The sequence below is a fragment of the Schistocerca piceifrons genome, chromosome 6, assembly GCF_021461385.2.
Source record: "Schistocerca piceifrons isolate TAMUIC-IGC-003096 chromosome 6, iqSchPice1.1, whole genome shotgun sequence".
NCBI lineage: Eukaryota > Metazoa > Arthropoda > Insecta > Orthoptera > Acrididae > Schistocerca > Schistocerca piceifrons.
The window spans coordinates 546,798,804-546,942,982 of NC_060143.1; the positions used below are offsets into that span (position 1 = coordinate 546,798,804).

The 144,179-nt window shown below is 43.7% G+C and overlaps 1 non-coding gene across 1 annotated transcript; it reads right to left on the reverse strand.

The window, feature by feature from the left end:
* Positions 1-43,885: 43,885 nt before the first annotated feature.
* Positions 43,886-43,960, reverse strand: Trnas-gga. The gene has a single exon. It is a non-coding gene; the product is annotated as a tRNA-Ser (tRNA).
* Positions 43,961-144,179: the final 100,219 nt, after the last annotated feature.

Here is a 144,179-nt window from a genome sequence, read left to right on the forward strand (position 1 = left end):
TACAGAAAATGTTCGACTGCTGACCTGTCCAGCACATTCTTCAGATCTCTCACCAACTGAAAACGTCTGGTCAATGGTGGCCGAGCAACTGGCTCGTCACAATACACCAGTCACTACTCTTGATGAACTGCGGTGTCGTGTTGAAGCTGCATGGGCAGCTATAGGCCTACCTGTACACGCCATCCGAGCTCTGTTTGACACAATGCCCAGGCGTATCAAGGCCGTTATTACGGCCAGAGTTGGTTGTTCTGGGTACTGATTTCTCAGGATCTATGCACCCAAATTGCGTGAAAATGTAATCGCATGTCAGTTCTAGTATAATATATTTGTCCAATTAATACGCGTTTATCATCTGCATTTCTTCTTGGTGTAGCAATTTTAATGGCCAGTAGCGCAATTTATTCGATTGAGTCTTGCGAACTGCTCATCATCCTGGAATCCTTACCAGATAGAATTAATAGCAGAGATGTAGAAACACCATCGAAGACCGCCGTGTTGATTCATGGGATCGGTTAGGTAAACGTGAAAGCGTTATGAAGATGCACAAACATTCCGGTGACAGGCGCTGCAAGTGGCGCATTGGGTTGGAATTCTGAGAGGTTGCGTTGCAAGAAATGGTAGAAGCTCACGTCGGGGAAGACCAGTTTGGGTTGCGTAGAAACGTACTAACACGGGAAGCAATACCGTCCATACGGCTTGCCTTAGAACAGCGCCTTCAAAATAACTAACCTACGTTTATGGCTTTTGTAAGAGGGGCGTTCAATAAGTAATGCAACACGTATTTTTTTTTTTTTTTTTTTTTTTTTTTTTTTTTTTTTTTTTTTTTTTAGAAATAGTGGGTTTCTCAGTTGGTTTCAACTGAGAAACTCCACATAGGGTTCCAAGACACCATATTATTCCTCAATCTTTTGGCTATAAAACGCTACTTTAAACATTATCTCGGTCTGATGCGACACCCTTCGTCACCTTACCGGGCCGGCCGTTGTGGCCGAGCGGTTCTAGGCGCTTCAGTCCGGAACCGTGCTGCTGCTACGGTCGCAGGTTCGAATCCTGCCTCGGGCATGGATGTGTGTGATGTCCTTAGGTTAGTTAGGTGTAAGTAGTTCTGATGACCTCAGATGTTAAGTCCCGTAGTGATCAGAGCCATTTGAACCAGTCGAACCACGTTACCGGGAAGGACTGTGTGCCCGCATGGTACCACTCTACAAGTCGACGGCAGAGCCAACATACTGCCGCGTCGATAACGTCCGCATCATCCACGTACTGCCTCTCGTGGAGTGCGTCCTCCATTGGGCCAAACAGACGGAAATCGGAAGGTGCGAGATCCGGGCTGTAGGGTGGATGAGGAACAACAGAGCAGTGAAGCTTTGTGAGCTCTTCTCGGATGCACACACTCGTGTGAGGCCTTTCGTTGTCACGGTGGAGAAATTCGTTTGTATTTTTGTAGCGATGAACACGTTCAAGTCGATTTTCCAATTTCCTGAGGGTAGCACGATACACATCAGAGTTGGTCGTTGCAGCATGGGGGAGGACGTCAAACAGGGTAACCTGTACAGAGTCCCAGAAGACGGTCGCCATGACTTGTGTTTGATTACTATCAGTCGATCAGCTCGAATGAGATCGTGCACACGTACCAACATTGCAGGAGTTACAGCTGTGTGCGACCGCCTGGCACACGGGATGTCGGACAGGTTTGCGCGAGCTTATTGCGATGGAGACAGACACCTCGCCCAACGACTTGCCGTGCTTTTGTTCACTGCCAGGTCTCCGTAGACATTCTCTAGGCGCCTATGAGTATCTGCGATGCTCGGGTTTTTCACCAAAAGAACCTGTCCGCCTCGATAGCTGAGTGGTCGACGGCACGGTAGCTCAGCGTGTTCGGTCAGAGGGTTAGCTACCCTCCGTAATAAAAAAAAAAAAACTGAGTGAACGGATTAACGAACAACCTGAACGGCTGTCATGAGACGTCCGCCCCGAACACATGAAACGAACAAAATAGAACAAAATGAGATCAACAAAGAATTTAAAAAAAAAACATGTGGTCAGCGTGACGGACTGCCGTCCTATGAGCCCGGGTTCGATTCCCGGCTCGGTCGGAGCTTTTTCTGCGTTCAGATTCTGGGTGTTGTATTGTCTTCAGCATCATTTCACCCCCATCCGGCGCGCAGATTGCCCAATGTGGCGTCGAGTGTAATAGGACCTGCACCAAGGCGGCCGGACCTGCCCCGCAAGGGGCCTCCCGGCCAATGATGCCAAACGCTCATTTTTCCATTTCCACACGAAAAGAACCTCACAGACAGCTGTCTGCTTGCAACGCACCTCTGTTACAGACGTCAATCTGAAGGCTACGCGTAACGCCGCCACTTATCCGAACTTCACAAAACTATAGCGTATGAAGAGGAAATATTCCACGACGTCCCACAACAAATTCCGAATTTTTGAACCCGTAATTGCCCGAGAAAAGTATGTGTTGCATTACTTATTGTACGTCGCTCGTACATTTGAAAAAAAATTTCACAATGTTGATTGGAATATACTCTTTGAAATTCTAGAGTTAGAAGTGTTAATATACGAGGAGCGAAAGTCTATTTACTACTTGAACTGAAAACAAACTGCAGTTGTAAAAGTTGATGGGCATGAAAGGGAAGCAGGATTGAGAAGGAAGGGAGACAGGGTTGTAGCCTGTCTCTAATGTCATTCAATCCGTACATTGAGCAAGCGGGAAAGGATACCAATGAAAAATTTGGAAAAGGAATTTACGGTCAGGGAGAAGAAATGAAAACTTCAAAGTGCGCCGATGAGCTTGTAATACTGTCGTAGAAGAGGACTTGGAAGAGCAGTTGCATGGAACTGACAGTGTCTTGACAAGAGGATGTAAGATGAACATTAACAAATGAAAAAGAAGGTTAGTGGAATGCAGTCGAATTAAATCAGACGATACTGAGGGAATTAGATTAGGAAACGGGACAGTAAAACAAGCAGATGAGTTTTCCTCTTTGATTATCGAAGTAGAGAGGATATATAACGCAGACTAGTAAGAGAAGCAATTCTGAAGAAAAAAATTTGTTAACCTCAACTGTAGATTTAAATGACAGGAAATCTTTTGTGAAAGTATTTGTGTGTATGATAAACAGTTTAGACTTGAAAAGAATAGAGGCTTTCGAAATGTGGTGCTGCAGATAAATGCTGAAGATTGGATGGGTAGATCGCGTAACAAATGAGGAAGTATTGAATGTAATTGGGAAGAAAAGATATTTCTAGCATAACTTGACTAAACGAAGGAGTCGGATGATAAGGCACATCCTCTGACATTAAGGGATCGCCAGTTTATTATTGGAGGGAAGTGTGGGGAGTAAAAATTGTAGAGGGAGATCAAGAGATGACTGCAGTAAACAGGTTCAAAAGGATGTGGAGATGAAGAGGTTTGTCTAGGATAGAGTGCATCAAACCAGTCACCGTACGGATGATCGCATCGACAACAACGTTCTAGGAATAGTCGGCCAACATAATAGTTCCTCTCCTTCACGTCTGCGAAATAAATTACAGCTCATTCGCACGCACATCAACAGTCAGTCCTCGGACATAACGTTCGTTAATCGGTCGTGAATGGAGGAAACTGACAGCTGGTAAGATGCATCCTCCGCCACCCTCTATAAGGTGGTCAGCGGAGTGTCGATTCAGTGTACAACGCAAATTCACTGGCGTAACCACAGCACATCGTCGCTCACTTTATGAGTCCGAGAATATCGTGCTGACGAAGTGTGATGTCGAATTACATATAATAAAATTAACGTATCTGTGTTCCAAAATGACGCGACAGGAGCACTGTCTTTCATCGCTAACAATGTGGGGCGATTTTGTGATGTTGTCACTCTCCGTCAAGTTTGTGCAAGCGAACGCTGTTGCGTGACGAAGAGCTTATTGTTCTCGTAACGAAGTATTGCTTGGCGATATTATCAAGTCGTCCATTGTTCTCGAGGCGCGACCTGGGCAATAAACTTTCGCTCGTTGGTGAATTTGCTGTCACTATACAAAAGTATTGGGAGGCCAGTTTTCAGATTCAAATTTAATAACATTTATTCGTAATTGGCAATAATGGAGATCGTGGTAGTAACATGGCGCAAGGAAATGACATGGATCTTCGCCTCACAGACGTTGATACCAGCAGGTGTACCAGTAACAAATAGTAAAAGAAAAACTAGAATATAAGCTGAAAGAAAATTCTGTAAATTAGTTGAAAGTCTGGTTGAGATTTACGTTGACGCTCGTTCACTAAATACAGCCTGTTAGTTGTGACAGTTTGTTAGTATCAGTACTAAACATTGTTTACCGAATTGTTATCCGAATAAGGTAGGTATTACAGATGTAACGCGGCCGTTTGGTTGTACTATTTAAACACCTTTTCCCAGTAACAAATATTGAACGTAAGCTTGTCTGACACTCAACGTCGTGTTGCTACAGAAGACATCAAGCACATGTCGTACGAGTTCTGTACCTCCACGATTGTACTTTTTGAAAGAAATGATTCAATGGAATCATAACATAACCCACGTTGACGTCGGTGTGGTTGGTGATTTACAAGAATAGCTATGAGAATTGTAACTGCGTAACAGAAAATGATGGAGCGCACACACACACACACACACACACACACACACACACACACACACACACACACACAATTAAGCACCCTTCGTTATTATTAAAGGTGCACAAAAAATATTACAAATTTTGAAAATAACTTTCTATCAAAGTTACTGAGCAACTAGTGCACTACTGTGAATCGATTGCCATGACTTCTCAGTACTTAATCACGAAACAAACAATGTCCAAACAGGGCTACCGGCCGCCGTGTCATCCTTAGCCCTTGGGTGTCACCGGATACAGATACGGAGGGGTATGTGCTCAGCACACCGCACTCCCGGTCGTTGTCGGTTTTCGTGAAAAGTGCCGCTACTTCCTGGTCAAGTACCTCCTCAGTTGGCCTCACAAGAGCTGGGTGCACCCAGCTTGTCAACAGCAGCCGGTCCTTTCTCCAGTCAGGTCATCTTTGCGATATGACGTATAGCCCCTTAGTACAGGAGCATCAGATGGTTTTAAATGCGTTTCCTGTAAACACAAGCACAAGGGGCGTTGCCGTGCTAGGAGGTTCAGTTCCTCCACATGTGCCCGGAATCCATTCATGTTCCACTGTATAATGGGACCCATCTATCAGGGTGGGAGTATCTTCATTCTCACTTTCTGTCGGGGAGGAGAGCCCACAACAGGTGGAGGCTCAGTTTTGGGGCGAGATGATTGCCCCAGTCTGACATCAACCTCCATCGCCTCAGAAGAGAAGTCGAGGGAGACGTCAGAGAGAATGACATCCACATCAGGAGACTGTATAACTGCAGTCTCCTTTAGTGGGCGAGTCTTCACCTTTGTCTTTGGCTTCGATGTTCTGGCCTGAGGTGGCATTGGAGCCAAAACCTCAGAAGTGGTAGGGGGTGTAGCAGCGCTGGGCAGTGCACAAGACTGGACCCGGGAAGGGGCAGAAGCTCCATGATGTCAGCTACCACGGCCTGGTCAGAAGGCCGGGGGGGAGCAGCAGGCTCGGCAGCAGCACACGTACATTGACAAGCGCAGGTGCTAGGGCCAAAGGCGGAGTCGCTGTGTTTGTCAATAATGACCACCACTCCTCTGCTCTCCCCCTGGATACTGACCTGCAAGCAGTTGCAGTTGAAATTCATCCACCTCGGAGGCTTACCGTTTGCTCCCTTTATTTACCCCATCTGGATGCAATGACCTTAGACGCTCTCACAGATCTTATCGACCAACTCCCCCGCCCATTTCTCCTCCTGGGAGACTTCAATGCCCATCATGTCCTGTGGGGCTCCACTTCTCTTTGCTCTCGAGGTCGAATTTTGGAGAGCCTCCTAACATCTCAAGTGTTGTGCATCCTCAACACAGGTACTCCGACTCATTTCTCTACTGCTACAGGGTCATTCTCAGCCATTGACCTATCTTTCTGCTCTCCAACCCTCACCGACTGGGAGGTCATTGATGACCTTCATTCCAGCGATCACTTCCCTATCCGCATTCATCTCCTGGATGGTGTATTGCTGGAGCAGCGGCCACCATCGTGGATGATTGGCAGGGCTAACTGGCCACTGTTCACTCGGTTGGCTGTCTTTGACCGCCACAATAACGTACAGGAATGGATGGATCACATCACGCTTGTGGTCCATCATGCTGCTGACCTGTCCATACCACAGTCTTCTGGCACTCCTAAGCGGCGCCTTGTGCCTTGGTGGACAGAAGAGTGCCGTTCAGCCATCCGGGACAGGCGTGCGGCTCTTCGCCGATTTAAATGCCGCCCAACAGCGGTCAATCTTACCGCCTTTCGAATCGCGAGAGCCAGGGCACGCCGTGTCATTAAAGAGAGCAAGAAAAGGTCGTGGCAGGAGTTCCTGGACTCCATCAACCGTTCCACTTGTTCCACAAGAGTATGGGAAGCCATCCGGAGGATTTCCGGTAAACATAGCCGTTTACCAATAGCTGCTGTCCTGAACCAGGGATGCCTCCAAACGACACCCAGAGCTATTGCTCAGACGCTGGCAGAGCATTTTGCACAAAGTACTGCCACTGCAAATCAGGATCCAGCGTTTCGTCGCTACCGTGCGACTGTCGAAAGAGCGACCTTGGACTTTCGGTCGAACAGTTCTGAGGCCTATAATTCCCCTTTCTCCATGTGGGAACTTGAATCGGCACTTACTGAGACTTCTGACACTGCAGCAGGTTACGACCGCATCCGGTACTCCATGCTTCGACATCTGCCAGCGGCGTCAAAGGAAATCCTCCTCGAATGTTTTAATCTCATATGCAGACAGGAGTGTTCCCCACCTCGTGGAGGCAGGCAATCCTCATCCCTCTCCTCAAACCAGGAAAGGACCGCACATGTCCCGGTAGTTATCGTAGTATCGCCTTGACAAGCTGTGTCGGAAAGACCCTGGAACGGATGGTTAACCGGCGTCTGGTCTGGCTGTTAGAGACCAGACAGCTCCTTAGCCGCTTTCAGTGTGGATTCCGAAAATTTCGGTCCACTGTCGACAACCTGATCCTCCTAGACGCGGCTATTCAGCGGGCTTTTCTCCGTCAGCATCACTGTATCGGTATCTTCTTTGATATCAGTAAGGCATATGATACTACTTGGAGACACTGTATTCTTGCACAAATGCATCAATGGGGCTTTCGTGGCCGCCTCCCGATTTTCATTCGGTCTTTCCTGTCTCAGCGGTTTTTTCGGACCCGCATTGGTAACACACTGTCTGATCGCTTTGAGCAAGAGAACGGTGTCCCCCAGGGCAGTGTTTTAAGTGCTACCCTCTTTGCCATAGCCACCAACAGTATAACGTCTACAGTGAGGAGTCCAGTACAGTGCTCCTTATTTGTGGACGACTTTGCTGTTTTCTGTTTCTCCTCCAGTGTTGCAACCGTGAGCCGTCAGTTGCAGCTAACAGTGCGGCGGTTAGAGGAGTGGGCTGCGAAGACGGGTTTTCGGTTTTCTGCCGATAAGTGTGTTTGTGTTCATTTTAATCGTTCTCGTCATCTTTTTACTTTGCCTGCCTTGCATATGGGGGATACTGTCCTACATTTTAGAGACACAGTGCGGTTTCTGGGCCTAATTTTTGACTCCAGGTTGTCATGGCTGCCACACCTACGTGACTTGAAAGCCAGAACCCTGAAGGCACTGAACATCGTCAAGTGCCTCAGCCACAGATCTTGGGGCGCGGACAGGGCGCGTCTCCTACAGTTTTATGGAGCTTTTGTGCGTTCACGGCTTGACTATGGGTGCACAGTATGTGGGTCAGCGAGGCCATCTTATTTGCGGATCCTTGACGCTGTTCACCATGCTGGGATCCGACTGGCCACGGGTGCTTATCGGACCAGTCCCGTACCCAGCCTCTGTGCTGAGGCTGGCGAACCGCCACTTACCATCCGGCGGCAGCTCCTGCTGGTGCGCCAGGCTTGTAAGTTTCTTGCAGCTCCCAGCTCGCCTGCTCACCGTCTTGTTGCCCATCCACCTCTGGACCGCCTTTTTTCCCGCCGTCCCCGGGCTACGTTGCCGTTTGGGATCCGTGTGCAACGTGTACTAGAGTCCCTCGGTGTGGAGTCTGTACAACCCCAAATCCAAGGTTTTAACCGCCTGCCACCCTGGTTACTGGAGAGGCCCGGAGTGATTTTAGATTTATTGCAGTACAAGAGAGATTGCACTCCTGCTACCGTTTTTAATGCAGCATTTTCTGCCATTTTATCTGAGCACCACGACTATGTAACTGTTTTTACGGATGGGTCGAAACAAGGGGATTCTGTTGGTTGCTCAGTTGTTTTTCCATATCGTGTCCTCAAGGTCCGACTGCCTCAGACTTTTACTGTCTTTGATGCAGAATTGTTTGCGATCTTGCGGGCACTGGAGCACATGAGACATTCTTCCTCTCCTAAATTTCTTGTCTGTTCCGATTCACTCAGTGCCCTTCACTCATTGCAACGTTTGTATCCGGCAGACAAAATTGTCCAGACCATCCAGGATGCCCTCCTCCGACTACAGCGACTGGGGAAGGTTGTAGCTTTCTGCTGGGTTCCGGGGCATGTTGGCATTGCTGAGAATGAAAGGGCAGATCTCGCAGCCAAGGAGGCGTGTCTCGCCCCACAAGTATCTCAGTGTGCTGTCCCCTTGAACGCACTCACCTCGCTGTTGAGCTCACGGCTCATGCGTCGGTGGGAAGATGAGTGGCTGGAAGTGACTGACAATAAGCTCCGTATAGTCAAGCCCACAACGTGTGTGTGGTGTACTTCCTTTCAGCCCCATCGACGGGACGAGGTTCTCCTCACTCGGCTTCGAATAGGCCACAGCCCTATGACGCATGGCTTCCTGCTCCGGCGAGAGGACCCTCCAATGTGTGGTGCTTGCGGCGTCCAGGTCACTGTGCGCCACGTTTTATTGGATTGTGTTTTATTTTCTGACCAGCGGGTCGCGGCTGACTTGCCAGCGGACCTGCCGTCTCTTTTAGGCAACATTCGGACGAATGTGGTTAGAGTTTTAAAGTTCTGTGCCCTGTCAAATGTTTTTACAAAGATTTTAGGGAGAGGATTTTAATTTGCTCACTGTGTGACAAGCTCGCCCATATTTTATGTAAGTGGCCAGCCAATAACAATTTCCTGTGACATTCTTGTTGCTATGCTTCCCCTTTCCTTAGGTTTTACTTTCTTATGTAGCATTTTCCTTCTTTTCCTGCTTTCTTTGAGTGTGTGCTTTAGTTTTCTTAGGTCTGTCCACATTCGTTCCTTTTAATGTGTGTCAGGGCGCTGATGACCTCGATGTTGAGCGCCCATAAGCCCCAACACACCACAACAGCAGCCGGTAGACCTGGACGGTGATCCATCCAAGTGCTGGCCAAGCCAGACGGCACTTAACTTCGGTGATCTGACGGGAACCGGTTTTACCACTGCGACAAGGCCGTTAGCCGATACTTAACGCTAAATAAAATATTTCACGAAGCGAAAATATGCTGCTTTAGAATGAATTTCGGTGCCATGTAGCGTGAATGAACTTGACTGACACTACTCGACTTTATCACTTCATAACAATGCGGCAGTGGATTTTTGTATCACTGTTACAGTATTTTGCTCTGGACGTAATTTCATCATGACAGGTAAAATAATCATTAAAACTATGAAACGATTCAGAATACGATAATACTGGAATTCTTCAACTTCCAACACTATCGTAGATAAAGGTGAGACTTAAATTTCTCAGGGAAAATTTAATTATAAGATCTATACGATCACGCGTAGTACAGGACTTCCCCATTACGTCCAACGCTGTCGTGCTGTTCCAAAGTCGGAGAGCAATGGGAACAGTGACAATGTAAGGGGAAAAAAAGAAGCTGGAGATGTCTATTGGAACTTGTGTTATTGACTATTTCACCATGTTGCTGCGGTGGTGTAATGGTCAGCACATCTGTCTAGAGATCAAGAAGAGGCAGTTTCGAGACTCGGTCGCGGCACAAATCTCAATTCATTTCTTCAGCTTCCAACATTATCGTAGATAAACATGAGATTTAAATGTTGAAATGGTCCTGTAGCCACCTTTCATTGTCCCGGTAGCCCATTTTCACTAGCGTTTCTCTTTCTTTTTCTTGTTTGTCTTTTCGCATAACTCTCGTAGTGGTGTAATTGAATGAATGTGGTTGTGTGTCGCGTTGCTGGACGGTCGCGTAGTCTGCTGCAGAAAGTCTGCTATAGTCGTACAGATTCAGCAGCAGTTGTACAGAATAGCCAACTCTCGTAGTGGTCAAGTAGGCAAAGAGGTTTGCGCTACTTGTGAGAAATCCACCTGCGTTGGTTGGTGGCGGAAATGGCATCTTTGAGTTTTCCGGGTCATGCGGAGCGAGAAGAGGCTGGAGAAGAAATAGGGAGGCAGTCTGCCGCCGGTACGGGAAGCGTCCACAGCTGTGCTCCAGTCGAAGAAGGGTGATGATTTAGACTGACCGCGTGGCGGGTTGTCACTTGGCGAGAGGACAGCTGCTAGCTTTTGGTCTCGCTTTTCAACTCTGAAAGAGTGCTTTGCCTTGTCGCAGCAAGAATGCAAAACTTTGGGAGATTTTTCTTTTAGCAAATTTCTATAGCAGACTTGGATACGCCGCAAGATCGCCACACAAAGGTGTCGATAAGAAATGAGCACTCGCTTCCGTATGAATGTCTGTTTGCCTTCAGCTGTGCCTGTATAAGCTTTTATTTTTTGAATATTAATAGCTTTGCCTTCTCGTAAATTTTCCTTGCTTTATCTATCTTTCGTCCGTGGGGAGCCAACCACGTGGAGTTTGTTGGTCTACCATCATCACTAACCGTCCGATTTCATGTTTGTTTTAAAGATTGTTAACTGTTCATGATTGTGTGATGTGATATTGTTGCAACTTGGTCACGACACCTGGAAATTGCGTCTCCACAAACCACGTGGGCACGCGGGTGTACCGCGACACGTGTACCGTTTCACGAGTTACTGCGATCAGTTTTCAGGCAACAGCAGTTGTATGAATGATTCACACCAATGGTTTTAGGTGTAGATCATAACAGTGAATGTATCGATGCTTTTCTTTAATGTTTTAGGAATTAATGTTATCAGGAATTGTGTTCATGCCTCACATCCATATCTTAGGAGTAAATGATTTTATCCACAATTTTCTCTTGTATTCCGAGGTTACGTTTTTTGCACCTAAGCCACTCACCTCGTAGCTTTCCCGTTAGCACATCCAACGCGTTTCCTTACGCACAGGTCCAGTGATTAGTTTCCCCTTGTATTTTAAAACGAATGCTTTAGATTATGTCTTATTTTCAGGTGTGTTGCTGAGAGCTGATATTATGCACATGTTCATGCATTTTCTGTTTTATTTTAAATGTTTGATTCTCGTGAACAGTGCACGGGCAATACTATTAATTACATCGCATCCCCTATGAGCGATGTCACGACGTATGCATTTTATGAGTTTCTGGTCTATGATCAAATTAATTTATTTTCCGACTCGGCCAAACCTTTCATTAGTTGTGTGGTTAGCGTCGGTGGCGACCCTAATCTTAACGTAATAACCCGTAGAAACAGGTTAGTTACAATGTCTCAAGGAAAATTTCATTATAACATCTATACGATCATATGACTCAGAATAGTTTATTACACAAATTGAAATCGATCAAGAAATGTCGGGAACTGCACTTTATAAAGTTTGTATCTCTTATCTGTGTTGCTGCTTGTGTACATTGTCGTACTAGGTATGGTAATTTTAATGGTGTACTGCCTCGCAGTGCCTCGAGTGTAATTCTGTGGCTGTTGTCCCATGTCATTAAATGGATTTCCTCAGCCTCCCAACACATTATCACTTTATTTTACAGTGATCCTTGTTTTATCTGCAAGCACCACCCTTACATACAAAGCACTGCTGATCTCACATGCTTCCGCCCATCCTCCACTTTTCTGCCTATAATGCTTCTGAAATTAATAATCCAAACAGAAAGAAAGGTTCATCTCTAGCAAGAAGCCATATGCTTGAATATTTTTGGTATCTCAACTGCAGAATTTTCAGCGCTCATTTAACTTTAGGACTCTGTATCTCAAAATGAACAAAAATGGACTTGTACCACTATTGAAATAAGCCCTTCAAATAATGTCTATGCTCCACCTAGTGCAGCTCTCTGTCAAATGTTAACAAAATACTTCGATATAAATACTGTCTATCATGCTATACAGACTACTATTTGCATATCATTTAAATTGTAACAAAACAATTTAAATTTTATCACTGATTAATAAGCAAAGAGAAACAGTTTTACATGGACAGCACAAATACTGAAATATTTCCACACGTCACTAACGGGTGGCACCAGCTGCTTCTTTTTTATCGCACTGGCACACATACTTTTATGTTTCAGAGGAAATTATATGACAAATTAATTGAAAAAGGAAAGTAAAATTAACCGTGTGACAATGTATCGAATTCACTGTGTCTCTGCAAGGGTTATTACGTAACAGGACGGAGAAGTAAACAGAATAGAAAGGAAGTTCCGACGTTAACGACTGATCGATTTAAAGGTTGCAAACTACGTATCTCAGATTTTCAAAAATTGCTGCTGTTACCAGCATGCATTCCGACCACAGCGCATTTGCTGCTGCCAGATTTCAACTTGTGCACTGTGATGAAATTAGGGTTGCGGAACGAGAAAAAGAGAAGGGGAGGGGAACACATTTTCATCGCCAGGTAATACAATGGTAGTTGTAAACATTTAAATGCATAGACTACATAGTAAAGTACACAAAATAATCCTTAGCCTAATGTGCTTAAGCGCTCTGAAAATAAATTGGTTTATTGTATTTACTTATACTAAGCAGAGTTCAAATGGCTCTGAGCACTACGGGACTTAACATCCGAGGTCATCAGTCCCCTAGAAATCAGAACTACTTAAACCCAACTAATCTAAGGACATCATACACATCCATAAACGAGGCAGGATTCGAACTTGCGACCGTAGCAGCACCGCGGTTCTGGACTGAAGCGCCTAGAACCGCGCGGCCACAGAGGCCGGCTGTACTAAGCAGGGTATTCAGCCTTACATGTGAAAATGTCAAATATTACATGGGACATACATTATGTGATACTATCGTATCTGTTGGCTCAGCAGAGAAATTTATGGACGGAATAGAAGTTTGCCACAAATGAAGCTACTGGGCGATACCAAGCTACACTTTGTTAGTAGCTAAATTTTATATGTTTGGTGTCAAATCTTTGGAGAAGTGTGGTTTTAAACAATTTAGTATACGTATCATTCCACAATTAAGTGTACATATCATTCTTAGTGAAGATTCAGTGATCTGTTGGTCGAAAATCGACGTGTATTCTTCTTTTTCCTCCAGAAACGTTTCTACTTACGCAGGTAGTTCACAAAGTGTCTTCCTCGCACGGTGTATCATTCAACATTTCACCCCACTGTAGTCCTCTTCGATTCACATCGTCTTCCACTTCGTCTATCCATCCTGTTCGTGGTCTTGCAATTTGCTCACTCCAGAGTTCTTCTTGGTGATCTTTCTTTTCCCATCCATTAAACATGGTCAAAACATTTCAGCCTCTTTTCTCTCCATAGTTCTTGTAGGGACTCTGTCTGACACGTGTTTCACATTTTTTAATTTCTTGTATGTCATATGTCATCCTATCCAGGATCCCTCGCAGAAAGAACTTCTCTGTTGCTTCTTTTCTACTCATATCTTTCTTTGTCCAGGTCCAACATTCTGAACCATAGGTCGAAATAGGTAGATAATACGATATTTTTATCATGATCTTTGCTTTGGCAGGTATTATGTTTACTGCACAATAATGGAATTGTGAGCAAATTTTTATCTTGTCCGAAATTTATTCCTTGATGTTTTCTTTCCAGGTTAGCTTCCTTCGCATTCACCTGAATACATCTGGTTCTTTACTAATGTTTCCATTGCAGGTTTCTTACTCGATTTTTCATTTTTCCTCTCGGTCTTCATTACTTCACTTTCTGATAAACTTATTTCCATGCCTGCTTGTTAAATTACTCTGTCAGGGATTTATTTGTTCTTGAGGTTCCTGCTCATTGTTTCCCCATAACATCTGCTGCTGACCTTGGTAAACTTTCCTAAAGATGTTGTCCGAGACAGTACTAAAGATCGCTGGTGAGAGCACATTTCCCTGTGCAACATCTCTATCTGCCTTAATCAGTCTGATTTTTTTGCCAACTATTACAGCACAAGTCAAACGTTTGTTACGCATATTTCTTATTCTGAGCTGCATTCCTTTTGACAATTCCACTCTACTCAAACTTTACCATTACCCTTCCCTCATAACACTGTCACAAGCATTCTTATACGACACTGTGTTTACGATTGACGTGTTACAGATCAAGTGTACTGGGAACTGTTAGCTGCACAACAAATTCTTTGGATAGACTTCAACAGAAGTGCGGTATCATCGACTTCACAGCTGCGCGGGAGATGGTACGTGAAAATCTGCCACCAGTCCGCTGCCCTGCTTGCTCGCTCTTCCATTGTTCGCTATCTCCAATGGAGGGCGCCACGCATACAAGCCACCAAGATTCACATGACGTCACTGCCCGCGGCTGTGATTGGCCGGTAGCTCTCTGTAAGCAGCCACCTTCAGAGCTTCTCACCAGACTCAGTGAATCTACAGACTTACCTAGCTTAGCACGAAAGACTGCGGTGAGGAAAATATATTGCAGTAGCACGACGTTATTAAACGAACATTCAGAGACAATCTGATTGTATCGTCTTTCAAGAGTATTTATTTCTATGAAGAACATTACCCTCATTGTGTGTAAGCGCCGCAGAGGTACCAGCAGCAATTCATCGTCACTTATGTCTCAAAATTAAGTGTACGTGTTGTAAACACCCTTATTACTGTGTTACATTTTCGTCGATGTCTGATTGCCTTTGTAGGCAACCTCAACTACCGACATCAAGAATTCGTACTAAACGCTTTTCAGCTTCAGAAAATTTCAACTTTGCTTGAGTCACTTTGGCGGTGGATATGCAGAGATTGACTGTGAAAAGGGAAATAGTGATTAAAAGGTTGTAGCGGTATCTTTGATCCTTTGCAAGGCACTGTCAGAATCTATCACGTGGAACCACTATTGTCAATTATGTAGCAATTAAGAAAGGCAAGAATTGAAGTAAAAGTTCAACATCTCCTCAAAAACAAGTTCATTGGGATAAATCACTAGCTACAAATTGAGTACAGTGCTGTGGGAATCATCATATGATTTAGAATAAAACGTGGAAAATCTAACCTATATGGCTGTATACGTAATGGGAACATCGTTGGGAGTGTATTATCTTAACAATTGAGCCTCCTCATTTTGTCGACCTTTCCTTTTTGATAGGCATCCCGAGCTGAGTAGATCAACTCAGTATACCAACAAATGAAGGAAATCGGTATTGTGGATAAAATGATTCTGTTCGAAAAGCAGTCAGCATTTCATGAGGAAACCTTCACAGGACTGAATTCTATTTTATTCAATTAATTAATGTAACCTGATGCGTTTAGTATCATCAGGCCCTCTCCTACATCGTACCATAGTTTCAAAGATACAGTACGTTTTTTACAACGTAGTTCCCCAAAAAACATATCAGTTTTAATGTTGTAAACAATATTAAAATGATTCGAGTGTCTGAAGTGGCAGTGTGAGTATATAATACTGACTATGAACTAATAAAGTTAATACTGGCAGTATTTTTATTACTGTGGTAGCTGCCACTAATAGCGATAATAGTGATAATAATAATAATAATAATAATAATAATAATGATAATAATGACCCCACAAATCAGGCACCGAACAAATGTTCAATCTGAAGTCTACACTGAAAATTCGAGCTACACGAAATCTCCCATCTATCTGCACATTTGTAGATTTCAAGAAAACTTACGACTCCATCGACCGACAATTCCTGTTTAATATACTCAAAGAAAACAATCTGGATCCAAAAACACAACGGCTCATCAATCAAACCCTAACAAACATAGCTTCCAAAGTCAAATTCAACGGAGAAATCTCACATTTTTCCAGCGAGACCGGCGTCCGGCAGGCCGATGGCCACTCTCCACTACTTTTCAACACGGTTTTAGAAAAAGTTATCAAAGGATGGGAACAAGAACTGAAAAATCGAAACATCTGGATATTCATCTGTCTAGGAAAAGAAAAAGATAATATCGACGTCACATGCCTAGCCTTCGGTGATGACCTCCCGTTCCTTTCTGGTGATGAACAAACAGAAATCCAGCAGATTGAAGTCCTCCAAGAATGTGCCGAGAAAGGTGAACTGCAAATTTCTTTTTCTAAAACCGAATTCATGCTTACAAAACACATCAAAACACAAAATTTAGTCACAAAATATGGCACAGTAAACAAGGTTAACCACTTCAAGTACCTAGGAGAAATTATTTAGCACAAAAAACACGGGAACTCAAAATGCGGAAAGCATATGGGAAAGTTGCTGGCACATAGAATAAAAAAGACTCTAAACATCGAAAATATCAAAAAGGCTGGAAGAAAAAGCATCCGAAAAATCCTTGACCCAAAATTCACAGATGAAGGATACATTCTACATCACAATCAATCACAGAAAAACATTCCAACATCAAAACCGATTTCCGCAAACGACGACTGAAATTCTATAGACAGTTCATGAGACTAGATGACAATCGACTGACAAAGAAAATTTTGACGTATTTAAGAAACTGAAAACGACAACAGTTTGGATAAAAAAGGTGCAAATTCATCTAAAAAATGCCAAAATCTTACTAACAGACATCGAAGATCGAAACGTCTTCGGATATAAGGTTTACAGCTGGGAAATTTCATCAGAAGACTATCCAAGGTAGCTAGAAGAAAGTGGTCAGATGAATGTCAAGCTAAGCATAGTGAGATGATGAAACAATCCTGGAAGAAAAAGAAAAAGGACAGCCACACTTCATAATTTGCTTTGTGTGATCCTCTGTGGGTCTAAACAATGTTAATAGATAAATAAAAATGACAATAATAATGGGAGCAACAAAAATAGCGATAGTGGCAGATATAAAAAGAATTTGATGGTGCACAAGATAGATGTTTTCTGATGTAGCGCGTTCTGGACAAATGAATTTAAAGAGACTTCACAAGCTAAGAATACTGTGGAAAGAGGAAGATCTAGTTGGAAAGAAAATGTACAGAGGAAATGAGTGCATATAGCGACAATGGTAATCCTTCTTGTTGCTTTAGTAGATACGACACTGTCTTCTGAAGCTCTCTTAGAACTCCATCAGTCAAGCATGGGCGCAATTAGAGAATTATTCGTGAATCTAAGTAACTTCGAATAAATTTGATACATTGTTGCCAAATTTATTCAAGATGGAGGATCCAAGATGGCGGCGATAGATATGGCAACATCACAATGACGTCATGGCGGGAAGATAGCTCAATTGGGCTACCGCCACTAAACTGACGCTAACACATTCTGTTCCATTGCCTCTCGCAGAAAACTAGACGTTGTTGATGCTGCTACCATAACACACCATACACAATGGATGATTTTAAATGAAGGGCAGTTACAATATAAGGAAACTGGAAGAGATTGGTGGCATTGTGGAGAGTTTCTAAACTGCTGTCCGAAGGTGATTGACGACCTCTACATTTAAACTCGTTTATCACAGTGACGGAATAGCTGATGGCTCTGTGTTCCGTTTTGACTGATTCCTCATATTGCAGTCATGTACGTGAATACTGTTTCGGTGCTAGCCATCCCCAGAAGGTGTTTGTAACCTCCCCCTCACTTATCGACCTTAATGACAGTGAAAAATTAAACCGCGTGTACCTAATGGAAATTTGGGAAAAGCAATCGTCACCGAAGTTAATCTGTCGGTAAAGAGGGAGGAAAGGGTTACATCTTAATGAAAGGAAAAAAGCAAATGAAATTGGTGGAAATTAATTTTGAATAGGGGTAAAGTTAATAAAGAAAGTAAATGTGCGGCCGTTACGTTAACAATTAACTAGCGGTAATTAGATATTTGAGATTTGGGGGAAATTACGGTCGCCAGTCCTAAGGACAATTACTATAGTAACTGAAAAAGAAAGGTTTTTACACATATAATTAGCACTAGAAGCGTGGCAACTGGAGGTTGACACGTGTAGTGTCAAAACTGAAAGTTTGTCAGAAGTAATAAATTTCGCTACACTCTGACTTAATTTAGCAAAAGAGTTAACAAAACCGGAAAATCGAAAGTTAATTTAGTGATTGAAGTTAATAGTGAGCTTTCTTTCTGAAGCACATCGAAATTCAGTAAAATACGGTTAGTCTTGGACTACCTCAACAATCATTTCAAAAGCAACTTGAATCTACGCAATTTAGAAATAAGAGATTTTACTTTGAACTTGAATTAAATGATTCTGAACAATTAACAATAGTAAAATTTAGTACGTACCAAGGTGAGCTGCAGTCACAGGTAAGCTAAAATATGGTAACAAAACTCGCACTCTTAATTTGTGCTTGTGTAATCTAAATATTGTAGCCAGCTATGAATACTTAAACTGAACTTTGAAATTAAAGCAGTGAAATGGAATGATTGTACTTTAATGCTGGCATCTGAATTTCAACGACACTGGGGTTGATTTCGGAAAAGGAAGGGACCCTGCTTGGTAATGCAATTGGGACAATGAGCAACAAAGGTTCATGGTAAGTTGCTGTAATTTTGCGAGGCAAATGGAACAATTTGAAAAGCTGAGGTCTGCCATACAGTTCTAAAACTTTACGTGCTTCCAGTCTTCCTTGTTGGTTGATTGAAGGTTTGAAGCCGTGATCGAGGAGGTGGCGACAGTCACTCATTGTCGGCCGTCGCTGTTGCAGAAGCTGGATGTTGGCGCGCCTTCTTCTCAACACGGTCACCAGGCGAAACGGGCTCTTGATGTGCGCCAGCTAATGCTTCCCGTCCGCGACACCATGTCAGAAACTATTATCGCAAGTCGAGCGCAATTACATGCTGCCAAACCCCGAAAGCGCGGCAACTCGCGGGAGCTACACACAACACACCTGCTCCACTCGCTACTCCAGCCAGACTCCCTCTGCCCGTGCTCCACGCGGCAGAGTTAACACTACCAAAGATCCTACACACTTTGATTCTTCACACGACCCATCGATGTAATCGTTCGATAGCAGTTTTCCCTAGGCAAGACCCAGCGTAAAAATACAAATAATATTTACGAAACAAACCAGTTATACATCGACATAAGTGCATAAATGTATATATACAAACAGTAAAACAATTACAATATATAAAGAGACAGAAATGTCATATCTTGACGTAACAAAACAAGTAAAAAAGATAATAGTACAATAGATGGAAATAGGAGGATATGCATTTCCGGCGTTACACGTGCCCCACATTGTCTGAGGATGTTCGTGTAACGTAAACAGACTCAGAAAATGTCCCAAAAAAGAAACAGGGGAAATGCATATGCTCAAAACATCAACAAAATTTAGCATTCGTCTAATTAACCATAAATCAATTTTTTAGACCATAATAATTGAGTGGAGACACTCCTAATCTTATTCCACTCTGTCATCTTGCACAAAATAAAACAGGTTGACAACATATTAAAATTCATAGAAAATATAGAAAATGGTTTAGCTATTCCAAAATCATTAAAATTCGTAACACTATGAGAAATGGAATACTATTTGCAAAATTAATTAGAGTGCATGGTCATAAAAACAGGTAAATCAAAATACGCAAATAAATAATTAAATAGACTACACATTTTATATAACCTTTTCATAATTAATATTCTCGTCACGAGAATCTATTTAACGCTAAACAAGAAATAATGTACAGCAGATCGACAAAAACATAAATATTAACAGCAGAATTCTTTCAGCTGTCCAGGAAGAAAAACAATTCCGCCTTCCGTACTCGCAAGTACAAAGAATGCCGACAGCGGCACAAGAGCCAACAGCGGCACAAGAGCCGACAGCGGCTCGCCTCGCCAGTATTGTTGCGCCCGCGTGTGCGGCACGCTTGATCTCACTCGCCCTTGTGACGGCGTTTCCAGAACGTCCGTTTCACTGAATTCTTTCGGAAAAACTCACTCCCGAGTAATCTCAAGAAGTCCATAAACACTATCACAGTGGATAACTCAACACTGTCCATCATCACACGCATGTACTAGCCTGAAACTTAAAACAGCGTCTAAGTACATCGGCAATGACTAGTAAATCACATATTTATGAAATCTTACAGCTATTTACAAAATCATATTTACATTCCTTAATCTACTGTGACTCAGCTGAAAACTTAAACTAGCAGCTTGGATTTTTCAGTTGATTAGATCATGATTAAATTGATTGAAATTAAATTGATTAATCAAAATTAATTACTTATTAATTACAACTTCTTTAATGACCTTGGTCAGTCAAAAGCATGGCAATCTAGCAAATCGTTAAATCTTACACTCTATTTTACATACTGTATAAATTACCCATTGTGTGGTATTAATTGATCCTAGGTTGGTACAATTTCAAGTCTACAATGTTCCGTATACCTAATAGTTTTCCAGAGCTTGGATACTCTAAGCAATAAGCATTTGTGTGAGGTATACCAATGACTTTATATGGTCCATTATAAACAAACTTTAATTTAGAGATTTCATGGTCTAACTCGCTCGATTTCTCATGAGCTTTTACAAGTACTAAGTCTCCGATTGCAAACTTAGCAAAACGCGCTTTAGCGTCATGACGACGTATGCGAGCATCGGCTTTTAGCTTCATTACTTCTCGCAAACGATCCTTTTTCACACCAATACTAATGTCAATCCGTGGAGGGAATTTGATTATCTCTTCCACTAAACTTTTACTTCTGTCATCAACAGGATTTCCTCTGGAGAAAATCCCGTCGATTCATGTCTCAAGGTGTTCATAATTCTCTCAAATACTGCTACATATTTGCCCCATGCCCTATGGTTGTGATGGCAATAGGTACGGCACAGTCGGCCTAGCTCGCGCATATACCTCTCAGCGGGATTTCCAGCCGGACAATAAGCTGAAATATGGATCACCTCGACCCCATTACTTTCCATGCCTTCATTCCACAACTTATAAGTAAATTGTGCCCCATTGTCTGATAGAATCGCCTTGGGCTTACCAATATAAACAAAGTAATCGTTCACAAGCTTGCTATAGACCGCTTTGGCTGTAGCTTTCCTAATCGGGTATAGTTTGATGAACTTGGAAAAAGCTTCTAGCACTACTAAAATGTAGGCAAAGTTTCCTGATGACTTGGGCAAAGGTCCGTACAAGTCCACGCACAGTAACTCAAAGGTGTCGTTAGGCCTTATACTTTGCATAGGACCACGACTCGTACAGTTGGTAACCTTCACCTTCTGACATAAATCGCAAGTTTTCACTCTGTCAGTAACTCGTTTTAACATGTTGTTAAAATGCACTACTTCACTCAGCTTTTCCGTACATTTCTTTGGTCCACAGTGACCATACGCCAAATGGTAGTAGTCTATTATTTCCGTGACGTATTTGGTGGGCCAGCATACCCGCCAAATATTACTATCTTCACCCTTACGTATGTACAGGATATGATCGTATATCTTGTAATACTTCCTTAATTTCTCTCCTTCTGGACTCTTTTCATCATATCGGGTTTTCACCATATTTAAACAACCATCCTCGTTCTGATGACGACGTAGATTCTTACAGATGTTCATTATTAATTTACGTCCCTCAACTTCCTTAAAATAGTACAATTTGACCACTCCATCTGCCTCATCTTTCAATAGACCTTGATTAGACTCGGGCAACCGCGACAGCGCATCCGCTACGCAATTGTCGGTCCCTTTTACGTAACAGATGTCATAGTTAAATTGCTGTAAATACAACGACCACCTAGTCAGTCTTTCGTGAAGTAGTTTACAATCCTTCAGATAAGTGAGTGCCTTATGGTCCGTATGAACAATCACCTTACGGTCCCATAGGTAACCCTTGAACTTCTTGAATCCCCACACGATAGCGAGACACTCTTTCTCAGAAATCGTGTAGTTTCGCTCACTTTTTGATAAAGTTCGACTCGCGAACGCTATCGTCCGGTGTTCCTTATCCTCTCCTTTACCAACTTCTTGGAACAGTTCTACCCCCACCCCGTAATTCGACGAATCCGTTCCCAGATGAAAGGGTAGCGATAAATCAGGATGAAATAGTATGTTAGATCTTAACAACTCGTCTTTTAATCTTTCGAAAGCGGTCTGACACCCGTCAGTCCACTCAAACGGAACATTTTTGCGTAAGAGGTTATTCAAATTTTCATCATTAAACACTTGTCCTTTTACAAATTTACGGTAAAATCCTGTGAACCCTAGAAAACTTTTTAACTGTTTCCTAGACTTGGGTGGAGGACAATTCCTTATTGCCTCTAGTTTCTCTGGGTCTTTCGTAATACCAGCAGTGGTAATTACATGCCCTAAAAATTTCAGTTCCTGCTTCACAAATTCGCATTTCTTTAGCTTTAGAGTCATTCCGCCACGGCGCAGTGCTCTAAAAACTTCATCTAACAGGTCACAATGGTCATGCCAAGTGGCATTGGCCAACAATAGGTCGTCAACATATACAGTTAATCTTGAACTCAAAGCCGGTCCTAGCACTTTATCTAGGGCCCTGATGAATACGGACACAGATATATAAAGTCCAAACGGCAGTACTCTATACTGATAACACCTGCCCGCAAACAAGAAGGCGGTGTATGGCCTAGATTCTTCTTCGAGTTCTATTTGCCAGTAACTAGCCGTCAGATCGAGGCTAGTCATGAACTTAACGTCATGAAAACGTTGCAAAATCTCCTCCATACTCTCTGGTCTGTCTGTTTCGCGTTGAACGACCCCATTCAACGTGTGTGCGTCAATCACAATACGCACACTACCATCCCGTTTTGCTACAATGACCAAACCGTTATTGTATGGACTCGTACTTCTTTCAATCACTCCCCATTCGATCATCTTATCTATCTCCCGTTGCACTGCTTCCTTTTTGGACAGCGGTATAGCATACGGTCTCACGAAGAATGGTTCGCGCGGAATTACATGCAACTTGCATTTGTATCCTTCCACAAGTCCCGGTTTGTCTGAAAACACACTCTTATTCCTCATTATTACTTCATACAGGCCTCGTCTTTGTTCGTGTGTTACGTTTGACACACCGTCTACAATACTTTCCAATTCACTTTCTACACTATTGTCAATGCCGAGATTCCTCACATTACAGTAGTTCAAATTCATACCTACGTCAATACCGTTCGGCCAGTTAACAATGTGTATAGGCTGGTATTGCCTATGCACACCGTCTCCTGCCTCGTCAAAACTAACTACTATTGTTTTATCTTGGGACGTACATGTCAAAGTTTTGCTTTCGCAATTAATCACTGCACGGTACTTTAATAGCCAATCTAACCCGATAATTACTTCCGTAGTTAAGTCTGGCACGACGACAAACTCTTGCTCAAATCGTGCCCCACATATCTCGAAGTTGACAAAAATCTGTTTTGTGACCGGTTTACTGGCCTTCCCAGTAGCACCAATAATTTTCACTCCTGTTACTGGCATAACTACGATGCCGGGTCTGTCTTTCAGTAACTCAAATATTTTCCCAGATACAGCACTCAATTCTGCACCGGTGTCAATCAACACGTTTAGTTGTAGGTCGTTCATATTAACAGACACTACTATCTGTCTACACTTGTCCTCGACTGTTTCATTATTTTCCCACAGTAAATCCTCGTCTATATCCAGGTCATTCCAGAAAAAACCATCCGGCTTTGATCCTAAGTTCGGTTTATCTGGCGGCTTTTTCAGCCTCTGTTCACTTACAGTTTTAATTTCAACACGTCTGTCCTGAGGCTTAGTCTGTAGCTTCGCCTCCAATACCGAAACCTTTTCCTGTAACTCGTCAACTAGTGAGTGTTGCATTGCTATCAATTCACTAATTGTCACCTTCGTTGATTCCTCTTTAGTCAGATTGATCTCATCTGGCAATCTACCTGGAGAAATGTGCCCAGTAGTATCTGCAATTACTTCCTCTAGATCTGCGCAACCCACACTGTTATCGTCTGACTGTGTAATGTCAGCTCTAACCTCATACACGCTGTAATCTATGTGCTTTTCCACCAATCGTGTCCGGCTATCACTAAAATTTTCGTAATCTTTCTCCTTAATACTCTCGCAATGTTTAAACTGGAGGTTTGCGTCGGATGGGTCGGCTACTTCTACCACTATAACTTTCGGTAAAGTCTGCCGGTTAGGGCCAGAACTTTCCGTTACTACTTCAACATCTAACTCCTGCGGGACGAAACACGACAAATCTTGCTCGTGCTCCCCATTAACATCAACTATTTCTGGTAAAGTCTGCCGGTTAGGGCCAGAACTTTCCATCACTTCACAAATACTATCTTCCTGTGGGACGAGACGCGGCAAATTCTGCCCGCGCTCTCCATAAATACTTCTCCCGTACAGGCCCCTATAATCTCTTAGTTCGTCGTATAAGCGACCGAACTGCCTTAACCAGACCTCATCCCTCTCTGCATCCCCTCGCTCAATGACGGACGTGTTATCCGACATCTGATCTTCTCTCAACAATTGCGAATCATTCTTAAACTCAATCTCCAGTTCCGCTGTGGGTATTACAGCTGCCACTTTATAATCGATTTCCGGAACACTACTTAAATTGTTCTCACTGACAGTGAATGTACCTTCTACTGCCGTGTATACAGCTGATCTACTACTTGTGGGCGCACTCCTTTCTCTTAACACTGGCACACTCTCCCGCCGTTGATTATTCCATACGGAATTTTCATAACGACGACACCTCGGTTTTCTACTGTTATTGGGCGGCCAAAATTTCTCCACGCCCGGTCGGCCCCTCACCGGCGCGGCTAATGGTTTCCCTGTCTCGTCCCAGCAGATACGCTCCCCGGATGCTGCTGAGGCGGCTGATCACACCCTCCGGCGTTATTACTATTCTGCGAAGCCCGTATCATGCTAGTGTGATACTGGTTTCCGTCATTTCTGTTATTATTCGCATTGTACCGATTGTCATTACGGCCCGAACCATTATTGTTATTGCTGCCAAGATTGCGGTATGCATTATTCCCATAGTTATCATTGTTGTGGTTGCTGTGGTACCCGTTGTTGTTACCATGGCCTCTACCAGTATCGCGATTATTGCGCCAATTGTCCTCGTCCTCAACTCTTTCCAGGAAATCATTGATTGTCCTGTAATTGCTTCCTACGTAGCGTTTTGTATCATCTGGAAGCTTCATGTAGAGTTCCCAGACTATTTCGGATTCCGTGCGGCGATCACGCAAATATTCCAACTTGCGGATCCAACCCTCACAAAATTCCTTCATCGAGCCGCGCGAATTCGCATCGAAAGGCCTCGATACGACAAATTCGCGCCAGACACTTTGCTGTTTTGCTCTGACCAGTATTCAGCCAGAAACAAATTTTTAAATTCGTCAAAAGTCAGGTTCGTAATGTTGAGGTTTAAGCCCCAACGCTTGGCATCACCAGCCAACACATCAATAATCGCATTAATTTTTCTCTCATCAGTCCATGATCTGGGTAAAACTCTTTCACAATTCTTAATGAAATCCGTCGCGTGTATACCGCCTTTTTTCAAGGGGTCGAACCGCTCCTCTTTCGTCAACAATTCCGAACTATGTGCATAGATTGGCACATAGCTCTGTTTTTCGTCAAGTTTCTTTTCTAATTCCGACACTCTCGTAATTACTTGGCAAGTGGTTGTCGCAAGCGTTTCTAGTTCCCTTTTTTTTTTCTTCGCAGGTATTAGCCTGCTTCGTCACTTTGGTATCTACTTCGGATACTAAAGCCTTTAAAGTTTCCACCTTCTTTTGATCCTCTTTTTTCACTAATTGAATTTGTTCCGTCACCTTATTGTCGATGATCGGAGCAACTGATTCTCCTACACTTTTCTCGATTCTGCTAATTTCGGAATTAAAACGAGTATTTACGCTCGCAATTTCCGCCTGAACGCCTATCATTTCCTGTTTAAGATTACCGATTTCGGTATTAATTACAACAATATCTTCTTTGATTTTATCAACTTTTGTGTTAACAACTCCAACATTATTGATAACAACGTTAATAGCTTTGTTCTGATTGTCTAGCATCCGTTCAATTTTTTCAGACTGAGCTTCTTGCTTGGCAGCCCGAGCTTCTTGCTTGGCAGCCCGAGCTTCTTGCTTGGCAGCCTGAGCTTCTTGTTTGGCAGCCTGAGCTTCTTGTTTGGCAGCCTGATCTTCTTGCTTGGCCGATTGACTCTTGATTTCGTTAATCAAAACATTCAATAAATCAGTTAAATTCCCGGAAACTACCGGTTTTACTTCCGTAGCGGCTTCCTCTTTAATTGTCCCCCCGTATTCGTCATCAAGGGATTCAGATTTGATTTTCACTTCAGATTCCGAAACATTTTCTAAAGTTTGGAATTCCATTCCTGCTCTTTGTTGCGTTTCGGCGGACGCGTCTTTCATGCTAGCCGCCTGCCCCTGAACAATGGGTACCGCGATGCGTGTTTCCCACTGTTCGACCGATTGTTCCGTATCCAAGTCTACCAAATTTTGGCAATTGTTGCCTTCACTGATTTTAATAATTTTCAATATAAATGCCAAATCTCAAATATAATTAGGATTACTCCCACTACTTATTCTCGCTGACGTAACGGCCTGTACGTAACCAGTACTTTGTTACGAGATTTGCACCATACAAAATTCGTGTCCAGAACAACCTCAAAACTGAAGATTGTCCTGTCACCAGGTCGCCACATGTAACCTCCCCCTCACTTATCGACCTTAATGACAGTGAAAAATTAAACCGCGTGTACCTAATGGAAATTTGGGAAAAGCAATCGTCACCGAAGTTAATCTGTCGGTAAAGAGGGAGGAAAGGGTTACATCTTAATGAAAGGAAAAAAGCAAATGAAATTGGTGGAAATTAATTTTGAATAGGGGTAAAGTTAATAAAGAAAGTAAATGTGCGGCCGTTACGTTAACAATTAACTAGCGGTAATTAGATATTTGAGATTTGGGGGAAATTACGGTCGCCAGTCCTAAGGACAATTACTATAGTAACTGAAAAAGAAAGGTTTTTACACATATAATTAGCACTAGAAGCGTGGCAACTGGAGGTTGACACGTGTAGTGTCAAAACTGAAAGTTTGTCAGAAGTAATAAATTTCGCTACACTCTGACTTAATTTAGCAAAAGAGTTAACAAAACCGGAAAATCGAAAGTTAATTTAGTGATTGAAGTTAATAGTGAGCTTTCTTTCTGAAGCACATCGAAATTCAGTAAAATACGGTTAGTCTTGGACTACCTCAACAATCATTTCAAAAGCAACTTGAATCTACGCAATTTAGAAATAAGAGATTTTACTTTGAACTTGAATTAAATGATTCTGAACAATTAACAATAGTAAAATTTAGTACGTACCAAGGTGAGCTGCAGTCACAGGTAAGCTAAAATATGGTAACAAAACTCGCACTCTTAATTTGTGCTTGTGTAATCTAAATATTGTAGCCAGCTATGAATACTTAAACTGAACTTTGAAATTAAAGCAGTGAAATGGAATGATTGTACTTTAATGCTGGCATCTGAATTTCAACGACACTGGGGTTGATTTCGGAAAAGGAAGGGACCCTGCTTGGTAATGCAATTGGGACAATGAGCAACAAAGGTTCATGGTAAGTTGCTGTAATTTTGCGAGGCAAATGGAACAATTTGAAAAGCTGAGGTCTGCCATACAGTTCTAAAACTTTATGTGCTTCCAGTCTTCCTTGTTGGTTGATTGAAGGTTTGAAGCCGTCGATCGAGGAGGTGGCGACAGTCAGTCATTGTCGGCCGTCGCTGTTGCAGAAGCTGGATGTTGGCGCGCCTTCTTCTCAACAAGGTCACCAGGCGAAACGGGCTCTTGATGTGCGCCAGCTAATGCTTCCCGTCCGCGACACCATGTCAGAAACTATTATCGCAAGTCGAGCGCAATTACATGCTACCAAACCCCGAAAGCGCGGCAACTCGCGGGAGCTACACACAACACACCTGCTCCACTCGCTACTCCAGCCAGACTCCCTCTGCCCGCGCTCCACGCGGCAGAGTTAACACTACCAAAGATCCTACACACTTTGATTCTTCACACGACCCATCGATGTAATCGTTCGATAGCAGTTTTCCCTAGGCAAGACCCAGCATAAAAATACAAATAATATTTACGAAACAAACCAGTTATACATCGACATAAGTGCATAAATATATATATATATATACAAACAGTAAAACAATTACAATATATAAAGAGACAGAAATGTCATATCTTGAGGTAACAAAACAATGAAAGAAAATAATAGTACAATAGATGGAAATAGGAGGATATGCATTTCCGTCGTTACATGTTGCCCCTCCACCAAAACACTTTCTCCATCTCAAACAAGCGATGTCAGTCAATCATAATGTGGTAACCAACAACATACCAGTGGATGGCATGGAAAAGGCACCGTTGATGTACTATAATAATAAGCATCACAGTTGATAGTACGAACAATTTTAGCAATTTTTCAACACCGACCACTGATGCAACAGATTGTTTCCCAATTTCAGTATTATAGCTAAACCACCCACTCTCTACTTTGCGAGTATCATTGCAAATGTAGATAGATGACTGTGCATTATGTCCGTTCACTGTTAATTCTAGAAGATATACATCCTCAATGTACACCAGACAGCACTCTACATATTTCTAGCGCCTCGAGCATTGTTCATAATTTACGATCTATCTCTATGTGGATGGGAATCACAGAGCATTCTCGCAGTCTTAGGATAAAGTTAGAGACTGAAAGACCCCCTCACAATGTCTTTGACCAGCCCACCCTGCGTCATTGTTACTGATTTAGTCTGCAGTTGACCAGAAGTAGACAGCTACAGTCCGCGTCTCGTAAATGAATCGAGCTAGCCGAGTCCTCGCCCATCCAATTACACTAATATTTCTGCAGATGCGCCCATGTCGAGGAGGTTTTTACCCCTTATCAGCGTACAATAACAGATTTGAAAGTGTTGTGGTGTAATAGCAGACGGTTAATAAGAACAAGAAACGGCTGGTTTTTGTGCATACTGGAGTTCCAGGCGGATGGAGTTCCAAGAATTTTTACACAAATCAACCACACTATCAACTTTGACGTATCGTTCTATAGTCTGGGATCAGTACCTGGAAGGTATTGGTAAGAAAGAACATAAACAAACGCACTCCTAAAGTTACAAGGTTCCGCACTTGAAACGCTATAATATTAGATCGCTCCAGTTTCCGACCTATTAGTCATATGGATTGTAGCATTGTTAATATTCCAAAGTAAGAAATATATTTCTAGTGCATGACATACATCCTTCCTGCCGGATTCTCTACGATAAACTATGGTAACAAACCGTAAAATGAAAAAAACTACTTCATTAAAATATCCATTCTGTGTGATACGTTCGCAATACACCTTTCCAGAGATGTATAGCGTCCACTGTTCACATCCGATCACGGTTCAGAAATTATAATGTGCCCGCATCAGTCCTATATAAAATGATCGTTAGTAATGGAGAATACTTCTTAGAAGGAAACGTGTGAAACCTGTGAAATTACACGTCATGCCGCCACTAACTCTGTAAACAGGACGTCTGACAGGCAAATGTATACACGGGGATTGCAGTGCCTGACAAAGACCTAAGAATGATTTTAGTTAAGAAACTGAAGTCTTGATTTTATACCCAAGATGCGATGGGGGAATGGAGTACATCGCATAAGTCTTCGTTCATTTAGAGGAATGTGTGACGTTTCATCACACATGAGATGGAAGTCCTCTGGTGACTGAGGGGTTTATTGTTAACGATCGCACGTAGACACTGCTCTAAGACTCACACAGAACACGCAGTTGCATATGTGTCGAGTGCAGGCTATGTCACACGACCGTTGCATCTTGAAAGAACTGTGGAAAAACTGACCTGCAGCAACTTCTTCCTCTATCTCTCTAGAAGGCATCATCAGTCTACCATTAAATCGTACATCGTTACAACCCCATCGCAACCGACCACCCCATCCACTCTAGGTCATCCTTTAACGCAGATGCAAGTAAGTTTAGAGGCACATGGTTCTCTCTTTTTCCAGGAAAGCATCAAAGACAGCAATCAGCTGATGTGTATCACTATTACCTCAATAGACATACAGTAGAATACTGCCTTGACGGACAAAACGTGACTGTTTCCCTGGTTCCCGCTGCTTCCATATCAATGTTTTCTCGTATTCCTCTTGCTGTCGCATACTCGTTCCCAAGTACAAGAATTCTTCTGCGCTAACGAGAAGACACGCAAGTGCTTCCTCAATTTCCCCACATTTCAGTGAATTTTCTATCAATTTATACGTATTTCTACCATTTTTCGCAATTCTATTGTTTTTCTTATGTCACTTCTACCCATGCGATCATTACATCACCTCTCGTTCCGTGTTCTAAAATTCCTCGTAAATGTAGTGCAGCTGCCAACAGCTGGCGCAAATCCTCTGATCGGGAGGCAGAGTATAGCACTGTACTCGAATGCATTCAGTCGCCTCCACCTACATATTTCACAACTGCAGTGCATTTTCTCTTTTTCCTGCATGTCTGTGTATGTGCATGTGTGTATGTTTGTGTTTGTGTGTGTGTGTGTGTGTGTGTGTGTGTGTGTGTGTGTGTGTGTGTGTGTGTGCTCTGGCATGTGCAAAGGAAATGACTATGTCCAGTCATAAGGAAGGTATGGATTTGACGTGGAATACTGTGATAGTGAGCGGGAAAGTATGTCAAGTCATAAGAATGCTAAAGATATTTGTTTTTCTTGTTTTTTCCAGAGCCACAGCCGTCAGCAGGGTGTATTTTCGATACTTCGCTCACTGTCGAATGCGCCCAATTGAGAGCACGATCGTAATATTTAATTATAAGTGCAGTGATATATATATATATATATATGTGTGTGTGTGTGTGTGTGTGTGTGTGTGTGTGTGTGTGGCTGGCTTCCTAGGATGATGATTCTGCCTATGCGTGCTTGGCGTGCAGCGCTGGTGACCTATGGCGGAAATGATTCATGTTTCCAGTTAACGGTAGAAGCTGTCCAAATGGACAAGTCTGTTGGGGTGCAGCAATGTAGTTGACGTCCTCTAGACGGCTGAATAGTAAACTAATGCTTAGTATGTGCTGGACAGCTCTCGTGATCGCGTGGAAATTTGAGAAGTTTCAATATGGACGTGTGTTTGTGTTGCACCATTGTTCCCTCCCATGTAAATTGTCCGTTTGACTGCTTCTTCACATTTCCTGTCTTTATTTGGTTGAGAGAACATCAACTGTGGTATGTGCTTCTAGCAGGTGTAAGATAGGTGGAAGAAACGTTTGCTGGTTCTCTAGACATGAGAAACACCTTCGTTGACTTTGTAAATTATAGGGATGATTTGGAATCTGTTACATCACCGACATCAGTATTCGCTAGTGAAAATATTAGTTTCCCCAATTTTTCCGAGTTTTCAAGTAAAGGTCTTCACAGAAGGGATAAGTTTACTCATTGGTTTACAGCATGCTTCGCCTCACTAACGTTACGGGTTTCTAGAGAAATAATTTCCATTCTGTATCTTCAGGATTATGTTGTGCGAGTGAGACTGCTATGCAGGCGATATTGCTCTGTGGCTGAAATCTAGAAGTATCGTCTAAATGGTATGTTATTCTTGCAAACCATGCGAAGTTACGTAAGTTCTTGTAATCACAGAGTCTGGAGATGGGTGTAGAAAAGCAAGCAGGTCGCGACCAGAAACAGTAACGTGTTTTTGCTGAGGAGAGCCGAACCTGAATTTGTAGAACAGTTCTGAAAATGACTTCGGTCCACTGAGGGCGCTCTGGTCGTGCATGGGGGGTGGATGACTGCCCGATCTCGTGGAAAATGTCTAGTGCAGTGAGGAGTATACTACGCTGCTTATGCTTATGCTTATGCTGTGTGTCTTTGTGGTATATGTACGAGTGTCTGGCGGTCGATAGCTATACGAGTTATGTAAAAGGGGTGATTTTGTATGGTGCAAGATACGAATTGTATGTTTACTACATCGACACAGTACGCAGTGATATATTACGGGGTTGGAGATCAGTTTCGCATTGTAGTATTCAATCTCCCACCCTCGGTGGCAGAGTGGTGCAATTGAGTATGAGTCTTTCCGTATTTGACGATCTGTAGGTCACTTTGCAGGGTTTAATTGTCGGTGCAATATAGTGATCTGTACAAAATAGCTTTTTTCTGCTGAAACTCTTGTCTGCAGAAAGGAAAAAAGAAGTGCTGACAATGCTTACACACTGGCAGCTTCAGGAATTCAGTGGGTAAATTCAATAAGAGACAATTATAACGTTCCATTCATTCACAAGATAGCCTTTGTGCCGGGTTGTAGGAGCCTCTACATAGAGGTGAGAACGTTTGCATTTCAGAGATGTTTATTGAAAGCAGGACTTAACGATTTCCTGGAAGGGAAACATGTGATGGACGGGGTGCCTCTTTAGGACCATCAGGTGGAATGCATTCGGCGTTATTCTGCGCTAGTTTCGTAAACAGGTTCTGATAGGCCAAGAATTTCCATGCAGACATGCTGAGACATCACGAAAGCTCCTACAAAAGCGACCATTAACTATTTCTGGGACACTATACAATTTCCAGGAGATCGATGTGCCTCTTATTTTACACAGCCATGTGACATCAGTATAACATGGTGAACCTTTTAAATGCGCTTGCGATAGTATGAAGTTACGAAAGCATTTCACGGTGATGCATCATCCACGCTTGTCTGGTAAACGTGTGCATGGCTAGACGCAGCTTCTATGTCCCAATAGGATCGCTAGGAACAATGCAGTCTGTGTTATTCTGGGAAGCAATGGAATGTATTTCTCCGGTGTCGGAAAGGGTGTGTCGCTCGGCAATTAGGTCTTTGCTGGACCGCAGGTAGAGAGAGGGATTGCACCAGCAACAGTGAACACGTGCGAGTGGTCAAGAGGGTGACTTGGTGCTTATTTACATAGACATGCGACGTCAGTATAACACGCGAAGAGCTCTAACTGTGTACCAGAAAATAGTCGGGACTTTGATGTGCCGTCTGCAGTGACGCGATAGCAATGGCTTGTGCTTCGGCGATGGCTTGCGTCCAGCTGGCCCTGCAAACCGAGAGAACGCGTTGGAACAGTTCACTGATACGTTGCATGTTTAACGTGCAGTGCGTGTTAATGCACTACATTATTTTAGGGAGTTTAAGTGTTGTGAGAATGCTCGAATAGCGTTACACATGCATTATTTTTTGACAATTTACAAGTTGTTTTCGTGTCTGTTGCATTATTTTATGAACAAGTGTACAGGCTGTGCAGTGCATGATTTCGACAGTTGACAATTAGCAAGCATGTTTGGAGAGCCTTCTACATGCACTATTTTGACAATTTAGGAGTTGTTTGCGTCTCTGCACATCAGTGTACTGCATTATTTCGGTGATTTATGAGTAGTTTGCAGGTCTGTAGACTATTTACTACTACCTCAAGCGTGGAAGGGTGAGTGTTTTGTACCAGTGTAATAAGTAAACTACATGAAATCTGCCCCTAAATAAATTGTGTGCATTATTTTGACAGTTTTTAATAAGTGTGTGTGTCTGCACATCAGTGTACCGCATTATTCCGGTGATTTACAACCAGTTTGCAGGTCTGTAAACTGTGTATTGTGACCCCAAGCACGTCAGAGCAAGTGTTTTGTATCCGTGTAATAAATGAACTACATAAAATCAATCCCTAAATAAACTGTTCCAAAATAAATAAAGTACACTCCTCCCTCTCTTCAGCAGACCAGCACTGGCTGAGTCCTTTTCCTTCCATTTTCCCCCTCCAGACCGCCATCTTCGACTACGTCACAGGAGGGCAGTGGTGACCTCTGGTGGCAGTACTGTGTACTAGGTCAGTCAGACTCCAGACCTCCTGGTGAACACGCTGGATGGAGCTACTGCCTCAGATTGTTTAAATAAAGACTTCCTGCAAAATAAAGACTTATGTCCATCCCATCCAGCATAGGCTGAGTCCTTTTCTACCGGTTCCTAGGAAGAGGTGGAGGTCAGACGACTTAGTGGAGGTAGCCCAAGTGACTTATTTTCCCGCCATTTTCTTAGGTTAGTGGAGGTAACTGTGGTGTGTTGCATTGTCCTGCTGGAATTTGAACTACCCGCCATTTTCTGGGGGAGGGAAGGGGAAGGAGTTAGGTTAGTGATGTAGCCCAATTGACCTATCTTCCTGCCAAAATTTGAGCTTCCCTCCATGACGTCATTGCGATGTTGCCACATCTATCGCTGCCATCTTGGATCTGCCATCTGGAATAAATTTGGCAACAATTCAACGTGGGGCCTCACCGCCGCTGTCCCCATACTAACATGTTAGTAGAGTCTTATGCAGTAGAGAAACTTTTCACGTAGGAGAAGGAGACAGGCAGGGATGTACACTGTCCTGGTTTCTTTTCGTTTTGTTTGGTGGATACATAATGATAACTACAAGTATAATAGATAGGGAAACTAGAATGAAAACTGTGGGGAGGGGAAGGAAAGAGGGTTAATAAACACCTTAAGATGTGAAAATGACATAACATTTGTAGGAGGCGGTGAAAAAGAGACTGAAATGTACACTGGAAAAATGTAAATGAGGTGAAATAGCTGGCATAAGGCCAAACTGAAGGAAACTAAATTTCTGAGCAAAGGAATGGAAAGTAATGTGCTGACAGACGGAGAAATCACTGAGAATGTCGAATGTAAACAGGATTTCTCATAAATACCTCTAGGATTTCAGAAGATGCCTACGTGGAAACTATAATACATGCAGAAACTAGACACATATCAGTGGTCAGAGTTCTTAACTCACTTTACAGGTGCTCATTATGGACACCATTTGTTACTTGCCAAACATCAGTACGATGTTCAAACTCTTGCTACATGCATCCAAACACATCATGGTATCAGCGACCGTATTAATAGTCGTTTCTTGCGTCTCTTCCAGATTACGTAGCAGCAGAGGTAGGATATCACGATATCTGGCCTAACCCAGTAAGAAGCAATCCCATGGGTTAAGTCAGGTGACGATGTGGATCATTCAAGAAGAGAAGAGTTGTGATAGGAAGCACATCTAATTTCACGCTGAGGCTGTTCAGTGTCGGGGTAATCAGGCACATCTGAAAGAAGATGTGATGGAGCCCCAGCTTATTGCAAATGAAGTGTCCATTGATTTGTTGTGCTTGAGGCATAATCTATTGCTACAGCATGTACACATACACGGCAACAACCACAGTTTTCTCCGAAAAAAGAAGAAAAGAATGGCCCACAAACCATCGGAGAGGGCAGGGCACAAAAGACGTTAACTTTAAGTGAATAGCGAATTTGTTCCCCAGCTCCATATGAATGGTCTGGACCCAAAATACGTACATTATGACGCTTCGCTTTTCCAGGCACATGAAACGTGATCCGTCACTGGAAACCAATTTCTGTGGAAAACCATTTTTCTACAGTAGGTACTGCAAGCCATTACAAAAATCAAAATGAAGGTCATTGTGCTAAGTAGTTAGCGCTAGTAACAAATGCAGCCGATACTGTTTTGCATGCAAAGATTTGTGTAGAATGTCCATACAGGTCAATTTAATGACTCACGAACGTGCGCACACAGCCACCTCGACACTGGAAACACACTACAGTTTTTTTGACAGTTCAGAGCATACATTAGCTTACGTCGTACCTAGATACAAGTTACGTAGCCTTAATGAAGGACAGATTTTGGCGTAAAGCAAATTTTACTTCCACAGCATACTGAAACGAGTAAACAAGACGAAAATGTAACACAGGATACACAGAGACTGCTAGAAATATCCTACTAATAACACAGTAAGTAATGGGATATTCCGACTTCAGTTCATAATATCGACTACATATCTAAATTAGCAATAAAATGTTCTTTTCCTTGTTCTGTAAGAAGTTTCAAAAGCAGTGGGCAGAGAAATGAATATCTGTGCAGGTCTATAAGTACCATCTAGATAGAACATTAGGACTGTGTACAAGATGAAAGGGTACAGTACTGCCCGACATTGAAAATAGGTACAACGTACTTCATTATTTTTGTCAGAACAACATATTTTTTCTAATAATAACTCAATTTCAATTAATACAGTGAAGCCGGATACCAGTGTGGGAAAGAATGACAATTTATTTATTTAATTGATCACATGTGCACTCCCACAAAATAAATCCCTACATCCAGTTTGGTGAGATCAGTGAAATGAATGAATGTATGGTCGTCTGCTACCTGCAGATAGTGAATACGAATATATGATCATCTTTGAGACGATCCTTTGGTCACCTTTGGTGGGACCAAAGAGATGAAATTTACCTGAGCTTTGAGCACCTGAAATGTGGCTGACCAATACGGTAGCAAGGTGCTCCCCCACTTCGACAGAGGTGCGAGATGACCTGAAGAACGGCCACGTTACAGCACTCTGCCGCTGGATCTTGTGCTGTTAAGACCTGTCTGAGTTGTGCTCCGTAAAGACAAAAGAGTGGAGACATGGTATGCATGTGGAATATTTAAGAGTAGTTTGAAATAATAATTTCTCTATTTCAGGAACTTTTGTGGGGAGAATTAAATGTCAGGCAGGTAATATTAATTGTATGTTGCCGGTGTGATGTATTTCATGAAATTTAAGTATGTGTGGTTTGTATGGGAGAGTAGCAAGGTAGTTTCAGAGGTAGTGGGTTATGCTTGTTCCTTCTGTACTGCTCGGTCTGGAGGAAAGTTTCGTGATGATGATTGTGAGGGTCGAAGTGTAAGAAATAATAAAAGATCCACCATCCTATCCAGAAAGTGCACTGTAGCGTTAAATAATTACGAGACCATAATATAGAGATTCACCAATGTAAAGCCATGCCCACTGGGCACAATTTCTTACGTGCTATTGTTGTAGGATATGGAATTTGTGTGTTTAGATTATAGAATTTATCGGAATAAATAAGATAGTGAAAAGAAAAAGATTGGTGGCCTTTTCCTTCAAATTGTATGTTGTCATGATATCCAGAATTTATAATGTGTGCGCCACTCATATTCAGTGCGATGGCCACGTGCTGATAAAAGCCGTTAAATAAAAAAAAAGAAAGAAAATGTGGTACTGCCAGTGCGTAGTGAACAGTCATAGAGTTCTGTAAATTACTGATAGTCAGATGTGCGTTTCCGTTGCGTATTATTCATACAGGAGGATAATTTGTAACTAAATTGTGAGTACGAGAGTTCGTGTTACTCGATAAATAAGAATGAATCCACTCGCTTGGCAGACCACTCATCCTGCAGGCCTGACTGCTTGATGCCACAGTATGAGCAAGGCATGTGGGTGCCTCTGAAAGAAACGGATTTTGGTATTAGAGTCATACAGATAGATACACAAGTAAGTAGACACGTACCTACGTAGGTACATGCTGTCTTACATTTATAGGCTGAGGGTTCCATATCCTGCTGAGTAGCATGTGGTAAAGAGTCAGTCAGTTACGCTATGGCTTTCCCAGGCATTCCAATTATGAAGACCATCCGACTAGCAGCACAGAGAGCTATATCGGGATGTTGGCACTGTTGACAAACACGAACAGTATTTTAGGCACCGCTATATCGTTGGATGCTAGCAAGATGTAGGAGGCTGCTTGGGAATTGATTCCCAAGAGTCAGGAGATTACTTGGAAGTACGTTTCCGTCATATGCGTTGCATGGACATTGTAGGAATATGTGGTCTGAGTCTTCTTTCGCTCCGCGAATAGACATAGCTTTGGCGCTTAAGTTGAGCCGATAGAGATATTTGTTGAACTTCCAACGACAAAATTTCATTCGTACTTTAACTGCGGTGAAGCTTCTCGACATTTGTGTCTTATTGTACGACAGTACTCTTAACTCTTGGGATGATTTAGTACATAGTGGCTGCCTTAGATTTTAATGTTTTCAACCATTCCTCCTGCCAATCCAACGACAACCGCTCTCTGAGCATGGGTATCATACGTGAGAGGGCGTTTATCACATGTAGAGATGCCTGCTTTGTTATGACATGTTCATTCCCAGGTATCCCAGAGTGGCCTTTCAGCCATACCACCACGATGTTGCTACAGTACCTCTGCACCTGAAACACAACGTCGATAATAGCTACAATTATGGAGTTTGTACGACTAGTATGGCTGACATACTATGAGAGGTTGTGACTATTGTGTTTGCTGTGATCGCCTATACGAATAGCTGGGCTTCCGAATTGGTAATCAGCTCGGCTGTCATAGTAGTGGAGTGTGGTTCCAGCTTGTATAGGCGTTGTCGTTTGCTTAGGGGTACCTTGCCAGCGCTGTCACTAGATTGGGACCAATCTGTATACACCACGCACGCATCGTACTAGTTGCCGTTGCGATATATGGGTCCTTATTTTGAAACGTTAAAGTGGTCCTGGATTAAATCTGTAGAGCCTACGTTCCGTATGACGTGCTGTACTGCGACTGAAGAGGACTTTTCCACTCGTTGCCTTAATACCTGCCTCTCCATATATTCTGCAGCGGCGGGTGAAAGCTGTTTGTTTAGCTAATACCTTCTGTAACTTGTAGGATGTTAATTTCCAAAATTTTTCGTCAAGGGGCCCATATTTGTTCAAATAGAGCCGTAGGAGGAATATTGTGCAAAGGAATATTCGTCGCAGCTTTAACGGTGGTTCATTCGCTCCCACGAGTAGCGCCTTGATTCGGGTTGACATGAATGCCTCGATAACCATACGCAAGGCTTTGTACTGCACAGTGTCGAGTCTTTGGAGCTCGTTGTCCGACGACCAGAGTCCCGACTGCAGATTCAGCCGTTGCCTGTTCGCACGTGCCGTTCATTTCTTCGGGCTTCTCATGAATGATTCCCTCAGACACTCCACCTCCTCTGCTGATCGTCTTGGGCGTCCTCCCTTTTTTTGTTTTTTTTTGTTTTTGCAGTTCATGAACTACCAGTGTTATGGAATGTGTAGATTTACCAGTAGATTCTTTTCATCTGTTGGAGCTTTTATCTGATATTTGGTACGAAAGCGCCATTGTACCGTTAAAGAATTTAGGACACGCATTCACATCTCCATTATATTTTACATTCTTAAAATAAAACAAAATACCGACGCACGACGTGGGAATTACCCAAATGGGACGGAAATCGGCAGATCTGACATACATGTGCAGACAAACAAATGATCAGAGTTTCAGAAAAATTGGATGAGTGAGTTAGAGGTGCGAAGGGTCCAAGTCCACCGAGAAGATGTCTACGTTAACCAATTGCCCCTACAATAGCACAAGCGTTTAGGTGATTAATTAGCTACGTGTATAGCGGCGTACCGAAACTGTTAGGTACATAAAATTAATATATAAATTACGGCTGTTGGCTTCCTTCAGGACCAGGAGTGGTGGTCTGCGGTGTAATTTCTTTTCATAGCAGGACTCCTTCGGTTGTCTCACTTACTAGAGCAGGACAAGCAGCTGTTCTTGTCTGTTCAATTCACCGATCTTCGTCATGAGGATGCGCGGTCTGTTCGCAACGGCTCAAGTATGACGGCACGGTAGCTCAGCGTGTTCGGTCAGAGAGCTGGTATGCTTCTGTAATTAAAAACTGAGTGGAAGGATCAACAAATGAACTTTAACGAATGTCATGTGACGTCCGCAATGACCAAACCCAACGATCGACAAAAAAAGTACTGCTGATGCTCCTACAAAGGAAAGTGGATTACGGTGCTGGTCACTGAACTGACATACAATCTCCCCAACAGAACATCCCTGTGGTAGAGCAGGAACAGAGTGGATAAGAACGTATCCAGTGTGTCCACGCTTTTCAGTTCTATATACAATTTGGGTGCTAGTGGAACGAAATGCGTAAATGTGGGTATAGAAGCACTTCAAGACTGGGGTTTGCATGTGTGGACAGAATTTGAAAATGAATCGAAGGGTGTTAAAGTGCCTGAGTTCGACTGGGACGAAATAGGTCGTGCAGAGCTCTACATCAATCAGCGGATGACCTCAGAGTATTACCCAAATCGTACCTCCCCGGACATTCGCCTTACTGGAGTGACACTGTCTATTACAACACTGTATGATGACTCTGCACTATGTGTGAAATCAGGTGAGAAGTGTGCTCGTCTACGGCACGCGTCAGTAATGAACTTACACGATGTGGACACTGCGTTACGCCCTGCACTGGAGAGACTGAGTTGGTGGTTGTCAAGCATAGACTCCGCACACAATAAAGTCGTAAACTTTCTCCGTGTGCCCAGTATACAGGGTGATTCAAAAAGAATACCACAACTTTAAAAATGTGTATTTAATGAAAGAAACATAATATAACCTTCTGTTATACATCATTACAAAGAGTATTTAAAAAGGTTTTTTTTCACTCAAAAACAAGTTCAGAGATGTTCAATATGGCCCCCTGCAGACACACGAGCAATATCAACCCGATACTCCAACTCGTTCCACACTCTCTGTAGCATATCAGGCGTAACAGTTTGGATAGCTGTTGTTATTTCTCGTTTCAAATCATCAATGGTGGCTGGGAGAGGTGGCCGAAACACCATATCCTTAACATACCCCCATAAGAAAAAATCGCAGGGGGTAAGATCAGGGCTTCTTGGAGGCCAGTGATGACGTGCTCTGTCACGGGCTGCCTGGCGGCCGATCCATCGCCTCGGGTAGTTGACGTTCAGGTAGTTACGGACAAATAAGTGCCAATGTAGTGGCGTTCCATCCTGCTGAAATATGAATTGTTGTGCTTCTTGTTCGAGCTGAGGGAACAGCCAATTCTCTAACATCTCCAGATACTGTAGTCCAGTTACAGTAGCACCTTCGAAGAAAAAGGGACCAAAAACTTTATTGGCTGAAATGGCGAACAAATGTACAAGTAAATGAAACTTTATAGCTCCCTTAATTCGCCGACAGATAGTGCTTAGCTCTGCCTTTTGTCGTTGCAGAGTTTTAAATTCCTAAAGTTGTGATATTCTTTTTGAATCACCCTGTACGTGTTGATGATTTGGAACAGTACCTTTGTTTCTGCATGAAGTCAGAGCCGAAAGAGAAACAGGTTAAATGCGTGTGTGTGAAAAATCAGAGTATTGTGAGTTTCCCATCGGTTTGAAGGAGATACACGCGGACTTTATTACATATCAAAAAGCTTTATTTGGGAGATACTGTACAGCTGCAAAGCAGATACAGAAAGAGTCTGATGATATTTTTGAAATACTACCTCCGACGAACGATATTTAAACAAATAATATGCATATAGATGAATTCAGGGTGTAGCAAATATAGCTCAGGTGGTTAAGTGATGGAGCTTTTGTGGCAACACGTATTATTACCATTCTTACAAGTGTATCTTTCTATATATGCCCACTACCTCTCGGTACCTCACGTAGTCGGTATCACGGCAGGGCACAACGATTTAGGTCGTGTGAAGAGGCAAAACGAGGAATGAAGAAGAAGAAGAAGAAGAAGAAGAAGAAGAATGGAACAGTCCATTATAGTATGTGAGCAATTATTGTAGGTGCATCCAATTGTGGTAAGGCTAATGTTCTTATGTCGCTGCTAACACACGTACATGGAAGCCGATTTGAACATATTTGTGTAGTCTCAAAGACACTGTTTCAGCCCAAGTATCAGCTGTTAGAGGAGATCCTACGCGGTGTAAAAGGCGTTACATGTACGACATTCAGTGAAAGCAGTGACATCCTCCCACTTGAAAAAGTAAAGCTAAACACTCTGTTCATATTTGACGATGTTGCTGAGGAAAACCAAGACCAAATTCGAAAATAATTCTGTTTCGGTTGACATATGAGTACTGTTGAATTTTATCTAACAATATATGTTCAAATCGGATTCCATGTACGTGTGTTAGCAGCGTCATATGAACATTTGCCTTACCACAATTGGATGCACCTACAATAATTACTCACAGACTATAATAAAGGACTATTTCATTCTCCTTCTTCTTGTTTTCTTCTTCAGTCCTTGTTTTGCCTCTTCACAGGACCAGTTATCTACAACAAAATCCTCCTACTAGGACACATTTTCTACCATAATGCATCAAAATCACTACAGATAAACTGAAAGTAAATAAATAACTCGTATGTAATTTTGAAGGGAATTACTCATTCTCTTGTAGGATTCTCTTACAGTAATAATTCATGGGCTGCAGTTCACCAACTCCTATCTTCACAAACAGGTACAAATGAAACGAAATAATCATATGGCATTGCCGGCCGGGAGGCCCCATCGGGGAGTTGGGCCGCCATGTGCGTATCTTACTACAGTCGACACCACGATGGGCGACTCACACGCCGGTGATGAGGATGACATGATGAGGATACACACAACACCCAGTCAACGAGCGGAGAAAATCTCCAACCCGGCCGGAAATCGAACCCAGGCCCAGTGCATGGGAGGCAAGCACGCAACCATTCAGCTAAGCATGTTGACACGAACAGATACAACTTCTGTAATAATGAAATACATCATGCGTCATGTATGGAAATGTATCACTGGCTTCGTAATCGATTTGTGATCATTATCATTTTTATGTTCTTCATTGCTTTAGGGCTGGTTAAGAACATTGTAAACAAATAAGCGTATCTATTCTGATGCAACCTGGGCTTTCATTAACAACATAACAATTCTAACCGCATTATTTGTCATGTGTAATATTTTCCTGAAAGACCAGATTATATTAAGCGATTAATTTGATGATAATTCGCCCAAATTATAACTAACAGACATCAGATTTCTGTTTCGCTTTCATTTATTATTTTGAATACTTCGTGATTTTTTTTTTGTTTTACTCTCATATTGGCTATAAGTGATTATATATTACCCATATAAGTACCATTAGGTAATCCACTTTAAGATATCATTACTCCTGTTGAATTAATAACACACGGTCTTATCAGAGATGTACCTATAAACACTCACATTATACTCGAAACTTAAAATCTTAGCGTTATGTGTTAGGAACTGTTCTTTTTCTAGGAATCGTTAGCGCTAGGATTTCACCCGCAACAAGTCCCGCCCACTCACCCCCGGTTTTCCCGGTCTTTGTTCGGCGCCTGGGCATCGTTTCAGTTGGCCCACGCGGTTTACCGCTTTCGGCTTGGAGTGAATGTGAAATTAATATCTTGCTAGGTCTTAAATTTTGCCAGATAGTTAAAAGACACGTTACAAAAAACGTGCACAATTGGCCTCAGCTGTGCCAGGTACTTCCACAGCAAACGAAAGAGAAAACAATTTAGCACTGAATTCTTTAAATACGAGAACTCAGTATTCAGATGAATAGCCTATGAAGAAACATACCTCTATGTGAGTAAAAGCACCCAAAGCTAAAACAGGAAAAACCTACCCTCAAAGAATAATTTGCTTGGAGACAGAGGAACCACAGTATACTTGACACTTGAGTTTCAGAACTCAGACAGTATATGTGCAACAAGCACCGATTTTTCACTATACTTCCAGAGGGCATCAAAATTACTTTCTTCTTGCTAGATCGATCCAAGCTGTTTTTGCGTGTTATTCATTGAATAGTTTTGCTGAAAAGTTTTAGGGGTGGAAGAAGAACTAGCACAGCATGAACGTTTTACAGCCGTGAAACAATGCAGCATTTGAAACTTCCTGGCACATTAAAACTGTGTGCCCGACCGAGACTCGAACTCGGGACCTTTGCCTTTCCCGGGCAAGTGCTCTACCAACTGAGCTACCGAAACACGACTCACGCCCGGTACTCACAGCTTTACTTCTGCCAGTATCTCGTCTCCTACCTTCCAAACAGTTGGTAGAGCACTTGCCCGCGAAAGACAAAGGTCCCGAGTTCGAGTCTCGGTCGGGCACACAGTTTTAATCTGCCAGGAAGTTTCATATCAGCGCACACTCCGCTGCAGAGTGAAAATCTCATTCTGGAAACATCCCCCGGGCTGTGGCTAAGCCATGTCTCCGCTATATCCTTTCTTTCAGGAGTGCTAGTTCTGCAAGGTTCGCAGGAGAGCTTCTGTAAAGTTTGGAAGGTAGGAGACGAGATACTGGCAGAAGCAAAGCTGTGAGTACCGGTCGTGAATCGTGCTTCGGTAGCTCAGTTGGTAGAGCACTTGCCCGCGAAAGGCAAAGGTCCTGAGTTCGAGTCTCGGTCGGGCACACAGTTTTAATCTGCCAGGAAGTTTCATGTCAGCGCACACTCCGCTGCAGAGTGAAAATCTCATTCTGGAATGCAGCATTTATTTCCTCTATAACTGCTCTGTGACAAACATACACATTATCATTATTATTTTTAAAAAATGGTTTGAATGACATTTACGAAATTAATAAATCTTTTAGTCAAAAACAGACAGGACAAAGAATAACGACAGATTATTTTCCTGAGACGCTTGAAACAGCATACGGGACACTGATCACACAGAAACAGCCACAGTTCTTTATAACCCCGTTTATAATGCGCAAGTATGGCATTGGAAGAATTTGCAAATTAAAATTCACCCATTACCCATGCAAATACTAACGAAATATGTCATATAAGCAAATATCTTACTGCTTTCATTAGGCATTTCTACTTTATGGCATTCTTATATTCTTTAATTTTCCTGAGCTACTATGAGGGCCTACATAAACAATGACATTTCTATATAACGTTGATTTTAGACAACAGATTTATTCGACTGCATCCGTGGCTTTACTACCGACATGACAGATTCAAGACCATTGCTTTCGCATTGTATGTTTGCTCTGCTGTTTACCTCAAATAAACGTATTATAATAAGTGAATTAGTTAATGAAAATTTTCCCTCATTGCCCTTAAAGAACAAGTTTTTTTTGGTTTTCTATTGCTGGCGCCGCTTTCAATTCTCTATAAATATTTTTATTTCTTTAATAATGCACATAGTATATTACTATCCAGAAAAACTTAAATTTCTTATCATTATTGAATTTCATCACAGTGTAACATGTGTTGGACTGTGACGATAACAACTTTGATGTGGGTTCCAGTTTGCGGAATTGGCGGCTGTTTAGGGGAGGGCCTTAACGCTATGGATAGGCAAGGAGGGGGGTGAATGAGCGGGACTTGTTCCGGGTGAAATCCTAGCGCTAAGGGCACGTTCTTTTTCTGGTTCTATGGGTAACATATTAACGGCAACAACGTGTTTGGTATTTGTCCCGGCCGGGTGGAGCGCTTTGTCGATCAGGGGAGGAGCTTCAGTAGGGTGGGCGGGGACTATTCGCAGGGGTCTTCGCAGGCTTTAAGCTCAGGTTCTAAGAAGCTGAGGTGTTTGGCTGGACACTGTTTGGCCCCGCCCAGACGCAGGTCACAGGAAGCCGCTCAGCGTGCCATCAGTGGGCCGGTTCCGAGAGGTCGGCCGTCTTTGGCCGAACGAAGGCCTGCTGCCCCGGCATCCACCACAGGTAGCGTGGCGTCGGCATGGGAGGGGAGACTCCCTTTGACCGCTAATCCTCCAGGAGGACGCGGAAACTGGATGCCTGTTCCCTTGTCACTTCACTGTGCAACAGCTGTTAAGCCGTCAGCACACGGACCGTGCTGTCGAACGTTAACGTTGAGCGTGCCAAGTTCAACGTGCTGCTGAACGCTCAGGAACCATGCGACTTGTGCATACGGTACGTGGGCCCCAACGTGGTATACGCGATCGCAACGCACTCCAGCGGCAGTTGAGGGATGCTTTTAGTTCGTAAATCACACTGTTTACTCAATGGGCCCGAGTAAAATTCCCACGTTAGCTCTATTAAAACGCTCATTTCCTCCATCGTCCACGAAAAGGAAAGTACAGTGTCCAATCAATAAAGACACAGGCTTATAAAAATTCCATTACAAACAGTGCGGTACAAGTTTGGAATACTTCTCCGCATAACAATAATAAATAATGTATATTATTTAATCATTCTCACATTTTAGTAAAACCCCAAGGTGTCTTACTTGATCACTGTTCCTACCCAGTAGCAGAATCTTTGCAACATGTGAATTACGAAGCGTAAAAGAAAAAGGAGCAAAATATCTTTATACAAGTAGCGCAAGCTGTCTAGTAGCTAAGCCAATCGAACAAAGTCACCCCTCAAAGAAAGTTGAACTTATATTGTGTGAAATCTTATGGGATTTAACTGCTAAGGTCATCAGTCCCTAAGCTTTCACACTACTTAACCTAAATTATCCTAATGACAAACACAAACACCCATGCCCAAGGGAGGACTCGAACCTCTGGCGGGACCAGCCGAGAACTTATATTTACATAACATCAAATATTATAGTATATACTTATATTAAACTAATAATAAAGTATCAGAACCTAATAAAAACGCGAATGTTAGGAATAAAAAATTGAGAGTGTCAAGAAGCGAACCACTACCACGACAAACAATTCACTACAAAATAGTAATTCTGCTCATTACGCTAAGCCAACAACATGTCCTGTCCTCCTAATCATAGTATGTTCGCGCTCACTGAAACCCTTAATCGTAGATATGTTACTAATTGAAATTTAATTATAACAAATTGTACCAAGAACAATGCGTTTTGGGTGGGTATTCAGTGTGTCGCTGCCTTCAAGTAGCCTACTCTCATAATACGCAAGTTATAATAATTCTTCTGCCATGAATATGATACTTCTCATTATTTTATTGGAACGAATCACACACATTTAACAACGGGTTTTCCTGTGATCCTCAATTTGCTGGTGCTCAGAAACGGCATATATACATATAGATTTGAAATGAATGCCAATATGGCGCCTCACAACTCTGTACTGTAGGGAGACGGCGTGCTTGTGACGTAGGTGGCGTTGTGCCATCTCATTGGTCAACGCTCAGACGCACGCTCAGAATATCTGACATGCCAGATATTGCTCTGCACGTTCGAAAGACTCCCGAACGTGCTATTTCACGCTATGACGTCAGAAACTCGGCACGCTCAACGCTCAACGTTCGGATGCACGGTCCGTGTGCCGACGGCTTTAGCCCGCGCCTGCCAAAAGACACTCGCCCGTACAGTCGGGGAGGACAAACAGATCAGGTCTCCCACTTCTGCATTTTCGTTCTGAACAAACAAATTAATGTATGATAATACATATAAATATACAAAAGACAACCTTACTTAAAGGCCAGTTTTGACAAAAAGGATGGGTTCTTATACTGGTGTACGTACACTGTAGTGTAACCTGACACTTAGGATTGTTCCAAAATTATTAGAAAGACATAAAAAAAATCTAGAGATTCCTCGTGTTCATTTTATCGAAAAGAAACAGTTGTACGTGTTTGGTAGTCAAAAAAATGGCTCTGAGCACTATGGGACTCAACTGCTGAGGTCATTAGTCCCCTAGAACTTAGAACTAGTTAAACCTAACTAACCTAAGGACATCACAAACATCCATGCCCAAGGCAGGATTCGAACCTGCGACCGTAGCGGTCTTGCGGTTCCAGACTGCAGCGCCTTTAACCGCACGGCCACTTCGGCCGGCGTTTGCTAGTCATGTTTGTTTTAAAGAAATAAACAAATGCGTAACTAGGTACTAATCACGTTGATTTTGTAGGATAATAAAGAAATGTACATCCACATTAAAGTCACACATTTTCCTTCACAACATTGTTTACCTACTATCAAACAATTGTCTACTGCCACACAGTATGCAGTAACTACTCATAACACTGGACACATAACAATTAACACCAGTATTCCAGAATGAGATTTTCACTCTGCAGCAGGAGAGCTTCTGAAAAGTTTGGAGGGTAGGAGACGAGGTACTGGCAGAAGTAAAGCTGTGTGGACGGGGCGTGAGTCGTGCTTGGATAGCTCAGATGGTTGCCCGCACGGTAGCTCAGTGTGTTCGGTTAGACGGTGCATGGGGGCTTAATTAAATAAATAAAAATGCAATAATTTTAGTCGCTGTATGTCCGGTTACGAAGTCTCGTAACCGGTTGGCCCTGAGTAGTATTAGTACGCAATCTGACTGCGTAGAATAATAATAATAAAGAATGAAAGGAAATTTCCGTTAACACAATTGATTAATTAAGTCCTCAGCAACTATAAAAGATACGAAACAACTAAGCAAAAGTGTAACTGTTCTGTGTGTGGAAGTGTGATTCAACGTACACATCTGGCACGGTTCTTCCTCAATACGACAAGATATTTTAAACACCATTTACAATGAAATAATTAAAAAACCAGAAATACTATAACTGCATATAGAAACCATAATCACAGTCTAACACATGAACACAAGCCAGATGCTTTGTTGACTGAACCTGTGACCAAGAGGCATTGTCATTTACGAAATTTGAAATTAAAAAAAATTTTTGTTACCTTCATATACATTGACGAAAAATACACTGTGATCATTACAACATCCCCAATCGAACAGCATCTGCTGTCTCGTCCAACAGAACAACTGCACACGACATGCCCTCAACTAGTGCTGCTATCGACATCCTCTCAACAAGCACTGCCCACGGCAACCTCTGAACTACTACTGCCCACGGCAACTTTTGAACTACCACTGCCCAGTGGAGGCGGCGCAATCATACTCTTTGGCGTAATCTCTGGCGCTGTGACTCAGTGTAGCCACCTTTCGACGGTTAGCTGCCCTTTGTAATAAAAATACTGAGTTAATGGATCAACGACGAACTGAAACGGGTGTCTTGCGATATCCGCCCCGATCAGATGCAACGAACGAAAAAGACCAAAATGAGATTAAAAAAAAAAAAAGATGGTAGAGCACTTGCCCGTGAAAGGCAAAGGTCCCGAGTTCGAGTCTCGGTCCGGCACACAGTTTTAATCTGCCATGAAGTTTCGTTTGACACCGTTATGATACACAGACACATTCTATTATGCAATTCACGGTAACGCAGCTACACATGCAACAGTTTTCAGCGATTACTCAGTTGTATTACAACTGCTAATTATACTCTAGCCCCGATTCTGTCTTCACAGAGATCTCCTACTCACAAATCGAGAAACAATCATTTTCAATTAAATTTATTTAGATCAGTAAGAATAGACAAAAAAAAGGTACAAAGATATAGTCCTTACCGTAATTCTCTTGCTTCACTCTCCCAGTTCCTGACAATCTGTTTCTTCCACACATCACGCCACAGATAATGTCTGCATTACCAGCGTGACACACTGATTATTTCTCTCTTCATTCTTACGACTGAACTAAGCAGCCTCATTTAAGTACATAAACTGCCCAAAGCTGAAGAATAGTTGATGTCGTAAAACCTAATCATACTTTAAGTCTCTAATATATAAATCATAAGCACTCAAGATACTCCAAAATACATAAAAATTATGAATCATAGTTGTAATGTGTGTACAGCACAGGTGAACCAGGCGGCATCAGTCAAGAATATCAAATGTGAAATCTCGGGCAAGAATATCTTACAGCACTAAGTAATGAATTCGGAATACACTTATCATAATCAATACGCTGTGAGCTTCAAAACATAGAAAATATACATTCGAAAAAAATCGTCGATTCACTTACATTTGTCGAATTCACCATTAGAGAACCACACACTCACATACACACACACGGTCAGACAATTCATCTCTCTAACCACCACGTGAAATTTAAAGTAATCGATACGTTTTGACATCATACAGTTATCAGTACTTCACTTCACCTCTGAGAATCCTCACAAACCAGTCCACCATTACTCAAAATGCTCTACCAAGTATCTTCAGGCTGCCTTTCAATCAACAAATTGTCATGTTGGTCACTTACCAAACTTCAAATAGCAGGTGGTTAAACAAAGAATACTCATTTTCCAGTCTTCTCATCTTGAGATGTCAATAATTAACATTGGCTCGTGACGGAAAAATTTTCAGTTTCTGTTACAACATCAAATTATCTCACAATGTGGCTTCACTGAAAATCGAATATTAACAGTCTCACTTGATTCATAGGCGTATGAAATTAAATTACCCTAGTAACCAAAGTGGAATAAAGTGTTATCTCACTGAGGGGGGCACACATTTTCTATCTTGTCTCCCTGATACTGCTTTCGTGCCTCTTGCATCAGCAAATTCAATAGAATACAGAAATTATCAACTCACTAACCACGAACCTCTTCTTTCAGGTCGGTAAACTACATTTATCTACTCATCAACATTACTCTCATCGACGCCGTCTTCTCAATAAGTACTGGAAAAATTAAGGAACTCAGTTATAATAACTTCTGGGACAAGCATCAGTTTTGTGTAACCCTCTGTGGCTACTGCTCAATTGTACCTAGTGAAAGGGTCCTGTAGCCACCTTTCATTAGTCCTGTAGCCCATTTTCACTAGCATTTCTCTTTCTTTTCCTTGTTTCTCTTTTCTCATAACTCTCATAGTGGTGCGATTGAATGAATGTGGTTGTGTGTCACGTTGCTAGACGGTCGCGTAGTCTGCTGCAGAAAGTCTGCGATAGTCGTACAGATTCAGCAGCAGTTGTACAGAATAGCCAACTCTCGTAGTGGTCAAGTCGGCAAAGAGGTTTCCGCTACTTGTGAGAAATCCACCTGCGTTAGGTTGGTGGCGGAAATGGCACCTTTGGGCTTTCCGGGCCACGAGGAGCGTGGAAGAGGCTGGAGAAGAAATAGGGAGGCAGTCTGCCGCCGGTACGGGAAGCGTCCACAGCTGTGCTCCAGTCGAAGAAGGGTGATGATTTAGACTGACCGCGTGGCGGGTTGTTACTTGGCGAGAGGACAGCTGTTAGCTTTTGGTCACGCTTTTCAACTCTGAAAGATTGCTTTGCCGTGTCGTAGCTAGGAATGCAAAACATTGGCAGATTTTCCTTTTAGTAAATTTCTGTAGCAGACTTGGATCCGCCAGAAGAGCGTCACACAAAGGTGTCGATAGGAAGTGAGAACTCGCTTCTGTATGAATGTCTGTTTGCCTTCAGCTGTGCCTGTATACGCTTTTATTTTTCTAAATATTAATACCTTTGCCTTCTCGTAAATTTTCCTTGCTTTATGTGTCTATCGTCCGTGGGGAGCCAACCACGTGGTAGAACATTAGAGTTTGTTGACTACTGTCATCACTAATTGTCCGATACATTGTTTGTTTTAAAGAATGTGAACTGTTCATGATTGCGTGAAGTGATATTCAATATTGTTGCAATTTGGCTACAATACCTAAAAATTGCGTCTCCACAAACCACGTGGGCACACGGATGTACTGCAAAACGTGTACCGTTTCACGAGTTATTGCGATCAGTTATCAGGCAACAGCAGTTGTGTGAATGATCCACACCAGTGCTTTTAGGTGAATGTATCCATGCTTTTCTTTAATGTTTTAGGAATTTATGTTATCAGGAATTGTGTACATGCCTCACACCCATATCATAGGAATAAATCATTTTATCCACAATTTTCTCTTGTATTCCGAGGTTACGTTTTTTGCACCTAAGCCACTCACCTCGTAGCTTTCCCGTTAGCACATCCAACGCGTTTCCTTACGCATTGATCCGGTGATTAGCTTCTCCTTTTATTTTAAAACAGATGCTTTAGATTAAGTCTTATTTTCAGGTGTGTTGGTGGGAGCTGATCTTACGCACAGTGTTCATGTATTTTCTATTTTATTTTAAATGTTTGATTCTCGTGAACAGTGCACAGGTAATGTTATTAATTACATCGCATCCATTACGAGCGATATCACGACGTATGCATTTTTATGAGTTTTGGTCTGTGATCAAATTAATTTATTTTCCGACTCGGCCAAACCTTTGCTTAGTTGTATGGTTAGAGTCGGTGGCGACCCGAATCTTAACGTAATGTTGTTGTTGTTGTGGTCTTTAGGCCTGAGACTGGTTTGATGCAGCTCTCCATGCTACTCTATCCTGTGCAGGCTTCTTCATCTCCCAGTATCTACTGCAACCTACATCCTTCTGAATCTGCTTAGTGTATTGATCTCTTGGTCTCCCTCTACGATTTTTACCCTCCACGCTGCCCTCCAATGCTAAATTTGTGATCCCTTGATGCCTCAAAACATGTCCTACCAACCGATCCCTTCTTCTAGTCAAGTTGTGCCACAAACTTCTCTTCTCCGCAATCCTATTCAATACCTCCTCATTAGTTACGTGATCTACCCACCTTATCTTCAGCATTCTTCTGCAGCACCACATTTCGAAACCTTCTATTCTCTTCTTGTCCAAACTAGTTATCGTCCATGTTTCACTTACATACATTGCTACACTCCATACAAATACTTTCAGAAACGACTTCCTGACACTTAAATCTATACTCGATGTTAACAAATTTCTCTTCTTCAGAAACGATTTCCTTGCCATTGCCAGTCTACATTTTATATCCTCTCTACTTCGACCATCATCAGTTATTTTACTCCCTAAATAGCAAAACTCCTTTACTACTTTAAGTGTCTCATTTCCTAATCTAATCCCCTCAGCATCACCCGATTTAATTTGACTACATTCCATTATCCTCGTTTTGCTTTTGTTGATGTTCATCTTATATCCTCCTTTCAAGACACTGTCCATTCCGTTCAACTGCTCTTCCAAGTCCTTTGCTGTCTCTGACAGAATTACAATGTCATCGGCAAACCTCAAAGTTTTTATTTCTTCTCCATGGATTTTAATACCTACTCCGAATTTGTCTTTTGTTTCCTTTACTGCTTGCTCAATATACAGATTGAATAACATCGGGGAGAGGCTACAACCCTGTCTCACTCCTTTCCCAACCACTGCTTCCCTTTCATGCCCCTCGACTCTTATAACTGCCATCTGGTTTCTGTACAAATTGTAAATAGCCTTTCGCTCCCTGTATTTTACCCCTGCTTCCTTCAGAATTTGAAAGAGAGTATTCCAGTTGACGTTGTAAAAAGCTTTCTCTAAGTCTACAAATGCTAGAAACGTAGGTTTGCCTTTTCTTAATCTTTCTTCTAAGATAAGTCGTAAGGTTAGTATTGCCTCACGTGTTCCAATATTTCTACGGAATCCAAACTGATCCTCCCCGAGGTCCGCTTCTACCAGTTTTTCCATTCGTCTGTAAAGAATTCGCGTTAGTATTTTGCAGCTGTGACTTATTAAACTGATAGTTCTGTAATTTTTACATCTGTCAACACCTGCTTTCTTTGGGATTGGAATTATTATATTCTTCTTGAAGTCTGTGAGTATTTCGCCTGTCTCATACATCTTGCTCACCAGATGGTAGAGTTTTGTCATGACTGGCTCTCCCAAGGCCATCAGTAGTTCTAATGGAATGTTGTCTACTCCCGGGGCATTGTTTCGACTCAGGTCTTTCAGTGCTCTGTCAAACTCTTCACGCAGTATCTTATCTCCCATTTCATCTTCATCTACATCCTCTTCCATTTCCATAATATTGTCCTCAAGTACATCGCCCTTGTATAAACCCTCTATATACTCCTTCCACTTTTCTGCCTTCCTTTCTTTGCTTAGAACTGGGTTGCCATCTGAGCTCTTGATATTCATACAAGTGGTTCTCTTCTCTCCAAAGTCTCTTTAATTTTCCTGTAGGCAGTATCTATCTTACCCCTAGTGAGACAAGCCTCTACATCCTTACATTTGTACTCTAGCCATCCCTGCTTAGCCATTTTGCACTTCCTGTCAGTCTCATTTTTGAGACGTTTGTATTCCTTTTTGCCTGCTTCATTTACTGCATTTTTATATTTTCTCCTTTCGTCAATTAAATTCAATATTTCTTCTGTTACCCAAGGATTTCTATCAGCCCTCGTCTTTTTACCTACTTGATCCTCTGCTGCCTTCACTACTTCATCCCTCAGAGCTACCCATTCTTCTTCTACTGTATTTTTTTCCCCCATTACTGTCAATTGTTCTCTTATGCTCTCCCTGAAACTCTCTACAACCTCTGGTTCTTTCAGTTTATCCAAGTCCCATCTCCTTAAATTCCCGCCTTTTTGCAGTTTCTTCGGTTTCAATCTCCAGTTCATAACCAATAGATTGTGGTCAGAATCCACATCTGCCCCTGGAAATGTCTTACAATTCAAAACCTGGTTCCTAAATCTCTGTCTTACCATTATGTAATCTATCTGATACCTTTTAGTATCTCCAGGATTCTTCCAGGTATACAACCTTCTTTCATGATTCTTGAACCAAGTGTTAGCTATGATTAAGTTATGCTCTGTGCAAAATTCTACAAGGCGGCTTCCTCTTTCATTTCTTCCCCCCCAATCCATATTCACCTACTATGTTTCCTTCTCTCCCTTTTCCTACTGACGAATTCCAGTCACCCATGACTATTAAATTTTCGTCTCCCTTCACTACCTGAATAATTTCTTTTATCTCGTCATACATTTCATCAATTTCTTCATCATCTGCAGAGCTAGTTGGCATATAAACTTGTACTACTGTAGTAGGCATGGGCTTTGTGTCTATCTTGTCTATCTATCTTAACGTAATAACCTGTAGAAACAGGTTAGTTACGCATGGTGACCCCGTAAATCAAAAATCATCACACAGAATCTCTGCTAAAAGCGAAACTAACAGTTCAACCGATTAATCTATCTTTGTAGGAAATACCTTAACCCACAATGCTTGAAATCAGTTCTTGAATAACACAATACAGGCACAACAACCACAAAATCATCCTCTCCTGGAGGGAGTAAATACTCCACATATGAAATTGACCTTAAATAATCACTTCACAATTATTTTGTCATTTTACCAACATACGCAGTATACTATGACCCGTGACAACAATAAGTTACTTTTTCTGGAAAGAGAACATCTCCTCTGAATTTCAAACCCATTCCTTCCCAGTTATTAAATAACAGCACAACATGAACACTTTCAACCAAGAAGTCCACACGAAATTTCACTCATAATCTCTACATCTACATCTACTTGATTACTCTGCTATACACAATAAAGTGCCTGGCAGACGGTTCAATGAAGCACCTTGAGGCTGTCTCTCTACCGTTCCACTCTCGAATGGCACGCGGGAAAAACGAGCACTTAAATTTTTCTGTGCGAGCCCTGATTTCTCTTATTTTATCGTGTTGATCATTTCTCCCTATGTAGGTGGGAGCCAACAGAATGTTTTCGAAATCGGAGGAGAAAATTGGTGATTGAAATTTCATGAGAAGATCCCGTCGCAACGAAAAACGTCTTTGTTTTAATGATTGCCACTCCAATTCACGTATTATGTCTGTGACACTATCTCACCTATTTCGCGATAATACAAAACGAGCGCCCTTCTTTGTACTTTTTCGATGTCATACGTCAGTCCCACCTGATGCGGGTCCCACACCGCACAGCAATACTCCACAATAGGGCGGACAAGCGTGGTGTAAGCAGTCTCTTTAGTAGACCTGTTGCACATTGTATAATCTTAATTCGTGAATAAATCAAAATTTATTTACACAGTCAGAACCTCAGAGACCATACAGAACTTTACTCATTTGTCATACGAGATATCAAACGCACAGACATAAGAAGAATGGTTTCAAGGACAAAAAATTACCGTATTAAAAAGTAAAATATTTATATTAAAAATACTTCGTATTCATGAGAAACACGTCCACCACACAAATCCAAGACGTCTGAAAATGCCTTTGCACTCCCACTGCATATGCACCATCTCCATAGATCATCTCAACATCAATCACATTATCATCCCAAAAAAACGTCTTGCCACTCAGATAACTACAACACGGAACGTACTGAAGAAACATCTTCTCTATTCATACAATTCAAGAATACTTCATTCAAATATGCCTTGTTACACTCACAAAATTTGCCATCTACGTAATGTACAAACAAAAGATACTGGATACTCCCTGTGGACCACGTCATCTCAAAACTACAGTTCCATACTGAAACCCAATAGGTTTTCAATGTAAGAGATGCCGTCTTTGTACCCGATTCTCTTCCTCTTAGCCTACTGCGTCGCTGTGGCTCTCTCTGACCGTTGAGGTACCAAGCACGCATGGGAAATCACTGGTCAAGCACTTCGTGCACGTCACTGTACACTGAAGTTCTATCGCCTTCTCCATTTTCGTTAGCAGCCAGTTTTCTCATACGTCCACAATCATCTGATATTTTGCCCAAAATTTCTTGGCTTATTACCGGTTCATTTGTAACATTCACATCAGCCTTCAAGCCCTGTTCCACCCATTGTGTAGTTACCACTGATCTTTCTTCCTTTCCCATCAACTGACTCAAACCCACAACGGGCGCAACCTCACCTGTTTCATTTACTATTTCTCCATCGCTGTTTTCCTGATTGTCTGTTAACACAGTGACACCAGCTTATGATTGCTGTATTGCCGCACTGTCGACCGCAATCTGTTGTTTCGTCTGTTCCCTCCGTACTTTATCAAGATATGTTCGTACTCCTCCCCCGCGCTCCTCAATCTCTTCATGTCGCTTCATTTACTTCGCTTCCACGGTGTCACTATGGTTCTGTACCCATACTAGTTTTGTCTCCTGTCCTGTCCTAAGTTCTTCCGGTGTCTGGGTACTCGGTGATTCACATCCCACAAGTGGGCTGTTACAGATGTTTTTAACTGTATTGGATAACATCTCCCCACCCACCCACCCCAATTTCTTTCATTATTTTCCTGTTTTGAAATTTATATTGTTATTTAATTTCTTTGAGAACTAAGCACGCAAAACAATCCGTGCTCGAATCGTGACTCACAGACCCACTAGTTTCCTGTTCATGTTAACGCAACTGCGCATTGTCAGAATCAGAATACGCGGGAAACTGCGGCATCTCTTAAATGGTTACTGCGACTTCATGATCTGTCTTCTACACTATCAGGATCCACCCTCGCATACATACTAGAATTATCACTAGGTCTACTAGCGTCTTCGGTGCCTTGCTCACTAGACAATAGAACTGCTCCCTGTTAGGTTTCCTTATTCTCAAGCCTCATGTGAATATTTTCTAATGGTTCTAAACTGAAATTAAACGTATCCTGCGCTCCTGATTCCCTCGTCTCATTATTTTTAGTGGCAACATTTTCACCGTAGATTTTACGTTTTCAATTTGAATTTCACTTTATTCTTCAATTTCTTTCCCCACTTCCCTCTGTTCAAAAAGAAGTTTCTTCAGCTATTCCACGTACGACTTCTTTATTCATAACTCTGAGAGCCTGTTTTTTTTTTTTTATTTTTTTTATTTCCACGTAGTCGCGTATAATAGAGCCCTAACATTTTTGTATTGCATTTCAATTCTCTAAACTGCATATCAGCGGAGCTCATTTTCCGTAATAATCATGGAAACGTATACAAAAATTGAAATTTCAGCTCTCTGAACTCGAAATCAATCACACGCACCTATTAATCTTCCAACTATTTTTCCCGAAAAATCACACGATACATAAAACAAATGGAAGTCTCTCATAATCACGATCCATAAAATCACACAAAACACTTGAAATTACGAATTAAGAGCACAAAACAACACCGTATGAATGCAACACCGCAAAAGTGGAAGAAACCATTTCAAACAAAAAAAAAAAAAAAAACAAAAAGAAAACGAGAGTTTACGTAAGAAATCCTTCGAGAATTTTCTTATATCTAACAGCTTCCCAGACGATTCTGTCTACTGCACAAAATTCCGAAAGCTGGGTACGTCATGTGGGACGGTTACGTTCAGGCTGATGGATGGATGGAGGATTATCAAGTGTGGAATGGAGTACAGCATTCGGTTACTTTAATATCCGTTCCTTTAACCAGTAACTTTATTTTCCACTTAACTTTTCCTTAGCCCATAGTTACTACTTGTATCTGATATTTAAACAAGTGCGCAACGGAATAGCTGATTAATTGGGGTATTAGAATAGGACTTCGAACTTCATCAATGAATCTCTCAGTTTACTCTTTCATAAATACATTAAATATGGGGGACAGGATCGTGTTATAGAAATCATCGAATATTTTAGCACATGATCCAGAAGGTTCATTCGTTAATCAGATTATTTGTTGACCACATGCAGAAAACATAATAGTATTCGAATACTAATAAACTGATGTGATCCACTACATTACATGTACGTTTAATAATTTATCCTAACGCATCAAATCTACACACTGTTGTGGGGTGGATAGGATGCTCAAAGGAAACAGGAATTCGGAAAACTAATCTAACATTCTTACACCCGCTCACTACACAACAACCAGAATAAATATCTTATTACTACTGCTAGAAACTGCCATAAAATCCAACGACTATTCAGCAGAGAGTATGTGGACTACGTTTAAGTGATGGATCGTGTACTTATCAACACGTGGACGCATGGGGCACGAGGCATTCAAGAAAAACCCCAGTTATAGCTTTGTCAAAATTTTGCAAAATATGTCGAGCATACAAATTATCCACAAACGCTGAAGGCGTGAGCATTTACCAAGAGTTTCATGAGAGGATTATTCAAATGTGATCAAGTACGATACTACAAAATGGTCAATTGTCAAAGCACTATATGATTTAGTTCAGCAAATATATTCCATGTCACGGATTGGTTGAATAACGCAGTATATTTTTACTCTGTTCACACGTGGTTCAAACCTGAATCCCATAATGAAAAGGCGTCTATTTACACCTGAAAATTCAATAAGATTTAAAAATGCATTTCACGCAATACTCACGCTTTTAAGGTGCACATATTTACCATGAGTTATGAAAGAATGGGTTTAGTTTCCGTCATCAGTCACGTAGCAGTGATGCGGTACAGAGTTACCGAATTTAAAGTTCCAAACTACGGGCGACTCGAAATTTAATTCAGTTCAATAGCGTATTCATACACAATGTATTTTTTCTGAAAGTCATGAACGAATAAAAATACGATCTCGCGGTTCTCGCGAAGTTGTGGACGTCGTTCTTGCCAACCTAACTCAACCTAGTAAAAGACACGCTTCTTTTCGGGAGGCTAGGGCACACGAACGACAGATACATAATGTAGGTACAAAGACCCCTGTATATACAGGGTGAAAATGATTTAAACCGACAAACGCTGAGAGGTTGCACGGGACACGAAAACAAACACTTTTCTCTTATGTCATAATTACCTGTGAGCATTTTTTAATCCATTAGAGGTCGTAATCATTCTCAGCATTCGTGAAATTGTGCATAACATGGTGACGAATCAGATGAATTTAAGAAACGTCCTTTGTGAGCAATTATTTATTCATTTGAGTTACAGCGTGTGGACAACCTGGAAACAGATGTTTATCCACCCAGAGCACAGTTTTCTTAGTGGTACCCGGAACAGTGTCAAATGCATCCAACGTTTCCGTCCTCCGTGCTGTTTACAGCCGAAGCAACTTTCGGGCGCACTGGGGTCTTTAACATCCACAATTCTGATGTTTTGCGTGAGGTTAATCCACCCGCCACTTTTACTCTCGCACAGAAATTGCGGTTCTACGTAAACTTGTGGGTTAGGTGACAGTTTAATTGGGCCATATCTCCTACCTAGGCCATTAAATGGTGGGCTTCATTACACTTTCCTCGTCAGAGCACTGACGGAGTTGTTGGATGATTGCCACTCCCCAGAAGACAGCGCACGTGGCTTCAGCACGACGGGGTGCCGGCACGTTTCAGTCGTCCTGTGCGTCGATTCTTCAACCGACAGTTTCCAGAAACTCGGATTGGCAGCGGTGGTCTTGTACTATGGCCTACCTGTTTCGCTATTTGACCCTCCTCCGGACATTTTTCTGTGAGGGGAAACGTGCAAACTTTTTTACAAAACCCCCGCTGACCAACTGTCGGAAGAGCAGTGACGGCTCGTAGATATACTGTACATTCTGGGTGTTCACAAATTTTTAAATTCAGGTAAATAAAAGCGTACGAAATTAATAGCATTCGCTGTATGCACAGCTACGCTCATCAACGTATTTGTACAACTTCAGCCGCTGTCGACAACAATAATAATAATAATAACAATAATATGCATTACTTGTCTGAAAGAAGGAAGAAATTTATATATATATGAAGATGGTACGTCCGAAAGACAGATACCATCTTCATACACATGTATAGTTAAGGCTCACCGGCCATTTGACCATCTTCTTCTGTGCTGGGAATGTGGGAGGCGTGCCAGAGATAAGTCCCTGCAGTCGCCCTATCCTCTGAGTCCTCGGTGGCTCAGATGCAGCCGCCACGGTAGCTCAGCGTGTTCCGTCAGAGAAGCGCTGGCCCTCTGTAATGAAAAGACTGCGTAAGGGAATCAGCGATCAACTTGATGTCCTATGACGTCCGCCCAGACCAAACGCAACGAACATTACCGAACAAAATAAAAAAAAGAATAAAAAAAGATGGATAGATCGTCTGCCATGTAAGCAGCAGATGCCGGGTTCGAGTCCCAGTCGGGGCACACATTTTCAACTGTCACTGTTGACTTATATCAACGCCTGTATGCAGCTAAGGGCATTCATTTCACTATAAGGAACAACAGTTTCTGTGGAGTTTTGTTGTTTTGTACATTACTAAGTACAGTTTATGGCAAGAACGAAATAAAGCTTTCGCTACCCTCCATTTCGCACTGTTGTGTATGTGGGAGTTTTCGTGCTGTTTTGGTTTTTTTTCGGACAAATGTACAAGATCACTAATTCATGTATTAGTTAATGAATTCAACAGCGTTCATGTTGACAATCCACAGTAAAGCCGATTCCTACACGGCAGACAACCAACTCCAAACACAAACTGCCGTTTGTGGAAATCATTAAATTCAAGTAGTACTGTCTACCAACAAGGTCACTTGGCTAGAATGCAAATGAGGCGCTGAGGGTCATAAGGGTCAAAAGCTTCGACCTCCCTATTTAACTGAATATCGGAGAAACCTGTGAGACAGTATTTCGTGAATGTTCAAATATACGTACAATGCGGGCCTACATTAGAAATAAACCACAAGATCAATAGAAGTCAGAAGGACGAATAAACACTACAGTCTCAAAATCGACGATGATGTGTTTTATGGTTCTCAGCGCCCCAAATGGTTTATTCCATGATAAAATCCACAACTTTATGTACCATATCTCATTCAGAATCCAACAAAATAGGTTTTCTTTCAGTATAACTATGACATATACTAATGTCTGATCTAATTTTAGTACATAGTGTGTGAATTCGCATATCTGGGTATAAAAAATTTATAACAAACTGAAAGGAAGAGAACTGCTCAGCATAAATTTAGAAACACTTAAAAATTTCTTATATGAGAAACTGGTGCAGAAATGTTACTATTCAATAGAAGAATTCATAAATGACAACCTGAAAATTTGAGCAGGAGAGAGCAAATACATAGGACTGTTAATCTTAAGAGTTTGCTACTTTTGGAGAAAAGTTATTAACTGCTTAATTAACTATTCAGTACTGTATATTATATTACTGGTATTCTAAGGAAAATTGTAAACCAGTTTTTATGTTTTGACGAGTCTCCTGTGCTTTTAAGTCAATGGCTTGAAATTGTATGTAATGAGACAATAAACTTCTACTTCTGCTTCTACTGTACCATCACCTAGCGGGATTTATGGCGAACGTAGATAAAAGTCTGTTGCAGTGTGCTACACCTGGTGGCATTGTCGTAAACCAGTAGTTGAGTGGTAAAGGCTAGCAGTGAACGTCATGGACCGTGTTTATCAGATTCGTACCTATTTGCCCCATAAGGCAATTACGTGACGCCAGTTGCACGTGCGCAGAAGCTCCTTAAAACGTGCACAAGTGAAGGTGTGCTCATGACCCTTATGCCAATTTCACTGAGTCGAGTGGAGCAATATATAGCACAGTGCGGTAGATTTAGTGCCGCGTCTACATTTCGTTTAACAAAATTCAAAGAAAATTAACTAATAAATCCGCAACGTATCAAAAGTTAGGGTTTTCACGTGCTGTTGTTCCCTCACACAGCATCCGCCACTGCGGAAGAGGATCTGGTTGCCCTGACAGTAGCAGCTGCAGGATGAGTTACACACACTCCTGCCGCCTACGACTGTGCTAAACAGAACATGACCCACCAATGTAGCCTCTGTTTACGAGACAATGGAGGCATTTTTGAACCTCTACTGTAATTGCAGTAATTGTGTTGTGTTAATGTTGTTTTCTCTTGTTAATAAATAATTAAAACTGTTCGCGTTTGTTCTCGTCTGCGCAGGAAATCACATTACAGAAAGTGTTCTCGTTGTCCTATGTAACCTCTCAGAGTCTAATTAATTTTCAGCCAGAGAAAATTACCTCTGCCAGTTTAAAAAAACATCACAGGAACATACGACATTAGAGAAAAATGTTTGTTTCGGTGTCCCGTGCAACCTCCCAGAGTTTGCCGGCTTAAATATTTTTCACCCTGTAGTACGCGCAAATTCAAGCGGCCCGCCAGAGACGGTGTCGCCAAATATTTTCTTCGTTTCCTTTCCTAAAACCGACGAATAGATCAACACAAAAATTGGGCGTGCGACGGCAGTGAGAGTCGAACCCGAGCCAATGTCTGGGCATTCTCACACGCTCTGATCTGCCACATGGTAACAACTAACATTAGCCTAACTGTATCTGGTGCAATGCTTGAATTTGCCCGCAAAGGCCTGACTGGCTAACTTCAATGTTAGTTGACTCGGAAACGGTGCAACGTACCGATTTTTTTTCTTTACTTTTATTTTTCACCTGCAACACCGAAGCTTTTCAGACTATTTATGACTACGACGTATAGGAAGTTCCACATCGCCAAAAAGCTTAAGGACGTTTTATGAACTAAGGCTACTATTGTCTTAATTAAAATAATCCTTAATTAACATAACCCCTCATTTATGACCTACACTGAAGATCCAAAAAAACTGGTACACCTGCCTAATATCGTGTAGGGCCTCCGCATGTACGCAAAAGTGCCGCAACACGACGTCGCATGGACTCGACTAATATCTGAAGTAGTGATGGAGGAAACTGGCACCATGAATCCTGTACAGCTGTCCATAAATCCGAAAGAGTACGGCAGGATGCAGATCTCTTCTAAACAGCACGTTGCAAGGCATCCCAGATATACTCAATAATGTTTACGTCTAGGGAGTTTTGTGGCCAGCGCAAATGTTCAAACTCAGAAGAGTGAACCTGAAGCCACTCTGTAGATGTTCTAGACGTGTGGGGCGTCGCATTGTCCTGCTGGAATTGCCCAAGTCCGTTGAAATACACAATGGACGCGAATGGAACAGGTGATCAGACAGGATGCTTACGTACGTGCCACCTGTCAGAGCTGTATATAGACGTATTAGTGGTTCCATATCACTCCAGGTCCACACGCTCCATACCATTACAGAGCCTCCGCCTGCTTGAACAGTCCCATGCTGACATGCAGGATCCATGGATTCATGAGGTTGTCTCCATACCCTGCACGCCCATCCGTTCGATACAATTTTAAACGAGACTCGTCCGACCAGGCAACAAGTTTCGTGACATCAACAGTCCAATGTTGGTGTTGGTGGGGCCAGGCGAGGCATAAAGCTTTGTATCGTTCTGTCATCAACGGTGCACGTGGGGGCCTTCGGCTCCGAAAGCCCACATCGATGATGTTTCGTTGAATGGTTCGCACGCTGACACTTGTTGATGGCCCAGCATTGAAATCTGCGACAGTTCGCGGAAGGGTTGCACTTCTGTCGCGTTGAACGATTCTCTTTAGTCATCGTTGGTCCCGTTCTTGCAGGATCTTTTTCCGACCGCAGCGATGTCGGAAATTTGATGTTTTACCGGATTCTTGATATTCACGGTACACTGCTGAAATGGTCGTACGGCAAAATCCCCACTTCATCGCTATCTCATACCTCAGAGACGCTGTGTTCCATTGCTGGTGCGCCAACTATAACATGACGTTGCAACTCGCTTAAATATCGATAACTTGCCATCGCAGCAGCAGTAACCGATCTAACAACTACGCCAAACACTTGTCTTCCATAGGCGTTGCCGCCCGCAGCGCCGTATTGTGTTGTTTACATATCTCTATATTTGAATACGCATGCCTATACGAGTTTCCTTGGCGCTTCAGTGTATATTCATGACATATTGCAAAGCGCGCTTTCTGTGTTGGCTACTCTTTATCCTATCACTGGGCGTCAGGGTCAAGGTTTATGGACGTTTTGATCCTATGACTTTTGAATATGATGTTCTGTTCCGAATGACAGAGAAATTAATTAAGGGGCTCCGGAAAGGCTCAAAATCATGAAAAGTTCAATTTTTACTTTTTTGCGTTTTCTGAATCTGCAGACTATTATTTTTTAATAGATATATAATTTATTCAATTCCGAAGACTACAACTATTTTTAAATTTTTTTTGAAATGTGTTCTACATGGGCGTGACCCACTGTGGCGCTGTTAAACTGCTGTCAAATGGTGTTATTATTAACGTCCGTGTTCATCAGGTACATTTTAGTGATGTGAGATAAAGTATGTGTTGTGGCTAACCTGTGATGGTTCAATATATATCGCTGGTGTGTTGTCGATTGTTTCATGTTTATTTACTCTGTCGTTATCTCGAAAATATTCGTAATTAATTCTGTTTCTTGAGTCTCTGTTTTGTTGAAGTATAATAATGAGTAAAAGTAAAGTTATTAGAAATCCTCTGAAGGCTTTTAAGAAAAGGAGAAATGTTGGAAAGCCAAAGGTATGTGTTATTACTGTAAACAATAAAGACGATAACCAAGTGAGTGAACCTAACCTCTCAAGTAAACCTGCCCATAGCAGTCAAAGTGGGAAAGAAAATACTTCACAGAAGAAGCTTGGTTCAATAAGTGAAAACTATGAATGTTTTATGGGCGAATCGGATGTGAATGAAATATTTGATATGTCGGTTCTCAAAGGAATTTTTTCAAACTGTGTAAGATGTATTCATTGTAGTGAAGTTGGTCTGGAACTCTCCATAATAAAGCACGTAGGACTTGCTAGTGAAATGCAACTGAAATGTGATAAGTGTTCATACATGAGCACCTTTTGGAACAGTGTTGCAGTAACTGCAACTGAAGAAAATGGTAGCAAAATCTACGAACACAACGACGAGCGATGCTTGCTTTAGACAAGGAACGCCTTCGGGCTGCAGACAGGGCTGTAAAGAGTCTAGAAATACAAGCAAGAGTAAACAGGAGGAGGAACAAGAGGAAGCTGGAGGAGGAGTTTGCAGAGGATGAAGATAATCCATCCTATGGACCTGGAATGCACTAAAAAGTTAATCCAATCTTTGACGCTCAATTCCCAAAACTTTTATTTTCTCATACTAATTACATGTTTTCTAAGGATCTTCCAAACATATTTATTTCAAACTTTCAGTAAATGTTACACAGTACCTTCTGCATAATTTAACACAGCCTTTTTCCAAAAAAAAAACTGTATACTTTTGAATATATAAATAAAAAATTGCAAAAAAAATGTTGTGAATTTTCATTACAATTGAAAAAAAATCATCTTTAATAACTGAACTAAAATTTTGTAAAATCCCTGTTTTAAGTTGTAGCCCATATTCCAATAAATAATCTGTAAAAAGTTCAACTTCCTACCTCAAATACTTTGTGAGGAAAGATGTAATTTATAAGCGTTATTTTAACATTGCAAGTATAGGGCGTTCCGGAGCCCCTTAATATCGTCTGTCTCTGGTAGATAAGGTGTCGGATTACACGTCCTACTGGTAGACGTTGTGATTCCAGACACAGATTTAATTCTTAGAGACAGTAAGTTCCGCCAACGCTACGAATCATTGTGACAATCATAAAGACCGGTATACGCTTTAAGTTGGCTTTGTAATCTAATACCTGGTGAACATCGAAATTTAGGCAGTGTTGGTGAGATATAGTTACGAAATATCTGATCTTCCGTCTTTCAAACAATTGTAACGGGAACGTTAACGTCTGTGTGTCACGTAGCGGTCAAATTACGAAAGGGAACAGGTTTTTAAATTTTCCTTTCAAAAGGAAAATCCAGAAGCCAACTGAGAACCAACAGAAGAGATGAACACAGCTGACACATCGAAGCCCCTCATGTCACACCTACCTGCAACAGTCAGTGAAACAGCAACTGTGGGAGGCCCTAGTGGAGAAGCTTGTCACCAGCGGTTCTCACCCAACTACTCATCTGGTGCAGTTAACCAGCGTTACACCGAAGACGATTAACCGAGGAAAACGCACGGTAACTTTGAAGAAATGACAGACTAGCTGTAATAGCGTGGAATGCCAACAGCATAAAAGAACAGGATGGGGAAATCCGCCGTTTTCTGAGAGAAATGGGAGCTGATTTACGTGTCTAGCGCGCGAAGCGCACCTCATAGCAGGTGTACATGCTGGGATACCAGTTTACACACTGTGTCGCACAGACTGATCGACAGCGGTTGGTGGCACGGGTCTTTACATCCGCAACTCACGTCGCCACTTACTGATCGCCTTTTTACCACAGTTAACGCAAGTAGAAGTCACTGGAGTAGCCGTAGAAACGTCAGTGGGGGGGCATCCGCTTCACTGCAGCCTACAGACGTGTTGCCGTCACCCCGCGGTAAAATCCTTCTGGCTGGAGATTTCAGTGCCAAACTGTAGATTTGGAACTACAGCGTAGACAACACTAGCGGCCGGTGACTCCTTCGCGTCGTTTAACGTAACGAGGCAACTAATCTGAGGCCTTAGGATTCCATTATTTATTCATACAATGGGGGAAGGCCAGATGGACACCCCGGTCAGTAGGGGCGTACGACAACGCGCTTACGGCTCTACGAGTAACGCTGTATCATCTGGCCACCAGCTTTTGATTTACGAGAACTGTACATATGGCACTGGACAGCCTAACCGTCGCAGCATCGTAAAGAACACCAACCGGCCACAACTGAAGATTATACTTTCCGAAGTGATGACGTCAGCACCAGTTCCAGCTGATGCCAGCACCGAAAGAACCGCTGAATACTTCGCGATGGCATCATTGAGAGGAGAAGACACAACCACGCCACGGCCGCCGCTTAGCACACTAGAAAACACACGACAGTTGCCGCTGCCCGGCGTCCTTCATCGAGGATAGTTGCGTAATTACGACAGAGATCCTGCTACACCGCTTGAATTTAAAAAAAGACCGGTGGTAGCGGCAAGTAGAGAGTGTAGAACAACGAGGTTGCATGTCTCCAACTTGAAAATCTGTCTGTGTGTATTGCACATCTTTCGCATTCCACTACTCTAAGACTGTCAAGATGTCGATTGCGGTCCTGATGAGAAAACTGACATCCTCGCAGACACTTTTGCTGTCAACTTGCGACACACTGAGGATCCTGTGGGCAACTTCATCATCACCACTATAGCTGAAAAGCTGGCCATATATCTTTTGATCGCTATGAAGGCGACGAGATTCGGACTAGTTCAGATAAAGAAGTTGCAGTTTCACTCAGTCATCTTGCCACCAATGACGCTGGAGGATCGGACTGCATTCCCAAAATTGTCCTAAAGCAGCTACCACTTATCGCCATCGTCCAGTTGCCGGATGTGTTTACTAAAATTCCCAGATCTGGTTGCTATCCGGCCCTAGGAAACATACCGAGATAGTAGCCGTACTGAAAGCAAAGATCTTCAGCTGGAGAGCAGCTGCTGATCTTCGAGGGCTGGAACTTTAATAGCGGCAACTATTTATTTACGGTTCGTACGAAATAGATACGTGTTTCAGAGTGTTAATTAACTTCAAAGTAGCCACCAGCATTGTGCAAAACCCATTACCAGTGATGTGGAAATCGTACGATACTCTTAGCAGTGCCAGTTGTGTTGACAGTTCGAGCAGCGCAGTCTAATGCCAGACAAATTTGTAGCAGTTCTGAAGCAAATGGTGTGAAGTGTTTCCTTCAGTTTACAAATCGAATTAAACTCACGATGGCTTAAGTCATGGTAGTGCAGTACGTGGCATAGCACTTAGCAGTCCCATCAGTCAAACAAATCAATGCTTGTGGTCTACGTGTCGAATGTTTCTGCATTCGATACAATCCAAGGGAAAGCAAAATTCTTCCTGAAGAAGGCATCTCAGTCACGTCGAAAAGTCTGAAGATCGTTTCTTAGCAACGATCGAGCATCTGCGCATAAACCGAGACACATGCTCTCTTTTTATGACCACTCTTTTACTGAGCGAAGCGGCAGGAAAATCGGGTTATGGCACTTGTCGTGTTCTCCTCACAAGTAATCACAAAACGTTTGTCATTTTTGCGATCCAGACATAGCTGACACGAAATCCTCAAAGAAACAGCTATCAACCGTATCAGGATCCAGCATCTGTAAACCAGCTATATGAGGAAGAAAATATCCAACTTCATGTCATGTGCAGGTTCCAAATCTTTTTTTTTTTTTTCCAGCACCAGCTCTGAGTTGAAGGAAGTTTGCATGCTTGGATTCTTACATCAGACTTCATTTCTAGCTATCAAATGGTTCAAATGGCTCAGAGCACTATGGGACTTAACATCTGAGGTCATCAGTCCCCTAGAACTTGGAACTACTTAAACCTAACTAACCTAAGGACATCACACGCATCCATGCCCGAGGCAGGATTCGAACCTGCAACCGTAGCGGTCGAGTGGTTCCAGACTGAAGCGCCTAGAACCGCTCGGTCACAATGGCCGGCTCAAACAAATCAGTAACAGCTTAAACTGTACGTGCTTGAGCATTGTCCTGCAAAATGATGGTCAGGTCCTGCAGAAAGTCATCACTTCTGTCTCTATGCTGTTCATTTTTGGAACACAACCTACGACCAGCTTAGAGACAGAAGTGATGACACTTTCTGCAGGTCCTGACCATTATTTTGCAGGACAATGCTGAAGCACGTACAGTGCAAGTCGTCACTGATTTGTTTGACTGACGGGTCTGCTAATTGCTATGCCACCTACTGCAATCCCCTGACTTAAGCCCTCTTCAATTCAACTCGGATTCCAAACTGAGCCGGCCGGTGTGCCCGAGCGGTTCTAGGCGCTTCAGTCTGGAACCGCGCGACCGTTATGATCGCAGGTTCGAGTCCTGCCTCGGGCATGGATGTGTGTGATGTCCTTAGGTTAGTTAGGTTTAAGTAGTTCTAAGTTCTAGGGGACTGATGACCTCAGATGTTAAGTCCCATAGTGCTCAGAGCCATACGAACCATTTCATTTCTAAACTGAAGGAAACACTTCAGCCGGTCGCGGTGGTCTAGCGGTTCAGGCGCTCAGTCCGGAACCGCGCGGCTGCTACGGTCGCAGGTTCGAATCCTGCCTCGGGCATGGGTGTGTGTGATGTCCTTAGGTTAGTTAGGTTTAAGTAGTTCTAAGTTCTAGGGGACAGATGACCACAGATGTTAAGTCCCATAGTGCTCAGAGCCATTTGAACCATTGAAACACTTCACGGCATTCGCTTCAGAACTGCTACAAATTCGTCGGGCAATAGACAGCGCCTCTCGAACTGTCAACACAACTGGCTTTGCTAAGAGTATCCTACGACTTCCACATCGCTGGCAACGGGCTATACACAATGCTGGTGACTACTTTGAAGGTCAATAAAACTTTGAAACAAGTATCTATTATGTACGAGCTGTAAATAAATAGTTGCCACTATTAAAGTTCTAACCCTCGTATTGTTCTATTACCTTAGTGTCGTCTTCTACGTCATATCGAAGCAGAGGTCGTCACACTCGAGGAGCATTTCGGATTTAGACATGGCCAGTCAACAGAAAACCAGTTTTTACGCTTGGACGAATAAGCTCTCGGCGACATGGATTGCTACCATACTTTGGAGTCGTCTCTGTGGACATCCCCAGAGTCTTCTGCAGTTTGTGGTGTGATGGGCTCCTGGTCGAACTGCTCGTATCTCGGTTACCGGTGCGTCACATTCGTCTGCTCAGAAGTTATTTGGCAGACGGGACGTTCCACTTGAGAACACAAAACGGGCTATGCACCGAACGCGTTAAGCGTGCTGGTGTGCTATACGGATCAGCCCGAGGTCCGATCCTGCACAATCCGTAGACTCACCTGGGCCCGACGGCGTACAGATGCGCTCGCCTGCGTTCTCCTGCACAATGAGTCAGCCCATGTCTCTGTAAGTCCATGTTTTCACAGAAGGCTGCGGGATCTCCACTGTTCAGTACAGAATGTCAAATCAAACACCTTTCAGCCTTCTAAATTGTTATTTTATTGTGCTACCAGTTTCGGTGATATATTACGCCATCTTCAGGGTCTTCGACAGATATACCGGAGGATTCCCACTTCTGGTCCAGTCAAAATAGGAGCCAGCATCCAATGCTTGGTATCCATAGATTTTTGAGACAGTGGTCACTTGAAACACTAAGCACGTGAAGAATTGCAAAAGAGCCACGGAAATAACAATGCCTCAACGCATCACAAGGAAACTGTCACGCCAGAGCAAAGATGATCACAGCAGTCATATAAAGAAGCTTTAATATCTATATAAACACATGTTAACCTTTTTTGTAGCGCCAATATAGCCTGATGATGAGGTATCGCCTTGAAACGTGTCGTTAAATAAATAAACTGGCTGTGAAGAAATTTTGTGACTGGTGACGGTGTTTGAAAACCTTTTCACAGTTCGACGTGACTCACTGATAGTAGCGTCTCGCCTGAAGATAACGGCAAGGTGGACCCTCGAAATGCTGTGTCAGTTTGGAGATCCAGCCGAGAAGCGCTGTCGTAGTTTTGCTGTGGATGGGAGTCTAAACGGCAGACGACAGTCGTAGCGCACTTAAACAGACGTGTGTGTGTCCACTAGCAAGTTAACTTCCGCAAGTCACTTAAAGAAGCCGTTTCTGCAAAGTGTCTGATGTGAGAACATCTGCAGCAAGTCGACTGCCGCATACAGTTTCCCCCATCTAACAGCAGGTACTTGCCGACCTTCATATTTTCTTCTAACCTGCAGAAGTCTTGTGTGTTCAGTACCGATAGGAAAATGTCAGTGTCGAAAAGGACAATGGCGCAAAGACAGATTGTTCAGAGGAAATGTCGCACTAGATCTCCTAGAGATATAATTGGCCGCCACAGCCAAGAAAGTGCGAAGTTAATTTACGGATTACTCTGTTTCACCAGAAGGGGAAGTAGAATGCCAGTACAGACGTCTTTAAAAATTACCAAATTTTCAGGTTTCAGTACCTCAATCGGTAAAAACGTAACCTTTGCAGGATCACTGTGTTGTCCGTTTGTCCGTAAGTATCTTAAGAGCCCTTCTCTTCAGGAACGAGTAGTGTTTTCAAGTCGAAATTTATGTCAAATACCAGCGTCTACGGTCCCTCGGCAGTGTAAAAAATGCAAACTTCTAAGTCAGTGGAATAAAATGGTATGTCCATCTCTGTCACATAGTTTGGCTCTCGCAAACTCACTCATCGAAACCTATAGGATAAATGGTTCAAATGGCTCTGAGCGCTATGGGACTGAGGTCGTCAGTCCCCTAGACTTGGAACTACTAAAACCTAACTAACCGAAGGACATCACACACATCCATGCCCGAGGCGGGCTTCGAACCTGCGACCGTAGCAGCTGCGCGGTTCCGTACTGTAGCGCCTACAACCGCTTGGCCACAGTGGCCGACCATATAGGATACTACCCGTAGACCTGTAATCGTGAGATTTGTTCAGAAGCATGGTTTCACGGTAAAAGTAAGGGAAACAATCTGAAACTTGCTAATTAGTAATAATATCATGTATTTTTTTGCTATTAGTTGTCCATTCGTCTGACTTTTTGTCAGGAGCGGGTAGAGGTATCAATCTGAAATCTGTATAAAGTACTAATGTCAATGGTCCCTTGGCTATGCAAAAAATTTGAGCTCCTACGTTAATGCATTCAGAAGATACAGCCATTTATGTTACACATTTTGATAATCTCAAACTCACCAGAACCTACTGATGAAGTATCAAATACAGATATGTCGGCCATTTGGTGTAGCAGTTGGCCGTATCCTCGAAACAAAGGCGCCGTGCGCTCGAGTCTCGGTCAGACAACGGATTTTTCAAGCTTTGTTTCAACCTATCCTTCACATCTCAACCATGTGGAGAGCTGCCAGAAACGACGTTAAAATGCAGGTGCCCTTGCCCCGATTGCCGGCCGTTCTGACCGAGCGGTTCTAGGCGCTACAGTCTGGAATTGCGCGACCGCTACGGTCGCAGGTTCGAATCCTGCCTCGGGCATGGATGTGTGTGATGTCCTTAGGTTAGTTAGGTTTAAGTGGTTCTAAGTTCTAGGGGACTGATGACCTGAGATGTTAAGTCCCATAGTGTTCAGAGCCATTTGAACCATTTGAACCTTGCCCCAACTGGGTAACACGCAAGTCATCGAAGTGGTGTCCGATTGAAAGAAATGCGCAAGACTATTGAGCCACACAATATTATTATTATTATCTATGTTAGTATGGAGCACTCAAAATTCTAACTTGTCTGTGTGTGCTTTTTATGATTTTCCCAGTAACATAAATAAATAATAAAATTAATAAATACTTTTTCCAAAAATTGAAGAAAAGTAATTAAAAAGGCCATATCTTGGTGGCATAGCTCGCTGCATTTTTGTATACTTTTCTTTTTTTGTTTTGGAGAAGTTGGGATTGACGAAGGACATCGAAAGGGTGCAAAAAAGGGCAGCTCGTTTTGTATTATCACGTAATAGGGGGAGAGTATGGCAGATATGATACGCGAGTTGGAATGGAAGTCATTAAAGCAAAGACGTTTTTCGTCGCGGCGAGATCTATTTACGAAATTTCAGTCACTAACTTTCTCTTCCGAATGCGAAAATATTTTGTTGAGCGCAACCTACATAGGTAGGAAAGATCATCAAAATAAAATAAGAGAAATCAGAGCTCGAACAGAAAGGTTTAGGTGTTCGTTTTTCCCGTGCGCTGTTCGGGAGTGGAGTGGTAGAGAGATAGTATGATTGTAATTCGATGAACCCTCTGCCAAGCACTTAAATGTGAATTGCAGAGTAATCATGTAGATGTAGATGTGGATGTAGATGTAGATTGTAAAATAAACAAGGGCTGTTCCGAACTAGCATGCGACAATCTCACAAAGTTTTTGATCTGAGCGAAAGCCTCTGATTTTATTCCATTCAATAGCGTTTTTTTGGTAGCTTACATGTGTCTCTCTCTCTCTGTATCCACTTCTTCACCCAAATATTTTTCCTTGATTTCCTTTTGCACGGAGATCTTTCTTCAGAAATAGTAACGCAACAGCGGAGGCCGCTGCTCTGTGTTTACCGTGCTCGTCTGGCGACGCAAATGGGAGCACTTCTGCAAGTGCTAGCAGCAGGTTCCTGAAACTGACTCGCCAAAGTGAATTGCAGAAGTAAACTCATACAGGTTGTTGTTGCAACGTAAACACACGTGGGACAGTGGATGCAGAAGATGGTTTCGGAAGTTGCTCTTGCTGTTCAGTTTGCAGTGAGGCAGACAGTACTGTACGTAGTTCCCATCCTCCCTACGCTGAGTCGTGGTAGAGCCGCGCAGCCGTCAGCTGGGATTTGCGGCGTGTTTGCCCCGCGTCAACGTGTCCGCCCTGTTTGCGGTGGAGACGGTTCCTGGAAGCGGCCACCCCCGTGAGCAGTCCGGCAGACCCCCCCTCGACTCGTCTGCGGCCTTCGCAAACACTCGTTCTCCCTGGCGGCTGCGCCGTGTCGCCAAACGCAGGGAGCACAATGCGCTGGTACACAGTTACTCGGAACATGACATTTCCCTCTGCCAGGCCTAATCCGGCTTATTCCTTAGCGACTTATGAATTATGATTTTTTTTATGTGGACGGGTGAGCAGCCCATGACACAACCCCCATCCTGGGGAAGCGGGTTTTCAAACAGAGTACCTCCTCCTAACAAGGGAACCTCCCCATCGCACCCCCCTCAGATTTAGTTATAAGCTGGCACAGTGGATAGACCTTGAAAAACTGAACACAGGTCGATCGAGAAAACAGGAGAAAGTTGTATGGAACTATGAAAAAAATAAGCAAAATATACAAACTGTGTAGTCCCTGCGCAAGATAGGCAACATCAAGGACAGTATAAACGCAGGAGCGCCGTGGTCCCGTGGTTAGCGTGAGCAGCTGCGTAATGAGAGGTCCTTGGATCAAGTCTTTCCTCGAGTGAAAAGTTTGATTTTTTTTATTTTCAGACAATTATCAAAGTTCAGGCACTCATACATAATCAACTTCGCTCTCCAAAACTCCAGGACATGTTCAGATTCGCTTGGACATATGCAGGATTTGACGGTCTACACACGGAAAAATTTGAAAACGTTAAAAACGTATGTTTTGACAGAGCACAGGGAAAACTGTGCGACTGTGAAACTGTTGCATTCATTTGTTGCAGATAATGTGACAAACGCTTATGTTTTCATCACTTTTTTAGGAGTGATTATCGCATCCACAACAAAACCTAAATCGGGCAAGGTGGAAGAATCTTTTTACCCATTCGCCAAGTGTACAATTTAGGTGGGTCGACAACATATTCCTGTCACGTGACGCACATGCCGTCACCAGTGTCGTATAGAATATATCAGGCATAGACATGTTTTCCTGTGGAGGAATTGGTTGACCTATGACCTTGCGATCAAATGTTTTCGGTTCCCATTGGAGAGGCACGTCCTTTCGTCTGCTAATCGCACGGTTTTGCGGTCCGCTCGCAAAACACAGACACTAAACTTATTACAGTGAACAGAGACGTCAATGAACGAACGGACAGATAATAACTTTGCGAAAATAAAGAAAGTAAACTTTTCACTCGAAGGAAGAATTGAACCAAGGACCTCTCGCTCCACAGCTGCTCACGCTAACCACGGGGCGACGGCGCTCCTGAGCTCATACTAGCCTTGATGTTGCCTATCTTCCGCATGGACTGCTCAGTTTGTATATTTTGCTTATTTTTTCATAGTTCCACAAAACTTCTTCCTGTTTTCTCGATTGATCTGTTCTCAGTTTTTCAAGGCCTATCCACTGTGCCAAATTGTAACTAAATCTGAGGGGGGTGCGAAGGGGAGGTTTCCTTGTAAGTAGAATGCCGAGCAGGGAAATACTCTTCGAAATTAAAACAGGTTACAGTGTACAAGTAAATACTCTGTTATACGCTGATGATGAGATGACTGCACAGGAAAATTTACAAAGAGCAGTATATAGACCGAAACAAAACTCAAAATAATACAACTTAACCATATCTGCAAATAAGACAAAGATAGTGGCTTTCAAAGGAAACAAGCCAGTCAGATCGGAAATAATAATGTTGTTGTCATCTTCACTCCAAAGACTGGTTTGATTCAGCTCTCCACGCTACTCTGTCTTGTGCTGCGGTGTACATCCTTCTGAATCTGGTGACTGTACGGCTTTTACCCCCCACGCCAGTACTAAAGAGTTGATCCCTTGATGCTGCTTCTTCTAGTCAGATTGTGCCACAAATTTCTCTCCTCCCTAATTCTGTTCAGTACCTCCTCGTTAGTTAAGTGATCTACCCATCTAATCTTGAGCATTCTTCCGCAGCACCATATTTCAAAGGTTTCTGTCCTCTTCTTGTCTGAAATGTTTATTGTCCATGTTTCACTTCCATACATGGCACACTCCAAACAAATACTGTCAGAAAGGACTTCTTGACACTTAAACCTATACTCTATGTTGGCAAATTTCTCTTTTTCAGAAACACTTTTCTTGCCATCGACAGTCTACATTTCATGTCCTTCCTACTTCGATCATAATCAGTTATTTTTCTCCAAATATTGTTTCAGTGCCCACATAAATGGAGGAAAGAGAGCATTTTCTTCTGTATATGTCTCTGCTGATGCGGAGAGCACTACAACTGCCATAATCTGATTTCCCAGAAACTTCTCTCAGCAGAAGGGAGGTCAACATAAGAGAACACGAGTTTCGTCTTATCCTTAGACACTCGACCGTTCTGAGAACACGACGGTCAAAGTTTCCGAGATAATTTATGTTATTTTGAAAGAGCAAATGTTTCAACAGAAGTAGTGGCAGAGCGACTAGCGTCTCGTCTTTACAGTGCTGCGCCCAATGTACGAAACCCGATTATTATTTTAATTTTCTTCTTCGTTTATCTATCCATGTTCGTAGATTACTACGTCGAATGTTTTCCAATGCACATTGAAATAACGTTGTCCTCATTCGTCTGATAATGGTATGCCTTGTGAATGAATTAACAAAAAAAGAAAAAAAGTAAATTAATGAGAAAATTACTTGAAATTGTTTTCGGTAAAATCCCTGTAGTATATCTCGGTTCGTAATCAATTGCAAGCTCCAGTTTTCGGAAAAGTGATCCGTTGTGCATCGTTAGCCTCGAAATTATTGCCAACGAGTGAAATTTTCAGAAGTGTTAAAAACGTTTCTTTCACGAGCGAGATTTATACGAAGAAATATCACTGTGGCAAACCTGCCTTCATTCGATGCTTGTGATGTTCCAAATTTCTATGTGTCGAATGTTTCTACAATCGATATAATCCAAGGGAAAGCAAAATTCTTCCTGAAGAAGGCATCTAAGTCACGTCGAAGAGTCTGGAGATCGTTTTCTTAGAAACTATCGAACATCTGCGCATAAACCGAGACACATGTTCTCCATTTTTGACCACTCTTTTACTGTGCGAAGCTTCTGGAAAATCAGATTATGGCGCTTGCCGTGCTCTCCTCACAAGTAATCACAAAACGATTGTAATTTTTATGATCCAGATATCGTCAAAGAAACAGCTATCAACCGTATCAGGATCCAGCATCTGTAAACTAACTATATAAGAAAGAAAATTTCCAACTTCATGTCATGTGCAGGTTCCAAAGATTTTATTTTCCAGCACCAGCTCTGGGTTGAATGAAATTTGCATGCTTGGATTCTTACGTCAGTTCAGACTTCATTTCTAGCTATCATTATGCTGTCTTCAAAGTCTGAAAGCATCGATGATTGTGAAAATGTCAAACCTAGACCATTACATTACATTTATCGACAAACGTATGAAAGACATTCTAGTACGACGAAATTTTGTTGTCTCTCAATACAGAAAAAACCTTTGGAATAAAGTGCCAATGAACTAGCCCCGTTGAACACTTGAGTGTTCAATCAACATACATTGTGTACAATGAATAAGTATTTTAAAGTTTTACCTCTATCCTCGGCTTCATTCTGTAGAAGAAATATGTCCTGCCTGCAGTTTCCACATTTAGTGTCTTGACAACATCATGAACATCTTCAAAACTAGTTGTAAATTTCGACAGATTGTTATTTATTGCGTACCTTCTCCTTTTAACTGATTGTAAATTAGCTCTGATCGTCTCTCGCAAATAACTTCTGTGGTTTTTCGCTTGAGATTACAATTTTTTTCCTCTCTAAATTTTGTCACAACTTATCTGCGAAGGATTTTGGTCTTCTTGAATCTCCACAACATACAGCTTCTCAAAAGAAACATTTTTAATAAAGCTTCAGCAGCCCTTAAGATTGCACATCCTTCACGCTAAACCACTTCCCAATTATTTATGAAACCTGAAGGTGCTACCTTTCAGAAGAAACAGTTCCCCCCCTCCCCCATTCTACTTACTGAAACTGCAAGCGCGTCAGAGGACATGTTCGCTGTAAAATGATGTGCCGTTGACTGAGACATGATCCCACAAACTTCTGGGAGTTCTCGGGCTATTACCTTCAGGCCAATAGTCTGGTTCTGGATTAGTGGGGCCTGTTACCTGCTAACCTACCAGGTTTCAGGAGGAATGGGTCGTGCGCCCTTTCTGTCGAACCTGTGCTTCCTGTTGACAACAGAATCCAGCTGTCTTTTGTAAGTCTTTGTCCCACCTGTGCGATCGTCTTTCCCTCGGTTCAAAAATGGTTCAAATGACTCTGAGCACCCCTGTTCCCAGAACTCCTGCAGATAGGCGCTGACTGTGGATATTGTATCACAGACAAAGTCTCTTTGACTGTTCAGAGATATCACTAAACCCGCCCAAAAATGTAAAGAAACGTGCATGAGCAGCGCCTATTACACGGAGGGGGGTCCGTTAGCCGATCAGTTCCAGTCATTCCACCAGGAAGAAGGTACACGCTCGTGTTGTCTGTAGTTCAACCATGCCTAGACGGTCAATACCGCGGTTCGATCGCGTCCGCATTGTACTTTATGCCAGGAAGGCAACAAGGGAGGTGTCCAGGCGTCTTGGAGTGAACCAAAGCGATGATGTTCGGACATGGAGGAGATACAGAGAGACAGGATCGATGACACGCCTCGCTCAGGCCGTCCATGGGCTACTACTGCAGTGGATGACCGCTACCTACGGATTATGCCTCGGAGTAACCCCGACAGCAACGTCACCAACTTGAATAATGCTTTTCGTGAAGCCACAGGACGTCGTGTTACTACTCAAACTGTCCGAAATAGCCTGCATGATGCGCAACTTCACTCCCAAAGTCCATGGCGAGGTCCGTCCTTGCATCCACGATACCATGCAACGCGGTACAGATGGGCTCAACAATATGCCGAATGGACCGCTCAGGATTGGCATCACGTTCTCTTCACTGGTGAGTGTCGCATATGCCTTCAACCAGACAATAATCGGAGACATGTTTGGAGGCAACCTGGCCAGGCTGAACGCCTTAGATAGACTGTCCAGCGAGTGCAGCAAGGTGGAGGTTCTCTGCTGTTTTGGGGTGCATTATGTGCAGTATGCCGCTGGTGGTCATGGAAGGCGCTGTAACGGCTGTACGATACGCGACTGCCATCCCCTGACAGATAGTGCAACCATATCGGCAGCATATTGGCGAGCCATTCATCTCCATTGACGACAATTCGCGCCCTCATCGTGCACATCTTGTGAATGACTTCCTTCAGGATAACGACATCGCTCGACTAGAGTGGCCACCTTGTTCTCCAGACATGAACCCTATGGAACATTCCTGGGATAGATTGAAAAGGGCTGTTTATGGACGACATGACCCACCAACCACTCTGAGGGATCTACGCAGAATCGCCGTTGAGGAGTGGGAACAGCGCCTTGATAAACTTGTGGATAGTATGCCACGACGAATACAGGCATGCATCAATGCAAGAGGACGTTCTACTAGATATTAGAGGTACCGGTGTGTACAGCAGTCTGGAGCACCACCTGTGAAGGTCTCGCTGTATGGTGGTACAACATGCAATGTGTGGTTTTCATGAGCAATAAGAAGGGCGGAAATGATGTTCATGTCGATCGTTATTCCAATTTTCTGTACAGGTTCCGTAACTCACGGAACCGAGGCGATGCAAAACTTTTTTTGATGTGTGGTGTGTGTATATCCATTCCTGTTTCAGCTGCTGTGATATTTCTGACAATGGGAGGAATTAATGTTCATGACTCACAGCCATATGTTTTTAGCAATAGCATACATTGGTCAAAAAATGTGTTCTTAAGCTCAGCCAACATCTTAGACTTGAAGACTAAGGTGTGTCTTCTGAGAGCTTTCCACATACATCGAGATACTTCTTGTTTTAATTCTCCTTTCATATTTACAAGTTGACTCAGATAAACGTATTCTGTAACCCTTTGCAATCGTGTACTTCTAACATTCGTAATTCCCTCACGTGTCCACTTATTCATCATGTTACTGGTTTTGTCATAGTTCATTTTTACACCAACTTTGGAGCAGACTAACTCAAATTCCCCAGCTATGAAGGCGTGCTGAAAAGTAAACCCTCCGAATTTTATAGCTGTTATCATGGTCGGTTGAGGTATTAAATATCGTACGTATTATTCGCTGACGCACGTTGCAACTCTCGGCTGCTAGAGGGCTCCGAATTTTTGCGTGTAACATGGCGGCGCATAACGTAACTATGTCGATGTGTGAGCACAGCCGTGCTGTAATCCAAAATGGTTCAAATGGCTCTGAACACTATGGGACTTAACATCTGAGGTCATCAGTCCCCTAGAACTTAGAACTGCTTAAACCTAACTAACCTAAGGACATCACACACATCCATGCCGGAGGCAGGATTCGAACCTGTGATCGTAGCTGTTGTACAACAGCCACGTTTCTCAACATGTCGACTTTCGACAAAATAGCGTATTACTTTTTGTAGTAGTGCAGAAAATAGTTTTGTAGGTGTGCAGGGTAAATCACCTAAAACTTGTACCCAGATATTCCGGACATGGAAGGCACTATCGATATGCGGTTTCCGCAGAACTGAATTGTAGGCGAGGATGCGTATTTGCAGCCAGTTACAGATTTTGACGCGTTGACGAAAGTGCAGTCTTCTACAATGGTTACAAATTATTAACTGGGACAATGTCTCTTGTCAATAGCATTCTAAAAGTAGCGTAAATTGGGATGTGAGTGGCGTTTACGAGTTATCGTACTGTGATAATTGTAAAGACTGGCAGCCGTTTGTTCAAGCGTATTGCTTAGCTGCTAGGCGGCGACGTTATGTTTGTTTACATCTTGTTGTGAATACACTGCGATTGCATTGCGATCGTCCTGTCACTTATTATGTGATAGTGTACGTAGTGGGACGTGCTTGGGAGACGGTGCGTTCCAGTGTGAAACAGAAGCAGAAATGCTCGCGGTTTGTGGTGAATATAGCCAGTATGCCGCTCCTTAGTGTACCGTGTACGCCGAAAGATATCCAAATAACCTCTTCAAACAATTACAGATGATATCAAAGGTCGTATTCCTGTTGCCTGCGATGCAATTTCTGCTGAAATGCTATCGCGTGTGTAGCAATCGTTGCATAACAAACTACAAGCTGGAGCACGGGCTTCAAGGGTACACTGGTTCTTTACGCGTCAGAGGTACTGTCTTCACTTTTCTGTTTCATTTGCCTGGGCAATGTCCGTCAAACAACGAGACACCGCTGGAGACGCATTAACATCTGTGTAGGGCTGCACATACGCATCCGTATGAAATTCACATTCGTCTGTGCTGCGACTGTCTGTGTTTACCATGTTAAAACTAAGATGTCTCGTAAACTACTTGCACTAGTTCGTGGAGATATGTTCTGTCTTTGTAACTAATTGAAGGCAGTTTGTTTATTGCCGTACTCGTTTCGCTTCTTTTATTTGTGAAGCATCTTCAGTGGCCTTTAATACATGTTTGTTTTTATTAATATATTGAATGTATTATGTGGTGGTTACAACATGTTACCATCTTACATTATGTCTTGTTTTTCCCTTCTTATAGGTTAGAATCAACTTTTGCAGGACAAATTTCGTGGTGTGAAATTATCTTTTGGTCTTACTTACGATTTCCAGCGTTGTTAGCTCATTTGTGTCCTGGAGATGTGTTCATTAGTCTCCTTGCTCCAATCAGCAGATTTCTGGCGTTCTTTCACCCACGTTTGGTTCAGCACCTCGCATGCATCACTCGCACTTCACATTTTGTGTTCAACATCTGTGTGTTTTTGATGTGTAGTGTTACCAACTGTCGCTGGTTGTTTATCTCTCGTATTTTGTTTGTGCCGTGTGTGTGATTTGACATTTTCATTTGCTTTGTGCGTGTGGGTGTGTCTGTGAGTGTGTTTGTGCAAAGTGAGTAAATGTGCCGTTCTTTGTGAGAGTGATATTTTTAAATAATGGACATTTTTGTGTGTGATTGTGTGCGTGTGAGTGTGTGTTCTGTATGTGTGGTGTGTGTGTGTGTGTGTGTGTGTGTGTGTGTGTGTGTGTGTGTGTGGGTGGGTGGATGGGTAGGTGGGTGGGTGTAAATGTGTCGTTCTTTGTGAGAGTGCGATTTTTTTAATTGGACATTTGTGTGTGTCTGTCTGTGTGTGTGTGTGTGTGGGTGTGTGCGTGTGTGTGTGGGTGTGTGTGTGTGAAAGAGAGAGAGAGAGAGAGAGAGAGAGAGAGAGAGAGAGAGAAGAAGATTAATTAATTATTTATTCTCGTTATGTTTTGGATCTCTCTTTATTATTGTGTTTGTGGCTAACATGATCAGAGAGTTATTGTTTATACGGATTTTGTCATTGACTACCTCCTTTTTCATTGCAATAGCTCTTTGTATGTCGAAGTTTTCTTGCAATGTCAGGAGCTTTTTGTTGTGATTATTGACTCTAGTAGCTGTCCTGTGCCGGCCGCTGTGGCCGAACGATTCTAGGCGCTGCAGTGCGGAACCGCGCTGCTGCTGCGGTCGCGGGTTCGAATCCTACCTCGGGCATTGATGTGTGTAATGTCCTTAGGTTAGTCAGGTTCAAGTAGTTCTAAGTCTAGGGGACTGATGACCTCGGATGTTAAGTCACATAGTGCTCAGACCATTTGAGCTGTCATGTCATGCTCCGTGTTGGATGGCTGATGTCTACTTTGTTTGTGGTGCTGTCAATAGGCATTATTCCACTGAAATATTTCTACTGTTGTAAATAAATGCACAGTGGAAACTGATAACACTCTGTGTGTTGGATTCAGAGGCGGCTCCCTTCCCTATCGAAATATTTGCGATGCCAGTTTTAGGGGCTGGCCCTTAGCGTCACCTTGTTTATGTAATAACATAATGCGCATAGATATGTGGAGAGGACCAACATTCTTTGACTACAACATTGCCGAACAATCACAGCCGCTAAATATTTCGGAGTATACGTAGGAGACGGCTGAAAGTGGGAACCACACAAGACAAATTACGGGAATGGCAGATCGTTTGACCGATACTTGACTATTGCTCTTATATCTGGGACACTCACCCGATATGGATACAGAAGAAATAGAGAAGCTCTAAAGAAAAACAGTAAGTTCCGTCACAGGTTCGTAAACCTTGGTAAAAATTGCTGTTTTGAAGAGCGCGCCGCAGCGCGTAGTGTGAAGCAGTCGCCCCCCGTTTCTGGCGGTGGCGCCGCTGTGGCAATCGCAGCTTTGGTGTCTCCCTCTGGTGGGAAACGGGAAAAGGTTGCCTGTTCACTTGCATTTAAGGGGCGCTATGAGCTCGCCAGTCGGCCAGTTGGTCAGCCGAGTCAGTGAGGGACAGTCAGTGTGTGTCTGTCGTCTGGAGTGCTAGTATGAGTTAGGCCGCCAGTCTGCTCGAGTTTGCTCGGGCAATGATCATTGGCGGTTGGATCGATCATTCGGTCGGTCGCGCACTGGGACACAAGATAACTTGTCCGTCTTGAGCGCCGGCGCATGTGAGGTCGCCACGTGAGTCCAGTGGGCCGCGCCGTATAGCGAGGGTTAGTGGCTTCGCGGCCGACACGAGAGCAACAGGAGTCAACCCACGACATCGGTCTGGCCGGCGCGAGCTGCGACGCCGTGAGACGGGAGATCGGCACGCCTTCCTGCGTCCGTTGAAGCGGCTGGCAACGGACGGTTCGGGAGAGCGTTTTGGGGGTGCTGCGCCAGGTCTTCGCCAGACATCGCAGTTTTTAGAAGTTAAGTGATTCGTGATATTTGTTTCATTTACTTGTTAAATTCTACTTGTTTTCTTGGTCAGTCTCTCGTCCCCAGCTTGCTCGTCTGCCTCTCGTTCGCATTTGTTAGGCAGTTAGTGTCTGTCTGTCGGTCTGCCATACGTTAATAGCTGCCTCTGTCATGTTTGTCGGATTCGCTTTCAACGAATTTATTGCTTAAGGTGTAACGGCCGAATTCCTGAAATATGTTTTTATCTTGCCTATCATCTTGAGAGGCGGTATATGTACAATGTAGAGCATGTTTGTACATTTTATGTAAAACTGCATTTCATGGAGTTCTATTTACATGGTCATTTTAGTATATAAAGTTGCCACCCTTCCACCGTAAGAGTTTTCTTTTAAAAACAAGTTGCACTTTCGGTGGCAAGTAATTTTTCTTTGAATGTGAGTGTTTTGTACCATTTCCATCCCTCTTACGTAGTGCATAGCTTACGTGTTTATGTGAGTTGTTAAAGTTTTTATTTTAAAGTAATTTGGTGTGTTGCAGATTTGCACCAGTGTAGACTTTCAGAGGTTGTTGTGACTACGGCCGTGTCAAAGGGGAGCGGAAAGGTTCTCAGCCCGAAAGCTCATACAGTCAAAAACAAAATTCTTCTTTCTGCCTCTAAATAAATTGTAACTTGATATTTAGAGGATGTTTTCTGATTATAATTTTTAAATCAGTTTTTTTTAAAAAAAGGTTTTTTTAGGAATAAAATTTCCATTTGTTGAAAGAAATTTTTTTTCGTCAGTTACCCACTGGCAACTACTTCCACGCTCACATAGTGTGATTATGTGTGTTAATGTTCTTGCTGAATCGCTAGTAAATGAAGCAAATTCTTTAAGAAAAGATTTTGCAAGTAAATCCACGGTTCGGTTGGTTTAGTAACCGCGAAAGAGCTCATCTAACTCCGGCGGCCAGACACAGCAAGAGAGGTGTTGTGTTTCATAGTGTGGCAGGGATTTACTGATGAAATGTAGAGTTCGTACGCCACCCAGTGTATTGATACTTCCTACACAAATAACGCTAAAGTATAAAGAGAAAATTAGAGAGATTCAATCTCACATGGAGTTTGTTAGAGTTGCGCGGTGATGGTATGTGTTGACATTACTGCGGAGCCCAGGACACTTCCAGGTACTTTGGTATCGCGAACTCGCAGCCAAACTATTACATTCCAACCTAACCTAGGCCTCTGTCTAATCTACACATTAGGCTGTCACCAAACCCATGTTTTGTGCTTTCACATTCGTTGGTTTGGCGATAGTTCCAGGTTCTGCAGAAATATACCTCTGCAGATTAACTCCGCACAATATGTTCCACACCCTCTACGAAGTGCGAGTGTGGTTCAGTAGAAGCATTTACCTCGCTTCTGCGTGTACTCCTACATCAGTCGAGCATGCAGAGGAGGACGTGTATACGAAAATAGCTGCAAGTAGTCACCAAACGTAGTAGCGAAGTACACTCATGCTCCTAAATGAAGGATAATTGCAGACTGTGGTGCCACACAACGTGGCACTACACAAAACTGGCGCTAATAGCATATGCACATCATAGGGGACACACACGACACAGATCTGTAAGTCCACGGTATTGGTGATAGGTTGAGAAAACCGCCCCGAAACACATGTGCTACAAAACGGCACTGTTTCCTGCGTATGTACCCCGACATCAGTAGGGGATATGATCACCATGCACATGTACACAGGCTGTACAACGGGTTGACATACTCTGGATCAGGTGGTCGAGCAGCTGCTAGGGTATAGCCTCCCATTCTTGCACCAGTGTCTGTCGGAGCTCCTGAAGTGTCCTAGGGGTTTGAAGACGTGCAACGATACGTCAACCGAAAGCATCCCAGGCGTGCTTGATGGGGTTTAGGTCTGGAAAACAGGCAGGCTACTCCATTCGCCTGATATCTTCTGTTTCAAGGTACTCCTCCACGATGGCACCTCGGTGGGGCCGCGTGTTATCATTCATCAGGAGTAAGGTGGAACCCCCTGCATCCCTGAAAAAGCGAAAATAATAGTGAAAAATGGCGTCCCGATACAGCTGACCTTTACAGTTCCTCTGTCAAAGACATAAAGGGGTGTACGCGCACCAATCATAATCCCACCCCCCACCATCAAACCACGACCTCCATACAGGTCCCTCTCAAGGACATTAAGGGGTTTGTATCTGGTTCCTGGTTCACGCCAGATGAAAACCCTGCGATAATCACTGTTCAGACTATACCTGGACTTGTCCGTGAACATAACCTGGTACCACTGTTGCAATTACCATGTAGTGTGTTCTTGACACCAGGCTTTACGGGCTCTCCTGTAACCAGGGGTCAGTGGAATGCACCTTGCAGGTCTCCGGGCGAATAAACCATGTCTGTTCAGTCGTCTGGAGACTGTGGGTCTGGAGACAGCTGTTCCAGTGGCTGTGCCGGCCAGGGTGGCCAAGCGGTTGTAGGCGCTTCAATCTGGAATCGCGAGACCGCTACGGTCGCAGGTTCGAATCCTGCCTCGGGCATGGATGTGTGTGATGTCCTTAGGTTAGTTAGGTTTAAGTAGTTCTAAGTTCTAGGGAACTGATGACCATAGATGTTGTCCCATAGTGCTCAGAGCCATTTTTTAAGTTCAAGGGGACTGATGATCTCAGAAGTTAAGTCCCATAGTACTCAGAGCAAGGCTACCTGCAGTACTGCGTGGCCGTCTGTGGCCACTGATGGTGAGATATCGGTCTTCTTGTGGTGTTGTACACTGTTGACGTCCCGTACTGTAGCATCTGGACAGGTTTCCTGTCTGCTGGAATCGTTGCCATAATCTTGAGATCACACTTCGTGGCACACGGAGGGTCTGTGGTACGACCTGCTGTGTTTGCTGAGGCTTCAGTCGCCCTAGTATTCTACCCCTCATAACGTCATCAATATGTGTTCTCTGAGCCATTGTCAACACACAGTCACTATCAGCACAACTGAGAACGTCTGCACACTTACTCGCTGCACCGTACTCTGACATGCACCAACACACCTCTGCGTATGTGGACTGCTGCCAGCACCACCGTGCGACGACCACATGCCAGGTGCACAGCATGCTCATACTTTAAGGTGATTTAGACCCGCAAACCGCCAACAGAGCGTTGTTTCACCATGTATCAGCATTATCCTTTATTTATGAGCATGAGTGTATTTTCGAATTACAGAACTACATTTATAGACAAAATAATTCGTTAACTCGCAAAGTAACCTCACAATGACATCACTACAGTCCAGTGTCAAAGAGATTCACCAACAGACATGTAACTTAAGTTTCAGCATTTCACTATGCCATCTTCAGGTCCCTTATGCGTCTCTCCAAATAAACGAAAATATCATATATAGCCATAAATCTCTGGATGTCATGAATTCAATCGTTACACTAGTGCTTCATTCGAAAACTTGATAACTATCAAGCTGAAACAACATCTCATGTTAGATGGGTCTTGTTGAATTCCATTGTCATTGACAGTTACTTAACCAGCCGATGTCCCCTATCCAGGATGGGCCAACAAAGATTCATTTTTTCGCTACGGCAAGCGGCAAATTAACGAAAACATTTTCTTACTGTACCCAAGATTCTAGAGAACAAGGTTGTGGTGTCACCGCCAGACACCACACTTGCTAGGTGGTAGATTAAATCGGCCGCGGTCCATTTAGTACATGTCGGACCCGCGTGTCGCCACTGTGTAATCGCAGACCTAGCGCCACCACAAGGCAGGTTTCGTGATACGAACAAGCACTCGCCCCAGTTGTACGGACGACCTAGCTAGCGACTAGATGTACGAAGCCTTTCTCTCTCATTAGCCGAGAGACAGAATAGCCTTCAGCTAAGTTAATGGCTACGAACTAGCAAAGCGCCATTAGCCTTACAGTGATTGTAATTAAAGTCTCCTGTGTATAGTCAAGAGCGATGTACCACAATGATTGATTAAAGATAAGTATTAATCCAGCTACGTACTTTTCTTCATAGCATTAATTACGTAGCCTGTTCCAGTACTTCACGCCCGTCTGCGTTAGTCTAGCGTGCATTTTCAGCCACCTCGAACTACAAGGTGTTGGCCCAGCTGCCGACACATCACATGGCGACGAGTCTACAAAGGATCTTGTGTTTTACTTTGCCCTAATTTATTTGTGTCATGGCTTCGCCACATTCTCCAGATGTACTGTCCGAATTTTATCGCTTGCAGAATCAGCAGATGCAGGCGTTATTGGATGCCCTTGGACAGCTCGTCCAGGGTCAACGTGCCATTCAAACCGATGCGGCCGCCGCCGCTTCACCGCTACCGCAGCCACAACTCGCAGTTGCACCGCCTTTTAGGCACTACGACCCGAACCACGAGACTTGGCAGGAATGGTCCCGCCAGTTTGCCTTCCACCTCGCCGCCTACAGAATTCAAGGTAATGAGCGGCAGCCGTTTTTGCTTTCGTGTGTCGGTGTGTCCACCTACCGTGTGATAGTGAAATTGTTTCCCCGACGCGACGTAGCAACTCTGTCCTACGAAGAAATTTTGTCTGCTTTAGATGCCTATTTCAAAGAAACAGTTAATGTGGTTGCAAAACGGTATACGTTTTTTCGTACAAAACGTACGGCCGGTCAAACTAATAGGGAGTGGGTAGCAACATTGCAAGGACTTACTAGGGACTGTGCCTTTGACTGTGACTGTGGTCTTTCTTATTCAGATACAATGGTACGTGATGCAATTGCACAGAACGTTTCTGATGTTCGCATACGGGAGCAAATATTGAAACTAGTTAATCCCTCCCTTCAACAAGTGATCGACATATTAGATAGACAAGACACACTTGACTGTGCTCAGGAATCTTTTGAAACTTCGCCAGCAGTGTGTAACATTAACCGGCCTGCCGGGCGAGCTGCGCGGCCCGGTCAACTGCCCTCGCGCAAACAAACGCAGCTGCCGCCGCGCTCTAAACCAGGTGTGCCGCGCCAGCCCACAAATGCAGTGAAATCGTGCCCGCGGTGTGCTACTAGACATTCGCGTGAACATTGCCCGTCACGCCAAGCTATTTGCTTTTTCTGTCATAGGAAAGGACATGTTCAAAGTGTTTGCCAGAAAAAGCTCCGGTCAGACAATCACAATCATTCCAGGCCCTTTGCTTCGCGCCGGAATCGCACCAAGGACACTCAGGCTCGTGGACCTTCGCCCATGGACATTCATGTCGTTAATTCCACTTCGTCCAGTGACACTTTCTCTAACAGTGCCTGTGTTCGTCCCACAAAAACTGTGCGTCGACGTCGCAGGAAATCACGTCAATTAGCAAGTGATTCTGTACCAGTGTCTATTCCTATTGCACAAAACAGTCGCTCTTGTCGTCAGCAGGACAATAAACTTTTTGTGGACTTAGACTTTGAAGGCAAAGTGATACCATTCCAGCTCGATACCGGAGCTGCAGTTTCATTGCTCAATCACGACACGTAGAAACAACTGGGCGCACCTCCGTTGCGTGCCGCAAATGTTAAGTTACATAGTTATTCAGGACAGACAATACCTGTGTTAGGACAGTGCACTCTTTTTGCAACATATAAAGGACAAACAAAATTTGTGTCGTTTTACGTTCTTCGTTCTTCTTCTGCAGTGAACTTGTTTGGCTTAGATTTATTTCAGTTGTTTAACATGTCTATAGTAAATCTGGTGCTATCAGTGAATCAAACTGTGCCTTCAGACAGTGTTTCTCGCTTATGTGACGAATTTGCAGACATTTTTGCACCAGGCTTAGGTTGCGCTAAAAACTATGAAGCACATTTGGAACTGAAAGTAAACGCGCAACCGAAATTTTTCAGAGCGCGCAATGTTCCCCACGCATTGCGTGATGAGGTCGCAAGAACATTAAACGATCTAGAATCACAGGGTGTAATTGAACGTGTGCAAGCTTCTCTCTGGGCCTCACCCTTAGTAATTTTGCCAAAACCTTCCGGCAAATTGAGACTTTGCGTGGACTTCAAGGTCACAGTGAATCCACAACTAGTGACTGCTACTTTTCCTTTGCCCCGCCCGGAAGATCTTTTTGCTAAACTGTGCCCGGGAAAATACTTTTCGAAGTTGGATCTAGCCGATGCGTACTTGCAAATACCTGTGGACGACGCATCCCAGCGCGTATTGGTGGTTAACACGCATCTTGGATTGTACAGGTTCAAAAGACTGCCGTTCGGGTGTGCATCCGCCCCTGCATTGTTTCAGCAGTATTTACAAACTATTTGTGCGTCGGTCCCTACTGCAGCAAACTATCTGGACGATATAGTGATCTCCGGACAGACAGAAGAAGATCATCTTGCGAACCTACGAACGTTATTTCAGGTCTTGAGACACAATGGTCTTCGCTTGAGGAAGGACAAATGTGTGTTTTTTGCTCGTGACTTACCATACCTGGGCCATGTCATCAATGCCCAAGGCATACATCCGAGTCCAGAGCACCTCCGTGCCATACAAGATTTACCTTCCCCTCGCAATGTGAAACAGCTACAGAGTGTGTTGGGTAAAATTAACTATTATCACAAATATATGCGCAATGCCTCTTCCATTTTAGCTCCGCTTCATCGCTTACGCCGTAAAGGTGTTCCGTTCGTCTGGACGACGGAATGCGAACGCGCCTTTCGCCAGTTGAAATCGGCGTTGCTTTCTAATACTTGCCTCACGCCTTTCGATCCCCAGAAACCCCTTTTGTTGATAGTAGATGCATCGGATTTCGGGATCGGTGCTGTGCTTGCGCACAAAGTTGGCTCGCATGATCGCCCTATTGCCTTTGCGTCCAAATTGCTCTCGTCTGCGCAAAGAAATTACTCGCAGATAGAGAAAGAAGCTTTGGCTCTCGTGTTTGGTGTTACTAAGTTCCATGATTTCTTGTATGGTCGTCATTTTACCATCATCACAGACCACAAACCTTTGACATCGCTTTTTCATCTGACCAAGCCTGTACCTCCACGTACAGCGCAGAAATTCATTCGCTGGTCTATTTTCCTCTCGCAGTACCGCTACGATATCTTGTATCGGTCCATTGCTAAGCACGACAACGCTGATGCGTTGTCCCGTTTGCCTGTTGCTGAGGATAACGCATTCGATTCTTCCGAACTTGCTTGCATGTTCATTGATTCGGAAACCGATGAAGTGGTCGAATCGTTTCCGATCGATTTTCGTCGTGTCGCTACAGCCACAGCTGCTGACCCTGTCCTTGCTACTGTTTTACGTTTTGTTGCTACGCAATGGCCTTTGTCAAAGTCTCGGATCGAGGATCCGTTGGTTCGCCGATTTTTTGCTCACAGGGAGAGACCTTTTGTTCGACGTGGTGTTTTGTTGTTGCGTTCTGATAATGATCAGTCCTGAGTCGTGGTCCCACGTTCGTTACAGTCCTCTGTTTTACGGCTTCTTCACCAAGGACATTGGGGTATCGTCCGAACGAAACAACTTGCTCGTCAGCACTGTACTTGGTTCGGAATCGATGCTGCGATTACGAATATGTGTTCTTCTTGCATGGCGTGTGCCGAACAACAATCCGCACCGCCGCGGAAAGTCTTTGCATGGCCAAAAGCCACTTCCCCTTGGCAACGCTTGCACATTGATTTTGCTGGTCCATTCTGGAATGCTCGATGGTTGGTTCTGGTCGACGGCTTCAGTAATTTTCCTTTTGTTGTCCGGATGTCTTCCACGACGTCCTCCGACACCATCCAAGCGTTGTCTGCTATCTTCTGCATTGAAGGTCTTCCGCAGACTATTGTTTCCGACAATGGCCCACAATTCATGTCCGCAGAATTTCAGTCATTCTGCCAGGCCAATGGTATTCAACATCTGACATCCGCGCCGTTTTCGCCTCAGTCAAACGGTGCCGCTGAACGATTGGTCCGGACTTTCAAGTCACAGATGTTGAAATTGAAAGAGTCGCATTCTCGGGAGGACGCATTGTTGCTCTTTTTGTCTTCGTATCGCTCTCAGCCCCGAGATGGTCGCTCGCCGGCTGAGTTGCTCCATGGTCGTCCTCATCGCACCTTGATGTCTTTGCTGCATCCGCCGCATCAGGTTCCTGTGCAGCGGCAGACTCCTGCTTTTGCTCCAGGCGACGTTGTATTCTATCGCAACTATCGCGGCTCACGGCGTTGGCTCGCAGGGCGCATTCTTCGCTGCCTCGGCCGCGCGATGTATTTGGTTTTGGGGGCTTCTGGTGAGGTGCGTCGGCATCTCAATCAGCTGCGCCTCTGTCGTCGCACGGGTTCTGCCGCTCCCCGTCTGCTTTCAGCGACGGTGCCGTCCGGTCAGCGCCCTGGGGACCCATCTACTGGCTCGCCTCATCCCCAGGTGTTACCGACGATGCCTTCCATTTTGCCCCATGGCGGCGCGCCGCCGCAGCAGCCGCCGCCGCCGCCGCAGCCGCCGATACTCCCGCCGGCGCCGCCCGCATTCAACGCTTCGCTGCAGCCGCCATGCGCCTCCCAGGGTCACGCGCCGCCGATCGCTTCCCGTGACCAGCTGTCCTCCGCCATGGAACTCCCGCCCGCTCCGGACCACATGACGTCATCGCGCGTCGGCTACCCCGACGCAATGGAGGTCGACCCTTCGGCCCCTCCTGTTTCTTTACGGGCGCATACACCGCATGTTGACGTGCACCCTGGACTAGGTTTTCAGGCATTTCCTAGCTCCCCTCGGACCGAATGGCCGGGTGCGGGTGGCACAGCCTCGCCTGTTCTTAGGCTCCCCACCTCATCGCATACGTCAACATGGGGTCCTCCCCACGGCGGGCGGAAGCCTTATCTCACGACCGTTCGCCGATTTGCGGGGGAGGAATGTGGTGTCACCGCCAGACACCACACTTGCTAGGTGGTAGATTAAATCGGCCGCGGTCCATTTAGTACATGTCGGACCCGCGTGTCGCCACTGTGTAATCGCAGACCTAGCGCCACCACAAGGCAGGTCTCGTGATACGAACAAGCACTCGCCCCAGTTGTACGGACGACCTAGCTAGCGACTAGATGTATGAAGCCTTTCTCTCTCATTAGCCGAGAGACAGAATAGCCTTCAGCTAAGTTAATGGCTACGAACTAGCAAGGCGCCATTAGCCTTACAGTGATTGTAATTAAAGTCTCCTGTGTATAGTCAAGAGCGATCTACCACAATGATTGATTAAAGATAAGTATTAATCCAGCTACGTACTTTTCTTCATAGCATTAATTACGTAGCCTGTTCCAGTACTTCACGCCCGTCTGCGTTAGTCTAGCGTGCATTTTCAGCCACCTCGAACTACAAGGTGTTGGCCCAGCTGCCAACACATCAAAGGTAATAATCAAAACAGACATAAAATGTATTTGGCCTAATTATTTTTACAGCAATTGTTAGGTAAAACGTGTTTGCATTTCTCAATCCTGAATATATATATGGCGTCCAGGTGCCGAAATATGTTTGGGCATTAAAAAAAGTGTATTGCATAATAAGAAGACCGAATTTCCATAACTTCTAACATAGCTGTAGTCGGCACATACGTCTCTGTGGAATCCTCTTGAATTTTGTCCATTTTTACTGAACACTTCCTGTCTCAGACATCAATGTCTGAATGTTGTCTGCTCAGGTAAATGAAAATCTGTTTCTCGTACACTTATCAAGCAAAAAGATCTTCCTGATTTTCTTAAGATTCCTGCATACCCTCGTATTCAGTGACGTTACAATGACATAATCTTCGCAGAATCCCTCTTCATGGTAACTGTAACGAATCATTCGGTCCTGCTCCTAGTCAGGACAACTAAGATGTTTTCTGATTAACTACTCAAAATAATTTTCGGGAAAGGCATTTAGAATAGTATTACATGAATACTCGTCTCTACTATACGACTTAATGGTTCAAATCTCACATTACACAGCTCATAATATTAACCCCTCACCAGTACGACAGCAAGACCCCGAACTCCACAGACAAAATTCAGTAGTGAAACGTCCCCTTTGAACAATTATACAAGACTGTTCTTAAACTGACATACAATATTTTTAGCGCAACGCAATCTGACTTTCAAAAATCCCTACGAAAGAATGGCCCTGACTAACATTAAACTATACCTTTCAGAAATCACTTACCTCACAAAAATCTTCATTACTCAAACTACTGCAATACAGCGAGCGCCCCTACTGCCAGCTAAATAAAAGATTCAAACTACGGAAGGCACTAACTACTGATAGGGATAGTTAGCAAATGAAAGATATTAATAGAGAACAAACAATGTATTTACCTTAATAGTCATAATATATGTAGCACTTCATGACATATTAAAAACTCCGCCATCTCTCTCCCCACATCCACCACTGCTGGCGGCTCACCTCCAACTGCGCAACGCTACGCGCTGTTCACATCCAGCTGCCGCTGCCCAACACTACAATGGCAGACAACAATGCTAACTAGCCACAGACTGCACACACCAGTTCATCATATTATTAACATCTAAGTTCCATTTCACTGCACACATTTCTGTTGGTCATAGTATATGGACAATATGTGAGAAGTAGGGACTGATAGTGTTTGCACGTGTGTTAGTAATTCAGCAAGGGACTGGATAACAGCATTGCTGGTTCTAAGGACAATTCCAAAAACTTTGTGAGTGCACAAGTGGTGGTTTATGTACTTGCTATATTATCCGCAAGACTCTTCAGTGGTGATTCTCACACAGAGCGCTACGTGGTGTTACCAATAAGAAAACCTAAACAGCCTACTTACATAGCCCCCATGCTCCCCACAAAAAATTTTACAAATTGGTTTTGGCAGTGGCCAATACAGATTTGAAAAAATTTTTCATAATTACAATAACAAAGATATCAAATGCACACACTTATTGATACAATGTTGGTCAAAAGCTAAAATTTTCTCACAGTCCATAAAGACAGTCCTCATCATTCATCACAGTAAAATTGCAGTGTTTTTCTCAAAGTCTGAGCAGTAAAAGAAAATGCACACAGGAGTAGTGGATTTCCATGCAGTCTTGAAGAAGTAGTGTTGTCCTTCCAACGGAAAGACAGTGCTGACTCTCGACATGCAGACAGGTTAATCGCGACAACAGAGCAAACCCACAGTAGAGTCAGTCGAAGTTTTGAAGAATATTGGTGGGTAGGTCATCACAGAGCAGACCCACTGTAGTCCTGGTAGAGATTACGGTATTGGTGGGTCATCAAAGGTGCAGACCCACTGCAGTCCTTGTAGAAATAATGGTATTGATGGATCATCAAAGATGTAGACCCACTGTAGTCCTTGAAGAGATGGCCAGCAGCCATCTGTCGTGACTGTGCAGGTGCACAATCACCACTCAAGAGTCTTGCGGATAATATAGCAAGTCCATAAACCACCACTTGTGCACTCACAAAGTTTTTGGAATTATCCTTAGAACCAGCAATGCTGTTATCCAGTCCCTTGCTGAATTATTAACACACGTGCAAACACTATCAGTCCCTACTTCTCACATATTGCCCATATACTATAACCAACAGAAATGTGTGCAGTGAAATGGAACTTACATGTTAATAATATGATGAACTGGTGTCAAGTACAATTTTATAACATAAGAATACAATAACAAAGGTACAAAATACATCATTAAAGAACATAACAATACAGATAACATTTGAAGTACAGGCTTTACAACAGAATAGAAAAAAACATATACATCAATGTTACAGGAATTATGACATGAGAACATAGATAAAAGACCAGAATAACTTTCGGAATATCAACTTCACACATGAGCATTAAAACAAAACAGAATAAATTATGTCTAAACATCTTTACAAAGAAAATAACATATTATAAATGCAAATTATATTTGAGGATAACAGTATTCCTCATCATAGTGAATGTAGTTTAGTACTAGAACAGAAAAAATTTCTATGAAACAGTACACAGAGACAGGAAGAAAAGAAATACACAAGGGTACACAAACACATAGCATAATAATACAAAAGGAAAGGACAGGGTTCGTTTTACTGCAGTATTTTGCAAACAAAACTTTCTTTACTTCTTGGAGATCTCCCTTCAGTCATCATTATTCCCAAAAAGTCCTATCTATAGCTGCTTTCTGTATTCTATTCATATTTCTTTCAAAATAATTATTTCTCAGTGCACAATACTCATTTTTACCAAATCTGTTTCTTATATCTTCTCAATGCGTTTCTTCCAATTCATCGCAACTCATTCTCTTATATAGTCTACCCCCTCTTAAGCTAACTTAAATCTACTGAGCTCAGATGCTAAACTAAGGGACGAGGCAATGCAGCAGCACAAAACAAGTAACACAGACATCAATGACACAAAATTCAAACTGGCAAATCAATTGCAATATTACAACTAATATAAGGCAACGAGCAGCAAACAAGAAAAATAAATCAGTAGTAAAACTGGCTTAGCAGAGTAACACAAATTAAAATTCAGTAGCACTATGCCTGGCAAACAGCAGCAGCAAATGAAATAATTTAAACCTAGACCTCAAGCAGAAAAAAATATTACACTAAAAATGGCCATGTCTAATACCTATGTCACGTCTTAACACTATTGTGATGCATCACGAGAACTTACACTAGCAGATAAGTTACCAAATCGTAAAGAAATTATTTATGCAATTCCTTTGAAGGGAAATGTCTATTTATGTGCCCTCGTTTTCTTGGAAGTAGATCATAAATTTCTTATTGACTGGATTTGTAGGCATAAAATAACTATATTAGTACATATATTAAATTTTATTTTAACCAATGCTGCAGTGCAGCTAGAAACTAGATATTAAAGAAAATGAGCAAATATGTACAAAGGACGGCATGAAACATCATTCATTAACCATATGGCATTTCATAAGGCAGTAAAAATTCTCTCAATTGTCGAGAAAAACGCTTGTCATAATCAGGTGTGCAGATGTAAGTATCTTTCCAAGTAATGAGCGTGTCGTATTTGCGGTGCTTTCTACCGAGGAATGTCGATAGCGAGGATAATGGCCTCCCTTTTTTTTTTCCTTCCTGTGCTCTGAAAAGGCACGCACTAATGGCTTTTTCTCCAGGCGTCTGACACAGCTGGGTGCCCACGACGCATTACGTGCAGGTGGTCACTTAATTTTCTTACGGAAATATCTACGACAGCAGTTTCCGCTACAGTGGCAGTCTCATATAAAAAATTTCAGAGGTCGAGAATTTGCGTTGCAAATGTGTAGATACAAAATCTTATGAATATAACAGTGTCCAAAAAATTTTCGCCGGCATTGTGATACATTCACGCATTTACACACATTTCATAACTCTTAAAGTACGATTCTTGGTTTCCATAATCCTTTTCCACAAATCAGAGTACCTAACCAATATTCATTAGAGTCCCTAACCACTATTCATTACTCCTTACCTTATTACACATATACATATTCGTCATTGTAAAAATAACATCAAAACACCTCAGTCAAATCTCAAAAACGTCGTAGCTTTATGCAATAATTTCAAAACCTAAAGAAAATTCTCTGCTCATTTCAATAGTGTCATCTACCTCAAACACACTTTAAAATCACGATCCCATACCAAATACATCATTCAAAGCTCTCATAGTATCACAATGATTCCGAAAAATTATGAACAGTTTACAAAGTACAGACAAAATACAGTTTCATAAGTGTGAAGTTACCCAACTGTGTAATTGCGTAAACATGTGTCACTGATGTAGTAAAAAAAAATGTTTATCTCTCAGTTAAATGATCAGATAGCTGTGTAATTTATGTGTTATAGAAATATGGTACCGATGTGTAAAGTTGTATAAGCAAATACCATATTACCTAGGGCTCCTTGTGCTTGCCAAACACATGGTACACAAAGTAAGCGTGTACCCCCCTGAGGATAAATGTAATTATATCCTCAAGTGTTACAGATTACAGCAATGGAATGAAATGTATCACGGAAAACTTTCTTTGTAATTCAAAAATCATGAAAAATAAATGGTTTAAGTACAAAATTGATCACTCAAATTCGTGTCCTGTAGCGCTAAATGTGCGTCTTGCTGTAAGATAATTCTGTGGAAGTGTCGTAGTTATCGTCCTCTGTAAGCAAAGTTCTGCTGAAGTCAATGTACTTACCTCATCATAAACGAAAGTGAAATGCTTTGCGAATAGATATCGTAGTTATTATGTTTATTGGCGTGATGAAGAAATTGCTGTACAGTAACATATTGTTGTGCTACGAAAAAGGCTGTCTCATTGTTGCTGTACCACAAAAGTTACTACTAAAACATGTTTTACTTTCCAGAAGAATTCAGAAAAACTGTGCAGATATCAAACAGATACACCGCAAAAGCAACGAGGTAAATTGTGTCACACATTAGTAGCGTCGTGATATAGTCGTGTAGCTGTCACATAAACTAACCACTGTGTCATCTGGTATCTCACAGAAAGTACTTTAAATCCAGAATGTATTTTCAAGTAAACCAAAATGTTGCATTAAAATCTCATTAGCAGTACCAGTATATGTTTTAAGTATGTGAGCCTTATGGTCGTTACGTAATCATGCCACTAACAAGCAAGAATGTACACACACAATAACGCTGTGTCGTCAGTTCACTATAACAATGCATTCGTAATTTCTGTTTAAATAAGTTCTCTTGGTTCTTGACTGGATATTTAACTTCAAACATTGTTGCATATTAACAGATTCTAAGTCTGACAAAGCATACTAGTAATGTAAAGTGAAAAGTTATATGGCAAAGACAAAGTTAAAAAGCAGATTATCTTTCAATAAACGGTTTTACATGTGAAATATGGTGTAAACCTTTACTCTTCCTAGTATGCAGAGTGTCAACTTCAACGCAATTATCATGTGGTATACGTCGGATTCTGTAAGGTCCATTGTAAACTAGAAAGAATTTGTGACTCAAGTGCTTCTTCTTATGTGACAATGAATGAGCTTTAATGAGAACTTTCTGACCAATATACAACTTCTTTGCATTTGCTTTACCGTGTAGTTTTCTCCTTTTGTCTGCTGCAGATTTTATATTTTTAAGAGCCAAATCAATTATGTCTTTGCGTCGAAGTTTACGTGTATTCGGGAAAGGTACAAGCTCTCTGATTCTGTTCGGTGGTTCTTCATTCTTCAGTACAAGAGTAGGTGGTAAAGCAGTGGAGTCGTGAGGCATTTCATTCAGCACGTTTTGAAATAAGTGTAAATATCTGTCCCAATGCTGATGCTTCCTGTGACAATAAAGTCTGCAAAGCTTATTGATTTCTTTCATAATCCGTTCAGATGGGTTACAATGTGGTGAGTACAATGAAATAAAAACGGGTTTGATTTTATGGTTGCGAAGCATGCGTGACCAAACAGCAGATCTGAATTGCGGTCCGTTATCTGAAATGACTTTACTAACGTGTCCAACTTCACGTAAGAAATTTTTAACAAAGGCGTTGGATACAGACCGTCCACTGGCTTTACGTAACGGTGTGAAAGAAACAAATTTTGGAGTAAGTTCAACAGCGACTAGAACGTACGAAAATCCATTAGATGTTCTGACAAGCGGTCCCAAGAGATCAACAGCAGCAAATTCTTTTAATTTAGAAGGAATGATAGGGAACAACGGAGCACGATGTGAGATAGTAGATGGTTTAGCCCTTTGACAAAGTTTACAAATAGACAGGACTCTTCGAATTCTCTTTTCCATATTGTTAAAATAACAAGTCGTTCGAAGAATATGATAACATTTTCATGGACCTAAATGTGCGTAGCTGAAATGAATGTACCAAATGAGCTTATTAACAAAATCGTCAGGAATGCAAAGTACCCATAGCTTGTCATCAACAGTGCAACGTTTGAACAGTATGTGGTTTCTAACCAGATAATAATGCCGGATCTGTGTGTGTGTCTTTTCATGCCATTTGCTTTTGATGTCTTTCCAAATCAGATCTTTACCTTGTTTATGAGCAATGTCCTTTAAAGATTTGGTGATGAAGTTTTCAAAGGCCACTTTCTGAATGTAAAGAATACTGAAATTTTTCACGAGGTTGCCTTCTGTGTTACTTTTCTCAAGCCCAGCCGGTGCGCGTGACAGTGCGTCCGCAACAATGTTCTCCTTCCCGGGAATGTAGACTATTGTGAGGTAGAATTCTTGCAGAAACAATGCCCAACGTTTTAACCTGTCATGATTTAATTTTGAAGACATAAGAAATTGTAATGCACGATGATCAGTGTATACTTTTACGTGCTTACCAGAAAGAAAGAAACGGAATCTGTTAAATGCCCAAACGATTGCTAAAGCTTCTAATTCAGTAACGGAATAATTTTTTTTTAATTTTGTTAGCACTCGCCTAGCAAAAGCAATGGTTTTCTGAACAGTAGTGTCATTTTCTGTGGCTTCTTGAAATAAGTGGGCACCAAGACCGACTTTAGAAGAATCCGTGCTAAGGCAGAAATCTTGTGACAGATCTGGATGAGCTAGTATTGGCGCGTTAAGTAGCGGTTCCTTCAAAGAATTGAATTCCAACTGTGCTTGTTCGTCCCAGTTCCAAATAGTATTTCTTCCAGTGAGAGAACAAAGTTTTGGTGTAACAAGAATTTGCATATTCAGAAAACGACGGTAAAAATTTACGAGATGTAGAAAACTGCGGACTTGTTTTTTTGTGTATGGAACTGGAATGGCTCTGATTGCTTCTAACTTTTCAGGATCCGGCTGAATGCCTTCAGAAGAAATAATATGTCCCAAAAACCTCACCTTTGACCTACCGAATTCAGACTTTTCCAAGTTAACTGTAATTCCAGATTGTGCAAAAATACGTAACAAACTGTCGAGGATGCGATTATGTTGTTCCCATGAAGCTTCTGCTATTAGAATATCGTCCACATATAAGGTGATGTGACGTTTTAAGAACTCAGGTAATATGGAATTTAGCCCGCGAATGTATGCTGCCGAAGATATGTTCAAACCAAAAGGAAGTTTCCGAAACTGATAACAAACGCCGAAACAAAGGAAAGCTGTGTATTTTCTACATTCTGGATGAAGTTCGATCTGATAAAAGCTGGATCTGAGATCAATAGAAGACAACACTTTTACACCATTGAAATTTTGAAGAAGTTCTTCCAACGTTTGCGGCCTGTCTGTTTCAGCAATGATGATAGTATTGATTTGTCTCGAATGTAAGACAAGCCTGATCGATCCATTTTTCTTTTCAACAACATGTAATGGATTGTTGTATGAGCTTACTGCAGGCTCAATAATGCCCTCATTAAGCATAGATTGTATTTCTGTTCTAACACGGTCCCTATAATGCGCCGGAATTATGTATGGTCTAACACAAAACTTAGTATGCTCACGAACACGAAATTGGTATTGAAATCCCTTGATTGTTCCTGTTTTGTGAGTAAAAACTGTGGAATGTGCTTGTAAAATCTCAAAAAGGTCCTGCCTATCAGTGTCATTACAATTCTCAATTGTTTGAATTTTATTCTGAATTAACTCATTAATTTCAAATATGCCGTTGATATCATCCCTGTCAGTACTTGCAGAGTGATTGTTAGTGTCTAGTTCCGTAGAAAATTCCGAACTGTTGTCTAACAGAAGGTAAAGCCGATTAATTTCCTCGTCATGGTTTGAGAGCCAATCTTCAAATTTCAAAGCTATTGACTTACCTTCCTTCTCTAAACTTATTTCCGCATCGTGAAAGTTTAAGATTGCTTTGTATTCATTCAAAAAGTCTACTCCCAATATAATTTCCGTCGACAATAATGGAACAATAAGAATGTTCATAGAGAAGCTGTGGCTTTGGCAAAGGAATTCTAAATTGGTTTGTTGGTGTACATCTACACTTTTTCCAAAGATTGCACCTTGTAATTTAATCTTACGTAACGGAAGTGTGGAGCAATCGTTCGATTTGTTGCACTTGCTAAAAGCTGTTTCACTAATTACTGAAATGGGACTGCCAGAGTCAAGTACTGCCGTAAATTTTACGTCATTTACTGTAATGCGAATCACAGGATATGCAATGTTGTTATGTTTTACGTCGTGTTCCTGGAGTAAGATGTCCCTAATGTCTTCCATTTTTACGTAATTACTAGCTACGGCAGCTGCGTCGTCAGTTTCATAAGTATGTTTTGTGGCTGCCAGCGGTGTGAGTCATTGCCTATTGTCTCTTTGTTGGCGCACGTCGTTATTGGGATTTGGAGACCTAACTTCTACAAATTCACCGTGACGAGAGGGCCCTGCCCTGTTTAAATCCCGCCAGTTCTGATGAAATTCAGGTCTGTCGTTACGATCATATCGTCTGTCGTCATGTCGGTAGATTCCATAGTTTCTTTCTTGTCGGTCACGTGGTGGAGAATTTCTCCCTGAGTCGTAACTGCGCGCTGGACCGTTGCGTCTAAAGTTATTCTGTCTCCCTTGATAATAATTATTTTGGTTCCCATATTGTCTGTTTCTCTGATTGTCTCTGTGATAGTCATTACCGCATAGAGGTGATCTTTCCCTGTAATTATTACTCTCTGCCAACGGTTGTCGTACGGGTGGTGTCTATTTTGGTCACGATTTGCATTGTAAGACTAGACCTGTCGTGTCCAGTTATTGCTTCTGTCGTCATGGAATTGTGACGGATGTGACCTGTAGTGACTGTTTTACTGTTTTCGCATCCCGCGACTGTCTGTGTCAATTTCTAATTCTTGTAAGAGTCCCTGAAAAGCTTCAATGTCGTCTTTGCAACGTCCTGCCAAAATAATATGTCGTAAATGTTCGGGTAATTTGATTAAGCAAATGCGGATGAGTTCTGAAGGGCTGTATGGGTTTGAAAGATATTGATTCTTATGCAACATGTCTTCAAAATATTTGACAAGACTGGAAAATTCAGATTGTTCAAAGTGTTTCATCATCATGATGCTATGTTTTACTCGGTCTTGTGTAGCTTGAGACCAATATGCTGAGAGGAAGGCATGGTAAAACTCTCCTTCACTGTGGCAATCGTGAATGACCGATCGCATTCTTACAGCTGGTTCATTCTCTAAGTAGCCACACATAAATTCTAATCTGTGCTCTAATGACCAGTTGGGAGGAAAACAACGAGAGAATTGATGGAGCCACACTTGTGGATGAATGTCGTTGCCAGAATTCTTAAATGTTTTGAATTTGTGCATGGTAATGAACAGCTTATAGTCAAAGTCATCATGTCGGCGAGTCGCATATCGGTCATTGTTACGTCGTTTCGGCGGTTCCATTTCAAAATTCGGTGCACCTTGGCAATTTCTTTCATAATTTCCGAAATGCGCTGTATTATTATTTTGTGACTGTTCCGTATTTCTATGTCCCTCTTCCCATATTGGGGCGCGAGTGTCCTCTGAAATACGTAATTCTTGTATTACCTGTGTCAGCTGATCTTGTACTTCCCGGATTTCTCTTTGGTGTTGCGTATTAATTTCATTCTGATTTTGTTTGAATTTCCTAATTTGTTTGCACTGTTCTGTGTCATTCAGATTATCATCTACCTTCGTAGATAAATTAGTGACCTGATCCGAAAGTTCGGCTACTTTCTCTGATAGTGAACACATTTCCTCAGTGTGTTTTTCTGAACCAAGTTTCAGAGTGTCCATTTGTGTTGAAATCGAATCTACTGTGTCATTTAAGTTTTCTTGAGTTTTTGCAAGTTGCGTAACCGAATCGGTAGATGCAACTGAGTCAATTTTAGCGTGCAAGGTGTCGTGATTTTCATGAACAATAGTTTGCATTTCTTTTTTGGCTGCTTCATGATTCTGTAATGCATTTTCATGACGCGAAAAAATAGGTTGGAAATGCTCACAAATTTTTGTTTTTACGTCTATACAGACTTTCTGACATTTCGATTCGATGTTATGTAACTCAGTAGTTAAATCTTCACGTGTGTGTTCAAGCGTGGTGTCTAACTTTTGAAGATTTTGTTGCATTGTGTCTAACTGTAGCTGTGTTTGTCTCTGAATTTGTTTCATTTGTTGCATTAATTGCAATAATAATGTATTAATGTCTGGAATCTGTTCCTCTATGCTTTTCGGCAGTGCATTTGCACCGGAAACATTCACATTTTGACAAACAGAAAATGTGTCTTGACTTATTTGAGAAAACGGTGAGGACCCAAAAGCTGAATCTACAGTATTTGCGAGATTGTTTCTTGTCATTTCGGATTCCTGAGGCGAGCTGTTGCCAATCGATCGATCGATAATGCTTCCCTGTTCACTAATTGTTTCACTGTGTACACCATTATTTGCAACCCGCTCCATTTCCCTATGCGCAATTACCAAATTACTACTTTGAACATTAGTTAATTCATTACTCTGCGGCGCTAACACACTGCTTTCGTCTTCACTGTCATTTCTCAGTTTACTTTGGAGCCTAGTATTACGTTTTTCACACGCCATAATTTTCACAATATTTCACACGATAACACAGAAAAGCACAATTTGAAGAGCAAAATAAAATAACATAGCAATGGAAATAATGTCTACTTAATTGCAAGCGCAGCTGCGAAATACTTGATGCAAATCTACATGCATGCCACAACTGTTTTACTGTACAACAATGAAAAACTACAACTACAATGGAAACTCTCTCTATAATTACGCGCTAGCAATAAACAATAGCTACACTAATTACACAAACTACAAGAAAGAAATCAGAAGATTCCAGTGAGGTATCCTCCGCTAAGGGTCGACATATGAAACGTCCCCTTTGAACAATTATACAAGACTGTGCTTAAACTGACATACAATATTTTTAGCGCAACGCAATCTGACTTTCAAAAATCCCTACGAAAGAATGGCCCTGACTAACATTAAACTATACCTTTCACAAATCACTTACCTCACAAAAATCTTCATTACTCGAACTACTGCAATACAGCGAGCGCCACTACTGCCAGCTAAATAAAAGATTCAAACTACGGAAGGCACTAACTACTGATAGGGATAGTTAGCAAATGAAAGATATTAATAGAGAACAAACAATGTATTTACCTTAATAGTCATAATATATGTAGCAGTTCATGACAAATTACAAAACTCCGCCATCTCTCTCCCCACATCCACCACTGCTGGCGGCTCACCTCCAACTGCGCAACGCTACGCGCTGTTCACATCCAGCTGCCGCTGCCCAACACTACAATGGCAGACAACAATGCAAACTAGCCACAGACTGCACACAGCACAGCCAGTGATTCTCACACACAGCGCTACGTGGCGTTACCAATAAGAAAACCTAAACAGCCTACTTACAGTAGGTTGTTAGGAACCTTTCTGAGTATATTTCAACTGAAAATTTACTTTCTTTAAAACGAACACGTTGTATAAAGAGAACTTTTAACATTGTAGGGCGTCAGAATCGTGAATAATTTAATGATTATAAAGAATCCGCCTCTATTGCAAATCGATTCACAGACCTCACTTGATTATGCTTTATTTTTAAGTACCTCAAGTACATGATTTTAAGAAAGTAGTTTAGCTTTAGATTCTTTTTACACTATTTTGGTACAAATCCGATAGCACTATTCAAAATGACTTCTGTCGGTCATTAGATATTAAGGGCGATAAAAGCGACGTTGTACGTCCTTTCACGCAAGTACATTAAGTCTGTCATACAAATTTGACCCTTTTCTGATCATTAGAGCTTAGAATTTAATATAGTAACTTTACACGCTTAGCAAAGCTTAGTCATCAAATACTATCACCGACCCCAAGTAATTGAAAAATGGTTTATTCGTCCCCGATATTTTTAGCCTGCTTCTAGCTGATGGTATTTTGTCTGTCCTGCGTGCATGCGTTTTGACCATCCGTGGAATTTGCTATCCCACATATATAGTTTCAGCCTATGCACTTTCTATAGTTCTACAAAATCGTCCTCGAGCTAGGACATTATACATACACACGCATTAACTTCCTGCGCCTTCGACCCGGTCATCGGATTACTTTCGTAACACATTTTATGCCAATCACATGGAAGAAGACGATTTCTCGATTTGCGCATGCGCTTTCCTTTTCGACATTCTCACAGCCTAGCTGCCGGCGCCACCTCAGTTTACCTGAGAGTCCGCGGCCCACCGAACGTTGGCTGGGGTGAGGAAGCACGCTTCTGACGTTTGAGCTAAGTACAATTATTGAAATGGTACACACTTACCCTTTATTTTACATTTTATGTGAGTCTTTTGCCCTTTTGACCGTTCTGTATCAGTGCTGGACCATGCCTCTTTAGGCAGTTTGCAGTTTTAGTGTGTTCCGAAGAAGGCGTGGTTACCCACGCCGAAAACTAGGTCAAGATCCGGTTTCTGTTTGCAATCGAGGCAGATTCGTTATAATCATTATATTGTATAAACATACAACTGCAGATGCGGATAATATTTGTTCGTATTTATAGGTCTATGGTAGTCATAACTGTCGTAGCAACTAAGGAAGAATGTCTACAGATATTAAAAATAGTAGTAATACACAGACGGAAAGAAAATCGCAACACGAAGAAGGAATTGTGCCACATAAACGAAATTTGGTAGACGAGTGTCTGAAAGATGATGTCGGTTCAAGTTCAGTCCCAGTCGCATAAGGGTGGCGCTAGTGCAGCCACTACGAAGATGCAAATCAGATTCGCTCTAAATACGCGCTGTAATGGTCGTTAGTGTTGGTTATCTTTTAGAATGGGCGTGGTGAGGTGATGTTGGTCAAGAATTGTTATTTATTTATTTATTCGTGTCCAAGCCATAGACAACCCACATATTACATATACACACAAATACAAATACAATACACATATGTATAAATAAAACAAACCCAAAATGGGGAGTCACATTACAATATAAAGACAAACATAGTATACAGGGTGTTACAAACAGGTACGGCCAAACTTTCAGGAAACATTCCTCACACACAAATAAAGAAAAGATGTTATGTGGACATGTGTCCGGAAACGCTTAATTTCCATGTTAGAGCACATTTTAGTTTCGTCAGTATGTACTTCCACCTACGCTCAACGGAGCAAGTTATCATAATTTCATACGGGATACTCTACCTGCGCTGCTAGAACATGTGCCTTTACAAGTACGACACAACATGTGGTCCATGCACGATGGAGCTCCTGCACATTTCAGTCGAAGTGTTCGTACGCTTCTCAACAACAGATTCGGTGACCGATGGATTGGTAGAGGCGGACCAATTCCATAGCCTCCACGCTCTCCTGACCTCAACCCTCTTGACTTTCATTTATGGGGGCATTTGAAAGCTCTTGTCTACGCAACCCCGGTACCAAATGTAGAGACTCTTCGTGCTCGTATTGTGGACGGCTGTGATACATTACGCCATTCTCCAGGGCTGCACCAGCGCATCAGGGATTCCATGCGACGGAGGGTGGATGCATATATCCTCGCTAACAGAGGACATTTTGAACATTTCCTGTAACAAAGTGTTTGAAGTCACGATGGTACGTTCTGTTGCTGTGTGTTCCCATTCCATGATTAATGTGATTTGAAGAGAAGCAATAAAATGAGCTCTAACATGGAAAGTAAGAGTTTCCGGACACATGTCCACATAACATATTTTCTTTCTTTGTGTGTGAGGAATGTTTCCTGAAAGTTTGGCCGTACCTTTTTGTAACACCCTGTATATATCATATCACGTCCCGCCAAAATTCAGCGCATTTAACTGCCGCTTACGTAGCGTTTGCCAGATCTTCTTTCCTGCACACTTCCCCCATGTTGCTGCATTCCAGGAGGTGGTCCATTGTTTGGGTCTGTCCGCACTGGCACGTGTCCGTCCCGTCTCGGTATCCCCATTTACACATGTTTACGTTGCATCTGCCCACCCCAGTTCGTAGGCGGTTGAGGGTTCTCCATAATGGCCATTTTAGTTCATTTCCAGAGGCCAATTGTTCGTTGGGCGAGATTAGAGGTGCCTGGTCTCCCCTAGGCAGTGTTGCTTGCCATTTTGACAATCTGGCCTTTTGTTTTGAGGTTTTGAGCGGTTGAACTGAGGTGAGGAAACTCCGTCTCGATTTTAGACGTGTGCGTGGAGGGTTTTGTCCGAAGAGAGGATGGCGCTGGTCTCGCAGCTGCTTGAGGCGCTCTGCTTCGCTTGCTATAGCTCGTCTGATGTTGGGTAGAGCTATGCCACTAAGCAAATAAAGGTGGCTAACCGGGGTGGGTCTTAGGCATCCCGTGATTACGCGACAGGCATCGTTCAGCAAAGGATCCACTCGTATCACATGCGCTGATCTTTCACAAACTGGGGCAGCGTATTCAGCAACCGAGTAGCAGAGTGCAAGTGCCGACGTACGTAAAGTATGTGGGTCGGTTTTTAAGGCAACACAGACATAATCAACACCTGACAGAGTTTGAACGAGGACGTGTAATAGGACAATGAGAAGCTGGATGTTTCTTCTGCGATATTGTAGAAAGACTTGGCACGAATGTAGCCCCTATACATGATTGCTGGGAGCATTGGTCGTGGGAACGTACGGCCGCAAGAAGGTCGGTCTCCGGACGACCACGTGGCACAACCGAGAGGGAAGTGTGGTGTCACCGCCAGACACTTGCTAGGTGGTAGCTTTAAATCGGCCGCGGTCCATTAGTACATGTCGGACCCGCGTGTCGCCACTGTCAGTGATCGCAGACCGAGCGCCACCACACGGCAGGTCTCGAGAGACGTACTAGCACTCGCCCCAGTTGTACGGACGACTTAGCTAGCGATGCAACACTGACGAAGCCTCGCTTATTTGCGGAGAAGATAGTTAGAATAGCCTTCAGCTAAGTCAATGGCCACGACCTAGCAAGACGCCATAGCAATTGATAGTTATCGTATGAAGCATGTCTCATCAAGAACGATGTATACAAATGATGGATTAAAGTTAAGTACTCCAGAAGCTACGTACTTTTCTTTATAGCATTCATTACGTATCCTGTTTCAGACCTCACGCCATCCTGCGTGAGTTAGCGCGTGCATTTCGGCCTCCTCTCTCAATTAGTGTGCGTTGTGTTGGCTAATCTGCCGACACAACAGGAAGACCATGTCCTGCGTATGGCTTTGACGCATCGTACTGCATCCCAAGCAGCAGTTTGAGCAGCACTTGTCAGCACAGTGACACAAAGAGCTGTTACACGTCGGTTACTTCGAGGGCATCTCCGAGCCAGACAACCTGTAGTGTGCGTTGCACTGACCCCATACCACTGCCATTTACGGCTTCAGTGGTGTCAAACGGAAGCTGACTGGAGCGATGGGTGGAAATCTGTTGTGTTTCCTGATGAAAGCTTGTCCTCCCATGGTGCCAGTGATGGCCGAGTGTTGGTTAGAAAGAGGCGAAGTGAGGGAGGACCCACAAACAACTGGTGATTTGAGCTGTTGTGCTGACATTCATGTACAGCATCCCAGCGAGTGCCTCCCAACAGGGTTACTCTCATCCACATACTGCTGTTATAACCCGGTATGCACCACAGCTTTGGTCACTTCGATCGCTAGCTGTATCTCCAGTGGACACGGGGCATCTTCGGACGACAACTCCAGCGTCTCCACAAACAATATTAACCGTCCCTGTACTGGCCGACCAAGTGCAACAGGTGTGGAAGTCCATCCCACACACTGACACCCGGCAATGCACGCATGTTAGCATTCAACATTCTCGCAGTTACACCGGTTATTAATGTACCAGACTTCCACATCTGCAAATGGCTTATCTTGGACTTACAGTAACGTGCGATCTTGCAGTGTTAATTACTTAAATATGTTAACTAGACAAATACATTCCCGAATTTTTGTTACTCTACATTAATTATTTTTTGGTGCTGCGATTTCTTTTCCGTCAGTATAGTTAACTGCAAGACCGTCGAAATAGTATCAGATACGGAATGCTGGATGAAATCAAAGCAGAATAGCAGTGGAATTCTTTGTTTGGAATTTATACTGCGAAAAAGGGCTGCTTACGTATGTAATAAATAACATGTAGGGCGTATAGAACATATTTTGATTGCGAAATAATTTGAGTGAAGTCAAGTGTTAAAGTTGGACCAAACGTAACTACAAAGCTATCTATAGCCTGTGAAATGGTGACGAAAAGTTCCCCTAAACCGAAATCAGTACGCAGGTTTTCTCACTCTCGCAAAAAAGTAATAAATACTCCATTACACTAGTAGCTGCTTTGTGAGTACAATTCACTCCCGACCTCGTAAAACGGGATGTTACAATTCTCAGCCGATTACAACGGTCAACAGCTCCCAAACTAACAAGGGGACCCTCCATACTGTAAATCACGGATTTTGATGCGCTTCACTTATGTTGTAGAGACATTTACCCTGAGTACCTGGCTATCCGGTTTTTTAGCGACGGACCTTGGTTTTTGAGAAAATCGATTTTGAAGTTCATTGCGCGATTTGTGTACCCGTAACATTACGTATATTCCGAGTAAGTCACCGTAGCGCAGCGGTAAAGGTTCACGGCTGCCGCGCTGGAGATATTCTGTTCGAATCCTGCTCGTTTGCGTTCCTTTTTTTTTTCCTAAATCGATCGAATTTTTCAATTTTATTTCAAAGAAAATCAACAAATAGTGTAGGGTGTGCGAAATTTTTTCTGTCATACAATATTACAATATCTTATTTTTCATCGTCCACATTGCTTGATGTGCCAGAACAATATTGTGGGTGATACTTATCATAGGAACAATCGAAGCAGAAATTTTCGCAGCACACGTGCATTTTCAGAAAGCAACCGTCTTACGGGTGCACGGTTTCTTCATGAGCGATACCGGGAAACACAATTTTTTGCATTCAAAAAGATTTCTCTTTCATCCGCTAATTTCGATGCGAACCATGAGTATCTAATCATGCTTTCAAAATTAGGTGCGTTGAATTGATGTAGCAATAGCGAATGTAATTTTATCGAATCTTCCCTAAAAGTGATCTCTCTATTGTCTTTCGTCAAGTCCGAAGCATTCTGAATAGTGTTCGTGAAGATTTTCACCTCTCTGTAAAAATTAACACAGTGCTGACAATAAGGAGTGCGCCTTGGTGGGACCACTTTTAGGGTGCACGTGCTCGCTTTTCTTTCATCAGTGAATAGATGATCGTAGAAAGTTGAATCTGTTTGCCCTCCCCACGAATCGATAATTTGCAAAAAATTTATGTCCCACCTACAGAAGAATTACAGAACCCAAAAATTCTTCGTACATCACTTTATCACTTTTGTGAACTTACCGGATTTCGTGCAGGACACGACTACATTTCTGAATTTCCCAGTTAACTCGTTTACTCCTTTTTGATCGTTAGGACCAAATTTTCCGGACGGTTCTTGCATACATAAAAACAACCACATGGGAGCAGGATTCGAACACGGTACCTCCAGCGTGGCAGCCGTGAAGCTTTAGCGCTGCGCTACGCTGACTTGCTCGGAGTATGAGTAATGTTACGGATACACAAATCGCGCAATGAACTTCAAAATCGATTTTCTCAAAAAGCGAGACCCGTCGCTAAAAAACCGGGTAGCCAGGTACTCGGGGTAAGTGCCTCTACAACATATTTGAAGCGCATCAAAATCCGTCATTTACAGTATGGAGGGTCCCCTTGTAAGATAGACACAGAACCGTCTGAGCATCTATTAAAAGCTCCACACTAGACTTCATTCCAAAGTGCAGCGATCAGCTCAGGAAAAGATGCTGTAAAACACCAGCTCGGAATTCACATCACATCCACGGCTAGCTGTCTTCATAAAGTCCTCCATCCGCGTGTAGGAACGAAGGATGGCCTTTGAACCCAGGTGGCAAGCATCATTCAGAGACATATAAGACGTGGATTTGTACCTTTTACCGTCATTATCTGCCGGCAAGGCCTTTGCCGTTTTTCGGAAAGAAGCCCCCAGGCAAACACACACATTCCTTCCTGAACTGCTTGATATTTTCAGAAGAGGAGGTATTCAGTGCTGGCGCAAACGTACTCTGAACAATGGTCCAGTTTTCAAATTTACACTGTCTGACAAAAAAAAAAAAAAAAGAAAAAGAAAAGGGGAGCAGCGAGAAGACATCGACGGGTGTCAATGCAACTAGTCAATGCAACTACGTACATGTGTTCATCATCTGCAGGTATGTAAGTGAATAGAATTGCTGTTCTTTATGACACGTATAACGGCCTCAAGGGTGCATTTTTTGTTGTTACCAGGGCTTGTAGCGTTCTTTATAAGGAGAATGAACGGCTCTGTATGTTGACTGATCACTGTGAAGGACACGGACGTGCTGCGTACACATGTGAGACAGCGCTATCAGCACATGAGAGCGTCGCAAAGTACTCTGTTATACGCTATTGACCAGATGGTCGATTTGTACAATATCTGCATTTGTGACAGTGGCTCAATGTTAGACTTCTTGGGAGTGTGAGCGCAGGCATACCCATCAAGGCTCCTACACAACGTGGTCCACTGATAGTGACCGGGCCAATTTATCTCACGAAATAAGCGTCATACGAGAAAACTACAAAGAACGAAACTCTTCTAGCTTGAAGGGGGAAACCAGACGGCGCTGTGGTTGGCCCGCTAGATGGCGCTGCCATAGGTCAAACGTGTATCAACTGCGTCTTTTTTTTAAACAGGGACCCACATTTTTTATTACATATTCGTGTATCCCGTAAACAAATATGAATGTTTTAGTTGGACCACTTTTTTCGCTTTGTGATAGACGGCGCTGTAATAGTCACAAACGTGTAAGTACGTGGTATCACGTAACATTCCGCCAGAGCGGAATGTTTTTGCTTCGTGATACATTACCCGTGTTAAAATGGATCGTTTACCAATCGCTGAAAAGGTCGATATCGTGTTGATGTATGGCTGTTGTGATCAAAATGCCCAACCAGCGTGTGCTGTGTATGCTGCTCGCAATCCTAGACGACGTCATCGAAGTGTCCGGACCGTTCGCCGGGTAGTTACGTTATTTAAGGAACCAGGAAGCGATCAGCCACATGTGAAACGTCAGCCACGACCTGCAACAAATGATGATGCCCAAGTAGGTGTTTTAGCTGCTGTGGCGGCTAATCCACACATCAGTAGCAGACAAATTGTGCGAGAATCGGGAATCTCAAAAATATCGGTGTTGAGAATGCTACATCAACATCGATTGCACACGCACCATATTTCTTAGAACCAGGAATTGCATGGCGACGACTTTGAACATCGTGTACAGTTCTGCCACTGGGCACAAGAGAAATTACGGGACGATGACAGATTTTTTGCACGCGTTCTATTTAGCGACGAAGCGTCATTCACCAACAGCGATAACGTAAACCTACATAATATGCACTATTGGGCAACGGAAAATCCACTATGGCTGCGACAAGTGGAACATCAGGACCTAGGCGGGTTAATGTATGGTGCGGCATTATGGGAGGAAGGATAATTGGCTCCCATTTTATCGATGGCAATCTAAATGGTGCAATGTATGCTGATTTCCTACGTAATGTTCTACCGATGTTACTACAAGATGGTTGATTCTGAGCACTATGGGACTTAACATCTGTGGTCATCAGTCCCCCAGAACTTAGAACTACTTAAATCTAACTAACCTAAGGACATCACACACATCCATGCCCGAGGCAGGATTCGAACCTGCGACCGTAGCAGTCGCACGGTTCCGGACTGAGCGCCTGAACCGCTAGACCACCGCGGCCGGCTTACTACAAGATGTTTCACAGCATGACAGAATAGCGATGTACTTCCAACATGATGGATGTCCGGCACATAGCTCGCGTGCGGTTGAAACGGCACTGAATAGCATATTTCATGACAGGTGGATTGGTCGTCGTTCACCGGATCTGACGTCCCCGCATTTCTTTCTGTGGGGAAAGTTGAAGGATATTTGCTATCGTGATCCACCCACAACGCCTGACAACATGCTTCAGCGCATTGTCAATGCATGTGCGAAAATTACGGAAGGCGAACTACTCGCTGTTGAGAGGAATGTCGTTACACGCATTGCCAAATGCATTGAGGTTGGCGGACATCATTTTGAGCATTTATTGCATTAATGTGGTACTTACAGGTATCACGCTGTAACAGCATGCGTTCTCAGAAATGATACGTTCGCAAAGGTACATGTATCACATTGGAACAACCGAAATAAAATGTTCAAACGTGCCTACGTTCTGTATTTTAATTTAAAAACCAACCTGCTACCAACTGTTCGTCTAAAATTGTGAGCCATATGTTTGTGGCTATTACAGCGCCATCTTTCACAAAGCGAAAAAAGTTGTCCAACTAAAACATTCATATTTTTTTAGGTACTACACGAATACGTAATAAAAAATTGGGGGTTCCTATTAAAAAAAAAAACCGCAGTTGATATCCGTTAGACCTGTGGCACCGCCATCTAGCGGGCCAACCACAGCGCCATCTGATTTCCCCCTTCAAGACAGACGAGCTACATTCTTCGTAGTTTTTTTGTTTGATGCTTATTTCATGAGATATTTGGCCTGGTCACGATCAATGGACCACCCTGTAGACAACGTTTGACCACCAAAAAGGAGCATCGCTATATTGAGGACCAAGGCACATCGTAACACCTTCACATCCACCCCTGCCATCCGACAACAACATTTCATGTCATCCGGCACCATTGGTCGGTCAGAGGCACCAGCCAGACAAGGAAAGCACAGACCCACTCGCAGGCTGCCGTTAACAGCTAATACAAACGGCTACGTCTGGATTGGTGTGCAGTGCAAACGTGCATCACCTTCACGGGTTTATTCTACTTATTACGCACATTTATCCGATCGGGAATGCTCAGTAGCAGTCAGGCTACATGCCCACCTGACATTTATGCGTCAGCAAGGGGCGTTAACGAGAACATCATGAGAGGCAATGTAGTACAACCTTAGTAGGTACAAGATCTGACTATTCGGGAATAGGATCTTACAATCTGAGACAGTGTTCCGAGACAAACTTCCGTCGCAACGTCCGCAAACGTGACGTCAGATTCGCCTGGAAACAGCGATCTAAACACCCATTGGCTGAGAGTTTTGATATATACACTATTGGCCATTAAAATTGCTACACCACGAAGGTGAAGTGCTACGGACGCGAAATTTAACCGACAGGAAGAAGATGCTGTGATATGCAAATGATTAGCTTTCCAAAGCATTCCCACAAGGTTGGCGCCGGTGGCGACACCTACAACGTGCTGACATGAGGAAACTTTCCAACCGATTTCTCATACACAAACAGCAGTTGACCGGCGTTGCCTGGTGAAACGTTGTTGTGATGCCTCGTGTAAGGAGGAGAAATGCGTACCATCACGTTTCCGACTTTGATAAAGGCCGGATTGTAGCCTACAACGATTGCGGTTTATCGTATCGCGACATTGCTGCTCACGTTGGTCGAGATCCAATGACTATTAGCAGAATATGGAATCGATGGGTTCAGAAGGGTAATACGGAACGCAACGGCCTGGTATCACTAGCAGTCGAGATGACAGGCATCTCATCCACATGGCTGTAACGGATCGTGCAGCCACGTCTCGATCCCTGAGTCTACAGATGGGGACGTTTGCAAGACAACAACCATCTGCACGAACAGTTCGACGACGTTTGCAGCAGCATGGATTGTCAGCTCGGAGAACATGGCTGCCGTTACCCTTGTCGCTGCATCACAGACAAAAGCGCCTGCGATGGTGTACTCAACGACGAACCTGGGTGCACGAATGGCAAAACGTCATTTTTTCGGATGAACCCAGCTTCTGTTGACAGCATCATGATGGTCGCATCCGTGTTTGGCGACATCACGGTGGATGTGGAAGCGTGTATTCGTCATCGCCGTACTGGCGTATCACCTGGCGTGATGGTATGGGGTGCCATTGGTTACACGTCTCGGTCACCTCTTGTTCGCATTGACGGCACTTTGAACAGTGGACGTTACATTTCCGATGTGTTACGGCCCGTGGCTCTACACTTCATTCGATCCCTGCGAAACCCTACATTTCAGCAGGATAATTCACGACCGCATGTTGCAGCTCCTGTACGGGCCTTTCTGGATACAGAAAATGTTCGACTGCTACCCTGGCCAGCACATTCTCCAGATCTCTCACCATTTGAAAAGTCTAGTCAATGGTGGCCGAGCAACTGGCTCGTCACAATACGCCAGTCACTACTGTTGGTGAACTGTGGTATCGTGTTGAAGCTGCATGGGCAGTTGTACCTGTGAACGCCATCCAAGTTGCGTTTGACTCAACGCCCAAGCATATCAAGGCGGTTATTACGGCCAGAGGTGGTTGTTCTGGATACTGATTTCTCGGGATCTATGCACCCAAACTGCCTGAAAATGTAATCACATGTCAGTTCTAGTATGATATATATGTCCAATGAATACCCGGTTATCATCTGCATTTCTTCTTGGTGTAGCAATTTTAATGGTCAGTCGTGTATATATGCACAGGAGACGAGTGGAGTGTTCCTATTGGCTGAGGGAGAAACGTGAGGTCTCTCTTGTGCGCCGGGAAGACACGGCGGGTTAGTAGCGAGGCGCCACTGAAAACGCAAAATCGACAGTAACCGGAGGCGGCTCCAAAAGAACGGTCGCGAGTAAATATAGCAGTGATAAACAAGATAGAAAGTTAACGTGAGGGTATTAATTATCAGTGAACGCCACGTGTCGTGGGCAGTATCTATAACTAGTATGGAAAGTGATCAATGTGTTGTATAGGGGTTGTGTATAGCGGCGTAGCCAAAACCGCCATATTGGAAAGTCTGTGACGTGTGTTTCAAAGTATTCTTCATTAAACCGAGTATATTACAAAACGTTGTTAACATTTAACAACTGGCAACCCGACACACCCCACTTCAGCAGGATCACAAACCTACATTGAACCTGGCGCCTGAGCGCTACTACTGTGCAACGAGGGACTACCGAAGCAGCAAGACACCAGCTTAGTGATACAGAAACCAGAGAAGTAAGAGCTGCTTCCTTCTGTCTACAATGCCACGGAGGGCATTGTAGGTGCTGTGGCTGGGAATCATGCACTGCTACTGAATGGCGTCGTACCGTGCTGAGCGGAGAATTGTGGCTCTGCACGAACTCCGACGACTGCCACCGAGGAGTATGGCAGCAACTGGAGAGAGCTCAGTTTTCTCCGGTGTTTTGGAAGGGCAGAGTGATGCGAATACTGACGCCAAGGTATGGTGATTTATGGGATACGACTTCAGGTCAGGGCTAGTATTGACTAAGGGAACGGTACGTCATGGATATTGTGCATCCTCATGTGTCACCTCTCGTGAGATAATAATTTTTCAACGCTGCAATGCTCGTTCACTTATGGCGCGTGTGTCTATGGATTGTGTGCGTGTTTTTGAGGTACTCCTGTAGCTGTTAAGTTCGCAAGGTCTGTCTCCGATGAACATGTGTGTGCCAGCACGACTGTCCAGTCTTTGCTGGTGCCAGAACCCAGTTTATCAACGACGATTAACAACAGTTGCGGAGAGCTTGCCTCAGGAGGATATGGTTTTATGTCACCCTTCCCAATCAGATCACTGCATCCATCCACCACCAGCGACTGGACAACGTTATACCGATAAGTGAGCCAATACTACCAAGTTCTTTGTAAATTTGTTACGCTATTGCAAACACTGGAACAAAATCACATACCCTTTCAACCTTTGAAGTTTCATATGATTTCTTCTGCTCCTCATGGGATTTCAATTTATTGTATCAGGCAGTGTAGTTTGAGCAATGATTTAATGTTATTTTACAGCGTTCAAAGAGGCACACTTCGTATAGCTGAAATATCTTGAGGGAAAGAACATAAAAAAGAACTCAATAGTAGAAAAGGAACATAAAAAAGAACTCAATAGTAGAAAAGGAACATAAAAAAGAACTCAATAGTAGAAAAGGAACATAAAAAAGAACTCAGTAGTAGAAAAGGAACGTAAAAAAGAACTCAATAGTAGAAAAGGAACATAAAAAAGAACTCAATAGTAGAAAAGGAACATAAAAATGAACTCAATAGTAGAAAAGGAACATAAAAAAGAACTCAATAGTAGAAAAGGAACATAAAAAAGAACTCAGTAGTAGAAAAGGAACATAAAAAAGAACTCAATAGTAGAAAAGGAACATAAAAAAGAACTCAATAGTAGAAAAGGAACATAAAAAAGAACTCAATAGTAGAAAAGGAACATAAAAAAGAACTCAATAGTAGAAAAGGAACATAAAAATAACTCAATAGTAGAAAAGGAACATAAAAAAGAACTCAATAGTGATTGTGGAGCATTCACCTGGAGATTTGAGTGTTAATGGATCCCAAGATAGTACAGTGAATTTCTTACAAATGGGCCACTATCTCGTGTAAAATGAAAAAAGGGCATACTGTACATATTTGAGTATCTTCATGACAGTAAAAAATAGCACCATTTTTTGAATGGGACACCTCCAGTTTTACGAGGTTATGCTGTGCTTCGAAATAACTGCAGGAAAACAGCAACTGGTTATACATCTCCTTCTTCTTTCTTCTGACAATCTAAGAAAGAGTGATCCTAGATGCTTACCCGATGTAAGTGTGCTGGAATTAAACCACGCCGGCCGGGGTGGTCGAGCGGTTCTAGGCACTACAGTCCGCAACCGTGCGACTGCTACGGTCGCAGGTTCGAATCCTGCCTCGGGCATGGATGTGTGTGATGTCCTTAGGTTAGTTAGGTTTAAGTAGTTCTAAGTTCTAGGGGACTGATGACCTCAGACGTTAAGTCCCACAGTGCTCAGAGCCATTTGAACCATTTGATTAAACCACAGCCATTCTCAGGCTTCCTACTCACGTGCTATTTTCGACACCAAGGGAGGGGGGGAGTGGAAATTACTTTTTCGATGGCAGCGCAGGAGTTACCTTGATGGCAAATTACAAGGCGCCAGCCCTCTGCCCCTTCTTCATCATCCAGTGCCTACATCATAAAAAACGATGATGGCGAACTGACGTTCATTACAGGGCCAGAAGCACAGGCCTGCTTCGCCATTTGGTCTTCTTTCCTATTGTGAACAAGTATTACTGAGCTGGGACGGGCTGGGAGTCAATTCTTTTGTTATTTAATTATTTTATTTTTATTTTTAGTGTTTGGATATTCATTTACTGTTCCAGTTTAGTGCTCTTCAGTAGACTCCAATTTGGTTTTGGGTATGATACTAGTAGCAGGTGCTGGAGCAGGCCTTCAAATGGCTCTGAGCACTATGCGACTTAACATCTGAGGTCATCAGTCGCCTTGAACTTCGAACTAATTAAACCTAACTAACCTAAGGACATCACAGAGATCCATGCCCGAGGCAGGTTTAGAACCTGCGACCGTAGCGGTCGCTCGGCTCCAGACTGTAGCGCCTAGAACCGCACAGCCACTCCGGCCGGCAGCAGGCCTTCACTCCACCCCCCCCCCCCTTTCCCCTCTCCCTGACAACCTAATCCGAGAGGGTGACATACGAAATTACTTGGAGTATTTCTGCCTAGGGACAACAAATGCGCAGAAACTGGAAATGATGGTACCAAAGAAAATTTTGATAAAATTATCACATCAAGGTTTCCCGACAGATTTCTGGATCGCATTGTAAAAGATACTGTGTGGGTATGTGAATCCATCGGCCAATAGTTTGCACTGACTCTAATGCTGTCTGCTGTGGCTTGGCGAAAAGTAATTAATTTCTCCAGCTTTTTCTCGTTCACAGAAACAAAAAATACACACCAAGAGTTCACTTCCTTCACACTCACTAACCAAAAAAGGATATGAAAGAAAAAGCTTGTAAATACTGTCAACTTCTGTTAAAATCCTCTATTTAACAACAGCTTTTTGGGGTATGAGAAAACTTCCCGTCTTTCCAAAGTCTGTAAAATACACACATCAAAAAAGTTTTGAATCACTTCGCTTCCGAGACTTCCGGAACCTGTACAGAAAATTGGAATAGAGATCAACATAAACATTTCCTCCCTTTTTATTGCTCATGAAAACCACACGTTCCATGTTGTACCATCATACAGCAAGACCTTCAGAGGTGCTGGTTCAGATTGCTGTACCTATAGTAGCCTGTAGCACGTTCTCTTGCGTTGATGCTTGCCTGTATTCGTCGTGGCATACTATCCACAAGTTCATCACGGCACTGCTGGTTCAGATTATCCCACTCCTCAACAGTGATACGGTGTAGATCCCGCAGAGTGGTTGGTGGGTCACGTCGTCTATAAACAGCCCTTTTCACTCTATCCCAGGCATGTTAGGCAGGGTTCATGCATGGCCACCCTAGTCGAACGATGTTATCCTGAAGGAAGTCATTCATAAGATGTGCACGATGTGGGCGCAAATTGTCGTTTATGAAGATGAATGCCTCGCCAATATACACTATCGGTCGGAGAATGGCATTCACGTATTGTACAGCCGGTACGGCGCCTTTCATGACCACCAGCGGCATAAGTCGGCCCCACATAATGCCACCCCAAAACAGCAGGGAACCTCCACCTTGCTGCACTCGCTGGACAGTGTGTCTAAGGCGTTCAGCCTCACCGGGTTGCCTCTAAACACGTCTCCGACGATTGTCTGGGTGAAGGTCTAGTACCTCACGCCGCGGAAGTCAAACACGCGCTAGAACAAATGGACGTGGTCAGCCCATAGAGGGCTCCGCGTCCGCGGCGGCTATTCCGCGCAGCGAGGGCGCCACCGCTACGCCACGTGCAGACAGCGGCCAATAGCCGCTCCCTCCGATTTCGTATATAGGGACCCGCTCTGCCCTAGTCCACATTCGAGGGTTGGATTCCCTCACTTCTTCGTCGACGAGTTTCACTGCCTGGGCTACTCTCAGGGTGCACCCTCGACGTGGAAGATCCCCACCCTTGCCTTGCCGTCTGCTCGTCGTCCGTACTGCTCGCCGCCGCCGCCGCCGCCGCCGCCGCCTGGTCGCCGCCTGCCGGTGCTCGCCGCCGCCGCCGCCGCCGCCGCCGCCACCGCCGTCGTTTGGTTGCCGCCTGCCGGTCCTCGCCGCCGCCGCCGTTTGGTCGCCGCCTGCCGGTCCTCGCCGCCGCCGCCGCCTGGTCGCCGCCTGCCGGTGCTCCCCGCCTGCCGCCTGCCGCCGCCGCCGCCGCCGCCGTCGCCGCCGCCGCCGTCGTTTGGTTGCCGCCTGCCGGTCCTCGCCGCCGCCGCCGTTTGGTCGCCGCCTGCCGGTCCTCGCCGCCGCCGCCGCCTGGTCGCCGCCTGCCGGTCCTCGCCGCCGCCGCCGCCTGGTCGCCGCCTGCCGGTGCTCCCCGCCTGCCGCCTGCCGCCGCCGCCGCCGCCGCCGTCGCCGCCGCCGCCGCCGCCGCCTGGTCACCGCCGCCGCCGCCTGGTCACCGCCGCCGCCGCCTGGTCACCGCCGCCGCCACCATGTCCCAACCCACCACCACTACCACTATCATTTTCACCTCTCCCTCCGCTGCTCCAACCACCATCACATGGAGCTCATCCTCCACCCCACTTCCCGTCCTTCCTTCTCTCCCTGTCCACCCCACCCCTGCGCCACTTTCGGCTGTACCCACCCCCAACTCCTCTTCCCCTATCACTGTCGCCCCATCGACAGCTACTGACTTTCCGCCGCTCCCCGCACCGCCTCCGACAGGCTCCAAGCCAGCACGGATCTCTGCTCGACGTTCCACAGTCTCAGTGACACCCACGCCCCCACCGTCTGCGTCTTCCGCTGCTCAGGGTGGTCCTGCCCCCCGCCATCTCCCCCTGCAACCCGTCCCCCTGCCCCCTCCCCACCCAGTGGTGTCCACAAAACCTTCCAAGCGCCCGAATGCTGACCCTTCCCCCGAAGTCTCCTCCAAAAAAACCCCCAATCCCCGTGACCCACCCACTCCCATGGACGCGGCCCCGACCCCCGCCCCCGCCACGCCTGCCACCCACACCTTTGTCCTCTCCAACCCTGACCCTCAATTCCTTGATGCCCGCTCCCTCACTCTCGCCATCTGGAAATACTGCCCCAATGCTCCCATCTCCCAACTGATTCCTCGCAAGGACTCGGTCCTCATAAAATACCCCAATGCTTCCTTCCACACCGACCTCCTCTCCCGCATCCCTCGTATCCAATTTGGCCAACGTGCAACCCTCACCCCCTACCACACCCCGTCCTCTCCCCGTCAGCCTCAACCTCCCCTACGTCCGCCGACCTTCACCGCTGTGATCACGAAGCTTAGCCCCGTGATCACGGAGGCTGAGGTGTTGGCGGAACTCAACTCCCGGCCCGACATCGAAATCCGCTCGGCCCGTCGCATCTTCAATGATGCCGGGCCGACTTTTCTCATGCGGATATTCACTGAATCCTCCTCCTCCATTGACCGCCTCCTCACCGAAGAAGCCCTCATCTACAATCAGCGCCATAAGGTGGACCCCTCCCGTTCCCCAGTCCAGTCCTACCGCTGCCAACGCTGTCTCACCTACAACGACCACGTTACCTCTGCCTGCAAGAACCCCCCTACTTGTCCCCACTGCAAAGCTTCCCACTTCCTCAAGCATTGCCCCAACCTCACCTCTCCCCCCTCCTGCAACACTTGTAATGAACCCCATCCTACCTACTCCTCGAAGTGTAAAGCGAAACCTCCACCAGTAACCCCTGAGCTCACCGTCCCTGTCCGTCCTGTTGATGACCCCATCCACCCCAACAACTCGCTCCGCCCTCCCCCTACTGCTGAGGACATCATCCGTTTCACCACCATTGTGTTCCAAAACATCCACCCCTTCCAGCGCTCCCACACTCTTTCCCAAATCGCCCTCGCTGCCCGTTCCATCTTCCATCTTACCACCTATGCCACTTACTCCCACAACCAGGCCCACTTCACCTTCACCCCCCTCACCACCCTCGTCTAACTCTCCACTCCCATGGTACAACAACCGTACCGTATCCTGTACCACAACGTTCGCTCCCTGCCCACCCACAAACTCCTCTTCCTCCACACCCTACGTCAGCACCGCGTGGATGCCTTCGTCCTCAATGAAACCTTCCTTCAGCCCCGTATCTCTGTCTCCACTGCCCCTTACACCCTACATCGCACCGATAACCCGTACCCTCTGGCACGTGGCGGAGTTGCTATAGGCCACCTCAAGCACCTCCCAGTCCGGCCCCAACCTCTCCTTAACAATCCTGCCGAGCATCTCACCCTCAGCCTCTTCTTCCCCGCCCTTACCATCACCTGTGCCACCATTTATGTCCGCCCTCGCACCCCCATCCCATACGATTTCCTGGCCCACATTGACCGCACCTTCTCCACCTACGTGATTGCCGCCGACCTCAATATCCACAGCCGTGATCCTGCCGACCTCCGGCGGTGGCATCAGTTTCTCACCACTCTCCAGGGAGACCTGGTTCCCCTGCCCCAGCACACCCGGCCCGAATCCAACACCACTCCTGATGTAGTCCTTGCCTCTCCCAACCTTCTTGGGCGCATCACCACGGATGTCCTTGACCTCATTGGCAGTGACCATGCTCCTGTCCTCCTCACTATCTCTACCGGTCGCCATCCCCGCCACACTCCTCGCCCTGAAGTCCCTCCTAAACTTGTCCATGCTTACTCCCGTGCCAACTGGGATGCCTACCGGGATTCCATTCACACCCAGGTTGACAGCCACGACCTTACCCTCCAGTCTCCTGATGACATCTCTCGCACTGCTGCCTTCCTGCACCAGACCTTGTCTGACGCCGTCGCCACCCATATCCCCACCAAAGCCATCCACCCTCACTGCCCTGCCCTGCCTCCACAGGCCGTCCTTCTCCTTCGGGAGTCCTGCCGCCTCTACCGCTCTTTTCTCCGCACTCGTGACCGGGATACACTTACCCGCCACCGGCAATTACAGCGACACATCCGCAACCTGCTTGTTGCGAAGAAACGCCGAGCCTGGCGCCAGACATGTACACACCTCAACACCACGCTCCCCATCAACTCTTCCAAGTATTGGTCTGCTTTCCACCGCCTTACTGGGAACCGCCCCACCCCCCAGTACCCTCTCCTCCTTAATGACCGTCCCTTTCCTGACAACCTCAGTAAGGCCAACCACTTTGCCTCCCACCTCTCTGATGTTTTTTCCATCCCAGATGATCCCCACTTTGATTATTCCCTCTTCCCTGATGTCATGGACCGTACGGATACCTCTGTTCCTCCCCTTGCTCCTAGCTTCCAGTACTTGGGCCACACCCCACCATCTGCACTTAACACTCCCATCACTACACAGTACATCAGCCCCACACTCCGCACTAAACGCAACACTGCTCCCGGCCACGACTGCGTTACCTACCGCCACCTCAAACACTGCCCTCCCTCCTTCCTTTCCCTCCTTGCCGCCCTCTACAATGTCATCCTTGCCACTGGCTTCTATCCCGACCTGTGGAAAACCTCCCATATCCTGATGTTCTCCAAACCCAATAAGCCTCCATCTGATGCCTCTTTCTATCGTCCTATCTGTCTCACGTTGGTGTTCAGCAAGCTCTTGGAATCCATCCTTTCCCGGCGCATCCATCTCCACCTCCACCAAAACCACCTCCTCCCAAACACCCAATGTGGCTTTCGACCTTCCTTCTCTGCTGATGACCAACTCCTCCGCCTCACTCATCTCCTCTCCCTCCAGCTTAACTCCCGTCGCTCCGCCATTTTTGTCTCACTTGACCTTGAAAAGGCCTACGACCGTGTCTGGCATCCCGGTCTCCTGTTTAAACTCCAAACCTACGCCCTTCCTATCAATTACATCCGTCTGGTGGCCTCCTTCCTCTCCCGCCGCCCCTCCTACGTTACCATCCATCATGCCAATTCCCGCACCTTCTACCCCTCTGCCGGTGTGCCCCAGGGCTCTGTCCTCTCCCCTCTCCTCTACCTCCTGTACACGGCAGATATGCCCCAACCCCCCCTCCAGTGCACCTCTTGCAATATGCTGATGACACCGCATTCCTCGCCCTCGCTCCTACCCTCCAACGGTCCCAACGCCTTCTCCAGAATCACCTTGACCTTTTTGCTGCATGGTGTAACCAATGGCTCCTGAAACTAAATCCTTCCAAGACCCAGGCAATCATCGTAGGTCGTACCACTCGCTCCTTCCGGCTCCTGGATTTCTCCCTTACTATCTGCGCACGTCCTGTCCGTCTCACCCCCACCCTCACCTACCTTGGCCTCACCATTGACCGTCACCTCACCTGGATCCCTCATCTCCGATCCATCCAATCCAAAGCCCACAACCGCCTCCGCCTCCTCAAACTCCTCTCTGGCCGGACATGGGGGTTGCACCCCTCTACCATCCTCCACACCTACAAATCCTTAATCCGTCCCATCCTCTGTTATGCCAGTCCTGCCTGGATATCTGCCCCCCCCCCAAATTCTATCAGTCCCTCCAGATCCTTGAGCGTCATGCACTCCGCCTCGCCTTCCGTATCCGCCTCCCGTCCCCCACGCGGATCCTCTATGATCTCATTCCTTTCCCCCATCTGCTCCTATTCCTCGAACATATCCGCATCCTCTACACCTCCCGCCGTCTTGAACCCCCTCCCCCCTGGTTGCTCCTCTCCTCTCCCATCCCCGCCCCCTGCCACGTCTTCACCGTTGTGTCCCCCCTACCCTCCATCTCTACACCCTCCATCTCCTTTCCCGAGGTGGCTTCCGTCAACTCCCCCTCCCGGATGATGCCCTCTCTCCCTCCATTTATCCTTCCTATCAACTCTGATCCTCCATCCCCCTCCTTTCCTCTGTCCTTTCCCTGGGCTCCCTCTCCCCCCCCCCCCCCACTTCTGTCCTGTTCTTCCCCCCACTACACCTCTCCCTACCTCCCTTCTCCCCCCCAGTCCTTTTGTATTCCCCTCCTCTGCCTACCCCACTCCCTGTCACGTCTGCCCCCCACCCCTCTTATGGGTCCTCATCCTCCTTCAGCTCCTTTCCCGGCTCCCCCCTTCGCTTTTACTCTCCTTTCCCCCCCTTTTTCGTTTTCCCATCTTCTGTCCAGTTTCCCCCCACCTGCTCTCGACTGTGGTGTCACATTTGCCAACTTTTTAGTGCAGTGTTCCAGTGACTATTCAGTGTTGTTTGTCTTTCTCGTGTTGCGAACAGAAACCATGCTGTCGCTCGGTGTGAATTTTATTTCCTTTGCGAACAGAATCCAGACTGTCGCCGTGTTTTTTAATTGTCTATTGTTTTCCCTGTCTACTTCGTTTGTATTTTTATTAGCGTCATCATCCCTGTGTTGTTGTTTTAAGTTCCACGATTTCTTTTCGCCTTGTTACTCTCTAAGTCTCCGATTTTATCGCCTGTTGTTTTTCTTATTTGTTCTCTTGCTCTTTGTCACAAAATCTGTCGGCTGAAGAGCGGCGTACTAAGCTGCTGCCAGCCCGCCCCCTTCGGGGGGAATTGAAATTCAATAAATGAAAAAAAAAAAAGGGGCCCTAGTCCAGTCAGTTCTGGTACTCGCTCTGGATTGCGTCTCTATCTCGGCGGTGCTGCGTTTTGGTCGTTGCTCGTGGTTGACATTTGCCTGGCTCTGGTTCCGAGTGGATTTACTGTTGGTGTTGTGGTTTCTACAAGCCTCCGCTGTTTACCTCCTACTTGTTATGTCGGTCTTAGTCGGTCGTTGTCGGTTGTCGTTGGTCTGTCGTCCGACTCGTCCTTGTGTTTACCCGGTGGTGCGTGCTCTGATCCGCAGCCCAAGGCGTTCCCGCGGTTGGTTTTGGTTACTACAGAAGGCGTATGCGACACTCATCGGTGAAGAGAACGTGTTGCCAAACCTGAGCGGTCTATTTGGCATCTTGTTGGGCCCATCTGTACCGTGCTGCATGGTGTCATCTTTGCGAAGATGGACATCACGAGTGAATTTGCGCATCATGCAGCCTATTGCACACAGTTTGAGTCGTAACACGACGTCCTGTAACTGCACGGAAAGCATTATTCAACATGGTGGCGTTGCTTTCAGGGTTCCTCCGAGTCATAATCCGTAGGCAGCGGTCATCCACTGCAGTAGTAGCTCTTGGGCGGCCTGAACGATTCATGTTGAGAGGTACCCACATGCCTTGCTCATACTGTGGCATCAAGCAGTCAAGCCTGCAAGATGAGTGGTCTGCCAAGCGAGTGGATTCATTCTTATTTATCGAGTAACATGAACTCTCGTACTCACAATTAAGTCACTAATCAACCTCCTCTATGAATAATACGCAACGGAAACGCACTTCTGACAATCAGTAATTTACAGAACTCTGACTGTTCACTACGCACTGGCAATACCACATTTTCTTTTTTCTTTTATTTAACGGCTTTTACCAACACGTGGCCACCGCACTGAATATGAATGGCGCACACATTATAAATCCGGGACATCATGACAACATACAATTCGAAGGAAAAGGCCACCTATCTTTTTCTTTTCACTATCTTATTTATTCCGATAAATTCCATAACCTAAACACACAAATTCTATAACCTACCACAATAACACATGAGAAATTCCGCCCATAGGGCATGGCTTTACCTTGGTGATTCTCTACCTTATGGTCTCGTAATTATTTAACGCTACAGTGCACTTTCTGTATAGGATGGAGGATCTTTTATTATATCTCACACTTCGACTCTCACAATCATCATCACGAAACTTTCCTCCAGACCGTGCGGTACAGAAGGAACAAGCATAACCCACTAATCTTTTGAAACTACCTTGCTACTCTCCCATGCAAACCACACATACCCAAATTACATGACATACACCACACTACAATATGAAATACTACACAGGGAACAGTCACAACATTATCACTTTCAGCTTTCCCACTTCAATTAATATTTATCCCAGTTTCACACGACACTGCCCCACTTCGTAATTCTACTTTCCTACTATGAACTCTGGAGATATATGCACGTTTTCCTGTGCAATGCAAGCCAAGTGGCGTTGCTGGATAGACGGCCGACTCACCTTGCTTCTCTCTCAGAGTTTGAATCTAGCGTCACACGGAATCATATCACGCAAAATAATATTAAGAACGTATTCATCACACACGCGAGTCCTCAACTGATACCATGGACGAGTACTTCTCTTTATCTTTTGTCTCATACACAGTTTGAGACTCACACAGTACTCACCACGTGGAAGTACTCGGCTCTAATTTCAAGTCCTGCACACGCCATTTCTTAAATATTTCAACTTATGGCACACACGCTATTTCTTAAATATTTCAACTTACTGTACACACACTAGTAATTCAGCTTAACTTAAGCACACGGAAGTATTTCAACTTATTGCTACATGTGGTTTCATTGTGACGGTTGGTCACTTCCGAAGATTACTACAATCCCATTAATATTACCTGCCTGACATTTAATTCTCCCCACAAATAGAGAAATAGAGAAATTATTATTTCAAACTACTCTTAAATATTCCACATGCATACCATGTCTCCACTCTTTTGTCTTTTCGGAGCACATCTAAGACAGGTCTTAACAGCACAAGATCCAGTGGCAGAGTGCTGAAACATGGCCGTTCTTCAGGTCATCTCGCACCTCTGTTGAGGTGGGGGAAGACCATGCTACCGTATTGGTCAGCCACATTTCAGGCGCTCAAAGCTCCGGTAAGTTTCATCTCTTTGGTTCCACCAAAGGTGGCCAAAGGATCGTCTCAGAGATGATCATATATTCACATTCACTATCTGCAGTTAGCAGACGATCATATATTCATTCATTCATTTCACAGATCTCGCCAAACTGGATGTAGGGATTTATTTTGTGGGAGTGCACATGTGATCAATTAAGTAAATAAACTGTCATTCTTTCCCACACTGGTATCCGGCTTCGCTGTATTAATTGAAATTGAGTTATTATTAGAAAAAAATGTGTTGTTCTGACAAAAATTATGAAGTATATTGTACCTATTTTCAATGTCGGGCGGTACTGTACCCTTTCAATGTCATCGACAGTTCCTGTCTCTATTTATCTCGTCCATGTCCGAACATCATCCCTTTGGTTCGCTCTGAGACGCCTAGACACTTCCCTTGTTGAGAGCTCTTCCTGGCACAAAGTAACAATGTGGACGCAATCGAACCGCGGTATTGACCGACTAGGCATAGTTGAACTACAGGCAACACGAGCCGTGTACCCCCTTTCTGGTGGAATGAGTGGAACTGATCGGCTGTCGAACCCCCTCCGTCTAATAGGCGCTCCTCATGCGTAGTTGTTTACATCTTTGGGCGGGTTTAGTAACATCTCTGAACGGTCAAAGGGACTGTGTCTGTGAGACAATATCCAGAGTCAATGTCTGTCTTCACGAGTTGTGAGAACCGGTGTGATGCAAAACTTTCATCGATGTGTGTAATTGTCTTTGAATAAATGCGTCATTTCTTTTTATCTCATTGCGTATTTTCTGCAGTTATCTTCTGCGCTATTCTGTCGCAGTTCTTTCCATGTTTGGTTTAGCAGCAGGGGCGGTTGCAGGGGAATCGGGGGGGGGGGGGGGGGGGAGGCGGGGGCATGGGCATGGGGATGTGGGGACAGTAATTTAAAAGCAATTTCAAAAATTACGTTACACGTGTCGTCCCACTCTGAGACCACAGCGCAACAGGAGCGGCTCATTTTCAGAAGAGACTACTCGTTATGTATTTGCTGCAGAAACATTTCTTCTGATGAACGGGTGCATCATAGAGTGGGAGAGAAGTTGCGTGACAAGTGAAAACTGATTCCACAGTTGAACTACACTACACAAGACAGCACGATTCTTGTGGACAAAACGTCTAAATCGCACACGTAAACGCTGAAATCGTGGCGGTATATGGACCAAATGAAATATCGCATTTTACTACAGTGAAATGGCGCATCTACACGGCGTCCAAAATTAAAGTAACAAACGGAAATTTAGCAAGGCTGCGTTTATTTTCCACAGAACAGTATGTGTGTGTGTGTGTGTGTGTGTGTGTGTGTGTGTGTGTGTGTGTGAGAGAGAGAGTGAGAGAGAGAGAGAGAGAGAGAGAGATCTTACGGGACGTAAGTGCTAAGGTCATCAGTCACTAAGCTTACATACTACTTAACCTAAATTATCCTAAGGACACACACACACACACCCATGCGCGAGGGAGGAGTCGAACCTCCGCCGGGACCAGGAGCACAGTCCATGGCTACAGCGCCTTAGACCACTCGGCTAATCCCGCGCGGCACAGAACAGTATAAAATGGTGATAGTAAAGTAGAAATGGCTCTGAGCACTATGGGACTTAACATCTATGGTCATCAGTCCCATAGAACTTAGAACTACTTAAACCTAACTAACCTAAGGGCAGCACACAACACCCAGCCATCACGAGGCAGAGAAAATCCCTGACCTCGCCGGGAATCGAACCCGGGAACCCGGGCGTGGGAAGCGAGAACGCTACCGCACTACCACGAGCTGCGGGCAGTAAAGTAGAAACTGTGTAAAGAACTCAGAACGTAAACAAATGCAACACGTATATCGGTAGACAAAAATGTTCTTCTCTTTTTTCAACTTGCACACACACATTCCAAAAACCGGTTAATGTGGTCAGCATGGGGTGTTTCTACGTCTGGCTGAAATAAAGGACGATGGGACATGCCGTGAGTGATGTCATCAATCCCATGTTGAGGCAATAACGCTCATTCTTCCTGCTGATCTCGCAAGTCTTGGGGAATGGTCTCTAGATGCTTACGTAATGCAACCCGTCTCCCTAGTGCATCCCAGTCGCGCTCTATGGGATTCAAATCGGGAGAACGAGCAGGCCACGCCACACATGCAATATCTTCCGTTTCCAGCGAAACATCAGACACATTTGCTCTATGAAACCGTACACTATCGTCCATCAGTATGAAGTCTGGGCCCACAGTACCTCGCGACGACTGCACATGATGTCCCAAGATCTCGCCGGGACACATGACAGCAGTTAAACTTTGTCGATTCACCTGTACAATTTCATGAATAGGTGTTCTACGTCTACATGGATACTCTGCAAATCACATTTAAGTGCGTGGCGGAGGGCTCACCGAACGAACTTCAGAATTAAGTATTACTCCAATCTCGTATAGCGCGCGAAAAGACTGAACACCTATATCTTTCCGTACGAGCTCAGATTTCCCTTATTTTATCGTGCTTATCGTTCCTCCCTATGTAGGTCAGTGTCAACAAAGTTGGTTCGCATTCGGAGGAGAAGGATAGTGATTGGAATTTAGTGAGAAGATTCCGTCGCAACGAAAAACGCTTTTCTTTTAATGATTTTCAGCCCAAATCCTGTATCATTTCTGTGACACTCTCTCCCATATTTCGCGACGATACAAAACGTGCTGCCTTCCTTTGAGCTTCTTCGATGTACTCCGTTAGTCCTACGTGGTAAGGATCCCTCACCGCCCAGCAGTATTCTAAAAGACGACCGACAAGTGTAGTGTAGGCAGGTTACTTAGTAGGTCTGTTACATTTTCTAAGTGTCCTGCTAATAAAACGCGGTCTTTGGTTAACCATCGCCACAACATTTTCGATGTGTTCCTATCAATTTAAGTCGTTCGTAATTGTAATACCTAGGTATTTAGTTGAATTTACTGCCTTTAGATTAGACTGATTTATCGTGTAACCTAACTAGTTCCTTTTAGCACTCATGTGGATGACCTCACACTTTTCGTTATTTGGGGTCAACTGCCACTTTTCGCACTATTCAGATATCTTTTCTAAATCGTTTTGCAGTTTGTTTTGATCTTCAAATGACATTATTAGTCGATAAACGACAGCGTCATCTGCAAACTACCGAAGACAGGTGCTCAGATTGTCTCCCAAATCGTTTATATAGATAAGTAACAACAAAGGGCCTATAACACTACCTTGGGGAACGCCAGAAATCACTTTTGTTTTACTCGATAACTTTCCGTCAATTACGACGAACTGTGACCTCTCTGACTGGAAATCACAAATCCAGTCACATAACTGAGACGATATTCCATAAGCACGCAATTTCACTATAAGCCTCTTCTGTGGTGCAGTGTCAAAAGCCTTCTGGAAATCCAGAAATACGGAATCGATCTGAAATCCCTTGTCAATAGCACTCAACAGTTTATGTGAATAGAGAGCTAGTTGTGTTTCACAGGAACGATGTTTTCTAAACCCATGTTGACTGTGTGTCAATAGACCGTTTTCTTCGAGGTAATTCATTATGACCGAACATAATATATGTTCCAAAAATCCTGCTGCATATCGACGTTAACGATATGGGTCTGTAATTTAGTGGATTACTCCTACTACCTTTTTGAATATTATTGTGACCTGATCAATTTTCCAGCCTTTGGATACGGATCTTTCGTCGAGCGAACGGTTGTATATGATTGTTAGGTAATGAACTAATGCATCAGCATACTCCGAAAGGAACCTAATTGGTATACAGTGTGGACCAGAAGACTTTCTTTTATTAAGCAATTTAAGTTGCCTCACTACTCCGAGGATATTTACTATTTCGTTATTCATGTTGGCAGCTGTTCTCGATTCGAATTCAGGAATATATACCTCGTCTTCTTTCGTGAAGGAATTTCGGAAGGCTGTGTTTAGTGACTCTGCTTTGCCACCACTGTCTTCGATGGTATCTCCATTGCTATCGCGCAGAGAAGGCATTGATTGTTTCTTGCCGCTAACATACTTCACATACGACCAGAATCTATTTGGATTTTATGCCCGGTTTCGAGACAAAGTTTCATTGTGGAAACTGTTATAGGCATCTCGCATCGAAGTCAGCGCTAGATTTCGAGTTTTCGTAAAATATCGCCAATCTTGGGTATTTTGCGTCTGTTTAAATTTGGCACATTTGTTTAATTGTTTCTGCAACAGTGTTCTAACCCGTTTTGTGTACCAAGGAGGATCACCTTCGTCGTTTGTTAATTTATTTGGTATAAATCTTCGAGTGCTCCACATAATTTCTGCGCTCACTATTAAGGGTCCACCTCGACATCGGTCTCTTTCCACAGTTTTTCGGTCCAGAAGTCGAGTTCCGCTTTCCCTCCAGATGCGAATGCGCCGAGAATCACTCTCCAGAGCAAATCGGGGCGCATCTGCGAAAAGAATATTGGCTCACTGTTGGACTATCCAGGTGACACGTTGACGACTCCACTCTAGACGTTCCGTTCTATGAAGACGTGTCACAGGTGCATGTACAGAAGGTGGTGTTGTTGTTGTTGTTGCGGTCTTCAGTCCTGAGACTGGTTTGATCAAGCTCTCCATGCTACTCTATCCTGTGCAAGCTTCTTCATCTCCCAGTACCTACTGCAACCTACATCCTTCTGAATCTGCTTAGTGTCTTCATCTCTTGGTCTCCCTCTACGATTTTTACCCTCCATGCTGCCCTCCAATGCTAAATTTGTGATCCCTTGATGCCTCAAAACATGTCCTACCAACCGATCCCTTCTTCAAGTTGTGCCACAAACTTCTCTTCTCCCTAATTCTATTCAATACCTCCTCATTAGTTACGTGATCTACCCACCTTATCTTCAGCATTCTTCTGTAGCACCACATTTCGAAAGCTTCTATTCTCTTCTTGTCCAAACTAGTTATCGTCCATGTTTCACTTCCATACATGGCTACACTCCATACAAATACTTTCAGAAACGACTTCCTGACACTTAAATCTATACTCGATGTTAACAAATTTCTCTTCTTCAGAAACGATTTCCTTGCCATTGCCAGTCTACGTTTTATATCCTCTCTACTTCGACCATCATCAGTTATTTTAATCCCTAAATAGCAAAACTCGTTTACTACTTTAAGTGTCTCATTTCCTAATCTAATTCCCTCAGCATCACCCGATTTAATTTGACTACATTCCATTATCCTCGTTTTGCTTTTGTTGATGTTCATCTTATATCCTCCTTTCAAGACACTGTCCATTCCGTTCAAAAGTCCTTTGCTGTCTCTGACAGAATTACAATGTCATCGGCGAACCTCAAAGTTTTTAATTCATCTCCATGAATTTTAATACCCACTCCGAATTTTTCTTTTGTTTCCTTTACTGCTTGCTCAATATACAGATTGAACAACGTCGGGGAGAGGCTACAACCCTGTCTCACTCCTTTCCCAACCACTGCTTCCGTTTTATGCCCCTCGACTCTTATAACTGCCATCTGATTTCTGTACAAATTGTAAATAGCCTTTCGCTCCCTGTATTTTATACCTGCCACCTACAGAATTTGAAAGAGAGTATTCCAGTTAACATTGTCAAAAGCTTTCTCTAAGTCTACAAATGCTAGAAACGTAGGTTTGCCTTTTCTTAATCTTTCTTCTAAGATAAGTCGTAAGGTTAGTATTGCCTCATGTGTTCCAACATTTCTACGGAATCCAAACTGTTCTTCCCCGAGGTCCGCTTCTACCAGTTTTTCCATTCGTCTGTAAAGAATTCGCGTTAGTATTTTGCAGCTGTGACTTATTAAACTGATAGTTCGGTAATTCTCACATCAGTCAACACCTGTTTTCTTTGGAATTGGAATTATTATATTCTTCTTGAAGTCTGAGGGTATTTCGCCTGTCTCATACATCTTGCTCACCAGATGGTAGAGTTTTGTCAGGACTGGCTCTCCCAAGGCCATCAGTAGTTCTAATGGAATGTTGTCTACTCCCGGGGCCTTGTTTCGACTCAGGCCTTCCAGTGCTCTGTCAAACTCTTCACGCAGTATCTTATCTCCCATTTCGTCTTCATCTACATCCTCTTCCATTTCCATAATATTGTCCTCAAGTACATCGCCCTTGTATAAACCCTCTATATACTCCTTCCACCTTTCTGCCTTCCCTTCTTTGCTTAGAACTGGGTTGCCATCAGAGCTCTTAATATTCATACAAGTGGTTCTCTTCTCTCCAAAGGTCTCTTTAATTTTCCTGTAGGCAGTATCTATCTTACCCCTAGTGAGACAAGCCTCTACATCCTTAAATTTGTCCTCCAGCCATCCCTGCTTAGCCATTTTGCACTTCCTGTCGATCTCATTTTTGAGACGTTTGTATTCCCTTTTGCCTGCTTCATTTACTGTATTTTTATATTTCCTCCTTTCATCAATTAAATTCAATATTTCTTCTGTTACCCAAGGATTTCTATTAGCCCTTGCCTTTTTACCTACTTGATCGTCTGCTGCCTTCACTACTTCATCTCTCAGAGCTACCCATTCTTCTTCTACTGTATTTCTTTCCCCCATTCCTGTCAATTGTTCCCTTATGCTCTCCCTGAAACTCTCTACAACCTCTGGTTCTTTCAGTTTATCCAGGTCCCATCTCCTTAGAATCCCACCTTTTTGCAGTTTCTTCTGTTTCAATCTGCAGTTCATAACCAATAGATTGTGGTCAGAATCCACATCTGCCCCTGGAAATGTCTTACAATTTAAAACCTGGTTCTTAAATCTCTGTCTTACCATTATATAATCCATCTGATACCTTTTAGTATCTCCAGGATTCTTCCAGGTATACAACCTTCTTTCATGATTCTTGAACCAAGTGTTAGCTATGATTAAGTTATGCTCTGTGCAAAATTCTACAAGGCGGCTTCCTCTTTCATTTCTTCCCCCCAATCCATATTCACCTACTATGTTTCCTTCTCTCCCTTTTCCTACTGACGAATTCAAGTCACCCATGACTATTAAATTTTCGTCTCCCTTCACTACCTGAATAATTTCTTTTATCTCGTCATACACTTCATCTATTTCTTCATCATCTGCAGAGCTAGTTGGCATATAAACTTGTACTACTGTAGTAGGCATGGGCTTTGTGTCTATCTTGGCCACAATAATGCGTTCACTATGCTGTTTGTAGTAGCTAACCCGCACTCCTATTTTTTTATTCATTATTAAACCTACTCCTGCATTACCCCTATTTGATTTTGTATTTATAACCCTGTAATCACCTGACCAAAAGTCTTGTTCCTCCTGCCATCGAACTTCACTAATTCCCTTTAACCTATCCATTTCCCTTTTTAAATTTTCTAACCTACCTGCCCGATTAAGGGATCTGACATTCCACGCTCCGATCCGTAGAACGCCAGTTTTCTTTCTCCTGATAACGACGTCCTCTTGAGTAGTCCCCGCCCGGAGATCCGAATGGGGGACTATTTTACCTCCGGGATATTTTACCTAAGAGGACGCCATCATCATTTAATCATACAGTAAAGCTGCATGTCCTCGGGAAAAAGGTCTCCGACAATAAAGGGCCGGCCGGTGTGGCCGTGCGGTCTAGGCGCTTCAGTCTGGAACCGCGTGACCGCTCCGGTCGCAGGTTCGAATCCTGTCTCGGGCATGGATGTGTGTGATGTCCTTAGGTTAGTTATGTTTAAGTAGTTCTAAGTTCTAGGGGACTGATGGCCTCAGAAGTTAAGTCCCATAGCGCTCAGAGCCATTTGAGCCATTTGACAATAAAGGCCACCCTGTCGAAATCCCAGTGGAAGCTGCAAGGTGAGATAGCAGTTGCCATGCAGTACTAATGCGATACCTTCGTGCCCTTGGGGCCAAATAACGATTTTCTCTCTCTGATATCACATGTGGTCGGCCCTGCACTGGTCTTCGGGATACTGTTCCGATCTCTATAAATTGTCACCACATCCGAGAAACAACAGACCGATTCACTTTAAAGCCCCTATTATACGATGCGCGTAAACCGTACACCTGTGCACCAGCGCCCCAAGTGGGTATATCTGTAACTACACACTGGTTCACGAAGACCTATTACACCATCCACGTGGGATATACCTGGCGCACATGCACAGTAGACGGTAATAACGAGCGAAACGCAAATAGAACCGTCTGATCTTTTGTAAAGTCGTTCCTTCTACCACGCAAAACATCCTGTGTCATATTAGAACGTCATTCGTTCAAATTATTTATGTGAGCTCAAGGTTCATTTTTAATATTAATTTGTTTCTTATCATTATTTATTAAGTAATTATTGTTGTATTATGCAGGTTACTACCGTTCTGAATTACAGACTCAACAGTTATTTTTAAATTACCACACTTGGCTACACAGGTACATGGATATCTAAATTTACAATTTGGACGTGGGGGACCTATTTGGCTTTGGAGCTACTGCCTTGGTAGTGACAGCAAATCTTCGGATTAGGGCAGAACGACGACGAAAACGGAAAGCCAGACGTTGTTGAATTCGACCCTGACTGAAAAAGAGGGAACGAAGGCAGGGGATTATGTTGTTTATGAAAGAACTGAGGCTCGAAGATTCGCAAGAATTTCGGAACGTCGTGAGGATGGACATGGCCTGTTTCGAGAAGCTGCTGTCTATGACAGAAGATGGAATTATCAAGGTTGACACAGTCGTGAGGGAGGCTATCTCGCCTTCTCTAAAGTAAAAATTAAATTATATGTTTATATGCTTTGTCATCATACCAACCCAGATCACTGATAACGTACCAGTACATGCCCAGTTCCGTTGCAAGGCTGGTTGTAACATTACGTTTCCTGGCGACTGGAGAATCTTTTAAGAGTCTGGCTTCTAGCCACAGAAGAGCACAGCCCACCATTTCAGACGTTGTTTTGGGTGTATGCACTGCAATTTGCAACACTTTAAAGGACCTACGCTTAAAGGTGCACTTGTGTTACTTCTCCAAGTTTGGGAAATGGAATGTAATGTGCTACTCAGAGTTATGCAGTCCTCTTCTGTCCCACTGGACGAAACTGCACGGACTTTGTCTCCTATCGCTACCAGTTTCTCTTTTCTGGCATGCTGAAATAAAGCAAGAGATGTAATCAGATCAAACGTGAACTCTCGTAAGCTAAGGCAAGACGATACAAATCGAAAATCACCATCTAACGTTATGCACATATTACTGACAAAGAAACGATTGCCAACTTACTGTATTATGATACAACGGGTCATACGGACACCTTTCTTTGCTGTATGCCTGAATTAAGACGCTTAACGTCTCTTTGCTCCATTTCATTTCTATAATACGAAATAATCAAAAGAAAAAATGCTTTCACAAACAGCTAGTATGAAAGAAAGTCTACTGCCAAAAAAGTTCTTTTTCGCATTTATGAAAACCTGCTGCCGAAAAAAACGCAGAAAATCCCCAACACGCAGACTGAAACTGGCTACTACTCACCGAACAACAAGCAAATAACAAGCAGAAATCATTGAGGTACCCCCTTCTGCACATGCACTTAGAAGTTAAGTTCCATAGTGCTCAGAGCCATTTGAATCATCTGATGTCATCTGTCCCCTAGAACTTAGAACTACTTAAACCTAACTAACCTAAGGACGTCACACACATCCACCCCGAAGCAGGATTCGAACCTGCGACCGTAGTGGTCGCACGGTTCCAGACTGTGGCGCCTAGAACCACTCGGACACACCGGCCGGCTGCGCGGACTGACGGCAGTTTAGAACTGCTGTCTATTCTGGCGCGCGCATAATGTCTGCTTTTCGTAATTTCACCCGTTCTACCGCTAGATGGCTGTCGCGCTAGACCAGTACCATTCGCTGCGAATCGTCGTGTAATACCCGCATAAGCCTTCGGGGCACATCAGTTTGCTACTGTCCTGCTTCCATTCTTCTAGTGGCCCTCTACGGCAAAGAGTCTGGTAGGCGTCTTCTCTATGCCATACTGCACAGTCTGTGAATGTATACACAGTGACTGTGGATGTGGGACTATGCGGTAAACACTTTCCCGTTTGATAGGTGCCCTGACGCCATCGTTGACTTGGTTGTCCATTGGCTGGAATGCCATCTTCCGTGCAGAACACCACTGTACGGAGATCGGTTGACATTGTGTATGATTATACCATGAATTAGGCACAACACGAGAAACAGTGATTTTTTGCTTTAATTTAGGACATCCGTGGACGTTCACACGGTGGTTCCGGTATGGCTCCGTGACCGAGGAGACGATTTCTGTCGTCGACGAACTGAACTATTGGCAGAGCATTCCGAAAATTGTTTACAGATACTTGGTGTCTACGTTGAAAGATGGTGTCATCCTTTGTCTCTCACTTTGAAGTGTAGTGCAGCATTCAATAAAAGTTACTTAGTGTACCATTAAAATGTGTAACTTACTATTTTAAGTGATCTCATAAAACCGCTACCAGTATGTTTTTCTTTCAGCAGTTTCATTTGAATATCTACGAAGATCGATGTATAACCATCTTAGAGCTATTGCAGTGGATGGGTCTCAGCATGCAGATGTTCTCGAAAGTGAGGGAGCATTTGTTGTCCGACAAGTCGTGATTGCAGCTAGACAATCTTTCAGTATTTGCTGAAACTACTCGAGTATGCGCTTTGATATTGAGATGCTGACTGCCCCTTGTTGGTGTGCAGTGTTTCAAGTGGAGCGAAGTGCAACGCTTGTAGCTTCCACACAGCACACACTCAACGATACTGCATACTGATGCATGTCGAGCGAGAGCACTTCTCGTTGCACTGACACTATCATCAGAAGTTAACTCGTACTGATACAAGACGAGAGAATGCAGTGGTCATTTATTTGCCAAAATAATACCTGCAGAAACTACACTGAAGAGCCAAAGAAACTGGTATAGGTATGCAAATACAGAGATATGCAAACAGGCAGAATACGGCGCTGCAGTCGGCAACGTCACTATAAGACAACAAGTGTCTGGCGCAGTTGTTAGATCGTTTACTGCTGCTGCAGTGGCAGGTTATCAAGATTTATGTGAGTTTGAACGTGGTGTTATAGTCGGCGCACTAGCGATGGGACACAGCATCTCCGAGGTAGCGATGAAGTCTCGTACGACCATTTCACGAGAGCACCATGAATATCAGGAATACGGTAAAACATCTAATCTCCGATGTCACTGCGGCCGGAAAAAGATCCTGCAAGAACGGGACCAACGACGACCGACGGAGGTGCAACCCTTCCGCAGATTGCTACAGATTTCAGCCATCAACAAGTGTCAGCGTGCGAACCATTCGACGAAACATCATCGATATGGGCTTTCGGAGCCGAAAGCCTACTCGTGTACCCTTGATGACTGCAAGACACATTGCTTTACGCCTCGTCTGGGCCCGTCAACACCGACATTAGACTGTTGACGGCTGGAAACATGTTACATGGTCGGACGAGTCTCGTTTAAAATTGCCCGCATCTCGTGGTCGTGCACTAGCGTTCTCGCTTCCCACGCTCGGGTTCTCGGGTTCGATTCCCGGCGGGGTCAGGGATTTTCTCTGCCTCGTGATGGCTGGGTGTTGTGTGATGTCCTTAGGTTAGTTAGGTTTAAGTAGTTCTAAGTTCTAGGGGACTGATGACCACAGATGTTAAGTCCCATAGTGCTTAGAGCCATTTGAACCATTTCGTTTAAAATTGTATCGAGCGGATGGTCTGCATGTCAGCAGAGAATTGTTCAAGCTGGTGGAGGCTCTGTAATGGTGTGGGGTGTGTGCGGTTGGAGTGATATCGGACCCCTAATACGTCGAGATACGACTCTGACAGGTGACACGTACGTAAGCATCGTGTCTGACCACCTGCGTCCATTCACGTCCAGTGTGCATTCCGACGGACTTACGCAATTCCAGAAGGACAATGCGGCACCCTAGACGTCCAGAATACCTACAGAGTGGCTCCAGGAACAGTCTTCTGAGTTTAAACACTTCCGCTGGCCACCAAATTCCCCAGACATCAACCTTATTGAGCATATCTGGGATGCTTGTTCAGAAGAGTCTCCACCCGGTTGTACTTTTACGGATTTATGGACTGCCCTGCAGGATTCATGTTATCAACTCCCTCCAGCACTACTTCAGACTTTAGTAGAGTCCATGCCACATCGTCTTGCGGCACTTCTGATTGCACTCGGGGGCCTGACACGATATTAGGCAGGTGTACCAGTTTCTTTGGTTCTTCAGTATAAATGTGCTGCCACAAGCCGAGAGAATTCTATGTTCGTCTCCTGGCCAATATAATAAGTAAGTTATCCTTGTAGTTTTTCGCTATGCTCAAGGATAATGCCGAACGATTGAAGTGAACCAAATGAGAATACAACTGATTATATTTATTTTGAGATGGTCCCATAACCAGGAGAAGTTGTATGGTCTTGAAATCTAAGTAAAGACTTAGATTAACCGTTATTTATTTCGTCTAATGATTAACCTGACTCAAAATCAGATTAACTGAGAGAAAATTTCTGTTTAGTCAAAATTAGATTGGAAATGATGCTAACACAGTGTCAGGCACCGAAAAACTGTAGAAGAATACGTGGACCTAACGCACAAGATCTGCTGGTCTCGGCAGCTCTCATAATCGAGGACTTTGTTACAAGAAGCCACAAATATAATATATGGGCAACACAAACTGCGTATCAAAAAAAGCAAATAACCAGCTGCGCAGAATATGGGTTGCTCTACCCCAGTTGCCCCCCCATGAACCATGGACCTTGCCGTTGGTGGGGAGGCTTGCGTGCCTCAGCGATACAGATGGCCGTACCGTAGGTGCAACCAAAACGGAGGGGTATCTGTTGAGAGGCCAGACAAACATGTGGTTCCTGAAGAGGGGCAGCAGCCTTTTCAGTAGTTGCAGGGGCAACAGTCTGGATGATTGACTGATCTGGCCTTGTAACATTAACCAAAACGGCCCTGCTGTACTGGTACTGTGAACGGCTGAAAGCAAGGGGAAACTACAGCCGTAATTTCTCCCGAGGACATGCAGCTTTACTGTATGATTAAATGGTGATGGCGTCCTCTTGGGTAAAATATTCCGGAGGTAAAATAGTCCCCCATTCGGATCTCCGGGCGGGGACTACTCAAGAGGACGTCGTTATCAGGAGAAAGAAAACTGGCATTCTACGTATCGGAACGTGGAATGTCAGATCCCTTAATCGGGCAGGTAGGTTAGAAAATTTAAAAAGGGAAATGGATAGGTTGAAGTTAGATATAGTGGGAATTACCGACGTTCGGTGGCAGGAGGAACAAGACTTTTGGTCAGGTGATTACAGTGTTATAAATACAAAATCAAATAATGGTAATGCAGCAGTAGGTTTAATAATGAATAAAAAATGGGAGTGCGGGTTAGCTACTACAAACAGCATAGTGAACGCATTATTGTGGCCAAGATAGACACAAAGCCCATGCCTAATACAGTAGTACAAGTTTATATGCCAACTAGCTCTGCAGATGATGAAGAAATAGATGAAATGTATGACGAGATAAAAGAAATTATTCAGGTAGTGAAGGGAGACGAAAATTTAATAGTCATAGGTGACTGGAATTCGTCAGTAGGAAAAGTGAGAGAAGGAAACATAGTAGGTGAATATGGATTGGGGGGAAGAAATGAAAGAGGAAGCCGCCTTGTAGAATTTTGCACAGAGCATAACTTAATCATAGCTAATACTTGGTCCAAGAATCATGAAAGAAGGTTGTATACCTGGAAGAATCCTGGAGATACTAAAAGGTATCAGATAGATTACATAATGGTAAGACAGAGATTTAGGAACCAGGTTTTAAATTGTAAGACATTTCCAGGGGCAGATGTGGATTCTGACCACAATCTATTGGTTATGAACTGCAGATTGAAACTGAAGAAACTGCAAAAAGGCGGGAATTTAAGGAGATGGGACCTGGATAAACTGAAAGAACCAGAGGTTGTACAGAGTTTCAGGGAGAGCATAAGGGAACAATTGAGAGGAATGGGGGAAAGAAATACAGTAGAAGAAGAATGGGTAGCTCTGAGGGATGAAGGAGTGAAGGCAGCAGAGGATCAAGTAGGTAAAAAGACGAGGGCTAATATAAATCCTTGGGTAACAGAAGAAATATTGAATTTAATTGATGAAAGGAGAAAATATAAAAATGCAGTAAATGAAGCAGGCAAAAAGGAATACAAACGTCTCAAAAATGAGATCGACAGGAAGTGCAAAATGGCTAAGCAGGGATGGCTAGAGGACAAATGTAAGGATGTAGAGGCTTGTCTCACGAGGGGTAAGATAAATACTGCCTACAGGAAAATTAAAGAGACCTTTGGAGAGAAGAGAACCACTTTTATGAATATCAAGAGCTCAGATGGCAACCCAGTTCTAAGCAAAGAAGGGAAGGCAGAAAGGTGGAAGGAGTATATAGAGGGTTTATACAAGGGCGATGTCCTTGAGGACAATATTATGGAAATGGAAGAGGATGTAGATGAAGATGAAATGGGAGATAAGATACTGCGTGAAGAGTTTGACAGAGCACTGAAAGACCTGAGTCGAAACAAGGCCCCGGGAGTAGACAACATTCCATCAGAACTACTGATGGCCTTGGGAGAGCCAGTCATAACAAAACTCTACCATCTGGTGAGCAGGATGTATGAGACAGGCGAAATACCCACAGACTTCAAGAAGAATATAATAATTCCAATCCCAAAGAAAGCAGGTGTTGACAGATGTGAAAATTACCGAACTATCAGTTTAATAAGTCACAGCTGCAAAATACTAACGCGAATTCTTTACAGACGAATGGAAAAACTGGTAGAAGCGGACCTCGGGGAAGATCAGTTTGGATTCCGTAGAAATGTTGGAACACGTGAGGCAATACTAATCTTACGACTTATCTTAGAAGAAAGATTAAGAATAGGCAAACCTACGTTTCTAGCATTTGTAGACTTAGAGAAAGCTTTTGACAACGTTAACTGGAATACTCTCTTTCAAATTTCTGAAGGTGGCAGGGGTAAAATACAGGGAGCGAAAGACTATTTACAATTTGTACAGAAACCAGATGGCAGTTATAAGAGTCGAGGGGCATGAAAGGGAAGCAGTGGTTGGGAAAGGAGTGAGACAGGGTTGTAGCCTCTCCCCGATGTTATTCAATCTGTATATTGAGCAAGCAGTAAAGGAAACAAAGGAAAAATTCGGAGTAGGTATTAAAATTCATGGAGAAGAAATAAAAACTTTTAGGTTCGCCGATGACATTGTAATTCTGTCAGAGACAGCAAAGGACTTGGAAGAGCAGTTGAACGGAATGGACAGTGTCTTGAAAGGAGGATATAAGATGAACATCAACAAAAGCAAAACGAGGATAATGGAATGTAGTCAAATTAAATCGGGTGATGCTGAGGGGATTAGGTTAGGAAATGAGACACTTAAAGTAGTAAACGAGTTTTGCTATTTCGGGAGTAAAATAACTGATGATGGTCGAAGTAGAGAGGATATAAAATGTAGACTGGCAATGGCAAGGAAATCGTTTCTGAAGAAGAGAAATTTGTTAACATCGAGTATAGATTTAAGTGTCAGGAAGTCGTTTCTGAAAGTATTTGTATGGAGTGTAGCCATGTATGGAAGTGAAACATGGACGATAACTAGTTTGGACAAGAAGAGAATAGAAGCTTTCGAAATGTGGTGCTACAGAAGAATGCTGAAGATAAGGTGGGTAGATCACGTAACTAATGAGGAGGTATTGAATAGGATTGGGGAGAAGAGAAGTTTGTGGCACAACTTGACTAGAAGAAGGGATCGGTTGGTAGGACATGTTTTGAGGCATCAAGGGATCATAAATTTAGCATTGGAGGGCAGCGTGGAGGGTAAAAATCGTAGAGGGAGACCAAGAGATGAATACACTAAGCAGATTCAGAAGGATGTAGGTTGCAGTAGGTACTGGGAGATGAAGAAGCTTGCACAGGATAGAGTAGCATGGAGAGCTTGATCAAACCAGTCTCAGGACTGAAGACCACAACAACAACAACCCCAGTTGCGGTACTTACATCTGTTTAAAGAGGCTGCAAGGGCCAACCAGCGCCGAATGTCAGCCAGAGATGAATCCCTCCATTTCGGGCCAGAACAGAATTATCTCCCCTTGACGGCCTGGAGCGGAGTGCCCAGGAGTAAAATTCACAGCCCTCAACTCTCTGCTCTCAAAAACTTTGCATGGAAGGGCTGCCGTTGCGA